The sequence below is a fragment of the Pecten maximus genome, chromosome 11 (assembly GCF_902652985.1).
Source record: "Pecten maximus chromosome 11, xPecMax1.1, whole genome shotgun sequence".
NCBI classification, from domain to species: domain Eukaryota; kingdom Metazoa; phylum Mollusca; class Bivalvia; order Pectinida; family Pectinidae; genus Pecten; species Pecten maximus.
This window is the reverse complement of record NC_047025.1, coordinates 23,039,070-23,172,908: the sequence shown is the minus strand read 5'-3', so window position 1 is coordinate 23,172,908 and position 133,839 is coordinate 23,039,070. Positions and strand designations below refer to the sequence as shown.

Here is a 133,839-nt window from a genome sequence, read left to right as displayed (position 1 = left end):
TGATATTAAAACTCATCTCGACAACTCCATTGATTACTAGACTTTTAACAGTGCTTCCATTCTATCGATATATACATAGCGACCAGTCCTTTCATTGCTTAATTCTGAAAAGTTTACATACGATAGTACTTCTATAGCATTAACAACACCATCCATCATTTTATCACGACTTAGATATAAACATGGACATTCTAGTAAGAAATGCAGAATAATATCTTCACTTATTTTATCACATAATTTGCATTTAACTGCTTCATTTTCACAATATATTGAGTGTTTAAACAATTCTACGAGGTCCCATACATGCTGCTGGAATACTTCCTTAGTGCTCACACGTAATATAGGGTTTATTCCTGGCTCGCTGTGGATATCAGCATACCTCTTTAATCCACGTCTTGTATCAATATTAGCTCTCCATCCTAAATAATAAAAATCATACAAAAATCTAGTTAGAGAGCCCAGTTCGTCGAATGGATCCCCTCCTGCGTGAGGGCAGCATATTGTGTTTTCTTCTCTATTTCTTTGAACAACAAAATTACTGAACCTTAAAAAAAAACAAATAAAAAAAACGGTTATACAGCCCTTATGAAATAAACGTCAAGAAACCACAAGGCTGTCAACCTTACACTCGGTGCTTACCTTTGTTTCCTGTAGTGTATTCCTTAATTCTGACTTTCCTTGCGACCTTGGTCACTGAAAAATTATAAAACAAATATTCTATAATATGGAATAAAATTCACATGTCAGTCTTCATTACACAGCTCAATAAACGATCAATACTTAGATATGTGGCAACTTTGGTTTTGTTTGTTTTTTTATTTAACGTCCTATGAACAGCCAAGGACATTTAAGGACGTGCCAGGTTTTGGAGGTGGAGGAAAGCCGGAGTACTCGGAGAAAAACCACCGGCCTACGGTCAGTACCTGGCAACTGCCCCACGAAGGTTTCGAACTCGCAACCCAGAGGTGGAGGGCTAGTGATAAAGTGTCGGGACACCTTTACCACTATACCACCGCCGCCCCATGTGGCGACGTTTGAGTTATACGTGGATACAAAGACGAAGGACGCATCTATTTAGTTCGACGTCCGGGGAGACAAAAGTAACATTTGAGTAATTAACATTTTCTGCTTAATATTTAAGCATCAATGACGACAATAATAAGTATGTACATTTAAAGCAATTGGATAAGCCAATATTTATCCACTTGATATAGCCTACCCCTTGGTTTTGGTGGAAAGTACGTATATTCCTGGTCCCTTGAGTATAATAAGGTCGAATTAATCAATCAATTGTTTTATTTCTCGTTAACATTTAAGTGCAAAGAATGCATATACATTGTACAACAAATGGGATGGCATACTATAGCTACTTGGTGAACAGGATATGAATAGTAGTATTGTGAATTAATTATTTCGTTAATTTCTGTAATAAATTAAGCCAATAATATCAATTCAAGTTGCATTTCATTTGAATATTTAGGATTAGCATAGCCTCACTAGCGGATCCAGGGGATCCAGGGGGGGGGGGGGGGGGGTGTCCTGACCTTTTTCGGAGGAGGAACATTTTGTATAGCCTTAAAAATGCCTTGGCGGCCCCAAGACCCCTCGCAGACCCCGCATTATCACTAAATTACTAAATTACAACCCACTCCCCCTTTTTTTGAAAATCCTGAATCCACGCCTGGGAAAGATGGATTTCTTGAGGATATCTCTATGGCTGCCTAAACAAGAAAACAAATTTAAAATGGATGCTGTTCATATCTTAATTTCTCTAATGTATGCTCGGGATGATCCCATGTTGTGATTGTCATTTGTGGGTAGATCTAAAAACATATATATAATTGGGAAATGGCTTCATATAGTTTGAAAGCCTTTGCCCAATCCTTTTGTATATATATATTGATGCAAATAAAACATGTTTTAATCAAATCGAAAAATAATATGGCCGAAAGTTGAAGCTTAATATACAATATATATAAACGGTCACGCACGCGTAACACACTGCGATCTCCGATTTCTGATCCGCTAGCGAAAAAAAATGTTTTAAAAGTCTTTTATTTTTGTTTTTGTCCATGTTGACTTTATAAATATGGTGTATTAACGAAACGTCAATAACTTTCTCTACACGAGCAAATTACAAACATTCGATATTATTCTCGCACATGAAAGTCACGTCAGATATAACTTTGAATGCTTCGATGAATTCGAGCAACTTACTCTCTAGTAAACGATCCCGAATGATTGCAAATTGGCTATATCATTTTCCGCCGGGGGGCTTCCCCCCCCCCCCCCCCCCCCCCCCTGCCCTGGACCCGCGCCAAAAAAAATCATCGGCCCCCGCCTACGGCGCTTGTATTATCACTAAATTACTGGAACCCCCCCCCCCCCTTTCGAAAATCCTGGATCCGCGCCTGAGCCTTATGATTTGTTTTCAATTCCTGCAGATAGACGTAAATGTATTGCGAAGTAGTATGTAAGTGTATTAATAAATTAATGTATAATATCATAATTTATACACTAAGTGTTGTTAATGAAATTGCTAAGGGAATTCCTGTAGTAATTACAGCCTACCTAATATACATGTACGGTATACATGGAAGTGTAGAAGGTATTAAAGTGTCGATTTGAAGACGGTACAGAGCTACAATATCTTAATTAAATCAATACTATATTAGCGTTTTAAATTCATTTCAATAAAACTGTATGTAATTTAACAGCTTACCTTTCTTTGTTTGTTTCTTTAGTTTCATTTCGGGATCGTTACAATGACAGACAGAATTCCTCGTTTATTGTTATATTACAGTACCGTACTACAATTCCATTATAAAAGTTAACAGTATCTACCCTCTGAATGAACGATCGAGTACTGTGCGATATATGCCATTTTAAACAGGTAAATACGGGATAGGAATAAGACAATGCGGCCAACCTTAATCAATGTCCTTATTCTACTAGTACAGTGAACCGGAGTTTGTTTGAGATCAAGTTCTTTGATAAATACACAATGGTGTTGTAGTAATCAGTCAGGTATGTAACGGTTCTTTAGATGTTTATTTAGTATGGGAGCCACTTCTTCCCGTATGTAACCACTCTAATGTAAAAATGAAGGAGTTAACCTTTGCTCAAATGATGAATGATTTTGTGGTGTAAGTTCCACTGATTAACCTGATTGAAGTTGATTTTGTTCACTGCCAATATCTGCTACCATTCATGTACAATGTATATAATCCCGATCTACCGTACACGTATATAATCCCGATCTACCGTACACGTATATAATCCCGATCTACCGTACACGTATATAATCCCCGATCTACCGTACACGTATAATCCCGATCTACCGTACACGTATATAATCCCGATCTACCGTACACGTATATAATCCCGATCTACCGTACACGTATATAATCCCGATCTACCGTACACGTATATAATCCCGATCTACCGTACACGTATATATTTACATCTCCCCCTTCTTCAGCATAGTAAACTCTGACTGCGAATAAATTAGCGTATACGCAGTGATAAAAGGCTTATCGGATTAATAAGCGCGGGAATCGGTAACATTATTATGACGTCGTCTATTCGTGACGGCACCGGACGTAAACTAACTTCATTGTGTCGTGATTTCTTTACTTCTCACCTTCATTTGCCATCTTGGCATCATTTGCATTGAGGTTAACTGTAAAAGTTCCTCGATCACCCCCTAGTTCCATCTCAACCATGGTTTGAATGTCCGCCATTTTACAGAAAAAAAGCCGTTTGTTTATATATCCGCGCGAAATAACTTTATTTCCGGTCGACTTTCATTGCTTAACCAAGGTATTTTTGTGGTTAAAGATTTCCTCAACCAATAACCACATTTTCTTAACCATAAAATAAAAAAACGCTTAACCACAAAAGTGTTTGAGACCTCAAACATGTTTGAGAATAAAAAAAACGCGCCCCTAGAAGGTGTCATTTTGAAAGGACTGATCAATGCAATTTTAAATAGCGTTTTCTCCTGTTAACCGAGGATCTCTGCGCAAAAACCTGACGTCAAGTGAGTATTTTATCAAAAGCTTAACTGAATATTGCGGAAATGGGTGCATATTTAACTTCTCCACGAGGTAAGCTAACAACAAATGGCTAACGCGTACAGTTTCAAGAGAACATTTGACCACGTCACTACTAAATCTGTGTCAATAACGTTACACACTGTGCTTGACAACCATAGTTAATCTGAGACGAAAGTTGTTGATTGTGAATATATCAATTAATTAAAAACGTAAAAGTTATTTTACAAAAAATGTTGAGTTGTTTCTTTTAATTTTGTTAACAATACTGGTGTCTTTACGAAGATTCACTGGAACTATATTATCTTAGCAACCATGACCGCCGTAGTGACCAACGTCGCAACACACCCTGAATTTACTTTCTTGGTATGCGAATGCTCGGTTTTATCAAACGTACATGTAGACATTTTACTCAAGTGTCTGTTTTAAGGTATTTATATATAAGTCTCGTGAGGAGCCAGCTAGAATACTGTTGTCAGATCTGGTCTCCTCACCAAACCTCTCTTATCCACCAGATCGAAGTTGTTCAGCGCAAATTTTTGAAATTTTTATCTTTTAAGGCACACGTCGATTTTGATTCTATGTCTTACGCTGAAACTTGTAAGTATTTTAAACTTCCAAGCCTCGAACAAAGGCGAGCATATTTAGACTGTGTTTTTCTTTTCAAATGTGTAAATAGTGTATTTGACTGTCCTTATTTAGTTGAGCAAATGTGTCTTTTAGTACCGGGTCGTAAACTACGATCATCCCGTTTTATTCAGTTTTACTGTCAGAAAAGTCGCATAAATATTAGAAAGTATAGTGTTTTAAACAGGATTCAATGTAATTTTAATACTTTTGATCTTGTTACAGACTGTGATATGTTTTATTTGTCTCTCATTGGGTTCAAAGTTCGATTACAGCATATTTTTTTCCACTAGTCAATACTTTTGTACATATATGTCTGTGTTACATTCATAACGAACTGTGATATTTTATACTTATGTTGTATTTGTTATCCATTCTGTAAGTAGACCCCCGGGTTGTACTATATACAGCGATTCAATATGAATATTATCACAATTATAACAATTTCTCTGATATATAAAAACAAATAAGTAATCACATACAACAGGTTTCCACAAACTGTAGTTACATATTATAAATTCACAATTACCGCAATGTTACCGTCCGTTACATTGAAAACCGGTCCGTGGGATTCTAAAAGACTAATATATAATAATGATAAAAACCTATAACTACAGGTGTATGCTTTCCAACATTTTTTTTTCCTCTGAGAGAATTTTTAAGCCAATGGTTTACTGAATTATACATCGATTCCAATGCGTTTTCGATTTAAATGAATTTATAAAAACCAGTTACCCTCATCATCATCCGCAGATTACATTTATATTGAACCAACTATCGATACACTTACTCAGAATGGCATATAAAGTTGAAGAACATTGATAATTCACATCAGTTAATACTCGCCGTTTCCGCCCTGCGCCATATTGGATGTGGGTAACTACAGTTACCCGCATCAAGTTATCCCATGTGAAACATTTGCTTAAAATCATTACTAGTTAAAAAGTCCTCAATAGATTTGAACCAAAGGTCAGAAACATCCTTGTGGGAAAGGGAACAGATTTTGCATAAATAGTGGTTGTGACCCCCTTTAAATCGCTTCTAGTCATAAAGTCCTAAATGGATTTGAACAAAATTTTATTCTTCTATGAAAGAAATTCCGAGAATGGCGCGAAAAATGTGACGTCACAATGCGACAATTGACGTTGCGTATTGATTTGAGAAAAAGAATCCCATTTAAAACCAGTAAAATTGTACATAAAACATGTTTTGAATTAGAAAAAGACAATTAACTGAAATTAATTATAAGCATTGAGGTTGATTTTTTTTTAATTTTCATCGGGGTACGCGGATTCATACAGTTTGCAAAAAAAATTCTTTTCATACCCCGATGAAAATAAAAAAAATCAAAAGAATTTTTTTGGCAAACTTTGTAAGAATCCGCTACGCGGATTCATACAGTTTGCAAAAAAAAAATTCTTTTCATACCCCGATGAAAATAAAAAAAAATCAACCTCAATGCCTAATTCTATACATATTGTGACTGTAATAACTGTATGTTTAAAATGTTCTGAGTATAAAAGAAACACTGATATATTAAATAAATTCGTGTAAAAACTCTGTCGTCTATCTTCACCGGAAATCGTTTTAATATTGATCCGAAATTGACTTTGTATATTTAAATTGGAATGTAACAACTTTTTAATCATATCTGCACCGTGTAAATTTTGAATTTTTATAGCCATCTAACATTTGATGGTCTTATTCTAATTATTATATTAATTGTACAAGCACATATGTTTTAACGCAAAAGAAGTGTAACTAGATCTAGCTCAGTATAAGAGTTTTCTAATCCGATACAAAACCATAAATTATACTGTATCTTTAAACCGTCAGTCAAAGATGATTAACATCTAGTTAAAGTTATTATAAAGACAGTCTTAGGAAATTCTGGGTATATCTCGCAGGTGAAAAATAAAGGTCTATAGGTTATCACCATTCTACTGTGCCATGCACTCACTATTTCTTGCATATTATGTAATATGTATAACCATGGATAATATATTAAATCATTATTTTTTATTCTTATTTTGTATTATACAAGTTCATGTGGAATTTGCATAATGAGGATGTTGGAATTATAAAACGTGTAAAAAGTTATGGTGTAACATATGTATATCAAAATAAGATATTCTTAAAATTTAAATGATTTCAATACAGCAACCTTTGTGTTGATTATTGAATAATATACAGTTTATTCAAGTGTCTTTAATATTTCAATTTATGTCTTAATAATTATGCTATTTCAACAACATATAGAACTATTGCATTACTATTCAACTCAGACGGAAATCGGGCTGTGAATCACGAATGATTAAAAAATCAACCCCTAAAATTTTACATATGATACAGTTGTGCAATGAAGAACATATATTTGAGTCCATTCTCTGAAATTAATACCACTTAAGACCCCATTTTTAGCCCACCATCTCATATGTAGGTTGCCCTTGGTCCCTAGTTACAATGTATGCATATTTCATTTTGGGACCAGTCAGAAAACAACATGGCCGACAGGCAGCCATCTTGGATTTTGACAATTGAAGTTTGTTATCGCTATTTCTCAGAAAGCACTAAAGGGATCTTTCTGAAGTTTCATATGTAGGTTGTCCTTGGTCCCTAGTTATGCATATTTCATGTTGGGGCCAATCGGAAAACAACATGACAGCCATCTTAGATTTTGACAATTGAAGTTTGTTATCGCTATTTCTCAGAGAGTACAGAAGGGATCCTCCTGAAATTTCATATGTAGGTTCCTCTTGGTCCCCCGTATTGCATTTTGGGACCAATCTGAAAACAACATGACCGCCAGACAGCCATTATCGCTAAATCTCAAATTTCATATATAGGTTCCCTTTGTACTGACCGTAGGCCGGTAGTTTTTTCTCCGGGTACTCCGGCTTTCCTCCACCTCCAAAACCTGGCACGTCCTTAAATCACCCTTACTGTTAATAGGACGTTAAACAAACTAAACCAAACCAATTTGTTTGAAAAGTACTGGAGGGATGTTTCTCAATTTACACAGATTAGAAAGAGGAAGAGAAAATAGACAGAAGATCAATCTGACATAGAACATATAAAGATCATTCAATGGTGGACGCCAAGATCCCTTTGGGATCTCTTGTTTCTCTCCGTTTCGGTAATTCTAAGTCCGTTTCGGCAAATACCTCAAATCCACCAAACACCGTTGCCAGCTCCCGGTACTCTTCCTCATAACTCCGTCCCCCATTTTTTTCGCAATTTCATGGCATTGACATAGAAAACAGATATAAATATTATGGAGGCATCGACCAAGCCATATATATGTGATCTTGGGTTGCCATTAATACATGTGTGCAAGTAGAATTTTAGGTTGTTTGGGAGTATGTGTAGTCCGAGAGATTTCCATCAAACTTAGTAACAGGTTGACATGCCTTAACAGTTCGGCCATGTTCGATTGCCACTTTTGCAATCGGTGGATTTGTGGCCCGTTTATTGATAAGATATACCATCTACCTTTTCCATGCAATAACTGAATCAGAATATGGCGGGTTTCCTTAAACTTAGTAGAGTCCGACCAAATTCTTCATTCTTTAAGATTTAATTAATCTGATAGCGTTGCGAGTCGGAATAGTCTTTTCCTTAAATCTTCTCAATACAATGACCAGGGTAAAACGCTTCAAAATATTGCAGTGTCCGTCTGACATTCATTTTTACCTTGACACTGCTTCACAAAATCAAAAGGCCCTAAATTAGTTACATTTGACCTGTGCGTTCATGTAATAGAAGTCAACAACATGTGTTGGAATAAGTTAACATCAACCATATTCAATGAAACAACTGTGTTACCACTTTCAAACGGCTTTTGGCTAACTAAAATGAATACAATGGACATGTGAGTTTGGTCAGGTCCAAACGTGTTATCTGTCAAATTACGGTAATGAACCAATTGTAGAACTGAATATCGACTTGCTCAAAAATAAGGGAAATCCTGTTTGTGATACAATTCCAACAGAAAAAAACGTGTAAAATATTGTCAACTGATAAAATTGCACAAGAGTTTTAGCGCTACAGTACTCACAGTACTTTGATTATTAAAGTTGTCGACCTTTGAAGGTGGCGCTCTTAAAATCACTTCCGGTTACTTTTACAGGTAAAAATCACACAGGTAAATAGAGTCCCAAGTTTGGAAACATGTGCTATTTCTGTAAATCTTCATTAAGGTAAGGTTGCTATGGGTTAATCATGTGTTAGAAATTAAATCTCACAGACATATTACTTTAAACAATACGAACAAGTATTACGCTTACAAGATTTACAACTCTCTCCCTTCCACGCTCCTTCCTTGTATAGTGACATTGGGTTCTCAATCGCTTTTATTCTTTATTATCATGTGCAGATTCGATGCAGCACTAACTTTCAAATGTATGCGGATTCAAAATCACGCGACCCTGAATTAGTGATTGAACACATTCAGAATTAACGCTGTCGTCTTATATTACAGTGTAATACATATGTATTTTACCTGAATTCAGAATCTTTTAGTCCTGTCGTAAATACTACCTTTGATGTTTTTTTCTCCGCAAATTTGATTAAATGGTATCATTACTACATACATGTAATGGAATAATTCACAATATAAAGTATACAATTAATGATTTCTTAAGTAATAGAAAATATCAAAAACAATATTGCAATAAATAGTGATCATCATTAACGTACTCCCCCCCCCCCCCCCCCCCCCCCCCCAAAAAAAAAAAAAACCCAAAAAACACATACACACACTTCCTCCCAACAACTCATCTTGGACGGACGTTTGCTATTGCATATTTATATTTTCATATTTAATGATTGTAATTAACATGTCACAATTTATAATGCCATAGTTTTAGTTATTTTTTGGCTTTACAATTTTCACATTTTCAAACACAAATATCTAATTCTATTTCTATCTAAAATATAGTAATACTTTGTATTCTTTTTTTTTTGCAGGAATCAGATTGAGATATCTTTCATATCCAATAGATGCAATCTTGCAGGTTTTTAATATCAATTCTGCATTTGGAATGCTGAATAATGATGCTTGAACCAAATACCCAGGAATCTATCTTTAATCTAATAACTTATTGTACAGAGCAGTACAACTTGCCATTCCAACATAAATGAGGAACCAACGAGATGTCATTGACCCTGGCTCAAATCAAGGGCCGCAGGGTTCAGATTCCCAGACAACGAGCAATCCCTCCTCTGTTTCCACCCCTCCTCCAGAAAATGGACCTCCGCGGAACTACTACCCCCCAGATGTGGGTGGTGACAACTCCACAGACACTATAGCCGCGATCACAGTAGCATTACTTGCCGTTTTAATAATCATTAGTGTTTTGTTGATTTTCCGTGCCATAAGAAAGCGACGCCGTGCTATGAGGGGAACAGAAATCAATGCCATTCCAACTATATCAACAGGTGTTATGGGAACAGGTAAGAATGATAGTACATCACAATAGATATAGGAACAGGTAAGTATTATGTAGTACAACACAATAGATATAGGAACAGGTAAGTATTATATAGTACAACACAATAGATATAGTAACAGGTAAGTATTATAGTACAACACAATAGATATAGGAACAGGTAAGTATTATAGTACAACACAATAGATATAGGAACAGGTAAGTATTATAGTACAACACAATATGAACAGGTAAGTATTATAGTACAATACAGTAGATTTGGGAACAGGTAAGTATTATAATGCAACACAATAGATATAGGAACATGTACGTATTATATAGTACAACACAATAGATATAGGAACAGGTAAGTATTATAGTACAACACAATAGATATAGGAACAGGTAAGTATTATAGTACAACACAATAGATATAGGAACAGGTAAGTATTATAGTACAATACAGTAGATATTGGAACAGGTAGGTATTACAGTACAACACAATAGATATAGGAACAGGTAAGTATTATGTAGTACAACACAATAGATATAGGAACAGGTAAGTATTATAGTACAATACAGTAGATTTGGGAACAGGTAAGTATTATAATGCAACACAATAGATATAGGAACATGTACGTATTATATAGTACAACACAATAGATATAGGAACAGGTAAGTATTATAGTACAACACAATAGATATAGGAACAGGTAAGTATTATAGTACAACACAATATGAACAGGTAAGTATTATAGTACAATACAGTAGATTTGGGAACAGGTAAGTATTATAATGCAACACAATAGATATAGGAACATGTACGTATTATATAGTACAACACAATAGATATAGGAACAGGTAAGTATTATAGTACAACACAATAGATATAGGAACAGGTAAGTATTATAGTACAACACAATAGATATAGGAACAGGTAAGTATTATAGTACAATACAGTAGATATTGGAACAGGTAGGTATTACAGTACAACACAATAGATATAGGAACAGGTAAGTATTATAGTACAACACAATAGATATAGGAACAGGTAAGTATTATAGTACAACACAATAGATATAGGAACAGGTAAGTATTATAATGCAGCACAATAGATATAGGAACATGTACGTATTATATAGTACAACACAATAGATATAGGAACAGGTAAGTATTATAGTACAACACAATAGATATAGGAACAGGTAAGTATTATGTAGTACAACACAATTGATATAGGAACAGGTAAGTATTATAGGACATCACAATAGATATTTGTGCCATGCTGTTACTTATAGGTGTAATTTGATTTGTTTAAAATTTGTTTATTGAAGTCAGTTCATGAAAAGTACAGTATGATACGTATATCATGGAAAATTGCTTGAATTTACCCAATATTTCTTAAAATGTGATGAAAATGTTTTAGGTCACAACTATAAACACATTGTTTTTTCTATAAAGGCCTGCATGTTTTGAGGTTTTGACTAAAGTACACAACCCTTTCAAAGTTATAAATGTCCTGTTTAAAACTTTTGAAAAGTAGTGAAGTGAATGGTTTTCATACAAATCCATACCTATGCATTTCAAACAGCATTGTAAATCTAAATTCATCTTCTATTTAAATTTCCCAGGGGTATCAGCTTATGGCAATGTAGGTGTATCAGGGCCGATTAGCTGGGAGTCCGTAGACAATGTCAGTAACGCAGCCGGAAACGGAGGTGAGGTCCAGGGCGCCATGGCCATGTCTTCCCCTAGTCACTATGACAATGCTGGTTTCTCCTAGCAGATGTGAGCTTGAGGGTCATGATAAAAGCAGGTGAGAGAAATGGTGACCTCAAATTCAACTCTAAATACAATATTAGGACTTATATATGATTGGTCCAAACTTTGAAATAATAGATTTGTTGGATAATTTGAAATAAATTAATTGTGGAAAAATGTTTTCTTTCCATACCCAATGTGGCATGTTATTTTGAAACGTGGTGAAATTAACCAGGGTCAAAATACCATAATAGTGAAGAGGAGAAGATATAGGGTCTGTTCCGTTGATCAATAAACAGAAACTGTGTCATCACTATACTGTAAATCTTTTAGATTTCATGATTTTACCTCTTCAGGCATATTCACAAATACATGATATTGCAAATGCTGATCTAGAAATGACTTTTTAATTCGTGAATGATGAACTTTTTTTGAGTCATGGACTCTGCAAGATTCCTATGTCGGTAACCAATATTAACTTGGTCGCCATCCCAAGGTGTTATTTTAAAAATAATTGTGAAGGATATCAAATTTGTATCCGCGATTGACTCTCCTTACTGTAACCCGAAAAATAAATCCCACATGAAATATTAGTATTTTACAGTACTTGTATTTTCTTCTGAAACTTGAAAACATTGAAATTTAAACGACTGATATTTTCATTTATTTTGCAGGTTAATCTTAAGATGACTGGACACAGCTTATATATGTGAGCAATATATGTACATGTATGTATTAATTTATGTTGTTATATCAAATTTCATAGAAATACATTAATGTTAGTAATAAGAAGATATTTTCTCATTGACCATAAACATGTCCATTATATACGTATAAATTACTGTATACATTTGTAGTTTGGCTTTGAAATAATTTCAAAGCATATCGTGGAAATCATGAAAGAAGTAATATAAATGGAAAATTACCAGTTAATAATTTTATTGTAAGTCTCCTACCGATAGAATTGATCATTATTATAGTCCTTACCAGTGAAATTGGGGGGGACTATAGGTTTCCTCTCTACAAACATATAACACCAAAATTTGTTACTGCTCTAGCAGCTTAATTCATTCCTTGAGGGATTTGATCAAAATATCTCGCAATGATAAAGGACCTGATATGTCAGACAAGTCAGAGTTTCTTGGTTTTTGGGTCAAGGATACTCTGTTACTATTTTTAGCAGAGGTCGGTAGGGGATGCTTGTTGAAGTAAACTGAATTATTGTATATATAATAATTCTGGTACAAAATAATAATGCTTACTGAAAAATTATCAATGAATCCATTTACTCGGGTAACAGCAGTTAAATTAAGTCCAGTTATTAATTAGCAATAAAAATCAGGGCATCCAGTAGATCCTTGAGAGTGTTTTTGATTCCCCAAAATGAGATTTGGAAACGCATGTCTATTTGTCATATGCTTTGACCCTTCAGATTTCTGAGAAATGATGATTTGATTTCTGAAATTACTAAAAATCAAGGGTAAACTGGATGTCCGGAAAAAATAATAGTCCAGATGCTAGATGTTGAAATTGAATCAACTTGTCTTTAGTTGTTAAAAAAATTAAGTTGACTATCATCAGGGTTTGTTGTGTTAATGCTAGCTGGCTCAATTAATGTAGGTATGTAACATGTAAACCTTGTGCCTTTAGAAATAATAATATGTCTGGTTTAATGTATTATGCAATCGTATTTCTGTTAATATCCAAGGAAAATATGATATAAAATGGTGGGATATCAACAGGCAAATATGATATAAAGTGGTGTGATATTAACAGGCTTCATCAGTGGGGGACTGAATGTAGATGCCTGAACTTGAAAACTCTTTTTATACGCCCGTCAACGACGGCTCTTATTATGGTATACCCTGCGCTGTACGCCAGTCTGTCCGTTAACTTTTCCTTGTTAGAGCTCTCTAGCCTTTATTTATCAACAGATTTTCATGAAACTTGCTACAAATATTCTATGGCACAATTGCTCAAGGGAGTTTGTATTACAGAATTTCGGGAATTTTTTTTGCAGAGTTATGATTTTTTTTTTTGCCAAATATGGGCATTGTGTAGAAAATGCAAGAAGTTTTCTATCTTTTATTCAATTTCTCTAAAATTTTGCACAATACAACTAGAAGCAATTATGTTTAACATATATTATGGGTTTTTGGGTAGTGTTTCAACTATTGGCATGACAGGCATATATCATGCCCCCGCTTGCGGAGCTCAATCTTTTTTTGAAAATGTAAAAATTAAGGAGTGAAAATGCAGAAAACTTTTCAAACTAAAATGTTCTCTTTTCCACTTTTCTTTTTTAGAAATGTCCTGGCTAATATATCCATATAGCTCAACTGAAAAATAAACCCGGTGTATTTTGGACCTAGTTGTCTCCCTTTGTGTAAATCGGTCCAGCATATGTACTAGTTGTATACTATTGTAACTGTATGCTCACAGTCCACCATAGGTGAGAGGATCCACAGCTATAGTTAGGGGGCTATAGTTTTGCGTTGTTTAGTCAGGGCTCTGTCTCCTACACTTAACACTGGCACCTCTAGGGGCAAGGATTCACCTAAATGAGGCGGTCGTGTAACAAAAGTTGGATACTCTGTTTACCTACATTGTGACCTAGCTTTGACCTGCATCAAAGATAGACTTCAAAACTACTGTGATGGAACCCAAGCACATGAGAAAAACAACCAGATTCTTTCCTCCGTGTATGTTTGCAATACTTAAGATATTCAGTTTCCATACAGTATGGTCCTGCATGATACATCAGTATGTACAATTAAGGTGTAATATTTTGATTTAAATACAGTTTACCGGATTTGAGTAACATATTTCTAATTCAGGAAGCAGTATATCAACTGGTAAAATACCAAATTCAGTGTTATATTATCAGTTCAAATAAGCACGTTTGATTTTACACCCTAGAATGAGCGATATCGTAGATCAATTAAATTTGTCGCATTACCTCTTTGAATTTTTCATTTTTCAAATCTGAATCCTGATATAAAATAAGTGATATTACTAAAATTCATACCACGTACCAAATGCAATAAGATAATGAATAAGTGTTACCAGATCCACTTATCAGAAACAATCAGATTTATTAATTATCATCTGTGCATTCTTGGCATATAACTTCACATTCTGTGGAGGAATTTAATTCACTGAATTATGTTGTTTGATGTTCAAATGTAAATTAAAATATTGAATACATTTTAAACATTTGACTCGTAATACAACTTAAAAGGTACATTTATCTGGAAATTTAGTTGTTTAATATGCATGCACACAAATAACCTGTCAAGACAAAATTATAATATTTTCAGATGCTTATTCTTGTTTTGAAAACGGTTTTCAGTTTTTGGACCTCTCAGATACATGTAGAAGTGATTAGCAACACTGCTACTTTGATAAGTTATTTTTAATATACTGGTTTATGTTTGAAATCTTGGCTATTGCCTTTTTATCACATATCAATATTAGTTGACATATCATTGTAAATTTCATATCAGGGTCAAATAGATCATTTTTTGAAGCTTGGTCAGCTTAAATATATTACCCTACAATATATAAATATTTTTTTCTTCCAGTATTTACTACTCGTCGACTCAAAGTTGTTACACGTTTATACTAATGTCTGCTTGTAAAAGTTTAATGTTAAGATAAAACTGTTATTGATAAAGGGTGAATAGACTTAATTTAAGCACAACATATCATTGTCATCAAGTTGACAAGATTTTTTTTAAAGTTAGATCCTGATCTATATATAATTTGAGGGCATTTAGACACAATTATGTTTGTGACAGGTTTATTTGTTCTCGTTTGCTGCAATTGAACCAACAAATACAATATTACAACAGACATATACTATTAGATAAACTTGTTATTAAGTTTCTAGCACTAAACCTGATTATCATCATGACTTGCAAGTTTTCCACATTAATTGCAATCAGGTAGATACAACTGCATGTAAGTTAACTTGAAATCAAAGTATATATCTCTGTATGGTAAGTTGTACACTATTGATACACCATGTTTGATTCTGTTTACATCAGTATCATTAGATTCCATATATAAATTCTTGCCACTTACATATCCTTAATAATTGAGAAATCAAATTATGACCAATTTATGATGTTCTTATTAGTTGCTTTTTAACAAATCATTTTTTCAATCCTAGTCTAAACAACTTAGTTGCCTCAATTTTTGCATATGAAAATGAGGAGTGATTGTTAGTCATTCTCCTATTTTCTATTATTAAGCATTGTGTGCAAACATACCGGTAGCTAAGAAGACACGATTTAGTCTGTTTTCTGCACAATTGGCAGAGTGATGTCCCTTTGTTCAATAGTATTTTACCATTTATAATCACCAAACTTTGCTCTATTTATATATTTTGAAAGAAGAGTCAATACTAAATACAGGTCCCCTCTTCCATCGAATACAGTTATTAGCATTTGTTAAATTTCGAGACAAATGTTTGTCCGGAACAATTAATTTTACTTTGTAATTGATAATTTCACACATGTAGTATCATATAACATCTATATATATATATATATATATATTTAGGAACTGTTCTAACAAAAGCAACAAGAGGATACTAGTGTGTAAATAAAAAAATTTATTAAAACCAAAGATAAAGACAAACCTGAAAACAAAATCAGTAGCCATTGAAAAAGATATAACAAGAATAAGACTATTACTGAGAGATAGTACTTCTGCTGCACTGACAACAAATTAGTTACAATTGTCATAGAATATTTCGTCAAATCCAAATAATGTCACATGTTGAAAATAATTACTGAGGAAGTGTAGTGTTGAGGAGACCTCCAGACAGAGATGGATGCCCACTCAGATTTAATACTTTATGGTTTGGTTACCTCTGATGGGCTTTGTGTCATAGTAATATCTACATATTTATACCACATTAGAGTGGGATAGTGATGTATATATTAAAATGCAGTGTGATTGATTTATAAACAATCATATTGTTGATATTGTTTTTTTAATGACCACCCTTAATATGACCCTTGCTGTTGTGAGGACATTAAAACCCTATAAACAAAACAAAGGGTTTTGATGTTTTAATAGAAATAGTAAATCAACAACAAGATCAGTAGAACTCATCTTTACTTTGAACAAAATAAGTTTAATGCCTTTCAATACAAATTAATATAAAGATCAGCTCAATAGAAGTTTGTAAGCCGAATTCATTTTTTTGGATGAAAAACTGTTGGTTGGTGTAAAAATATGTGTACTGTTTATATTCTTCAAACTTTGATAGATATTATGGAGACAATTTCATGTTCACAAACAAGCTACAGATTCCATGTAAACACAAACTTAATAAATAACATGTTTGCATCTATGACAATTATACGATAAATGTTGTTGACAACCATTCAATATTAAACTATACTAAACTGGCATACTGTATGCAAATTTAACTAGATATAGATAAATGTACAGTAATAAGTATTTTCCACATCTAGTCTTATCTCTCCCAGTGCAGCAAAGTCTTTGTCTTACCTGATGACCAGTATCCCTTTATGTCAACCACTTTTGTTGTAGGCAACAATACAATGCAGAGATACTACTCCACTGTAGAACTCTAGTTATGGAGTTCAGTAGAGTCCTTTACATTTGGTTTGATAGGGTTTTGTATAATTTTCTGTGTCTGATTTGTCCTTGTGTGATTTTGCTGGTCTTTCATGCCATAGAGGTGTGTGTGAATATGAATGCTCAATCTCCTCCTCCTCCTCCCCCTCCTCCTCGATCCTCACCCCTCCCTTGTCACTTGTTCATCCTTTCTTGATCAAATTTTACTTTTGTCCCCTTTACCACCAAAGGTTGGGTATTTTGATGCAGATAGTGCTACAAAGTCTTTCAAGGAAAATATAATATTGAAAGTTCTGGATAAAACTTTCACATACATGTATTGAATATTGACTGAACGAAAAAAAGTAAAGAAAAAAAGTAAAGAAAAAAAGTGGATCGGTTACAAATACGAATACCCTACTTCCCTGATCATCAATTTGTTCAGGTCTAATACCTATTTTTCTGTTGGGTAAAACAAAACTATGTTCTATATTTGAATTGTAGAATCTGGACATGCCCCTTCCAATTGATTGATCGTTTTGGTATCATATCTAATTAGTGTTGGAATCAGTTTGTATAGTTTTATCTGTAAATAGTCTATTTATAAGAGCTACTAAACTTATCTGTCATAAGTGCTTTTATTAATTATTGTTAAATTATTCATTTATACAACAAGAAATTTCATCTATGACATACTATGCATATTGTGTATTATACATGTATTGTGAGATTGGATATTGAGGAGAAATAGCTGTTATACCACTGAATGGTATTTTACTACGAAAACCTTTCATCCAAGTTGACAATGTGAATCTGTGATTATAATCTTTGATATTTTTCTTAATGATTGTAATTCTATAATGTATATCATTTCTATGTACTTGTATCTGTATATATATATATATATATATATATAATTAAAAATATATAATGTCCTTGTGATGGATATACATAGTAATAATAATAAAAAACACAAACCAGAAATTCACACTAGCGCTTTCACATGCTTTGAGAGCAAGCTCACACACCTGAAGAGCTTGCTCTCAAAGCATGTGAAAGCGCTAGTGTGAATTTCTGGTTTGTGTTTTTTATTATTATTACTATATATATATATATATATGTCTGTTTAAACTGAGTTAGGTTGTTACTGTTATATGTTATATAAAACGCCTTAGAATGATATGTACTATAACTACTCTACGTTATATAGACGTTGTATACACTTAAGACGTTACAAAAGATCATTGTTCACAAACATATTTACATGACGAAGATATTGAAAGCACTCATTATACGTATCCGTGTTGATACTATGCATATTTATTCACATTCATAACGTGTACTCTCATTGTGACGTCACAAGGAAAATACGATATCACAAAGTCCCAATATACTGTAGGCAAAGAAGGCTGCCCAGCGGCAATTTGCATTGAAAGGCATTTGGCCAGTGGATCCATTTGTCAAGCTTGTTTATTAGTTGTGACTTTGTGACAAAGACATAATTATTAAGATTATAGCCAAAAATAGACGCTTCCTGTACATAAACGTATTTTTAGTGAGTTTCTTGATTGTCAAATTTGTTAAGGTAAGTCCATTTAAATGTCTAAAACTGCCCTAATTTAGTACTAAAATTTCTTATCTTAGCGTATGATTAGGTCTAAATTTTCCTGATTTTATTTCTAAAATTCGCCCTTATTTGTCAAAAAGTGCTGGACAGCCTGGCAAAGCTATATCTTGCATTTGATTGTATTTGCCTGTCTGATATTTCTGAGTGTGACAGCTAATGTTTAGACTACTCAATTCAATTAAGAAACTCGCCCAAAGATGTTTCATTAAAACTGCACGAATGTTGTTTGAGATCCATGTTATTATTTGTCTATACATTGTGATTAGTCATTCGAAATGTGTTCAATTTTAATGTGATTTTTTAAGATATATGTATTCTGTGTGTTGATATCGTGGAAGTTATCGTTCCTCTGCCTTTTAGAGTGTTCTCACTGTCAGTGTCTCATTTGTCTGTAATCCAGTGTCTCATTTGTCTGTAATCCAGTGTCTCATTTGTCTGTAATCCAGTGTCTCATTTGTCTGTAATCCAGAACCAATGTTCGTGATTTAAGCCAAATCCCAGCTTCACAACGATGTCAGTTGACAAATTGTTTCCGACTATTCGCGATGTAATAGAATACTTCATCATTTTAGTTACGAATAAACATCTACAAGCATGGATGATGTGATCTTCTTAGCAAATCGCTAATGCCCAATACTGTTGGGATAAAATAATTTGCTTGGGTAATAATTACTTTAAGCGGAAATTGTGCGTTTTCTAATCCCTATTAAAATATCTCAGCCAGAGAAATGTATTAGGCTATTGTATCGTCAGTTAAAAGATTGTATTTACATTTTGTATATATACCTTTTTATTAATTTTACCAGTGAAATATTCGATATTATCCAGTTGATACTTATATCTATCATTACTTGGGGGATGATATACAAACGTTGTGATGAGGTGACTTTGTATTGACCATTCAAAATGGCGCCGTCGTAACGTCATCAAAATATGTCGTCAACGATTATGCTACCAATTCACACGTAAAAAATGGAATAGTTGCGCTCATATGCATTTGCTCCAAGTTCCCAACAAAACAGGATTTTGTGCTAAGTACCTGTTGTAACCCTATATTTAATGCTATATATTGGCTTTTTGTTGTTGTTGTTCATTTGTGTCCGTATGATAAAGTTACAAACATGTTTATATATTTGTGGTATTAGACTGTTCATAGGGTTTTATACTAAAACAAAGTGTTGAATCTCTTTATGCACAGTTTATGTTACAACTTAGCCAATTTTTATTTGATATTACTTACTGAACTCAAACAGTTATGTCAAACTTCTTTAACTAAAATAACCAGAGATTATTTTTTTGCTATTTTATTTTCAAATAGATGCTTCAATAAAAGAAATGCCTTATCCAGTTAAAGACCTCCTCTGAAGCATAATTCGTTCCATCAACTATTCAAGTCAATGATGTTTCTTGGAATCTTGAATGTGCGTTTTACCTTATATAAATATTAATGACCTAATACAGTTTTGAAAGCTTTTATAAATCAATATGGTTACGAAGTTTGATATAATTATTCGAGTTATAACATATATATACACTAGTGATGGTTATAAGATAAGGATGCATAACATGTTGTATGCGGATAAGGTACGGATCACGATATTTGACTGCTTTATACAGGGTCTGGTATGTATATGATCGTTTTGAATACATGTACATTGTATATATGTATTAATGTAGACACTAGTAATTATTGATTAATAATTAATATTAATATACAGTGTATATGGAAAGGTAGCACTAATGTAAGAATAGATAATAAAGAGGTATGTTAAATTTGAAAATCTTAGTTGTTGCATTAATTTGTATATTTTTGTCGAAAGATGGTGTATTCAATCATAGAAAACACCTCTGGTGACCGTTGTTTTGTAATATAATTGTACTTATGTAGTATGATTGAACCATGACGCCCTGTTTCTGTACCCCTATACGATTACTACAAATTCGACCTATTGTAGGTGTCCTCCGTCCCATGTGTCGTTGTACAATCCTTGTACACTTACTACGGGTTTTGTAACATGAAAGTTCCCGTCCATGCGTTGCGTGTGTTTGTATGGACTCGTACATGTCAAATACAACACGATTGATGATGTTACTTGATTGTATTATAGTTTATCTGCCTAAAGTGATGATATATCCTTTCTGCGAGTCTTCACATTTTCAGATAAATTAAAGGCGCATGCAAACTATCTAATCCCTAGGTACGGAAAGACGAAAAGATTTTTTTATCATTCACCTACCAAAACGGAAATGTTAAGTGTGGGAGAAAAATGGTATGGATGGCAGAGAAATCTTAACAGATAAAACAGGAAAATCTTTGATGGATGATGGTCTCATGGGGACACAGCTAGTCACGTCATGACATGGGAAGTCACATGATGACACTGGTAGGCACGTCATGACACGGGTAGTCACGTGATGACAGTGGTGGTCACGTGATGACACGGGTAGTCACGTGATGACACGTGTAGTCACGTGATGACAGAGGTGGTCACGTCATGACAGGGGTGGACACGTCATGACACTGGTAGTCACGCCGTGACACGGGTAGTCACGCCATGACACTGGTAGTCACGCAACGATACGGATCTAGATAGTCATGACACGGGTAGTCACAACCTAACTCCAGAACTCCGTTATTTCAGGTCGCCACACTAGGACAAGTGGTCACAAATCAATCGCAGATTGACACAGGTAGTCGTGACATAGGTTCAAACGTTGTTCGATGGTGAACACGTTATCTTTGCTTTGGACTGAGGTCCCTATAAAAACATGATTGAGCGAGCGAGATAAATCTTATGGGTTGTTGTTAACACTAGGTATATTGTTAATTGGAAGTGCGAGTAACTCTACAGAAAATCAATACATTAGTGAAGACATGTCGTTACTAGCGTGATATCTCGCTTACTGTTTATGAGACACAGTGTCTATATACACCAGGTTGTAATAGGATCATACTATATATATAGTTTCACCTTTCATGACGGCCAGATTATATCTTGTTAGGTATGCAATGCAAAGTCCTGCACAGAACCTACCTTGGAATACATTGAAAATGAAAATTTACTTTTCGTTTATTGAATAGGACAATACAAATGGTTAACATCACATTATGAATTAATTGAGCGGTTAGTTTGTAATTTAACCTGTAATATTTTATTTGATTAAAATATTTTAATACTGCACAAATTCTACAACAGAGAGGATTTCCTTGTCTACATCTTTTGTCCAGCAAAACCGACATCTGATTTCCAGTAGCCGTATTTGTTTTTTTTGTGCGTGTAAAATAAACAAGAAGATATTAGTAAACATGCTGAAATATGTACATATACAATGTAGTTAAAGCAAAATAATTTTCGAGCCTTTTCACCACACGAGGAAAATACGTATCCTTGCCGGAAGTTGTCCCATTGAGTTTTCATGCGATTAGAGTCATTCATTATATTTACATCTATGTAAAATACAAGTATTTACCAGCGTATTAACTTCTTCTTTTTTAACTAGTGTTTGGCTTGATTTTCTACAGTTTTGCATACTTCTCCCTATACATTGTATTTTTTGTAAAGATAAGGAATAAACAAAGTTGATGTGGGAGTATTTACTACGGAATCCATTACTCCTTTAGCGATCACAGTGTAACCTAGTATTGTTATTAAACTAAATGTCTTGAATTTTCTCATTTCTTTTGATTTCAATTCCCTATTGATTTATAATCTATAAGTCTTTGTGTTGTGAGAACTTGCTTCTTTGTTATTCTAACTGTTCGACTGAGTTTCTGATATCTCTCCATGGCGCCTTAATTTTGGTTTATTAGCTTTATATTATCCAGTTACTCTCCAGTACTGTGTCGTACACTGTATAGTTGTCTTTTTAATTTATCATCATTTGCCTTGTGGATTTACAGACGATGTTTGGATAGTCTATAGACCCCGGGGAGCAATCTGACCTTGGAAGTAGGTAAATAGGTAGAGTAATCGCCTGACGTTCTCATTTCAGGAAATTACAAGCCAAGTAAAAAATCATGTGCGAGACATTTTGAGATGGAACAAGAAGCAATATAGCGGACTAAATGGTTGAAATACATATGTAGCAAGATTTGTCATCGACGCAATTGTAAATGGCAATCATGATGATATTCCTACAGATGACACTGAACACTTTTTTCAAATTTGCTTTGAACTGTTCGCTCTTAATGTCTTATGTACAACTTTATTTATTTGTACGTTCCCAATACAGCAGAATATATGCCTTACATTACAGCTTAAAAGTATTAAAGATGACTTCTATGAAGACTGAAAACCATGACTGTTTTGTCTTATCAATCTATTGATTTCAGTCAATAGAACAAAGCTTGTAATTTCGACGTGTAAACGTATCTTGGTTCGAACTTAAACTCGATAAAATGAATGAGGACAAACGATGAACAAAAATATACATGTACTACAAAGAGACGCTTACTAACAAAGGGAATAGGACCGGAGGGTTAAACGCCTTCTATTATCTTGGCAACTGTAGTAATTCTAAGTCAAATCCAGGTAATGTCAAGCTGATTGAGAGGCAGACAGGATATCAAAGAACTACTAGGGATATATACAAACATTAGAAAGACTAATTTGATGCCGCGCAAGGAAGATATTTCTCGATGAAATGAAATCGACCATGAAACTTTTCGCTGGTCTCATCAACCTGCGACTCTCGATTGCTGTGTTGTTAGGTAGAATCGCTTCTTGTTGTTTCTTACTTTTATAAATAACACGAACAAAAGCTACCCAGTATGTATTTTAATAACATGAGAAATGCAGGCGGTTGTTCAAGACATTGTCAGCTTAATGCTAATTTAAACAAAACTTCCGTTTGAATTTTAAAGCCAATAATGAAATCATATATGCATTCAATATTAAGCATTCATTGCAAGACAAGAAAGAAACTCTTTGTATATATACCGGGTGATCTACTCGATCAATAGGCTGATCACACCTGTACAAATGAGCTCCGCGGATATATTACATTAATTCCCAGAAATTATAATGAATTTAACATACTTATATTCTAAAAGATAATGTGCACGCGTAAGTCATTTAATTTAGCGACATATTAATTTTCTTCTTAAATTGTGAAGAAAGTCTGAAATGAATTCCAAACCTGACAAACATTAAATCAAATATATTTTTGCCGATGAGTGCACAATATGTAGTCTACTCTGCTTCCGGGGTAGAAGATGTAGTCCAGTAATAATCTCTCTTAGGGTTACTATATTATGCTTTATAAGAGACAATTTCATTTTCATAGATCACGTTTGAGTGTTTTCTCGGATTAATCATACCGGAGAATCAGTTAGCGTAAGTTAATAACAGCCAATAAAACTGACATCTGACTCACAATCGCAACAGGTACAACATACAAAAACATTAGAAACATATTTATAACAAAAATAACAATAAACAAAAGCTAATCACAAACTGAAGCTAAACACAGTATTGCCGTAATGGAATGAAATCAAAGGAAATGCTATAATTGTCCCCGTATACTATATTGAACAAATTATGGAGTATATGTACCATTTTCGTGCATAAATATGTTTCAAAACCATATTCGTTTGATATCGATAAACTCTCTGATCCACATAAAAGAGCTCCGTATACACTCCAACAAGAACAGACTTTCAGAATTATATTACATTCAATAATATAGCGTATTACCTATAGGCTAATAGAAAGGGAAATGTGTAACAATCTGTAATAGGCTATGTACAATAACGATACCACACTGCGGCTGGTGTGTGTGTGTCGTAATATGTTAAATGATGCCAACTTCTGGAACAGTACATGAAGAGTAACTTGGTTTAGAACCTCGCTAATATGGATTACATACCCTGTATCATCCCCTTTTTAAAATCGTGCTTCGTTTTTTTTCCTTTTTGCGTATATATGTTTTTATTAAGTCATTCTCCTGTACTTATTCTCGGATTTGATTAACATACTTGTATAAAAAACACATGTGAAAAGCACCTTTAAATATTAATCTAGTTATGGATTCAGTAAATGTCGAAGTATGAATAGGAGGCCATATGCGTCATAAAGTAAGCTTCTCCTTCCCACTTAAATCCCTCAGTGATAATAGGGGCCGGAAGTGGAAACTCTAGGAAGAAAATCATCAAACATATCATCAAAGTAATAAAAAATAAAGCCGAATGAAAATCTTGATAATACAAGTGATTTCTTTAGATACTCATAACACCATCGGATTTCCAAAGGAATTGGATATCTTTTTATGTTTTTATTTTCCCGGATTAACAAGGTTCAACCGCATTTGTCGACATTAAGATATAGTTTAGATATATAGTGTAGTATAAACACATTGATTGATATATGTATTACACGTGTTCACGTTTTATTTCCCCGATGATTTTGTACTTGTTTCTTCAGCAGTATTTTGTCCTTTCTTGCCATCTTCTCCATCTTCACACATGCAAGCGATAAACTCTGTAAACAAAATGGGAAATTTCATATTTCATATAATGTAAGCTTCATTTCACACTAATTGCAAAACAAGCTATAGGAACTTATATTAATCCCTCCTGTTGGCCCGGATGAAAGCGTGCGAGTGGTCTTATTGGGGAGGAATTCTGACTACAAGGAGAAAACCCACGGGGTCGGGCAGGTGACCCCACACATTTTCATCACCGATCGGAGAGTCGAACCTGGGCTACCTAGGTGAAAAGCAAGTGAGTTACCACTGTGCCATCCGACCATTATATTATATTATTAAAATCGTTCTTGATATTAATGATATAAAAATATTTATAAATGTAGAATTTTGAAAGAGACAAGCACGATGCACAGAAAACATTGTTTAGAGATTAGAACTACCTCACAACCTCTAAAATAGGTTTGCCTTGCGTTTTTTATGTATATATATGAAAGAACCACTAAACAATCCTGTTTTATACATTCGTCATCCTTATTTCAAAAACAAATCGATGTACATATTGATTTAAGTACTATGTAAACATTTACAAGAAGTTTATCTGTTCGGTTATCATGACAACCAGCACCGATGGCACAGTGATCTAGTGGTAGGTCGCAGGGCTATTTTGCTGTAATATACCGGTATATAAAACTCCAAATTATTATTATTATTATTATCATCCCCGAGGCTTCAGGAGCTACCTTCAATTTCGCTCTCTGCACACCTGGAATATTTCATGGCGAGATCGAAGGAACATAGCCACCTATTTGTTTGGGGTCAGTAAAAACAAATGACAATCGCTCAGCTGATGCATTTCTTTTGAAGATCACCGAAGGGCGACAATCAGGTTCAAAGCCAGTCAATTTAATGGTATGACAACTTCGAGGGTCGTCTAATACACATCAAAATATCAAACGAGTTTTGTGTGTGCTTTTTCTATAATATGGCGGCGATTGAGCCTTCGATTTTCCACGACATACTCTAGGTATGTAGAGAGCGAAAGTGAACGAGCCACTTGGTTATCAAGGATGGATGATTAGTAACTTTTTGTGGCTACTTGATCTTGATTCCCGGCAGTCATGTCATTGTCTCCTGATAGTCGTGATGTCCCTTTTGTTAATTGTCGAATATACATTTCATATATATAGGGAAATTCAAAAATCTCGAACTTTAACATTATACTATACAGTCGTATTACACGATTTTTTGTTTATTTTTTGTTTAACGTCCTATTAACAGCCAGGGTTATTTAAGGACGTGCCTAGTTTTGGAGATACCCGGAGAAAAACCACCGACCTACGGTCAGTACCGGGCAACTGCCCCACTTGGGTTTCGAACTGGCCACCCAGAGGTGGAGGGCTAGTGATAAAGTGTCGGGACACCTTAACCATTCGGCCACCGCGGCCCCAGTATTACACGAACCAACGCAAAAGGTTATAAAAAGAAGTAATGAGACAAATCTAATATCGGTAGAAAAGGCACTTCATCATGCCATACGCTGTCATTTGGACTGATACTTTCTCACGTTTGCTAACATGCTATCTGTAAATTTTAATTAAATACCAGAATAAAATAAAAACATGTTAAATGTCATGTGTAACGAAATGCGTTGATAGATAAAGTTATAAATACATTTGTAATAGCATCATGTAAAAATATTAAAAAACATATAGCACATATAATTCAATGTATATGAAGTATTTCAGAAAGTAGAACCTTCGTCAAAAGTCATTGTAAAATAACACCCGTTAATGGACAACAATTGGTGTGTACGGGTTTCGTACTGTTATAGAGAGAAGCTTTAGTTAGAATGTCGTGTAACGGCCGCTGTTTATTGATCATCTGGAATTCGAAGCGACTGTGAGACAAAGAGGGACGTGATCTAACAGTATCTACTAGCAGGTGTAACAGTTTACCTATATGAAAAAAATACTTAGGTAGATCGATTGAATAATCCGGCGAGAATCGAGGGATGAAGTCCCAATTCAGGAGAGGAAGCAAAACGCTAATTATAATAGCAATATCAGTGAACGGCCTTTTATAAGCGTATATTCGCTTCTTGGCCTCCTGTTTAAGATCAATGAAATTAATTTCAGCGCATGCGCTCCTTGGTATTATCTCATTGTTTTATCATATCTAAACTTTATATTGATAATCTATACACACAATGTACATATAATTGTTCCAATGGCAAACGATGTATACATGTGTACAATCATGTTTAGAGTTGTCCCTCCGACTGGTGTTTACACTAATCATATTTGCCGGGGAATCATAGATTGCTTTGTTCAAACACTAGTATGTGTAACAAGACGGACAGAATTTGATATCCAGATCCTTCCAATGTTGGTTCAAATTAGTCTTGAATGAAAGGGATTTGGTTTGGTTTGGTTTATTTTGTTTAACGTCCTATTCACATTTTCAGATCACTAAAGGCGCATGTAAACTATCTAATCCCTAGGTACGGAAAGACGGAAAGATTTTTTATCATTCACCTACCAAAACGGAAATGTTACGTGTGGGAGAAAAATGGTATGGATGGCAGAGAAATCTTAACAGGTAAAACAGGAAAATCTTTTATGGATGATGGTCACATGGGGACACAACTAGTCAAGTCATGACATAGGAAGTCACATGATGACACGGGTAGTCACGTCATGACACGGGTAGTCACGTCATGACATGGGTGGTCACGTAATGACATGGGTGGTCACGTCATGACATGGGTGGTCACGTAATGACGGGTGGTCACGTAATGACGGGTAGTCACGCCGTGACACTGGTAGTCACGTCATGACAGGGGTGGTCACGTCATGACAGGGGTGGTCACGCCGTGACACTGGTAGTCACGCCATGACAGGGGTGGTCACGCCGTGACACTGGTAGTCACGTCATGACAGGGGTGGTCACATCATGACAGGGGTGGTCACGCCGTGACACTGGTAGTCACGTCATGACAGGGGTGGTCACATCATGACGGGTGGTCACATCATGACAGGAGTGGTCACGTCATGACACGGGTAGTCACAACCTAACTCGAGAACTCCGTTATTTCAGGTCGCCACACTAGGACAAGTGGTCACAAATCAATCGCAGATTGACACAGGTAGTCGTGGCATAGGTGCAAACGTTGTTCTATGGTGAAAACGTTATCTTTGCTTTGGACTGAGGTCCCTATAAAACATAAATGAGCGAGCGAGATAAATCTGATGGGTTGTTGTTAACACTAGGTATATGGTTAATTGGAAGTGCGAGTAACTCTACAGAAAATCATTACATTAGTGAAGACATGTCGTTACTAGCGTGATATCTCGCTTACTGTTTATGAGACACAGTGTCTATATACACCAGGTTGTAATAGGATCATACTATATATATAGTTTCACCTTTCGGGACGGCCAGATTATATCTTGTTAGGCATGCAATGCAAAGTCCTGCACAGAACCTACCTTGGAATACATTGAAAAAGAAAATGTACTTTTCGTTTATTGAATAGGACAATACAAATGGTTAACATCACATTATGAATTAATTGAACGGTTAGGTTTTTTTTTTTAATATTTTAATACAGCACAAATTCTACAACAGAGAGGATTTTCTTGTCTACATCTTTTGTCCAGCAAAACCGACATCTGATTTCCAGTAGCCGTTTTTGTTTTGTTTTGTGTGTGTAAATAAAACAAGAAGATATTAGTAAAAATGCTGAAATATATTGGTATCCTTGCCGGAAGTTGTCCCATTGAGTTTTCATGCGATTAGAGTCATTCATTATGTTTACATCTATGTAGAATACAGTTATTTACCAGCGTATTAACTTCTATTTTAACTATTGTTTGGCTTGATTTTCTACAGTTTTGCATACTTCTCCCTATACATTGTATTTTTTGTAAAGAGAAGGAATAAACAAAGTTGATGTGGGAGTATTTACTACGGAATCCATTACTCCTTTAGCGATCACAGTGTAACCTAGTATTGTTATTAAACTAAATATCTTGGATTTTCTCATTTCTCATGACTTCAATTCCCTGTTGATTTATAATCTATAAGTCTTTGTGTTGTGAGAACTTGCTTCTTTGTTATTCGAACTGTTCGACTGAGTTTCTGATATCTCTCCATGGCGCCTTAATTTTGGTTTATTAGCTTTATATTATCCAGTTACTCTCCAGTACTGTGTCGTACACTGTATATTTGGCTTTTTTATTTATCATCATTTGCCTTTAATCTTGGCCTTGTGGATTTACAGACGATGTTTGGATAGTCTATAGACCCCGGGGAGCAATCTGACCTTGGAAGTAGGTAAATAGGTAGAGTAATCGCCTGACGTTCTCATTTCAGGAAATTACAAGCCAAGTAAAAAATCATGTGCGAGACATTTTGAGGTGGAACAAGAAGCAATATAGCGGACTAAATGGTTGAAATCCATATGTAGCAAGATTTGTCATCGACGCAATTGTAAATTGCAATCATGATGATATTCCTACAGATGACACTGAACACTTTTTTTCATTTGCTTTAAAAAGTTCGCTCTTAAAGTCTTATGTACAACTTTATTTCTTTGTACGTTCCCAATACAGCAGAAAATATGCCTTACATTACAGCTTAAAAGTATTAAAGATGACTTCTATGAAGACTGAAAACCATGACTGTTTTGTCTTATCAATCTATTGATTTCAGTCAATAGAACAAAGCATGTAATTTCGACGTGTAAACGGTATCTTGGTTCGAACTTAAACTCGATAAAATGAATGAGGACAAACGATGAACAAAAATATACATGTACTACAAAGAGACGCTTACTAACAAAGTGAATATGACCGGAGGGTTAAACGCCTTCTATTATCTTGGCAACTGTAGGAATTCTAAGTCAAATCTAGGTAATGTCAAGCTGTTTGAGAGGCAGACAGGATATCAAAGAACTACTAGGAATATAAACAAACATTAGACAAGACTAATTTGATGCCGCGCAAGGAAGATATTTCTCGATGAAATGAAATCGACCATGAAACTTTTCGCTGGTCTCATCAACCTGCGGCTCTCGATTGCTGTGTTGTTAGGTAGAATCGCTTCTTGTTGTTTCTTACTTTTATAAATAACACGAACAAAAGCTACCCAGTATGTATTTTAATAACATGAGAAATGCGGGCGGTTGTTCAAGACATTGTCAGCTTCATGCTAATTTAAACAAAACTTCCGTTTGAATTTTAAAACCAATAATGAAATCATATATGCATTCAATAGTAAGCATTCATTGCAAGACAAGAAAGAAACTCTTTGTATATATACCGGGTGATCTACTCGATCAATAGGCTGATCACACCTGTACAAATGAGCTCCGCGGATATATTACATTAATTCCCAGAAATTATAATGAATTTAACATAATCATATTCTAAAAGACCATGTGCACGCGTAAGTCATTTAATTTAGCGACATATTAATTTTCTTCTTAAATTGTGAAGAAAGTCTGAAATGAATTCCAAACATGACAAACATTAAATCAAATATATTTTTGCCGATGGGTGCACAATATGTAGTCTACTCTGCTTCCGGGGTGGAAGATGTAGTCTAGTAATACTCATCTCTCTTAGGGTTACTATATTATGCTTTATAAGAGACAATTCCATTTTCATAGATCACGTTTGAGTGTTTTCTCGGGAAAATCATACCGGAGAATCAGTTAGCGTAAGTTAATAACAGCCAATAAAGCTGACATCTGACTCACAATCGCAACAGGTACAACATACAAAATCATTAGAAACATATTTATAACAAAAATAACAACAAACAAAAGCGAATCACAAACTGAAGCTAAAAACAGTATTGCCGTAATGGAATGAGAAATCAAAGGAAATGCTATAATAGTCCCGGTATACTATTTTGAACAAATTATGGAGTATATGTACCATTTTCGTGCATAAATATGTTTCAAAACCATATTCTTTTGATATCGATAAACTCTCTGATCCACATAAAAGAGCTCCGTATACACTTCAACAAGAACATACTTTCAGAATTACATTCAATAATATAGCGTGTTACCTATAGGCTAATAGAAAGAGAAATGTGTAACAATCTGTAATAGGCTATGTACAATAACGATACCACACTGCGGCTGGTGTGTGTGTCGTAATATGTTAAATGATGCCATCTTCTGGAACAGTACATGAAGAGTAACTTGGTTTAGAACCTCGCTAATATGTATTACATACCCTGTATCATCCCCTTTATAAAATCGTGCTTCGTGTTTTTTACCTTTTTGCGTATATATGTTTTTATTAAGTCATTCTCCTGTACTTATTCTCAGATTTGATTAACATGCTTGTACAAAAGACACATGTGAAAAGCACCTTTAAATATTAATCTAGTTATGGATTCAGTAAATACCGAAGTATGCATAGGAGGCCATATGCGTCATAAAGTAAGCTTCTCCTTCCCACTTAAATCCCCCAGTGATAATAGGGGCCGGAAGTGGAAACTCTAGGAAGAAAATCATCAAACATATGACCAAAGTAATAAAAAATTAATCCGAATGAAAATCTTGATAATACAAGTGATTTGTTTGGATATTCAGTACACCATCGGATTTCCCAAGGAATTGGATATCTTTTTATGTTTTTATTTTCCCGGATTAACAAGGTTCAATCGCATTTGTCGACATTAAGATATAGTTTAGATATATAGTGTAGTATAAACACATTGATTGATATATGTAATACACGTGTTCACGTTTATTTCCCCGATGGTTTTGTACTTGTTTCTTCAGCAGTATTTTGTTCTTTCTTGCCATCTTCTCCATCTTCACACATGCAAGCGATAAACTCTGTAAACAAAAATGGGAAATTTCATATTTCATATCATAATGTAAGCTTCATTTCACACTAATTGCAAAACAAGTTATAGGAACTTATATTAATCACTCCTGTTGGCCCGGATGAAAGCGTGCGAGTGGTCTTATTTGGGAGGAAATCTGACTACACGGAGAAAACCCACGGGGTCGGGCAGGTGACCCCACACATTTTCATCTCCGATCGGAGAGTCGAACCTGGGCTACCTAGATGAAAAGCAAGTGAGTTACCACTGTGCCAACCGACCATTCTATTATATTATCAAAATCGTTCTTGATATTAATAATATAAATATATATATAAATGTAGAATTTTGAAAGAGACAAGCACGATGCACAGAACACCTAATTTAGAGGTTAGAACTACCTAACAACCTCTAAAATAGGTTTGCCTTGCGTTTTTATGTATATATATATGAAAGAACCACTAAACAATCCTGTTTTATATATTCGTCATCCTTATTTAAAAAACAAATCGTTGTACATATTGATATAAGTACTGTGTAAATATTTACAAGAAGTTTATGTGTTCGGTTATCATGACAACCAGCACCGATGACACAGTGATCTAGTGGTAGGTCGCAGGGCTACGTGACCGAATGGTCGCTAGTTCGAGTCTCGGCACGGAATAATTTGTGAACCGCTTTGAGACGGCTATTTTGCTGTGATATACCGGTATATGAAACTCCAAATTATTATTATTATTATTATCCCCGAGGCTTCAGGAGCTACCTTCAATTTCGCTCTCTGCACACCTGGAATATTTTATGGCGAGATCGAAGGAACACAGCCACCTATTTGTTTGGGGCCAGGAAAAAACAAATGACAATCGCTCAGCTGATGCATTTCTTTTGAAGATCACCGAAGGGCGACAATCAGGTTCAAAGCCAGTCAATTTAATGGTATGACAAGTTCGAGGGTTGTCGAATACACATCAAAATATCAAACGAGTTTTTGTGTGTGTTTTTCTATAATATGGCGGCGATTGAGCCTTCAATTTTCCACGACATACTCCAGGTATGTAGAGAGCGAAAGTGAACGAGCCACTTGGTTATCAAGGATGGATGATTAGTAACTTTTTGTGGCTACTTGATCTTGATTCCCGGCAGTCATGTCATTGTCTCCTGATAGTCGTGATGTCCCTTTTATTAATTGTCGAATACACATTTCATATATATAGGGAAATTCAAACATCTCGAACTTTAACATGATACTATACAGTCGTATTACACGATTTTTGTTTGTTTATTTTTTGTTTAACGTCCTATTAACAGCCAGGGTCATTTAAGAACGTGCCTAGTTTTGGAGGTGGAGGAAAGCCGGAGTACCCGGAGAAAAACCACCGATGTACGGTCAGTATCGGGCAACTGCCCCAGTTGGGTTTCGAACTCGCAACCCAGAGGTGGAGGGCTAGTGATAAAGTGTCGGGACACCATAACCACTCGGTCACCGCGGTCCCAGTATTACACGAACCAACGCAAAAGGTTATAAAAAGAAGTAATGAGACAAATTTAATCTCGGTGGAAAGGGCCAATTCATCATGCCATTCGCTATCATTTGGACTGATACTTTCTAACGTTTGCTAACATAAATTTTGATTAAATATCAGAATAAAAAAAACATACTAAATGTCATGTGTAACGAAATGCGTTGATAGATAGATAGAGTCACAAATACATTTGTAATAGCTTTATGTAAAAAAAATTTTAAAAACATATAGCACATATGGAGTATTTCAGAAAGTAGAACCTTGGTCAAAAGTCATTGTAATCAGAGAAAATAACACCCGTTAATGGACAACAATTGGTGTGTACGGGTTTCGTGCTATTATAGAGAGAAGCGTAGTCCAGCTTTAGTTAGAATGTCATGTAACGACATCTGTTTATTGATCATCTGGAAGCGATTGTGAGACAAAGAGGGACGTGATCTAACAGTATCTGCTAGCAGGTGTAACAGTTTACCTATATGGAAAAATACTTCGGTAGATCGATTGAATAATCCGGCGAGAATCGAGGGAGGAAGTCCAAATTCAGGAGAGGAAGAAAAACGCTAATTATAATAGCAATATCAGTTAACGGCCTTTTATAAGCGTATATTCGCTTCTTGGCCTCCTGTTTAAGGCCAATGAAATTGATTTCAGCGCATGAGCTCCTTGGTATTATCTCATTGTTTTATCATATCTAAAATTTATATTGATGATCTATACACACAATGTACATATAATTGTTCCAATGGCAAACGATGTATACATGTGTACAATCATGTTTAGAGTTGTCCCTCCGACTGGTGTTTACACTAATCATATTTGCCGGGGAATCATTGGTTGCTTTGTTCAAACACTAGTATGTGTAACAAGGCGGACATAATTTGATATCCAGATCCTTCCAATGTTGGTTCAAATTAGTCTTGAATGAAAGGGATTTGGTTTGGTTTGGTTTATTTTGTTTAACGTCCTATTCACATTTTCAGATCACTAAAGGCGCATGTAAACTATCTAATCCCTAGGTACGGAAAGACGGAAAGATTTTTTTATCATTCACCTACCAAAACGGAAATGTTACGTGTGGGAGAAAAATGGTATGGATGGCAGAGAAATCTTAACAGGTAAAACAGGAAAATCTTTTATGGATGATGGTCACATGGGGACACAACTAGTCAAGTCATGACATAGGAAGTCACATGATGACACGGGTAGTCACGTCATGACACGGGTAGTCACGTCATGACATGGGTGGTCACGTAATGACATGGGTGGTCACGTCATGACATGGGTGGTCACGTAATGACGGGTGGTCACGTAATGACGGGTAGTCACGCCGTGACACTGGTAGTCACGTCATGACAGGGGTGGTCACGTCATGACAGGGGTGGTCACGCCGTGACACTGGTAGTCACGTCATGACAGGGGTGGTCACGCCGTGACACTGGTAGTCACGTCATGACAGGGGTGGTCACATCATGACAGGAGTGGTCACGTCATGACACGGGTAGTCACAACCTAACTCGAGAACTCCGTTATTTCAGGTCGCCACACTAGGACAAGTGGTCACAAATCAATCGCAGATTGACACAGGTAGTCGTGGCATAGGTTCAAACGTTGTTCTATGGTGAAAACGTTATCTTTGCTTTGGACTGAGGTCCCTATAAAAACATAAATGAGCGAGCGAGATAAATCTGATGGGTTGTTGTTAACACTAGGTATATGGTTAATTGGAAGTGCGAGTAACTCTACAGAAAATCATTACATTAGTGAAGACATGTCGTTACTAGCGTGATATATCGCTTACTGTTTATGAGACACAGTGTCTATATACACCAGGTTGTAATAGGATCATACTATATATATAGTTTCACCTTTCGGGACGGCCAGATTATATCTTGTTAGGCATGCAATGCAAAGTCCTGCACATAACCTACCTTGGAATAAATTGAAAATGAAAATTTACTTTTCGTTTATTGAATAGGACAATACAAATGGTTAACATCACATTATGAATTAATTGAACGGTTAGGTTTTTTTTTTTAATATTTTAATACAGCACAAATTCTACAACAGAGAGGATTTCCTTGTCTACATCTTTTGTCCAGTAAAACCGACATCTGATTTCCAGCAGCCGTTTTTGTTTTGTTTTGTGTGTGTAAATTAAACAAGAAGATATTAGTAAAAATGCTGAAATATATTGGTATCCTTGCCGGAAGTTGTCCCATTGAGTTTTCATGCGATTAGAGTCATTCATTATGTTTACATCTATGTAGAATACAGTTATTTACCAGCGTATTAACTTCTATTTTAACTATTGTTTGGCTTGATTTTCTACAGTTTTGCATACTTCTCCCTATACATTGTATTTTTTGTAAAGAGAATGAATAAACAAAGTTGATGTGGGAGTATTTACTACGGAATCCATTACTCCTTTAGCGATCACAGTGTAACCTAGTATTGTTATTAAACTAAATATCTTGGATTTTCTCATTTCTCATGACTTCAATTCCCTATTGATTTATAATCTATAAGTCTTTGCGTTGTGAGAACTTGCTTCTTTGTTATTCTAACTGTTCGACTGAGTTTCTGATATCTCTCCATGGCGCCTTAATTTTGGTTTATTAGCTTTATATTATCCAGTTACTCTCCAGTACTGTGTCGTACACTGTATATTTGGCTTTTTTATTTATCATCATTTGCCTTTAATCTTGGCCTTGTGGATTTACAGACGATGTTTGGATAGTCTATAGACCCCGGGGAGCAATCTGACCTTGAATGTAGGTAAATAGGTAGAGTAATCGCTTGACGTTCTCATTTCAGGAAATTACAAGCCAAGTAAAAAATCATGTGCGAGACATTTTGAGGTGGAACAAGAAGCAATATAGCGGACTAAATGGTTGAAATCCATATGTAGCAAGATTTGTCATCGACGCAATTGTAAATGGCAATCATGATGATATTCCTACAGATGACACTGAACACTTTTTTCAAATTTGCTTTGAACTGTTCGCTCTTAAAGTCTTATGTACAACTTTATTTCTTTGTACGTTCCCAATACAGCAGAAAATATGCCTTACATTACAGCTTAAAAGTATTAAAGATGACTTCTATGAAGACTGAAAACCATTACTGTTTTGTCTTATCGATCTATTGATTTCAGTCAATAGAACAAAGCATGTAATTTCGACGTGTAAACGGTATCTTAGGTTCGAACTTAAACTCGATAAAATGAATGAGGACAAACGATGAACAAAAATATACATGTACTACAAAGAGACGCTTACTAACAAAGTGAATAGGACCGGATGGTTAAACGCCTTCTATTATCAACTGTAATGTAATTCTAAGTCAAATCCAGGTAATGTCAAGCTGATTGAGAGGCAGACAGGATATCAAAGAACTACTAGGGATATATACAAACATTAGACAAGACTAATTTGATGCCGTGCAAGAAAGATATTTCTCGATGAAATGAAATCGACCATGAAACTTTTCGCTGGTCTCGTCAACCTGCGACTCTCGATTGCTGTGTTGTAAGGTAGAATCGCTTCTAGTTATTTCTTACTTTTATAAATAACACGAACAAAAGCTACCCAGTATGTATTTTAATAACATGAGAAATGCGGGCGGTTGTTCAAGACATTGTCAGCTTAATGCTAATTTAAACAAAACTTCCGTTTGAATTTTAAAGCCAATAATGAAATCATATATGCATTCAATATTAAGCATTCATTGCAAGACAAGAAAGAAACTGTATATATACCGGGTGATCTACTCGATCAATAGGCTGATCACACCTGTACAAATGAGCTCCGAGGATACAGTACGAGGAGGGTGATTTGGTACTCAAACGCTCACAGAGCGTTGACCCGCGCAGCCCTCCGCTCAGAATTTGCGCGGGTTTGCAGCGGGATTTGAGCGGGGTTTGAGCGGGCTTCGAGCGGATTGGCAGCAGGTTCGGGCGCGGGCTTGAGCGGGTTCGCAGCGGGCTTGAGCGGTTTTGTAGCGGGCTTGAGCGGACTAGTATCGGACCCGCTCGCCGGGCGGGCTTGTAGCGGGCCCGCTCGAGCGGACTTGTAGCGGACCCGCTCGAGCGGAATTGTAGCGGACCCGCTCGAGCGGAATTGAATAGGACCCGCTCAATCAGTAATGACGGTAGACTTTCAACAGCCTGATGTCGATTAATTATACTTTAATTACCATGAGATACAAATTCATATGTGTAATGTATTGCAAATGCAATCGTTGTTATAAGTTGAATAATATCTACAATGATGAACAGTATGACAGTGTACTTGATTTCAGCCCATTTTGATAAAAACTATTTGTAGGGAAATATTGTAATTATTAAAGTTTAAATAGACTATTTTCATGCATGTGCAAGAACACTCACGAGTCATAAATCCAGTAATATTGAATATAGTCGTCATTTAGTGTTAGGAGCTGAGTCAATACATTGTAAATGTCTCCTGTGACTACTAACTTGTGACTGTCTTCTTTGGAAAAACGAAAATGTAATCTTTTTGGTTAATGGTGGACAATGAACCAAGTGTCCGCAGTAGCATTATTTCATTCTTACGGAACTTGGAGACGGGTCAAAAGGCGGTTTTGTGATCATTTCTAGAGTACCTAGGACGGTCGGCTCTTGGTCAGAATTTTTGTGCATCTCGAGTGGGATATGGGGAACACGGAAATGTGCTCAATCCGGTAACCATTTTAATAGTGGACAATGAGCCACATGTCCAAGGCAGCATTATTACAATTCTGATTTAGCTGACCTTTGTATAGATTGCGTTTTGTGCATGACCTCGGAGAGGCCACATATAAGGGGCTCGTTATTTTGATCTCGACTTATTTCCACATAGACATTTGAAGTATTTAGCTAGCAACATGTCTGTTTGAGAAAATTATCTTTGAATTTCTGTAGTAAGATTCATAAACTTTACAATTATTTGAACATTTCGAAGTTTTAAATACACGGCCTAAAAATATTGTGTTTTTATTACTATCATTATTTATGTGTCCATCGGGGACATCTCTTGCATGGATAATTATATCACGGACATACACTTACATGCATATATCGAAATCAGTGCTAATAGTTTCCCAACTATAGTAGCTAATCATTTAATTACTATGTTCTCAGAAAAAAAATCGTCACAAGTGCATTGCTCTACTCGAGCTGACTTGAATTATATTTTTTGTAATCGTATGATGTTGATGAGATGTATACTCACAAGACTAATAAATAATTGAAAGAGTGTTACCATTTTAGCAGTCTGGTACAATATTATTATGTGATATATCGAACACTTTTGTAAAGGATAATCGATTGCCTCTCCAATCTCTTTTTGCCGACAAAGAAATACATGTAGTGCGATCTTTGATTACAAGACAGAGCATTATAGTATGTATGTACATGTATGTATGTATATCTTATATTGTATATATACTGTTAAATGGAAATTGTCAAATAAAATACAGTTTAAACTATGTAGACCACAGAATGATTGTGTGTGTAGTCCAATATTCTTTCTTTATTGTGAGAAAAACAATACATTGGTGTCATCTATCATGTGTATGTGATGAAAACGTCAACAAAAACACATTTTAAACATATTTTAATCAATTATATCGACAAGATGGGAATATTTCCGGTCCTTTTTATTTCGGAAGTAAAAAAAATACGTACTGACTATGCGAAAGTCACCATTATTATCAAGACCCAACACCCAAACAATTTGAAGTATTTCGTCCTTCACCGAGCTATTGACCATTGTCCATTTTATGTCCGATGAAGCCTGAGATTAGATTAACTGTAACTGTATTAGATACACAGTGTACGTACATGTAATTGAAATTTTCAATTGAAACTGGTAGGTAACAAAGATTTTCAGGAGAAGATATGAACCCTGTCTTCAGAAAATGTAGGAGATGAGTATCATTATCTGTATTATTCTAAATTATTACCGCTCAAATCCAAATAAAACTAAACTAAAAGGTCTGTTAAAAGTTCATAATTATAAACGAAGTTCTAAATGGTTTGTCTTTTTTTTTCTAAAAAAAATCTCTTCTTTGATTACGTGTATGTAAAATAATCCTATGAATATTCATATATATGTACGTGTGATACAATGCTAATGTTCCTCATGTAACACATTTCCATGTGTTATAGTATCCAAATAAAACTGTGTATGGAGACCACGTGGTTAAAATCGCGTCATTTACAAATCATGATTGGAGTTAATCAATGTGATATAGATAAATCCTCTATACACAGGACAAATACCGGTCGTGTACAGTGTAGTTACCGTTATAGAAATGTTTTCACCTGCTGTTAACATCTGCCAATCACATATTTTGATTACAATAGCGAGTATACCTGTATCGCAGTGACCCCCATCGGACCCCTACGGCTTTTTTTTTTACCTGCGGGCAGAATGTTGTTACATAAGGATTTAGCGGTATGCTCCATGTTTCCTTGTTTACCTGTATCTCACCTCTTACATTTAGGTCTTTTAGAATAAGGCACCTGCCGTTTTCCTTTTGAGGCCATAATAGCGGAAGTAAAACCCATTAAATCCGTATGCGATGATAGTTGTATTAATCATTCTTAAATCATATATATATTTCAGATTTAAATTAGGTACGTAATTTGTATTGTTGAAAGTTATACATTTATAATATGTACGTATTGGTTTAATTTATTGAAATAAGAGCAATTACTTTCACTATATCTTTATATATACTCCCCCTCCTCTCTCTCTCCCGCTCAAACCATTTTGTAAAAATGTTAAAAATAATATTATATTAAAATATTATATTATGCCATCTTGCTGTATTTTTTTCATGTATACTTGTGTCGGGAAAGGTGGTTTTTGCCAAATCTCTTATATAATATAAATTACAATAAAAATATGTTTAAATAAAAAACCAGGGTAACTATTTATGTCAGGTTTCGTAAGAAAATAGAACACTCAGTATCCATATTTTTAATTTCAACACATCTTATTGACGGGATGTTAAGTCAATAAGATTAGACATCAGGCATAGCCTATATACAGTAGATCGATATCGTGATACACTTATTTATTGATCTTCATATTACTTTAATAAGGACGAACTTGGATATTTTACCCAAACGTGCATATACAATTTACTTATATTTATATATACACACAATACTTATCATAACAACAACATTATCCGTAATAAATCATGTACATGTATTTGTTTCAACAAACACATACACATGTATATGTATAATGTATATATGAGACATACGTTTTGGGTCCGGTTGTTTAAAACGAATGTGTTTTCATTTTAAGAAAAATGTCAAGACTGGTTACCTATCAAATGGGTGATATACAGATTAATAAGTTTACGGCTCAGCTTACGTAAATGATAAGGATGACCACAATTCAATTCAAATATTTCATTCAGAAAATTACATAAATATTATATATATATATATATGAATGGGTTGGACAACAAACTAAGTCTACATGTATCAGTGTGTATACTGCCACTCGCCAGCCGTCGAATAACTGTCTCGGTACCCCGTACATTGCGCGTGCATTGTGCATACTACAACTTTTACCGAGCATTGAATACATTTGTAGGTAACTCAGACGGGCATGGCTACATAACGGCTGGCGATCGTACAATTCGACCACATTTCAAATCCTGCCTATATCAAAGAAACTAATTGTCTAATTGACATACAAACTTAAATATTTCATCAACAACTATGTTTTCCCCCATGTTATTGACACCAGCGAATATCAAATCTGAGAACTACCTTTTATTTGAAAATGGTCACCTTTAGGTCGAATCAGGCCAAATTGCGTCATGTTCCTCATTCATACGATCCAGCTAACATGTACATGTACTGTATGTACAATGTACACCAAAAAGACAAAACAACTTAGAAATATATCAGAGTACTCAATCTAATTAAAATCAGATGTACATTTGCATTTTGCACTACGCTACTCTCCGTATGAACATTTTTAGATACAAGATGTTGTTTAAAAAATAACTTTGTGTTTAACCTTTTTCTATGATTATACTTTAAGATCCATCAAATGCATTTTTTGTTAAACTAAAGTTCATTACTCGCGCAACCAAATTTTTCCTGATTTGATACTTACACAAGCAGAAAACAAGTCAAGCAAGTGGATACGAAACACATTTTGTAAACATTACATTACAATCTGCGAACGTTTCTGATGAAATAAATATGAGTGCCTTCTTATTCATCGTTATATTAAAAAAAAAAGATTGCAGGATTTCTTGTGTCCATGTTACGGGAGCGGGATCGCTCGCTGAGCGGGTTTGCTGGCCCGCCGGAGCGGGATCGCTGGCTGAGCGGGTTTGCTGGCCCGCCGGAGCGGGATCGCTGTCTGAGCGGGTTTGCAGACCTTCCGGAGCTGAATCGCTGGCTGAGCGGGGTTGCTGCCTTGTCAGAGCGGAATCGCTGCGTGAGCGGGATCACAGCGACATCGCTTGCGCGGGATTACGGCGGGATTGCAGCGGGGTTTTAATCCCCATCGCTCGACGGGCGGAAACGCGCTGTGAGCGTTTGAGTACCAAATCACCCTCCTCGTACTGTATATTACATTAATTCCCAGAAATTATAATGAATTTAACATAATTATATTCTAAAAGATAATGTGCACGCGTAAGTCATTTAATTTAGCGATGTATATTAATTTTCTTCTTAAATTGTGAAGAAAGTCTGAAATGAATTCGCAACAGGTACAACATTAAATCAAATATATTTTTGCCGAAGGGTGCACAATATGTAGTCTACTCTGCTTCCGGGGTAGAAGATGTAGTCCAGTAATACTAATCTCTCTAAGGGTTACTATATTATGCTTTATAAGAGACAATTCCATTTTCATAGATCACGTTTGAGTGTTTTCTCGTATAAATCATACCGGAGAATCAGTTAGCGTAAGTTAATAACAGCCAATAAAGCTGACATCTGACTCACAATCGCAACAGGTACAACATACAAAATCATTAGAAACATATTTATAACAAAAATAACAATAAACAAAAGCGAATCACAAACTGAAGCTAAACACAGTATTGCCGTAATGGAATGAAATCAAAGGAAATGCTATAATAGTCCCGGTATACTATTTTGAACAAATTATGGAGTATATGTACCATTTTCGTGCATAAGTATGTTTTAAAACCATATTCTTTTGATATCGATAAACTCTCTGATCCACATAAAAGAGCTCCGTATACACTTCAACAAGAACAGACTTTCAGAATTACATTACATTCAATAATATAGCGTGTTACCTATAGGCTAATAGAAAGAGAAATGTGTAACAATCTGTAATAGGCTATGTACAATAACGATACCACACTGCGGCTGGTGTGTGTCGTAATATGTTAAATGATGCCATCTTCTGGAACAGTACATGAAGAGTAACTTGGTTTAAAACCTCGCTAATATGGATTACATACCCTGTATCATCCCCTTTTTAAAATCGTGCTTCGTTTTTTTTTTCCTTTTTGCGTATATATGTTTTTATTAAGTCATTCTCCTGTACTTATTCTCAGATTTGATTAACATGCTTGTATAAAAGACACATGTGAAAAGCACCTTTAAATATTAATCTAGTTATGGATTCAGTAAATACCGAAGTATGCATAGGAGGCCATATGCGTCATAAAGTAAGCTTCTCCTTCCCACTTAAATCCCTCAGTGATAATAGGGGCCGAAAGTGGACACTCTAGGAAGAAAATCATCAAACATATGATCAAAGTAATAAAAAATAAAGCCGAATGAAAATCTTGATAATACAAGTGATTTCTTTAGATATTCAGAACACCATCGGATTTCCCAAGGAATTGGATATCTTTTTATGTTTTTATTTTCCCGGATTAACAAGGTTCAACCGCATTTGTCGACATTAAGATATAGTTTAGATATTTAGTGTAGTATAAACACATTGATTGATATATGTAATACACGTGTTCACGTTTATTTCCCCGATGATTTTGTACTTGTTTCTTCAGCAGTATTTTGTTCTTTCTTGCCATCTTCTCCATCTTCACACATGCAAGCGATAAACTCTGTAAACAAAAATGGGAAATTTCATATTTCATATCATAATGTAAGCTTCATTTCACACTAATTGCAAAACAAGTTATAGGAACTTATATTAATCACTCCTGTTGGCCGGATGAAAGCGTGCGAGTGGTCTTATTTGGGAGGAAATCTGACTACACGGAGAAAACCCACGGGGTCGGGCAGGTGACCCCACACATTTTCATCTCCGATCGGAGAGTCGAACCTGGGCTACCTAGATGAAAAGCAAGTGAGTTACCACTGTGCCATCCGACCATTCTATTATATTATCAAAATCGTTCTTGATATTAATAATATAAATATATATATAAATGTAGAATTTTGAAAGAGACAAGCACGATGCACAGAACACCTAATTTAGAGGTTAGAACTACCTAACAACCTCTAAAATAGGTTTGCCTTGCGTTTTTTATGTATAAATATGAAAGAACCACTAAACAATCCTGTTTTATATATTCGTCATCCTTATTTAAACAAGAGGCCCATGCGGCCTGTATCGCTCACCTGGTTGGATTAGACCAAATGTCAAAATAATGTTAATATTCAATTTGTTTTATTTGTAAATCTCTAACAATGCTATATATGGTTCTAGTGTGGGAATCCGAACTGCTTTAAAGATTAATGAAGTCCAGACTCTCTAAGGTCTGAAAGACCTCAAGAATTGTTTTTAGAACATGCATTCATCACTTTATGACTAGTAGCGATTTAAAGGAATTACCTCTATTTCCCGTATTGGGCCCCGCCCTTTTGGCCCCTCGGGGGTCAGAGTCATCATTTATGCAAAATCTGTTCCCCTTCCCCCAAGGATATTTCTGACCAAATAAGGTTCAAATCCATTCATAACTTTATGACTAGTAGCGAATAAAGGAATTACCTCTATTTCCCCTATTGGGCCCCGCCCCTTTGGCCCCTTTGGGGTCAGAGTCACAATTTATGCAAAATATGTTCCCCTTCCCCCAAGGATCTTTCTGACCTAATTGGGTTCAAATCCATTGATAACTTAATAACTAGTAGCGATTTAAAGGAATTACCTCTATTTCCCCTATTGGACCCCGCCCCTCCAGCCCCTCGGGGGTCAGAGTCACCATTTTTGCAAAATCTCTTTCCCTTCCCCCAAGGATATTTCTGACCAAATTGGGTTCAAATCCATTCATAACTTAATAACTAGTAGCGGATAAAGGAATTACCTCTATTTCCCCTATTGGGCCCCGCCCCTTTGGCCCCTCGGTGGTCAGAGTCACCATTTATGCAAAATCTGTTCCCTGTTCCCCAAAGGATGTTTCTGACCAAATTGGGTTCAAATCCATTCATAACTTAATAGCTAGTAGCGATTTAAAGGAATTACCTCTATTTCCCCTATTGGGCCCCGCCCCTTTGGCCCCTTTGGCCCCTTTGGGGTCAGAGTCACCATTTATGCAAAATCTGTTCCTCTTTCCCCAAGGATGTTTCTGACCAAATTGGGTTCAAATCCATTCATAACTTAATAACTAGTAGCGATTTAAAGGAATTACCTCTATTTCATCTATTGAGACCCACCCCTTAGGCCCCTTGGGGTCAGAGTCACCATTTAAGCAAAATCTGTTCTCCTTCCTCAAAACATGTTTCTGACCAAATTGGGCTCAAATCCATTCATAACTTTATGACAAGTAGCGATTTAAAGGAATTACCTCTATTTCCCCTATTGGGCCCCGCCCCTCCAGCCCCTTAGGGGTCAGAGTCACCATTTATGCAAAATCTGTTCCCTTCCTCAAAGGATGTTTCTGACCAAATTGGGTTCAAATCCATTCATAACTTAATAGCTAGTAGCGATTTAAAGGAATTACCTCTATTTCCCCTATTGGGCCCCGCCCCTTTGGCCCCTTTGGGGTCAGAGTCACCATTTATGCAAAATCTGTTCCTCTTTCCCCAAGGATGTTTCTGACCAAATTGGGTTCAAATCCATTCATAACTTAATAACTAGTAGCGATTTAAAGGAATTACCTCTATTTCATCTATTGAGACCCACCCCTTAGGCCCCTTGGGGTCAGAGTCACCATTTATGCAAAATCTGTTCTCCTTCCTCAAAACATGTTTCTGACCAAATTGGGTTCAAATCCATTCATAACTTTATGACAAGTAGCGATTTAAAGGAATTACCTCTATTTCCCCTATTGGGCCCCGCCCCTCCAGCCCCTTGGGGGTCAGAGTCACCATTTATGCAAAATCTGTTCCCTTCCCCAAAGGATGTTTCTGACGAAATTGGGTTCAAATCCATTCATAACTTTATGACTAGTAGCATTTTAAAGGAATTACCTCAATTTCCCCTATTGGGCCCCGCCCCTTTGGCCTCTCAGGGGTCAGAGTCACCATTTATGCAAAATCTGTTCCCCTTCCCCCAAGGATGTTTCTGACCAAATTGGGTTCAAATCCATTCATAACTTAATAACTAGTAGCGATTTAAAGGAATTACCTCTATTTCCCATATTGGGCCCCGCCCCTCCAGCCCCTTGGGGGTCAGAGTCACCATTTATGCAAAATCTATTCCCCTTCCCCCAAGGATGTTTCTGACCAAATTGGGTTCAAATCCATTCATAACTTAATGACTAGTAGCGATTTAAAGGAATTTTCTCAATTTCCCCTATTGGGCCCCTTTGGCCCCTCGGGGGTCAGAGTCAACATTTATGCAAAATCTGCTCCCCTTTTCCCAAGGATGTTTCTGATCAAATTGGGTTCAAATCCATTCATAACTTTATGACTAGTAGCAATTTAAAGGAACTTTCTCAATTTCCCCTATTGGGCCCCGCCCCTTTGGCCCCTCGGGGGTCAGAGTCACAATTTATGCAAAATCTGTTCCCCTTTCCCCAAGGATGGTACTGACCAAATAGGGTTCAAACCCATTCATAACTTTATGACTAGTAGCGATTTAAAAGAATTGCCTCAATTTCCCCTATTGGGCCCCGCCCCTTTGGCCCCTCGGGGGTCAGAGTCACCATTTATGCAGATTCTGATCCTCTTTCACCAAGGATGTTTCTGACCAAATTTGGTCAAAATCCAATAAGAACTTTTTGACTAGTAGCGATTTGAAGCAAATGTTGACGGACGACGGATGACGGACGGACGACGGACGCTGCGCCATGACATAAGCTCACCGGACCTTCGGTCCAGGTGAGCTAAAAACAAATCGATGTACATATTGATTTAAGTACTATGTAAATATTTACAAGAAGTTTATGTGTTCGGTTATCATGACAACCAGCACCGATGGCACAGTGATCTAGTGGTAGGTCGCAGGGCTATTTTGCTGTGATATACCGGTATATAAAACTCCAAATTATTGTTATTATTATCATCCCCGAGGCTTCAGGAGCTACCTTCAATTTCGCTCTCTGCACACCTGGAATATTTCATGGCAAAATCGAAGGAACACAGCCACCTATTTGTTTGGGGGTCAGTAAAAACAAATGACAATCGCTCAGTTGATGCATTTCTTTTGAAGATCACCGAAGGGCGACAATCAGGTTCAAAGCCAGTCAATTTAATGGTATGACAACTTCGAGGGTCGTCTAATACACATCAAAGTATCAAACGAGTTTTGTGTGTGCTTTTTCTATAAAGTGGCGGCGATTGAGCCTTCAATTTTCCATGACATACTCCAGGTATGTAGAGAGCGAAAGTGAACGAGCCACTTGATTATCAAGGATGGGTGATTAGTAACTTTTTGTGGCTACTTTATCTTGATTCCCGGCAGTCATGTCATTGTCTCCTGATAGTCGTGATGTCCCTTTTGTTAATTGTCGAATATACATTTCATATATATAGGGAAATTCAAACATCTCGAACTTTAACATTATACTATACAGTCGTATTACACGATTTTTTTGTTTATTTTTTGTTTAACGTCCTATTAACAGCCAGGGTCATTAAGAACGTGCCTAGTTTGGAGATGGAGGAAAGCCGGAGTACCCGGAGAAAAACCACCGACCTACGGTCAGTACCGGGCAACTGTCCCACTTGGGTTTCGAACTGGCCACCCAGAGGTGGAGGGCTAGTGATAAAGTGTCGGGACACCTTAACCACTCGGCCACCGCGGCCCCAGTATTACACGAACCAACGCAAAAGGTTATAAAAAGAAGTAATGAGACAAATCTAATATCGGTAGAAAAGGCACTTCATCATGCCATTCGCTGTCATTTGGACTGATACTTTCTCACGTTTGCTAACATGCTATCTGTAAATTTTAATTAAATACCAGAATAAAATAAAAACATGTTAAATGTCATGTGTAACGAAATGAGTTGATAGATAAAGTTATAAATACATTTGTAATAGCATCATGTAAAAATATTAAAAACATATAGCACATATAATTCAATGTATATGAAGTATTTCAGAAAGTAGAACCTTGGTCAAAAGTCATTGTAATCAGAGAAAATAACACCCGTTAATGGACAACAATTGGTGTGTACGGGTTTCGTACTGTGATAGAGAGAAGCTTTAGTTAGAATGTCGTGTAACGACCGCTGTTAATTGATCATCTGGAATTCGAAGCGACTGTGAGACAAAGAGGGACGTGATCTAACAGTAACTACTAGCAGGTGTAACAGTTTACCTATATGGAAAAATACTTAGGTAGATCGATTGAATAATCCGGCGAGAATCGAGGGATGAAGTCCCAATTCAGGAGAGGAAGCAAAACGCTAATTATAATAGCAATATCAGTGAACGGCCTTTTATAAGCGTATATTCGCTTCTTGGCCTCCTGTTTAAGATCAATGAAATTAATTTCAGCGCATGCGCTCCTTGGTATTATCTCATTGTTTTATCATATCTAAACTTTATATTGATAATCTATACACACAATGTACATATAATTGTTCCAATGGCAAACGATGTATACATGTGTACAATCATGTTTAGAGTTGTCCCTCCGACTGGTGTTTACACTAATCATGTTTGCCGGGGAATCATTGGTTGTTTTGTTCAAACACTAGTATGTGTAACAAGACGGACATAATTTGATATCCAGATCCTTCCAATGTTGGTTCAAATTACTCTTGAATGAAAGGGAGACGAATGTTTGTGAAGGGAGTGTTTTTATTAGTGATGTGAACGCAACACGATATACAGATGATTAATCCCTGTACCTTGTGCTGTGTTATGTAACACGGATTGCTAACCAATGATTATATGACTTCTATATATAATATCTTTTACATACGTATCTCACTGGAATACGTAGTTATAAACACGAGACTGTGCATCATACCTTCAAAATCTATCCTTCCGTCTCCGTCAATGTCAACCTCAGCTATCATCTCATCAACTGCAAATAAAGGGCAACGATAATCAAACTGAATGGAATGTAATATTCTACTGACTGATAGAATTTAATAATGGGTTTAGTTTTACTTTCGATATATCTCAGACTAATGCTATTTTATTGGCGTCCCAAAATAGCATTTCGTAGATTTATTGAACAAATTTCTCTCGACGAAGATTTTCTATCCTGAATTTAACTTTCGAAAATTTATATTAGTATTGAATCCCTTAAATTACAGAATCATTGCCTTATGTATAAAACGTGCCTTCCTAATTTACATGAGAATCTAAATAGAAGTATTGTGCCATCCTTGGACTATGTCTTTTTACGCTGGGTACATACTTTCCTCCTCAGTGAGATCCTCCCCCATACATTGCAGAACCGCCCGGAGGTCGGAAGCACTGATGTATCCACAACCCGTCTTGTCGAATACCTGTAACGTAATGGCTTGTATGAAATGTATGCCAATGTCAGAACGTAGGTATTACTCAGTGTACATACCAAAATACAATAGCAGGGTTTAATACCATTCTGGAAGCAAAACCTATAAGTGTGATATTCCACGAAGATATTTCTGGAAGAAGATAACAATCAGCACTACCTTTTTTCTTCTTCTTTTTTGTTGGCAAACGTTCATGTACAGCTTTATTAGTGGAAACCTGATATAAAATCCAAGCTATATAAATATCTAAAACTGTTTAAAGTATCTTCGTTGTGATACTCAAATGCGATTTCAAGGTTTATGACAGAATACGGGTATACCAGGGGAAAACTGAAGACGACGACTACAGAATTACGATGATAGCAAACAGCATCACATTTCGTAAAGGAATATGATTCCTACGTGGCATCCGTCATGTTACCTCTGGTGTATCCTTGATGATTTCCTTCTATAATATGATTTCACAAAGATATCGTATGCCGTAATTTACATTCAATATTATCTTACCTTGGCCTCATCTATAAAACAACGTATTGCTATAAAAGTACTATTTTATTACACACACATAAAAATGTCACACGTACAAGTGTGTCAATCAGCATTAAATTGACAGAATTCTCGTTGCGTGAAACGTCAACTTATAAGCGGTATTGCCCGGTTGTAAAGCATAACATCCTAAGAATATGACGTTAAATTTCAATGATTCACGTGCTTTATCGATGTACTTTATAAACGATATTAAAAAGAAAATTGAATAAATTACTGTTGAATACCAGATATATTTCACTCGTACAACAAAGTATACCAATATTGTCCATTTGTGTTTGACATTCATCGAAATCCGATATTTTGTCACAAATACACTTTAAAAATAATTATCATTCAATAGCCTTTATGTACTGCTTGCCGATTTTGTATCACCTGGCTAACCCCTTACCCTGAATGCCTGGCGCAGTTCCTCCTCCTCGTCCTCCTCTGACTGTTCACTGATGCCACCCATGTTGGCCATCACTTGTACGAACTCTTCGAAGCTGAACGTCCCATCACCTATATATGATATATATCGTTTTTTGATGTAGAGAGAGAGAGATCGCAGACTATAATTTTCTGGTATTTATTGATTCTTAGTAATTATTATATTTGTGCGGTTTTGCTGTCTTTTCTCTTAATTGTCTGTTAAATAGATATTAATTGTGAAATATAACTGTACCATTTTACCTGATGATCAGCTCAAAAATTGAATACATAGAAAATATTGAATGGTTTCCCGTTTAATATAACATATATTTCACGAGTATGACAGAATATCGAGTGTCATACGAGTGAAATATATGTTATATTTAACGGGAAACCATTCAATTTTCTTTTTATTGCATTTCATAAACTTAAAAACAAAATTAAAAACATCGAAAAATTAATAGCGTCAAAAAGTGCGGGAATCAGTAATGGCGTCATCTCTTTGTGACGTTACTCCACGTCAACATGACGGCGCCATTTTGGAAGCACTGATCAACGCAATTTAAGCGTTTTCTGCTGTAATATGAGAATCTGTGCATGAATAGCTAACGTCAAGTGAGTATTTTGTCAAAAACTAGTCTGAAAATTTCAGAAATACAGCAAAATAACCAATTTATCTATCTCCGCTTCAGTTGGAAAAATCGGCAAGTTTCAACGAGGTGAATACAAAGGCCCGCTCTGATTGATCAAAAACGGAAAACTTATATTTTCACTGCAAAACGTATATTTTCACTAAAAAATCTGATATTGTCACTGCAAAATCATCGCTGCAGTGAAAATATAAGTTTTATTAGTTTGATAAATTTCTATATTTCACTGGCAAAATGCAATACATAAATGTTCTTTTTCTTTTTCCGATAATGCACAAAAATATCCATGCACGACTATAGACCACTGGTAATATGCACGAACAGTTATTACATGGGCCAATGAAAAGCATCAAAATACTCAATAACTTATTTAAAAACTAAAATATTATCATGGTCTTCATCAGCCTTTATGATATTTCCGTCCGTATTCATTCTCAGTATTCAAGGAAATCAAATCGTGATAATGTGAACATGTCCTTAGATATCGAATCAATTGGGACATGCTCATTTGTAAATACCACATGTACGGGAAACAAGATTATTAATATATAGAAATGGAATAATTAACAAATGGGAAATTGAAATCATTTTCTTATCATACAGCTTAGTTGTAAGCTTTTTACAAACAGACGGTCGGCAGATGAAAGACTAACGGACTGATGGACAACTTCCTACAGACGAAGGGCGCTTCCAACAGCCCTTCATCTGATGGTTGGCGATCAATTGGTGGGCGACCATGATCAGATGTTGGATGTCAGTAAATACAAACCATCGATGTCGATTTCTTTCAGCATCATGTTCAGTTCATCCGTGTTTGGATATTGACCAAGATTCCTCATCACCGTACCCAACTCGTCGGTTGTGATCGATCCGTCGCCATCTTTATCAAACAGCCGAAATGCTTCCCTGAGATCTAATGAAAATCATAAAAGTACATACTAAGTAAATAAAGAAATAACTACAATGCATTTGGAATGTTCCGATGAAAATATCATGTTTCCATTGTCATCCTATAACTCTACAATGCAATAAATGTTCGTATGATATGGCAGCGTCGTTTTTTTTTTTTTTTTTTTTTTTGTTGTGGCTTACGCTTTTAAGATAGAAATAAAATAAGCCTTAGCGGGCTATAAATAGCTTGCCCTTCTTTATGTTATTTTTATCTTTCAAGCAGTCACGTGACGTAAAAAGTCACGCAAAGTTGTTGTCATCAGTTTGAAGCAAAACGAAGTAATACGGACATCGTTAGAACAGGGTGGAACAATCAGGAAGGTGTCAGAATTTATCCAACATTTTCCAATCTGAACAGTTACATGTACATGTACACGAGGGGTGAAATACCCCTTTCCATGGTATTTTTTTAAAGTATGAAATCACCAATGTCCCATGACATATACGTCGAAATTTACGTTAATAAAATGACGACGTTAGGTTATTGTGAGTAGCGTCATAGAGCATTTCAGCTGCCTTTTCCTACTCCGTTTCCTCTTACCCCAGACAGAGATATCCGTAATTTTACCGGTTGTACGATTTTCGTGTCTAATTCGAAGGTTGAGACAAGCTACACGTGCTTTTTGCACGTTCTCAACAATTGTACGGCATCAGTGCAATAAATGACGTTACGTCTACAATTCAATGCTATGTTAGATACCTATGAGTGAGACGGCGGGATTTCAACCCTCGGGGTAAGATTCTGAAGTTGACAAATTAAATTTAACAATGTCCCCCCTCGGGTTGAGATCCCCCTATCTCACCCCAAAAGGGATGACATATTCTATTATTCTCAATCCCATGGGGATGAAGAATTAAAATCGCATCCCTAGCAACCATGAATCGCCCTGTAAAGTAAGTGATAATCAATTTCCGTGCTAATGTTTTCTAAACGAAAGGGAACATTGATGATTGTTTAGGTGGTTTGGGACCAATTAAACATTTCAAGATTCTATCATAAATGATCATGATATTCCTGAATATCATTTATTCTAAAATCATGAGTACAACTTAAAAAAAGCAACGATTCCAATTGTCACATTAGATAGAAACGGAAACGTCAAACCCCATTAAGGTTTTACATAACGTGAATCTGGAATCATATTGCTATTTTGATAGTTTTAACTTTAAGCAGGCAGAATTTGAAATGGTAAGACCTGATTGCTTGCACATTAATGACCTTGGCGAACCTATGTCCGATATGGCACGTGGCTATTGGTATGTCTCTATCATGCTACCTAGATCATGGGAATTACCACCCAATTATCAAGTTGGGAATAATGGCTGATTCGTTTTGGTTTCATTCCGAAAGGCATAATATATAACATGACATTTCGGTCGTTATTATAGCGTATGTAGCATTCCGAAAAATGATTTGGGATATGAAGAACGATATGTTCCGAGTAAGAAGATTGTCCTTTAAAAAAAAATCACATTATCTCCTATTAAACTATTTACTACAATTTTGCCTACTGCACCTAACTCTTAATTTGTTTTGAATGGTACTAATGTCTTCGTGTATGTTGTACAATCTTTCCAGTACTTCCACTGACTAGCATTGTCGTTATTTGGATAATTATGTGTTAAAACTTTTGTAAATTCTGTATCCTCTGTTACAAATTATACCAAAAACCGTCATTTCACCTCGCTTTGATATAAATAAAACAATATAATAACTTTATTAATTTAAAACAGAATTATTTACTAATATGGATCAATACTTTCCGATCGGAAACTTGCTGTTTTTTTGTTTTGTTTTGTTTGTTTATTTGTTTGTTTGTTTGTTTGTTTGTTGTTGTTTTTTTACAGTTTTGGTGTAATTTGTGCATACCGTTTGTTGTAGTCTTTACTTGGTAACTCTAGTAAACAACGAGTACTTAATCTTGCAGGCGACACATTGATCTGTATTTATTATACTGACTTCAAATTGGTGCTATTTGTCCGTATCTAATTAACAATGAACGTGACAGTCAGTGGTATTGACCTGGAATAATCAGGCAAATTAGAAAACAATACAGATTCTGACGTCAATTCTTACCTTGAACCTGGTTTGAGGAATACCTTTGAAGGATACTTTCATTTTCCTAAAAAATATCAAACATTTTGTCAGTCAGGCAAATGCTAAAAGTATCAAAATACTTCCATCAGATTTCACTAAGAAATTGTGTCATTATATGACATTATATCATGGTGAAATAGGAAATAATATCTTGATGTAAAATAGAGCACACGTTCTCAAGATGATATACCAATGTAAAATAGAGCACACGCTCTCAAGATAATATATCAATGTAAAATAGAGCACACGCTCTCAAGATGATATATCAATGTAAAATAGAGTACACGTTCCCAAGATAATATATCAATGTAAAATAGAGCACACGTTCTCAAGATAATATACCAATGTAAAATAGAGCACATGCTCTCAAGATAATATATCAATGTAAAACAAGGCACGAGTTCTCTTTATAATGTATCAATGTAAAACAGGGAACACGTTCTCTAGATAATATATCTATGCAAAACAGGGCACACGTTCTCAGGATAATGTATCAATGTAAACCTGGGCCACGTTCTCAAGATAATATACCAATATAAAACAGGGCACACGTTCTCAGGATAATGTATCAATGTAAAACAAGGCACAAGAACAGGGATCACGTTCTCTAGATATGTATCAATGTAAAACAGGAACGCGTTCTCAAGATAATATAATTAATGTAAAACGAAACACACGTTCTGCAGGTTATTTATTAATGTAAAACGGACAAACGCTTCTTTGGCGATATTTTAATGTAAAACATGGCACACGTTCTTATGATAATATATATCAATGTAAAACAGGGCACACACTCCCTAGGTGATATATCAACTAACATAAGGAGGGTGTTCTAGAGATATTATATCAATTAAAGCAGGTACTTCGCTCCCAAGTTAAAATATCAATTAAAACAGGGAACACGCTCTCAGGAAAATACATCAATTAAAACAGGGGACGCGCTCTCAGGAAAATGCATCAATTAGAACAGGGGACGCGCTCTCAAGATAATAAAAATATAATAACAGAGAATACACTCACAGCATCACATATATGAGACAAAATGGCATATCCCATCAATGGCATATTCTCTCACATTATGACATTGTCAAACCAGACAAGCTCTCTCAGGATACTATATCACTGTTAATAGGACGTTAAACAAAATAAACCAAACCAAACCAATATCACTGAAAAGTATATTCTCCAATGACACATCCACAGATGGAATCATCAAACACGAAAAGGCTGTTCACATCGCACCGGAATGAACTTGTTGAACCAGGGAAGCTCTTTTAGAGTAATATATCACTGAAAAGTATACTCTCTTATTAGAATATACGCCACTGTAAAACATCACAAATTATCTGGTAAAAAGGGCGGACTTGCTTAATTCGCAATGAACATGTATAAAGTACCTCGCACCTGCGTTCCGGAGAAATGACTGCATGGTGGGTTTAGTGTTGAAGAGTTAATTCATTTATACTGCTGTGATGACTATTAACGCAAGTGATCTCTGCCGCCCATCGTTTTACATTTAACAGTTTGGTTATATTGCTACAAAAGACAAGAAGCCGTATACGCGATACTGGAGAAACTCCGCAGCTCTGAATTTTTAGCAGGCATTGTGACAAATAAATGATTAGATCTTAAGTAAAAAAAAAAGCTATATTCCACATTGGATAATGAAACGTTTTGGTGGGGATCCGTGTTCGATCGTGCTATTAAGGCTGTGTTCTTCGGCAAGACATTCGACCCGCACTTGGTAGCATATACATGTAGTATGATAATAGCAACCAGGTTGAATCTTAAATGCAATTTACAAATGTGTACGTTCGCAAAACTGGTATATCAAGAAATAGATATTATATATTTGTTTTTATTTTGATTTGCTCTGCATTATTGCTATTAACCTTACCAAACAAAAAGGAAATTTATAAGATCACAATTCTCACATTTCAAATGTCCTGTACAATTTTGTATGTATGTCATTCTCTACACTTTATTTGTTTATGAGAATAAAATCTTGTCATTGTCATTGATTGGTTAAGTGATATGGAGATCAATCTTCGTGACGTCGATTTGTCTGACATCACTGTATAAGGTGTATATTAATGTCACGATAATTCGTACTGCGAGATTTAAAAAAAACTCGATTGATTAATGTAACTCGCCACAAAGTATGTAGCTAAGCTGTATAAAACATGAATATCTTCACGGTGGAATCTACTGATTAAAATATTTTCACGAACTAAATTTTTCCGGAATGGCCCCATTGACAGCGCGAAAGTTGACTTTGGAAGGTGATAGCATCGTTACAGGTTGATGTATACTAATAAAGAAATACCAAATTCAAAACAAAAATACATTTATAAGTATTAAACTGTCCTCTTTGGAAAGTTATGGTCCTATAATTCTCACATGATTGCAAATAAATTAATCATAACGTGCGTAATTCAATTTGTCAGCAATGATATAAGTATAGGACAAATGAACTTTCCGAAGAAGGCCGTTGATGCTCAAATATGTCTCCAGTCTCCTATATTAATGTGGTAATTTTTTGTTTAATTTCTATTCTGTCTTTTGAGATATTTCAGGTATTCAATGACGTCAGTTACTCTCATATGCTAATCATTGAATATGTTTCCACATCAATAACTTATCTGCATTTAGATCTTGACGATCCTGATCGATCAAAGAGGACTCGCTCCCGCTCTCATATATATGATAGTTTGTTTAGCATACAAACTACGCTTTATAATATAGCTGTCATCGTATAATACATTGTTTACTTACTATATTTGACACCTTGCTAATGGTTTTTATAAGTATTGTTCATCGATTGGTAATTTTTACATGTGGTTCGCAATATTTTCGCATAGATTTCCATTAATGAATGACCACTGATGGGTATCAAATAGACGAAATGACCTTTAGACAAGGTCAAATCCATATGCTAAATTGATTTATTTGGCATTTGTGTCTACTCTGAAAATCTCTCTAGACAAAACAAATTGCACTAGAACATTAGGCTATCATAGAGTATGTGACTACTGTACACATATACAAAGTCATGAATATACTATCAGATTATTTCTTAATAGATATTGTAAGTCTCGGCACATATACATTCAAAATTAATTTAAGCAAAGCATATCAGATATTCGCATGTTAAATTTTATAAAACAAATGAAGTGTTTGATTTAATTCAACAGAATCTGCCAATTTCGATCAATAAACCTCGTCAGGCTTTGCTGTGGGCTAGAAATATTCAAAGATGCGAAGGTACGAGATAAAAGCGAGATAGATATCTATATTAACCAGTCGATGGATTTGTATTATTACAAACTGATCTAATGTTGAATTGGGAATTCTAGGAGTATAGCTGAGGAAACGGATTCTTTGGTATATCCTTGTAGTTTTTGTCCCACGATCAGCTTTGTAATAAGAAATTCAATTGATTTCAACATAGTTTACTACAGAATTAACTGATTTGTTTGGGACATATATTTGGTTGCGTAGCAATAGCAATCCGGAATTAGGCCTTGCACACACACATAGCATGCGCATGTAGTTCCTTACAGTGAATAGCATAATATTGCTCTGTTCTAGGCCGGTATAGATCCGACTCTTCCGATCATTAACGATAGCATCAAACAAGAAAGCCGCTGTACTGGGTTTGTCTTAGTCTTTATCGGGCATTAAGTTTCCTGTGATTCAAATTATCTGTTAACCTTTCTCTGTGGTATTTCATTTGAACATGGCGGTTTTGGACTTCACACACGGGGCTTAACATAAAACATACACATCCGGTTCCAAGACAAGCCATTATCCGGAACTCCACTCCACACATATGATTGTATAGCTATTCAATTCCTTCGTTAAGAGCAAATGTGTGTACTTGATTGTGGAAAAAAGATAATTTTCATGAATATAACGCGAGTGCAAATAAGGGGATTTTTTAAAATGCAGTTGTTGAAGGTAGGAATACTCAGGTCAGATTTAATAGTATTTATATTTAGTAGTTGTTGTAGGTAGGAATACTCAGGTCAGATTTAATAGTATTTATATTTAGTAGTTGTTGTAGGTAGGAATTCTCAGGTCAGATGTAATAGTATTTATATTTAGTAGTTGTTGTAGGTAGGAATTCTCAGGTCAGATGTAATAGTATTGGTATTTATATTTAGTAGTTGTTGTAGGTAGGAATACTCAGGTCAGATGTAATAATATTATATTTAGTAGCTCTTGTAGGTAGGAATACTCAGGGTAGATGTAATAATATTGTATTTAGTAGCTCTTGTAGGTAGGAATACCAGAATACCAAGAAAAAAGACTCGTGGATTTCCAACGATGTAAGTTGACAAGCATTAAACGAAACCGTTTAAGACAAATACACACAAATTGACGAAAAGGATAGTAAAGGCTAAATTCACTCTTAATCATGTTTACAGTTGACACGTATTAAGACGTTCAGCAAATGTTATTTAAGCAGTACCACGTAGCCATTGCAGACGAAATGCCAATATGAATGCGATCTCATTCTGTGAAGACAGGACAGAGTATTTGCAACGTTGCAATTCGTTCTCATGCAGCCTTTAACCTTATTTTGAAGGAAGTTGTCCTGCTATATAACCATATAAGGCTAGTGGTAATAATGACTTTCTACATTTGATGATAACATTGCAAAAACAACATGTGATTTTGGTATCAAACTCATTTCGTTATCAATTTGGGTGCCTAATAACCAGTTGGATAATGGATATACAGTAAACTCGCTTGTGTCGAACACGCTTGAATCGAATACATCGAATGAGTCGAATGTTTCGTTCGGTCCCGATGTTTTCCCTTCTTTATCTTAGTAAATTAAACACGGATGATTCGAACACTGTTGAATCGAATACTGCGGTTGTGTCGAACATATTTTGTGGTCCCTCCCTTCTAAACAATACCAAAATTTCCATTTTTGTGTCAAACATCAAAGGCGTCATGCTTTCTCGGGTTAAATTTGCTGACATCGGCTTGATTGACCGAGTGTAACCGATCAGGCGTAACGGTGTAACCAGAGCCTATTGTTAGTCTCTTGCTGACGGTCGCACATCATCCCATTGTATATTTACAGATGCACACCAGTGAAGTAAAACGTTAGGGTATACATAACTCGGAATAAAATGTACAAGTTTTAGTCTACAAACCATAACACCATGACCTACTGTGTTCTGTTTACTGTTTTGATACACATGGGCGCCGAAAAATATAAGGAAAAAATAAACGATAAATTCCATATGCAAATATAGAAATATTTATTATAATTTAATGTATGCAAATCTTATATCCATGAATTGTATCAGTTTACGATTAATAAAGAATTGAAATTGAAATATCGTATATATTGTATATACATTCATTGCGTTGACATATCATACATTTTAAAACACTAAAAATCACCAGTTTGAATAAAGGCTAACGGGAATTGTATATTGGAGTAAAAAATCAACAATCACAAATATGTACATACCCTCTCTAGTGTAAGTTGTTTCATAAGGCGTTCCATCAGTATAGATTCATGAATGCACCTTTACGCAATATTCCGAAAACGGATAGTGATGGAATGAGGAACGAGATGCTACTATAACAGCGGTGGATTCAGATGGTGTTGCTTCATGCGGCTGTCGAGTGAACACTAGAACTTATATTACAAACGAGGTGATGTTCTTGTACAGCGAGGCTGACGCATGGCTACATCATTCTGCTAACTCGATAATTGTCCAATAAGGATTCAATAGCATCAACACGAGTTTACTGTGAACAGAATATGTGATGGACGACATAGACAAAATATATCGACCTCTCCAGGTGAAATAAGGTATAAGCTTATATATATATTGGGGCAGTTTCATTTTTCCATATAAAACATCAAAATTCCTACGTATTGACTCCCATCGTTAATACAATACACAAAATGCCAGATTACTTTTTTGTAAAGGAAACATTCAACCAACTAGAATCCTCCCAGTTTTTATTATTTATCACAATGGTGGACGGCCTACGCCTGCGGGTCTGGTTTGTAGAGTGATAAATTATAAAATCATTCAATGAACTATCCCCTATAGGCGTATTCTTCGGTGTACAAAATGATGCGCCAATTATGTTAATTTTTTTTATTATATTTACCTGTTATAGTTATGTCAATATAATAGGCAACAGCTTGATTTAAGACTAATCCGGCCAGTGTTTGTTGTTTCTGGGTCGCGTGATTGATTTTCCTTATAAGTGATTGGATTGCTATCGATCTTCTTCAGTGTGTGTCCGTTGGTCTACTGTTCTAAAGACAGCGAATGTCTAGAAAATACCAGCGAACATACTCCTAACTGGAAACTTTATACATCGGTACAACACAATATGCTTGCAGAGAAAAAAAACCTAGAAACATTTTCTGCATTAAGAAATGTATTTCTATTCTAAGAAAATATTCACTTGAACCATGTCTGTATATGTATTATCATTCCTTTTTATTATTCCTTCAGGTATTCAGTCGGTTGTACAATGTATGTGCCACATACACACATGTACCTAACGTTTTACTTTTGTACTTAATGTTCCGTGATTTATGTCCTCAAATTTTACTCTTTTTTTTTATATCTTATCCAAGAACAAATTATGAACAATTAACAAATTAGTTGATGTTACCCATATTGGCATAACCGTGCTACACTCCCTGACTATGATTTTTATCTAAAATATTAAGTAGATAACAGAAACGTTTGACGTCAAACGATCGATATTACACAGGTATGTTAATCAACACCATGCCACAGTATTTATACTTGAATTACTAGCATATGACAATTCCATCATTAGACATTGAATCGAACTCCTTTGCAAGTTTTATCATGTAATAAATGGATCGAAAACTGATGGACAGTATGAATGTTTGATGAAGTAATTTTATGGATTAGAGGCAAGTGGCCGACACTGAAAACATAGGAAGCTGTTCAGCCAGGATAGATTGTCATATGTAAAAACGAGAAACTTTTAAAAGTATCATAAGATTTAACATTGCAACATTGCCAACACCACGCCGTTTTTTGCTCTACTTCCGTCTCTATGCCATCCTAATCAAGGTTGGTCATTAAACATGGGTACGAAAGAGGTAAGAAAGCATGGAAGATATATCCAACATTTTGGTCTTTTTAATATAAATTGAAGACACAAAAATAAACAATCGGCTCTAACCTCCACATTTTCTAGTAAACACTTGGGAATAGCTTTAGCTTCGGGTTTGTATGTAGAGATATATTGTTCGACAAACCCATCTATTTTTATAGCTGATTGTATATTGATACCTGATCCACTTATAAGATGTTTCAAGCCAATGCGGATAATATTGGGAAGGAATGAAGCAATGTCTACAATACAAATAAGTCAAACTCAAACGTATATTATGATGATAACGGATATTGTGTTATATTGTGTTATCATATTGTGTTATCATATTGTATTATATTGTGTTTTTAATATTGTGTTATTATATTTTATCATATTTTGTTATTATATTGTATTATAATGTGTTATTATATTGTATTATATCATGTTACTATATTGTATTATTTTGTGATATCATATTGTATCATATTGTGTCATTATATTGTATCATATTGTGTTATCATATTGTATTATATTGTGTTATCATATTGTATTATATTGTGTTATTATATTGTGTTATATTGTGTTATTATGCAGCCAATAGGTCTTGACGTCAATTCTTAGTTCTCTTCATCAACGATTTACTAGCACTCAAATATAATGTAACACAAAACATGGTTAGAAATTAAGTAAGTTAAGGCAGCGATTACAACAAGAACAAGAAAGGCAGATAAAAGTGATCCGACCAGAGATCCCCAGGTATAGTTCCCTTTGTCTAAGGTACGAATCATTAAGTGTACGGAGTGTTCGGAAGGGGTCATATCAGTACATCATTACGGTGCCACTAACCCCTGTTGTTATCGCCCAGTGCTGTTTGTATGTTATGTTAACCGTTCTCTCAGTACATTAAGGTTATGTAAAGGTGCCAATTGGACCATTGTGAAATGTTATGTTATAGGCACATTAGTATGACATCTCTCCCGGTGTATCATACTGACACCGATAATCTATCTAATACTCGATATTTAGCAGCTCCTCACGAATCATGCATTTCAAGACAAAACGGTGTACGTACTGTGGTTTTGTATGTAAATGTGTTCTCACTTATACAATTTAACCGTTATACGTGTACGTTTATACTAACAACTCTATAGTTAACTATCCTATGATGGCTAAAGATGCAAAGTTTCCGCGTATTTACCTTCAACTTTCTATACTTCATTCGTGTGATTAGTTGAATCGGCAAAACACATTATGCGTTTGGTTATCATGTTTGTCACGTGATAGTCTGTTTACTTCAAAATATGATGTTTCCCGACCTGGCGCGCTAAGTAGGCGATGTAACCCGGTGTCATATAAGATAAGTATCCCCCATAGGATTTGTATCCGGATACTAAAACTGGCCAAAGGATTTATATCCCCCCATAGGAAAAGTATCCCCCCCCCCCACCCCCCCCCCTATTCATATAAAACCTTATCTGTATATGGGTGTTCAAAACATTGAATTTATGAACTAGAAAGTATAAGTGAACTTTTTTTTAATAATTGGAGGATTTAAGGAGTTTTTAAGGTATTGGGAGAATGGACTGCAGGGGTGTATATTTTATATACAGATATATCTGTTTAATCATGACATGCCAATTTAAGTGCCAGCAAATATAATATATATATATATATATACATATAGGCTGATGGGCAGGGCTATTAAGATGGGTCATATTGACTGAAAATTCAAAAATCTTCTTCTTTAGATCCAAATAGAGTAAACTCAAATAATCTTCAAAGATGGAAGGGTCTTAAGTTGCTTTACCAAAATTGTGAATTTCATGACCCTGGGGTCTCATGTTTGCCCCTAGAGAGGGGGTAAACTTTACTATAGTTTATATAAGGAAATCACAATTTTGACTTTCATTTGTTTGATTTCTATTGGAATTCATTCTAACTTTGTTAACATTATCAGCATGGGATGATAGCTCGATGGTATGCACATGTTGGCCCTGACTGCCCCCCTGCCCCCCTGCCCCTGGCCTGATAGGCGGGGCCAAAAAGGGTCAATTAAATTAACTTAAATACTTCAAAACTCAGGTGACGGTAAAGGCCCATTGGGCCTCTTGTCTAACATAAAGTAGGGGATGATACAAATCCTACGGATATAGAAATCAGATTAAATGACACAAAGAAGGGGGGGGGTTACAAATCCTATGGCTATAGAAATCAGCTTCATATCACGAAAACGCGCGCTTTTCTGTCTTGGTATCAACGGAGTTATCTGCCCTTCCCTGAAACAGCATGGGAAACAAAATGGAGGCGTCACGCTCAAGGCTCCGGCACATAAAAAATAGAAATGGTGACGTTTTGGAGTCATACCAGTAAGTATATTGTAAGTACATATATATGTATAGCGTTTGAATCAATAATCTTTTAACAAAAGTAGAGGTATACCCATATTTTATTGTGAATTGGTTTTAAAGCTGTTGTGAAATGTTGATATCCGGTGTCGACGCAAAAATGTACCCATCTTTTCACGGTTGCGGCAATATAAATACAAGGAATTCGGGTATATTGCTTCAACTTTTACTGTTGATTTTTAACAATAAATACCAGGGAAATCATTATATACTTTGAATGTGACCTTATATTTAATAACATGGTAACTTGAACGAGTTGTCTCAGATTGTCTTGGCTTAGCCTCCAGCTCATGATCAGCCCAATAAAGTTGTCGTACTCGAATTTATAAATTGGTATAAAATTCAAGATCTTGTGTGGGAATATTAGATTGAATATTTTAAGGAGACTTTGCAACTGCTAAACGAATATTTATAAACCTGAAATATATGCATTGATTTTAAACTTTCCCCAATATGGGTGGGTGGGGGGTATTATACCTATAATATATGCATTGATTTTTAACTTTCTCCAATATGTTAAGTTAATCTGGACTGCCATGGCAAGATTATAACTTATGTATAACGTCCACATTGTCAACTCGCCATTAATATATGTCGATCTGCTTTAGCCTGCCTGAAGTGTTCGAATGTGCATGTAAATTATGTATTTTTGAAATAATAGCAAGTAGTAGCAAGTTCATTTTTATTGTTTCAGTGAGCTGAACAACACCGCACATTTACCAAGGGCCAGGCCCAGAAAAGTTCCAGAAACTAGCTGGACTACTGGAATATATCCAGTAGAAGTGGTTGAGAGTGATCAATCTAGATCTGGATATGTCAAAGTTCATTACATAGGTAAATATTCAGCTGATCTATATTGACTATATAATATATATATTATATTCACTGTTCTTTTTTTAACAGTATAAGGGCATTGGCCATGTGTAAAACATTATCAAGCTACAGTGTGGAACACACCTTTGATACATGCGGCATTTTAATCATTGAAATGGCAGGTATTCCATTTGTTTCTCAAGAAGATCCTAACAATACTTTACGATAAATTTCAGCATTTATATCGATGTTGCGAGTTGTAGCTATATATAGACATTTTTTTGAATTGCAAAGATTATACATGTGGTAGCGACGGAAAGCCCCGGGGCACTAAAGCGCTTGATGCGGGCATTCTAATATAAAAACAAGATTCTGGTACAATTGTTTCCGAATAACTTTTAGTCGTATTAATTCACTACAAAGACAACTTACTCCTAAAATTATTTGCTGTGTATTCATTTTGTTTCTCTATTTTAAGTTTAAACTTTCTTTGCATATATTTTACAATATTATTATTATATTTCTCCATTTTTCAGGATGGAACAAGAAATATGATGACACTATTGAAGCTGAGAATATCATCACACTCCCAAGACCTTCAACAGCATTCTCAAAGACACTGGCTCTTGCCATAAAAGAAAGCCTGGGGCCATATGTTAAGGCAGATACAATGTAGCCTAGTGAAGATAAAATTACCAATCACTGAAGAGGAGTACAAAAAATTATCCAACTGTGGGGCACCCCATAAAGTTACAAGGACAAAAACAATTTATAAGTTATCCAAACGCAGTCAATTAAACCACGATTTAGGGGAAGGTTGGGATTATAGAATTGTCAACGAGGAATGCGACAACTTCTACATTTTGACATCAACAGTGAAATTCTACATGCATACAAGGAAACCGCTTGAAGATTATGTCCTATACCCTGATCATGTGGAAAGGTATCAGCTGGAAAGGGGAAATCAACTGACTTTTTCGTTTGTTCGGATGGCAGGAAACAGATCTGATGTTCAAAAACTGCTGAACAGCAACCAGTTATAATTCATGTAAAGTTATATATAGACTATATAACTATTTGACCTTTGAAATATTTTTTTCTGATTGTTTTTCATCCGTCGTCACGGTTTTTTTCCTGATTGTTGTATATTGCAAATAATTAATGATTGATTTTTGTTTTTTAAATTATGGTGGTTTTGTCTAAAGCAACACTTTTTTCTATGTTGGAGGAGCAATGGAAGGAACCATTAACATTAGATGTTGTCAAAAAATTTAAAACCAAGTTAGAAAATGATCTATCACTTTCATTTAAAACAAATGACAAAGACCTTTATATTTTAAGGGCAGAGTTGTATAGGCTTAAAACAAATGGCCTGCGAGCCAAAGTGAAAGGTGGAAACCAGTTTAGTCGCTATAAAAATTCCATAAGTCATTCCAAATTCTCTTGGGATGTATCATTAGCCCTCCATGAAACTGAAATAAGAGTTGAAGAAATGAAAAACAAACTTATGAAATGTGTGGAAGAAAAAACTATTATTGAAGGGAAGTTTTGTGATTTTGTAACTAACACCAAGAAAAAAGAACAGAAATTTGTTGAAAAGATTTCATCTTTGGAAAATGAATTGAACAAACCTCTGAATGGAGACAAACAATGTAAAAATAACTATGAGAATGTCTGTAGTACTAGAAAAAGAAAATCAATGCAGGAGTGTTCTTCTTCATACCAGATGAAAATGAAAAAAAAAGACAACGAGAAATGTAAAAATGCCCTTGAAAACTTGGAACTCAATGGTTGTAAACCAGTTAGTGTTACTGTTCTTAGAAATGGTAGAGAAGAAGTTATTAAACTTTTTCAGGCAGATGAGGATGACATTGAAAATGTAGATGAAACTAAGCTTGACAGTATTAATGCTTTATTGTATATTTTGGATACATTTAATGTGTCTCAGGAAGCCTATCATGAGTTGAGTTCACTGTTTAAGAGTATGCCTCGTGCTCATAATATAGCAGAGTATATTAGAAGTCTGAATAATGATTTCAAAATCATCAACACACCAGATGGACTTGGGGTACAACAGTCATTGAAACAGAGACTAGTTGATGTAGTTTCACAGTTATTGTTAGAAAACAGTGACCTCATTCCCGATAACAATTTGAAGGTAAAAATATCAGGCGATGGTACTCGGGTCGGGAAAAGGCTGCATGTGGTTAATTTTGCTTTCAATATTGTCAATGAAGGTTCAGCACATCAGATTTGTTATCCTCTATGTATTATCCAAACAAAAGAGAAGTATGCAGAACTGAACATAGCACTAAATGATCTGCAGCAGGATGTAGCAGAATTTCAGGGTAGTAAGCTGAAGGTTGGTGATCGAGAGTTTACTGTGAATATTTACTTAGGTGGTGATTATAAATTTTTGTTAGTTGCTGTTGGAATTTCTTCAGTTGCAGCTACACATTCCTGTATATACTGCAAATGTGAGAAAAAGGAAAGAATAAATTTAGCAAAACGGTGGTCGATGAAAGACCCGGTTCTTGGTGCAAGGCTATCCTACATATCATCAGAGCCTATGGATATCCCAGCAACTGGCAGGTCCTCAAAACGGAAAAAAGTACAGACTTATTCCATTGTAAATCAGCCTCTTTTTCCATGCATTACACCCTTTCAAGTAGTATTAGATCAGTTACATCTTTTTCTGAGAATAACTGACAAGCTCTTTAACCTTTTAGTTTCAGAACTGAGAGTGTTGGATAATATTTCGCAGCAGGCAACATTTGTTGAATTGGATAGAACAAAAATCAAGCATGTTGCTGCATTAGAGAATGTATTGCAGCAAATGGGTATTCCATTTGAACTTTTTGTTAACAAAGATACTAGAAAGTTAGAGTACAGGGATTTGATGGGGCCAGAGAAACTAAAACTGATGGAAAAATTTAAGGCATCTGATCTTCTTCCTGACAGAGAAAGAGCTGACCAGATACAAAAGTTGTGGGATGATTTTTCAGAAATAAATGTACTTTTGAGATCTGAATCCCCTATCCCAGAAGATTTTCAGGTTAAGGCTGAAAGCTGGTGCAATATGTATGTTTCTCTATATCAGTGTCGGGACATAACTCCTTACATACACACACTTCGATACCATGTCAGCGAGTTGTTCCAGCTTCATGGAAACCTTGTCAGATTTTCACAGCAAGGGTTAGAAAAAATGAATGATATTATTACCAAGAGCTACTTCAGGGCAACAAACCACAGAGGCCTTTCTGCCCTGAAACAAGTGATGGAAAAACAAAATAGACTTGTTCTTTTGGCAAGACATAAAAGAAAAAAACGTGTCTACAAAGATCGCAAGCAATGAATATGTTTGAAAGAATAACTGGTACATGTATATATGTGTACTACAAATCATAAAACAATACATCATTATGACTGCTGATCTGGTCATCTGGGTTTATCAAACATGTGGACTAAACAATCTTTTCATAGTTTTTGACATCATACAATGTCAAAGGCAAATATAAATGTCTTGATTCAAACTTTGGTGTGCCAACAGTACTACATGTAAAAATGTTTTTTGAATGAAAAACTGTATAATTTTTGTAAAGTACATACATGTGTGTACCCTATCACATGTACATAGTTTTGAGTGTGGAAATAAGGAGTATGATGGAGGTATATTTTGTAAACATTAAAAAGATTTTGATGGTCAAGGGTCATATACATATACAGTGAAACCTGTCTAATCCGACACCATGTGGTAGTGCCACTTTTGGTCGGATTAGACAGGGTGTCGGAAAAGTCAGGTATTTGTTGTTGACTACACTTGGCATAACGGAAATACGGTAGTGTCGGATTTGACAGGTTGTCGGAAAAGTCAGGTGTTGGATTAGACAGGTTTCACTGTATATATATATATATATATAGTGATATTACTTTACAGGGTCATTTGATTGTACATGATGTATATGGCATACCTTTTTTCTTTGTTATTAATGTTGATATTTTGGTTAATTTTATATCATTTTTCAAAAATAGCACAAGTAGTGCATGTGATGTAAATTGTGCAATAAATTGTAAGTGCTGACAATCAAATGTGTGCAATGTACATGTGCCCCATATAAAATATGGATTGCTCTTAAATGTAGTTTCACATTCAAATATTGAAATACATGGATGCATATGAATAACAGGAATTCACAATATCTTGGTAATATGGCATGGTAGCAAAACTTTGCATTTTAAGTGATATATATGCAGTAATCATTTTTGTGTTGTTTTGATATGTCCTATTTGTAAGATAATTATCAATCTATACAGACTGTGCTCTGTTTATGATAGATATTGTGCCAAAGTGTGAGAGTTGATACCTGAAACCAGAAATACATAATTCTGACAGGTCAAGTTCACATGCTCTATGAAGAGTTTGCTTATTTTGAGACTAAAACCATTCCAATAATTGTTACATTTTACTTTTGTTTATTTTTTAATTGAAAATAAATTTGTTGCTTATTTAAACATTTATTTTTTGTGTTTTATTTTTACCTTTGAAATAACAAGAGTTGTCAGAAGACAATGTAACTCAAGATTGCTGGGGTCCGCAAGAAATTAATTCCAGTGGAAATGTCTTTACACAAAGAACAAACATGTCTAATATGAAAGTCCTGTCCTACATGTAACCATCTCGTGGCATTGGTTTATTTTTTTTTAAATGGGTCAAAGGTCATGGTCACAAAGTTCACTAATAAAGTTCCAACAGATTAAAAATCTTCGCACAAGGAATATGCATGGCATAATTTCTCACAGGTAACAATGACCAAGGTTCTAGTTTTTAAAAGCAGGTCATGGACAGCGAGTCATGTCATGAACATACATGCCTATATTAACAAAAATACCATCAAATTCAAGATCTGGACATCAGGTTAAAAAAAAAGGAAGAAAATGGAAGATGTTTTGAACTTCAATGATGAGCGAGCATCTTGATTTCCTCCATATGTCTGGCCTTAAACCAGACATGGTGTAGGACCAGAGAAAACTTGGGCTACTGGATTACCTGAAATGTGGTAAGCCAGAGTGGAAAAAACTTCACCATTTATGTAGATATCAATGAATAATATCCAACAACGATTTATGTACATATGGATATCCATAATTAATTTATGATCTACAACGGATATACATAATTCCATCATTCCTCTTTATTTGGTGATCGATTCAATAAATGAATTATGAAGGAAAGGAAAGACCAAAGCGAAAGAAAACCGTGGCAGGGGATATGATGAACATTGAAAAGCTGAAAGTTACGAGTAGTGGATTGTGTACTTGTGCCATCTGGGTCGAGAAAAATCATTCACGCAGTCTTAAAAAAAAAAGATGTTTCAATTACTAGTGGAAATGTCTAAATTATTTCATAAAAGAATTAAAATGAAGGAGATGTCACATTCTTTTCACATACTTGCACCTTCTTACACCCCATCCTTACCCTTCCCTTATCCACACTTCCACACTAAATAATTACTTCATTGTTAATGTCATCTTGTATATTTTGTATGTGTTATATAATATTGTATGGAAAGGGCTTGATATAAGTTGGAAAACTTGTGCCCAATCCTATTGTATATATTTGATACAATAAAATATGTTTAAACTAAATGAATTATGGAAGTCCATAAATGTACTGAATTACGGATCTCTATATAATATTAAAACGGAATCCACAAATAAGAAGCATTATGAATACATGTAGCTACAGTGTACATAAAAAACATTTTCTATATATCTGAATAGGAAATTAAAGAATCCAGACAGTTTTTTATATCGCACTTTTAAACAGAATGACATAAAGTGGTTACAAGGTTACCCGGAACGAACATTCGAGGTAAGATTTCCTATGCACACACGCGAAGTTACCAGGATTTTCCTTCTATAAATACGGTTCTTTTTTTAGACTTTAAATAACAACATCTGATTGGTTGTTCAGAAAAATATTTTATATACGTCATATTAATTGTAATAATAGAATGGACGTAGGGATCTCCCGTAGTATGCGAAAAAGTTGACCCGTGTCTGGTTTTTTAATGGCTTTCCTTGTCAAAATAGCTCTGGATGCTACCTGGTAATAATGAAAGTACGGTGTTTATATTGATGTAATGTTGATTTTCTTTTCAGAAATTGGTAATATTTGCTTTGAAGTACACAAGATCGGTCGTAATATAGAAAAAAATATGGTGTTATAAACAACGAGAGGATTTACGGTGAATTTCGCATAGAACTATATAGAGAAAAAGCACTTCATCTTACAAGGGGGCGCTATCAGGGGCGATAACTCAAATAAAGGATAGTCTTTTCGTGATATGAAATGACATAAAGTAAGGGCGATACAAATCCTATGGCTATAGAAATCAGCTTAAATGACATAAAGTAGGGAGGATACAAATTCTATGGCTATAGAAATCAGCCATGACATAAAGTAGGGAGGATAAAAATCCTATGGCTATAGAATTCAGTTTAAATGACATAAAGTAGGGAGGATACAAATCCTATGGCTATAGAAATCAGCTTAAATGACAAAGTAGGGGGATACAAATCCTATAGCTATAGAAATCAGCATAACTGATATAAAGTAGGGGGATACAATTCCTATGGTTTGTTTGTTTTTGGTTTAACGTCCTACTAACAGCCAGGGTCATTTAAGGACGTGCCAGGTTTTGGAGGTGTAGGAAAGCCGGAGTACCCGGAGAAAAACCACCGGCCTGCGGTCAGTACCTGGCAACTGCCCCACGTAGGTTTCCAAATCCTACCACTATAGAAATCAACTTAAATGCCATAAAGTAGGGGGAATACAATTCCTATGGCTATAAAAATCAGCTTTTCTTACATGAAGTAGGGGGGATACAAATCCTACAGCTATATAAATCAGCTTAAATGACATAAAGTAGGGGGATACAAATCCTATGGCTATAGAAATCAGCTTATATGACATAAAGTAGGGAGGATACAAATTCTATGGCTATAGAAATCAGCTTATATGACATAAAGTAGGGGGGTTGGAAATCTTATGGCTATAGAAATCAGCTTAACTGACATAAAGTAGAGGGGATACAAATCCTATGGCTAAAGAATTCAGCTTAACTGACATAAAGTAGGGGGGATACAAATCCTAATAAAATATTGATGAGGGTGAATAACAACTGTATGTATTCAGACAGGTAGGTAATAATGATTAAAACAACACTCTGTCAACTATGACAGATATTCCCTAGGGCCATCTAACAGTTTTATCTTTCCCCAGGGTAGACTTCAGTAAGTTACAATTATTACTGCTTCAGTGACTATATCAGGGTTGATCAACAATTCAAATGATTTTTAACAATTTTGAGATAATTCATCAATTTTATTGAATAGTTAACTGACTTTATTTTTCAATCTTTTAAGGCAGTTAAACGATAAATTTATATTTTTCAAAATTCTTACATTGTTACCTGATGATAAATTTTAGGGGGGATACAATTCCTATGGGGGGATACTTATCCTATGGCCATTTATTGTATCCGGATACTTATCCTATGGCCAAATATCGTACCCGGATACTAATCCTATGGCCTGTTTTAGTACCCGGGTACTTATCCTATGGGGGATACAAATCCCACATGACACCGGGACGTAAATACAATAAATAAATTTTACAAACGCAAAGCTCAGCAGACAATCGTGAAAAAAGATCGGGGAACAAAACACGCGTGAATCACATATTAGCCACTTACACTAGGGAGTATTCCTCAGTGATCACACATGTACAGTCTCAACTTCTCGGGTCCTCCCAAACATGCCTTATTTAACATATTTTTTTCTGAATTATCCTAAACAGATGACGCTTAGCTGTCTTTGCTATTAAAGTCCTAATGATATCGGTCTCTACATAACTATATCTCCTTTTTTTTTTTATTGAATCTCTGTTTCTTTTGAAAAGTCAACATAGGTTATTTAAATATATGAAGACGATTTTTCCTTTATATTTCACCATCTATCTAATGTGACAATCAGTTCAAACATTTACCAAGTTATATGTAATCGGGTATTTCGAAGTCCAATTTTCCTAAATGCAGCATGAAGGCAATAACCTTAGTAAAGAGAGACAACTCTTGACTTACCAAATATCTGTCTCACATAGACGGTAACGTCATTTGTTACCTCCCTTAGAACATATGTTAACAGATAATATCCTTTGGAGTAATACTTCGACGTTATACAAGGGGCGCGAGTTATTATTGGACTAAAACTGGTCATTGATACTGAAAAATATGAAATTCTATTCAAAAGTTAAAATTGTCAATTGATAATATAACGATACGAGATTCCCCTTTTATAGGCTATACAGCATTAAGGTAAGTACAATAATATTAGATACGAATTTAAAATGATAGCTACTACTACGACTGCATTCATCAACTCATCATAATACTTCTTTATTTGTTCAAAAGTAATATTTAAACTCAAAATCGATGAAACAAGAGCGAAGATCAGGTAATATTTCGTTCTAACAAACACATACAAAACCGGCCCATTTAAAGGCACAGTGATTGATCTGACCATGTGGACATTACATCTCCGCTTATCCACGCCAAAACAGTGTAACAACATGTTTATCGTTTAGCAAGATCTGTGGCTAGGTACTATACAACGAACGAGAATCTGGTAAAGAGCTCCAGAAATCTTGATAAAAACCGGGGATACATACTAACATCTTACAATTTCATCCCGTGACATAGAATCGAACATCCTGACAAGTTGTTTGTATGGTTACATACAATTGATTCCGCTTTTCTTTGTGAACGAATAATAAGTTTATAAATCAGAATTTTATCAAGCAATAAATGGTTTAAAACAGGTAGATAGTTCAAGAAATGGGGAGAGGAGACCCAGCTTCACTAGCACATAATCCCAATCTGAACTCATTCCGGTATGATTCTGGCATAAAAAAAAAACGCAAAAAAAATGCTTTTAACATATGCCATTTCCTAATGCAAACAATGTACAAACAATAGACTACCTATTTTAGAACAAAAGGCATGGTTTTTTAAAAGTAAGTTGATGGATTCAAAGAAAAGTGGCTGACGTTGAAACCACAGGAATCTGTTTTAAGCCAGGATAGACTATCCATTATCATGTGAACATTGTAACATTGAAATCCCAGCAAATCTCCTCTTTGCAGAATCGCGCGTTTTCTGTTAAGTAAATTGGAGAAACATATCAGTGAAACATTAAGATATTTAGGTGTTTAATATAAATCGAGTCTGTTATGAAATACTAGCTCATTTACATTAGCGGTGGAAAGCACAGAGTTCGGTGTAATATGAAAGCAGCAAGCTTAAGCCTACGCTCATTGTGCCTTTCAGTATTCCTTTATTGATAAAATGTTTTGAGAAGGGTAGCTACATGTAGGTCCTACATGGCTTTGACATTTTACTTAAATGTCGGCGATTGAATGGAGGACGTATTCTCAGTAACCTTTTCCAATGTGCTTACACTATACAGTGCACAAACACATACATATATGTATGTTGACGTTCCAAATAAGGTACGGGCTGTTCAACTTAGATTTTCCTAAATATTAAAAAACACTTGACGCAAGCATATTACAGACGAATTGTAGCGTTTTATGTGTATCTTATTCTTGTGCCAATGTATATTTGTCCGTTCAATAAACTTTATGCACACGTATTACACTATATTTACCATTGAATGGCACTGCCACTATATAACCCTACCAATTCAGTTGCGTGTTCACCAGCCTATGAACTGCCAACAGGAAGTGATCTCTGGTACTGGTAAGCGCGGGAAATTTGAATTTGAAAATTTCAAAACAAAAATCGCATGACAAATAAAAAATCGCAGATGGTAAATATAAGAATTGAACGGCTTTCAGTTGGCATTCATAGTCAATATGAATGCCAACTGAAAGCCGTTCAATGCTTAAATATACTTTTGCTACAGGTGAAACGGCTTTTGGTTTATCGAACCACTCCCCGACACGGATAGTCTCTCGGGAATCGAACCACTCCCCGACACGGATAGTCTCTCGGGAATCGAACCACTCCCCGACACGTAAAAGACAGTCTCTCAGGAACAATCTCTGGCGAGTATGATTGTGTGCTGTGACCCGTTTTAAAAAGGTAATGATTTATTTTATGGCTATTTCTCATAAAGCTTTAAGAATCTCTCATCCTCACACTTCACCAAAATTGTATAAAAGTCAATCTATTTTATCACTTACTGTCATGATTCAGGTTATTCCCGGGTTTCCGTTCTGCTAACCAGTTATTTCACCTCTTCCAATAGTCGCACAGTCCTGAAAACGAAGAAATCAAAATCGTATCACTGGCAAAATTCTCATTCAAATAACATCTTTTTAAAAACATCTGCTGAAACAATTGGGTATGAATGTAGGTAAACAATTATCATCTTTAAACAGTTTGTTTTTAGGGAAGCCGAACAGTGTTTAGGGTTTTCGTATCATAAAACTATACGAAATATGAAAGTATATTTAGGCCACAGGTTTTATCCAAGGATTTATAATCTAATATTAAAGTCTGTGAGATATCCTTATACATACACACCTCGTTTCACTCCTATCCTTTATATGTACATACCTGTTAGTCTCCTTACATTACCAACCCAGTTTGATTATAGTAATGTATTCATATATATGTACCTATCAATAAATACACCCTATTTAAGTTATTATATATATTTGTATTGTAGGAAATATTGGATTTAACACGCCATATCTAGGCAGGTGTGAACATTAAGTTGTAAAAATAGTTAGTAAAGAGTTGTTGTGTATAAACATACGCTTCTTTTATCTACCAATGGCCGAAAATGTCATTAAATATTAAAAGGTCAGACATACAGTAGTTTCACGCTCCATTATCATTTTTTAACGATAATATTTTCCTGACAATAACACGCGCGTCAAATAACACTTCATTCATGCTCTCTTTCTTTTACATTTAAAACATCGTATCAATAAACCTTGAGTATTTATACTCCTTTAATATCTCAACACTAAAGTAAGAATATATTGTACACATCATGCTAGCTTATTTATCATCCTTCTTCCTTGTAGTTTCAGGTTCTATATGGTTCGATCAAGTTACAAATGAACAAGAGTTATTTCTCCTCAATCAGAACAGTCTTACGAACCAGAGTGACGTTCTCCTTTAATTTTTTTTGTTCTTTATGAATGTTTTTATTATGATATTTTAATGGCGTGACATTTCTATCATTTTGTCTTTAACATTATTTGACGTTAAGGATATTGTTCCGCTAACTTTGGTCACTTTGGACTGGATGATAATCGCGGCATGATTTATATAAAAATGTTTTATTGTACATTCTAATATTGTTTTTACGACATTCTTTGTTCTCCAAAGGGAGGAGAAATATTCATCAGTTATAAAGTTTACTTTTTTTTTCTAAATAGAGTATCTTTTTTTTTTTTTTTTTTTTTAAGCTCTTAATATCGGTGTAGGATACAAAAAAGTGAACCGTCAGTATTTTGCTGGCAACATTGATATCTGTAACTGTATCCCATGTGCAAAATGTTTATACTCAAAAGAGATTCTATTTGATACTGTGTGCATTCTTGGACATCAAAAAGCAGTAGCGAAGATATACCGTGTGTATTTGAATAAATGACCTGAAAATTGTCGAATCTATACTGAATTCAAATGACATAAAATGCATTGTTACTTTTCGTATTCTATTTTTAAAAAATCGTTTGGTATTGAATTTGTAGTTATATTTAGACACAGTCGTTAAAAGCTTTAGCACTGTTTTTTTTTTTTTTATCTGAGGACATTTTAATGTAGAATAAAGTGAGAGACTGCAGAGTATCAAAACCCGATTGCATCGTGTGTCTATTGTTCTACAATACCACACAGTCGGCTAACAGTTGTATAACATTGCAATAACAGACGAAAACAAAACCCTTCCATTATTGATATACCAAAAATAAGTTGTTACTATCGCAACGTCTCGGAAAACTCTGACAAGCTAGAAATCGAATATTAATTCCGAGCCCTGATGGAATTGGTTAAAATAGAATTAGGCATTTATCGAGAAGTGACAACGGTCACCTCTTCAACACATAAAACAGTTAGTGTTCAATACACTACACAGATATTTCTTTCGCGATTTACTACACATATTCAGTACCTCGACATAGTCTACACTATTGACAAAATATTCAAAACATTTTGTAAGGTCGATTGAAACTCGGAACATGAATGATATCGATTTGAGATACGTACAAAACATCAATTTCCGACCATGTAACACCAGAGTTAAGTGCTCCCTCGGGAACACTCTTGGTTTCGTATTATTGTCACGCGTAACGTGTATTTCTCTCGAGAACACAATGAAATGGATTTACTAAGAACAGATGTTAGATTAATACGGCCTATCCCACAGAAACAACTTTACGTTCAGGGAAACTATATACTTAATCAATCGGGGGGAAAAAAGACGAAAACAAATTAACAATAGCTATTTCATAAATGATGTAAACGAGGTAACATTGGATAACTCTATTGGATAGAATATTTGATCTATGACATACCTCGCTGTAAATGCTGTACATGACCTGTTTACGACATGACAGTCTGATGATCATACAGAAATTATAAAAATACTAGAAATCGAGGCTTCATTTCCGTACTAACCCAGAACACGAACTTTTATCTAACAATTGTTTTTTACAACAATTTTTTACTTGACAAACCGTGCTGTACTCTACAAACTGAGGACATGTTTAACTTGACAAACTGTGTCTGTACTGTACAATCTGAGGACCTTTTACCTGACAAACCGTGCTGTACTCTACAAACTGAGGACATTTTTTTTTACTTGAGAAACTGTTCTATACTGTTCAAACTGAGGACGTTTTTTACCCAACAAACTGTGTCTGGACTGTACAAACTGAGGACGTTTTATACCCAACAAACTGTGTCTGGACTGTACAAACTGGGGACGTTTTTTACCCAACAAACTGTGTCTGGACTGTACAAACGGACGTTTTTTACCCAACAAACTGTGTCTGGACTGTACAAACTGAGGACGTTTTTTACCCAACAAACTGTGTCTGGACTGTACAAACTGAGGACGTTTTTTACCTAACAAACTGTGTCTGGACTGTACAAACTGAGGACATTTTTTACCTAACAAACTGTGTCTGGACTGTACAAACTGAGGACGTTTTTTACCCAACAAACTGTGTCTGGACTGTACAAACTGAGGACGCTTTTTACCCAACAAACTGTGTCTGGACTGTACAAACTGAGGACGTTTTTTACCCAACAAACTGTGTCTGGACTGTACAAACTGAGGACGCTTTTTACCCAACAAACTGTGTCTGGACTGTAAAAACTGAGGACGTTTTTTTACCTAACAAACGGTGTCTGGACTGTACAAACTGAGGACGTTTTTTACCCAACAAACTGTGTCTGGACTGTACAAACTGAGGACGCTTTTTACCCAACAAACTGTTCTATACTGTTCAAACTGAGGACGTTTTTTACCTAACAAACTGTGTCTGGACTGTACAAACTGAGGACGCTTTTTACCCAACAAACTGTGTCTGGACTGTACAAACTGAGGACGTTTTTACCCAACAAACTGTGTCTGGACTGTACAAACTGAGGACGTTTTTTACCCAACAAACTGTGTCTGGACTGTACAAACTGAGGACGTTTTTTTACTTGAGAAACTGTTCTATACTGTTCAAACTGAGGACGTTTTTTACCTAACAAACTGTGTCTGGACTGTACAAACTGAGGACGTTTTTTACCTGACAAACTGTGCTGTGCTCTACAAACTGGGGACATTTTTAACCTGACAAACTCTGCAGTACTGTAAAGAATTTGAAAAGTAATAACCAGAACCATCTGGAAATGTATTATAGTGGCCAGTGTATAGTCTACCAGTGTCATACTCTCTACCTTCTCAGTATATAACACCGAGTAAGGACCGTTTCATGTGTATTGGTGATGGTCTGACAATGCCTCCACACCTAACAAAGAAGGGTCCTTCTTTTCGTATACACCAAAATATCTCGCTACAAGTTTGTACTGATAAAAAATAGATTTGATAAAATCTTCAGTAATCTATCTTCTGTTGCTGATTTACTTCTGACTTTCGATAACTCCTTAAAATCAACAAGGCAAATGTATAGGTTTTTAGCCAATTGCCAAATACCCAATTAATTCATTCGTTTATCAAATAAGATATATGTAAAATAAAACAAGAACAAATCATTTCGGAGTAACATTATGGTCTTTATCCTTCTATACACGATCATGACCAGGTGCGTGCTTTATTCATACTACCATAACAATGTGAGAACCCAAATGTTAGAAAGTCTCTGTGTGTCGTTAGATTGATGCAGAGGCGAAATCCAGTAAACCAAAGGCATTCGACACACAACTCCAATTGATGTGATATACTGGACGCTTTGTGTATTGTTTCAAAACGAATACAAATTTACCAATTTTGTCATTTGCTTTTGCGTAGGAATAATTCTAAATACTTCTGATTTTAACATCCACATTTATCTGTTCAGTAGTAGTAGTTTTGTAGTAAATACACGTATCACTAATTGCATCCACAGTTTCTAGTTAAGGACCTTCTAAACCATGTAACCTCATTCTATCATCTCGTACTCTCTCTAACCTCAACACTGCCGTGTCGTGTGTTGAACCCCTTAATTCCAACTGCATTAAAATACTCAATAATATCTAATTTATCAAAAAGATTAAATACAAAGACAATACTTTTAAGTATTCCATTGGTGAATTGTAAATAGGAATAACCGTAAACAATAACAGACTAACGTCCATCACAACGTAAGTAACTTGGTTGTAAAGGCATTACTCTCTAGACAAAACGAAATAATATTCTCTAAACAAGGCGTAAAACACTCTCTAAACAAAACTATAGAGTATTGGTGGTGAGTTACCTTGGGAACACCAAACTAATTGATTAGATTTAGACAAAGGCTGACGTTGGCTGTCGGCAAACCGACTCGCTAATGAAGATTAACAGGTCTAATTTGTAGGACAAATACTCTGACAATTGGCTTATTGAAGCTTCCAAATTGTTTTGCGTTTGTATTTTTCTTCACTTCTATAAATCTTATTTCCAAAATCATCATCCAAATTCGAAGTCCATGAGGCAATCGCTTGATACAGTTTTGAACACAAGAATGATTTATACTTTAGAGCTCAAAAACAAAATATTAGTTTCAAGTTGACCAATCTTTTTCACGTCTTTGCTCGGAGTCACATTACACTAAGCAAAGAGAAACTGACTCAGCACACTTGTACAAGCTTGCATGGACAGCCTGATGTAGTAAACAAGCTTGTGAACGGAGACAAATAACCCCTGGAGCCCAATAGTTCGGAAAGGTTAGCTCAGGAACCACAGTGAACGTGCCAGGCTTGGGAATTATACTGGCTGTTTTGGTCTTGAAGACAGCTGGTTTGGTAGAGCTACGTGATTTAGAACTGTGCATAGTATCACAAAATTAACGATAAAAGTGCATCGCTGTCTGTTAAAAGGTATATTTAGATCTAACTCAGCAGTTGGCTGATTTTTCTTTCTGTTTCTACTTGTGTCCGGTTTTGGTAACAGTGAATACACCATATATCTTATCGAAAATTTAACACATTATTTGTATTAGTTAGTAAACAATTTGTCATATTTTCACTTTTCGAGCGTATTGGGATTATAAAATGACATGCCATGGTGTTATTTATATATATGAATATATTTTCCGTATCAATTCCACGTTTATAATTGATAATACACAGTTAATTACCACACTTAAAGTTCTTTAATTACCAACTAAACGCTTGATAAGATTGTATTTATTGTCAATATAAATGCAATCTGGTGACAGATAAATAGAGTGACACCCGTTAGGGCGCCATGAATATTTATTTGTCACCCAGATAGCATTTATATTGATGTAAATATAATATAACATTCGTTTAAGTGTTATATTTACATTTAGTTATGTTTAACTCTGCCTTTCTTAAATAAATACGTTCTCTATTTTCATATATGTCCTTGTTGCTCGTTTGAAAGAAAAGCATTTTCCTTTCATTTGCTTTCTGTGATTGAATTGCAAACAAATTGACACACAGTACAAAGCCTGGCCGTGACAATGATTAACATAGCGCCAAATGACGTCATAGTAACGCAATTGTTCTCAGTCATTATCCTCACTGCGTTTGATTCATTCGTAGCGCATAACGAAGCATTTCCATGATGTTGATCAAAATGACATAACAATCACGTCATGTGATCTTAACTGCATATATCCGCTCATAGATTCAGCTCAGATTAACACTGAGGCAATGCATCGAGGCGGTGGTGCTAAATGTAAATATTGCAGATTAAAAGTAAATAAAAACATATCTGTGACAGTCAACATACAGCAGACATGTTAATCATAGCGGATATGAAAGCCCATCCATCTCTTTTTAAAGCTTATAAATACCTTCGCCAGTCACATGATTTATTTATTTATTTTAAATGACATACGATTAACAAGTTGTTGTCTATTATCCGGACAATTGAAATTATTTTCACAGATTGAGTGCCTATGATAATCAACATCTATTTATCAAGGCCATACAACGGTATCATACAGTCAGTATTGAGACAATAGTATGTGTTATGATATCTTATCGAATCTCATTGACTTTATTGATCTAGACCTATTATAGCTAAATGTAATATATGATCAGTTGCCATGACGACATGTCTTTTCTATGTGTGCAAAAATCTACTAACTTTCATGAGTGTAGAAGCTCTACGACACACCATACTACTGGGTATTATCTACATATAACCAATAGAAGGAATCAATTTACGATCTAATATATCAATGTTTGTTATATATCAATGACGCCTTCACACACTTACGATTTCCAGGAAAGTTTGAATAAAAAGGCAATAACGGAATACACTTACAGGATACAGCGTTCAGGCGTGATGACTCATGAGAGTCCCCGAATGACGCTGAAAAGTTTGATATCTCTAAATCAAAGAAGAGATGGCACTGAAAAGTTTGATAAGTGACACTTTTTCTCCTATCGAGAATTTCTAAATCAATGAGGAGATGGCACTGAAAATTTAAATAAGTAGTGCCTTACCTCCTATCGAGAATCTCTAAATCAATGAGGAGATGGCACTGAAAAGTAAATAAGTAGTGCTTTACCTCCTATCGAGAATCTCTAATTCAATGAGATGACACTGAAAAGTAAATAAGTAGCGCCTTACCTCCTATCGAGAATCTCTAAAATCAATGAGGAGATGACACTGAAAAGTAAATAAGTAGCGCCTTACCTCCTATCGAGAATCTCTAAATCAATGAGGAGATGGCACTGAAAAGTTTGATAAGCAGTGTCTTACTTCCTATCGAGAATCTCTACATCAATGAGGAAATGGCACTGAAAAGTTAAATAAGTAGCGCCTTACCTCCTATCGAGAATCTCTAAATCAATGAGGAGATGGCACTGAAAAGCCTTACCTTTACGTATGCAAAAGCTGTCCAAATCGCCGGATTATAAAGCATCTAAGTAGCTAGAATTATTTTGTCCCTGTTCATAAAACGAAAGAGCAATGCAAATCATCCCCATGGTCTAATCTCTTCAGACTACTCTTAAATAGATGACCTTTTCTATTCAATTACCTCGTTTTAATCAAATTACATTTTATTTGATGTTCTTTGATATGCACATTTATAAGCATACTCGATACCGGCAATACTTACTGGAGGAAATAACCGAGTACAAGTGTTGACGATCTCCACGGTAACTGTATCCAAGAAACAGAGTGACTTCATAGCAACGATAAACATAATTGAAGCAACCAAACCTGTAATTATGTTGTGATAATAATGCTCAGGCCACATCAATTATAAACTATTTTCGTCACACATTACTCACAGATATGTGCCTACCATTTACAGTAACCGAACAGCAACATGCAAAATGTTATTTTCACTTCATTATACTTTTAGATGTAATGGTAGCATAATTGTTGTTAGCACTTGATCATGTTGCCGTATTAGACAAAGAACAATCGATTTGGCGGTCATACGGTGTACCTGTTCACAGTAATTATTTATCAAATTAGCCGTAATTAGTTTAAATAATGCCAGCACCATGGAACATTTCACACCTAATTACAAAGAGACAACGAGGCACACCGCACAGGAAGATGAAGAGAGGGGGGGAGAGCTCGACTGATGGATACCAGTGTTCGTACATTACGCAAGCCAGATTAACAAACTTTGGCTTCTCAAGGACGAAAAGCATATTATCACTTAAAATGGAAAATGGAAGATTTTACTCTTAATACTGAAACTAAAATATCTTAATTTGACATTTATGTTGCATGTATATTGAATTACGGATGTGAAGTAAGAGGGACAAGATGTATCACCACAAATTGACAAATTTTATCTTCTTTCTTTCAAAGACTTACTTAATGTTAAGAAAACGGTAAATTCTGCTATGGCCTTCTTCGAAACTGGTAGAGATACATTGTATGTGCAACGTAACAAATGAATAACAAAAAGACTAATTGTAAAAGTATCTGGGTTTATCATATTATAAATGAGCTTTGTAGTTTGGGTTTTGGTTAAATTTTCAACAGCCAATACGTTTTAAATGAAAATCTTTTTATGCAAGGTTTTGTCCAACGTGTTCATGATGTATTTATTCAAGAATTTCGCAGTGCGTTAGATTTCTCTTCGAAATGATATTCATACAAACACATTGTGGATACTTTCTGTATTCAATTTTATCTTCTTAAGCCAATCAATTATAAAAGTTAATGAGTCAATTCCTTATGCAATGACATTGTCTTAACATTGAATCTTGGCGCTACCGTGAATCAAATTCCTAGAAGTCAAAGAATTTACACAGTTCGTGACAAAAATGACGTCGAGGACGAAGTCTATTTTGTGCTTCATTGCCTTGCATATTCTGAATTAAGGAAAACATACAAGTACATAAAACAGTATTATTATTGTCGTCCAAGTGTATATAAATTAATAGTATTGTTTTCCAGTAAAAGTGTTAAAATTTTGAATAGATTGGGTAAATTTTTGTTACATGCCACTGCAGAAAGAAAACTCTCCTTGTAAGTATTTGGATTAAATATGTTTTGGAAAATAAATTCACAGTTTTCATGTACATCGTTCTTGTTTAGATATAAGTTACTTATATTGAATATTATACATTGTATGTTTAAATTATGACATTATACTGTCATGTCGTCATACAATTAATGCGTAATTCATTATTGATTTTGTGTCGTAATTACATTGCTCATTCAATTCGCAATAAGTATACAAATATATATATTATGAATATTTTGTTATCCTTTATGTTGTGATGTATTTGAAAGTAAATTGAATTGAATTGAAAGTTGAGAGCTGTTAGATTTTCCATCCAGCAATGTTTGTCACCTTCGTCGGAAGAAAGATCCAACACTTAAAAAAAATTAATTTGGATATTTGTGTAAAAGAAAAGAGCAAATAAAGAACGATTTTTTACACACATTTTTACATTAATGTTTTGCCTTTCCGGATAACCAATGTATGCTATCAGATAGTATGTTAGAACAAAAACGTATAAAGTCATATTACAGTATATTTTCAGAATAATAAAACTTCTTTTTAAAATCAAAATAGAGATTATTAATTCCAAACTTGTATTATATATTCTATCCAGATATAATGCACTGACGTTTACACTCTAGGAATCTTCTATGTCAGACATCAGCATTCCAGTACGGATAATTGAGATCTATATCTATCATTTTGAAATTTATGTTTATCAATTTAGTATTTCCGCGATTTCATCACCAAACGTTGGCGGCGGGATGATAAACATTCCCCATTAATTTCGAGAAAACACGCTGAACACTTGAGGATATATATATGTATATATATATATGTATATCATACTAGAAAGCTGCCCTCTAGAATTCATTTAGATCCCTTGTTTGTTTATTTACAGTTGACTCAAATAACATTCTTATCACTGAGATTGAGACTTAAGAGTTCAAGTATCAGGAACGTCTCGTGTTGGTCATAAATTTAGACAGAATGTCTACCTGGACGGTCGTAATCTTATGCTGAAGTCTGACAATCATTATCATGACCTGGTTTCTCAGTTCGTCCTTTCAGTATCAAGCATGTAGATTTTTTCCGATTTAGTTTTCGTGACGGGTGGATATCAGGTAGGAATCACTTAACCGGATTAACGACTTTATTTTGCTTTCAAATCGTTGTGCGGGTTATTCGTCAAGAACAATATATAAAAAATAGTGTGATTATCGCGCTCAATTCTTAATTATTTAACACAGGACAGACAAACCACAGTAAATGATAGGTTCTAATTTATCCATTTCCTGTTATTATGTTTTTGTATTGATTCTGAGATAAACTGTTTCTGGTCGGGAGTATGTGTCCTTTTCTGTTTATCATGGATGGTTCCACCTTCATGAACTCAGATTGTTAGTTCAGATACATTACAAAACATTCCACTTTTAAGGCGATTTAACACACTTGTCTTATCAAATGTATTCTAAAGTCATAGAGACACAGGGACAAATACAAAAACCAAGGAAACCCCAAAACAAGAAGGAAAACAACATAAAAAAATATCTTATAAACTATTACCCACCATAGATATGAGATGGGAGAACTCGCCCCCGAGTACCTGACAACATAGCCGGATATGATGCCAGGCGAATCTCTCGACATGACGCCAAAACATTGTCAACATGATAGCATAGTAATACAATCATGAATGTCGCTAACAATGTGCTGGTTTGGTTTGATATTTATTTAACACACTACGCCCACTCATTAAGGGACGTTTCTGTGATCGATAGGGTCACTGACGGACACTTTTATAGTGCAATCAAATTGAAATGTCGTATCTTGACATGGTAGATACAATCCACCTTGACACGTCTTGCCACCAATGGACGACCCAGTCTTTTCCGCCAACGTTCAAGATGATCGACACGCATAAGTCAGCATGTAACGTCCAGGGGATATAAATAACAACCTTCTTAAAAGGGGCGAACGCCCAACTAAAGGTAAAAAATGAGGCAGTGTTAAGAAAGATATAAGAAAAAAATAATTGTTATAAAAGAAGAGATAATATATGATCCCAAATTAAGTCACCTCTTTCGGCTCATATCCCGAGAGCAACATATACCATTCTTACGTCCAAATCGCGTGGCAGCCTATAATAGCTATCACAAAACCAGCTCAATGAAGAAAATCTGTTTCCGTTAATGGGAAATTGGAACATAATAAAATAATGATTATCAAAACTTGTGAGAGTCCTCTTTTATGTTTCCCGCGTTGCTCTTTGGCAGATTTAGAAATATGTAAAACTAGGTCATATAACGATGGCAGCCAAGACACACCGCGGGGAAAAGATAGCAGATGATAACATCTGGAGTGTTACCATGGTAGGGAGCATAATTGTCGGTATTTTCTCAATGTCACCTAAGGTTTCAGACACAGGGGTGAGAACATTCACGTGGACGTAATGAAGCGATTGATACTATTTGTTTTATATTACTTCGAAACTGAAAACAATCAGCAATTTAATACAGTTAAACTTCGTTATCTGGAGGTCAATAGAAGTCATAAACCAATATCGAAATATCCCGGGTATTCGAAATCTTCATCGTTGGAATGTTTATTTCGAGTTAATCGGTGACTTCGAGTCAATTGGTGTCTTCGATTTAATCGATGGCTTCAAGTTAAACGTGACTTCGAGTTAATCGGTGGCTTCGAGTTAAACGGTGATTTCTTCGAGACTTCGAGTTATAACAGATCGAGATTACGATGTTTGACTGTATACAAGAACTCCGTGTTCATAAGTATAATCCTACAACATGCGAGATTCACACATTAAAAATAAACAAAAGTACACATTATTCCTTAAGTAACTGAAATGTATATATAGAAAGTTGCATTAGTGGGAGCTATACACGATTCTAATGTAATCATCATATTATCCAAAATGATATTGTAGCTGTATTGATCAAAAGGAAATTGTAAGGAATGTTGTATGCTACAAATGCTTTCTTCCACAATAGATAATCGCTCTTTTGATCTCGCGTAAGGAACTAAAATGTTTTAAGTAGATGAGGGGGCGGTATGAGCTGGAGGTCATGATAGCTATACCAACTAGACATATATGTAGTTCTGTTCATTCACACACAATGCATTGTTAAAGTGTATTGAAATCATCAGGTAAGATACATGTAAGTACCAATGAATTTTCGGCAATGATTCATTATTTATTTAATAAAAACATTTGGAGTAATTGTGCAGCATCAAAGAATTTCTAATCTTCTCTCCATCAATACCAGTAACGAATGTGAAGTCAAATGATATGTATGATTCAGCAGTTTCTGACTATTACGGTCTTGCCTTATGATAAATAAACAAGTTTGCAAGACCTTTATTATCCAGATTTAAAAAAAAAGTGTTGGGCATTAGAAACGAATATGGTATTGGACATTTAAATTGTGTAATCCTTGCATGAATTGCAATTACTGACAACAGTTTCCGTGCATTAAAAAATTGCTACATCTGTACATATGTATATGAAATATGCTGAAAGGTATTAAAAAGCTCCAAGAGAAAACAAAATAGTATTCTAGAGAGCGCTTCATTTGTCATTGTAATAGTCATCAATTAGAAAACGGTCATGTGCAAACTTTTCTACATGCCCGTATACCTTCAGGGTATTGGTTCCAAGGCGTTTTGCCTCCAAGAACAACAAAAGACACACTCGATGCCAGCACCTTTTAGAACAAATTCAGAGTAAGATACAGTAACGCCAAAAGTGAATTAAATTGTACCATACAGCTGTTTGGTCTTTTCTAAGATTCATCAGTAATGATAAGGGCCTAATTGTTTGTACTAAGGGGCGTCGAGAAAACTCAAATAGGTCAAAGGAATTTCAAAATCTGAATGGTGAGGTTCAATGATGACTCAAACAGGAACACTCCGATCCCAGGCTGGAGACTTATCAACTATGTCTGAAACAAACCGTTTACGGAAAACCGATATTTGAATATTTTAGCAATCAGGACAAATGCTATTGATCGACTTTTCAAACACACTACGGACATGTGGGGTGCTAGCTCTTTTTTCGGTGTCTTTAAACAATTAATCCCCTGAATCTCCGGCTTCATCTGAAACATCAAAACACACTGTCTATAGCTATCTTGTGTCGCTATGCAAAAAAAAAACAACAACACCGTATTGGAAGAACGAAATAGAATTTAAGAACCTCCGAGAGGGATGTGTCTCAGCAAGAAAAAAACACTGTTGCTGTAATTTGTCAGACCACGAATGCGTGCAGTAACGATATAGAATCGTGCTTGACTGTCGCAGTGGTTGTAAATCTCTCTAAGCGAGGAAGCAAGTGTTCACAATACACCACCGGCTATTTGTTTACTGGGATCAATGAACGCGTGACAAGTAGACTCCACAGAGCGGCAGTCCTACACGACCGTCCTACACAACAGTCCTACACGACCTTCCTACACGACCGTCCTACACGGCAGTCCTACACGACAGTCCTAATAGACCGTCCTAAACGACAGTCCTATACGACCGTCCTACACGGAGGTATTACGACATGTCTGGGTTCCTCTTCATCATTACACAATCTCTCAATGATGTTTTTATCTAGTAATGTGTGAGCGATAGCAGCTTAGTGTGCTTAGAATGAAGCATAACGTGGGTTGATCTAGTTATTTATACATTAACAGATGTGAGAAAGTTCAGAGAAAGTTCAGAGAAAGCGTATGTCTAGTTGCCATATCATACTACACGATCGCATGAGTTTTTAAAACCTTTATCCATCAAGTATTGGGTTTTCATGTCGTATTATGATACAATTTATTGGTTGCTTTCAGTGAAAATTTGCTGCATTTTTTTTTGTGTTTTATTGTCTTTATTATCAAATCGTCCTGGTCACCTCTGCGGCCATCCGAGTTATCAGAACAATATGACTGGGTATCATGCCGCAATACAGTACAGTGTAGTAACACTCTTAACTCGTCCGTGTGCCTTTGTTGTCGCCGTGAACATATCAGATGGCTTTAAACATTAAAAAATGAATCAAATACAAAACATGCAGTAGTGTCTACTTCGTTGTGTTGCAAATGATATCCAGTGAACATTTCCATTTGAATCTGACTTTACCAAACATTTGTCTGTTCTGTTATATCTAACATGATTGTCTTTACCAGCCACTGACTTAATCAAAACGGTTTATCTAGAGAAAGTATTCATTACTTCTTTGTGTCGGTGAAAAAAGTTTATTGGGGCACTCTTATTGCCAGCAAAGAGAAGTTTAGAAGTTTATCCTTCAAAATGATTCAGTCCCTCGTGGTGTCGTTAAACGGTGTTTTTGTGTCTGACCAAAGGACTCTGCATGTTAGGACATGTGTCAGTAAATTGTCTTCATTACACAGAACGTGTTATGCATTCGCGGGTCTCTACGAACAGTAGCCGGAAACGCCACTAGTTTAGTAAAAAGGAGTTGTCCGTATTTTGTAAGTAATGGTCATGGCAATTGCATAAGTAAACAGCACCTGTTGTAAATTGAGAATTGGCCGTGGTAGCCGCGAACCCCTTTCTATTTTCAAGATAAGTGTCGCAAATATATTTTGCATTTAAAGGTCAGTAATACGCCGATATCGGTCACCTGGATGTATATGAAAAAAACTTCTTAAGTAAAGAAGTTCCCAGAGAAGCAAAATGACATCTTATCTTGGCAACTGCTGTTTACTAAAGAAGTTGTCATGTCTGCTGCTGCGGGCTCTCGTAGTGTCTAATATTTAGGAGCATCGAAGTGACCAAAATAGATTTGCCGCTCCATTTGCAACACTTCTCTACTGTCTTTTTCTTTTTACTTCCTATCTTCACTCTCTGTACTTTGTATTGTATTGTTTCTGTTTATTCTATATCAGTCTTATTTTCAGCAATATAGTTATCATAGATGTCGACCCAGGGTTATCAAGGTTTTTTTTGGGAGATGATGATTTCGTGTACTTTCTGGTCAACATATTCATGATCATAAATAGTATCATTTTAACCATAGAGATCATGAACATAAAGCTGTCAACAAAGTAATCCGACAAATACGAAAAAAATGAAAACCGGGAAAGTAGGATTTACAGCATGTAATTATATTGCTGCCCGAAAGAAGCCGTACCATTACCATATGAATCGGGCAGGGGAGAGCTACGTGTTGTTACTATCTGGATAACTCTTTGAGCGTTAATCACACAGAGACTCGGTGTTCCCTACGGGGTAGTTTGGGCAACCAGTCAGGTGATGTTGGAAAGTAATTGGGATTGGAGGTCGTGGTGATATGTCGCCAGTATAAAGGTCAGTGATTTTGCGCGTATAGTTTCAGTCAAAAGTTTGAACAACAAATGTAATCGTGAAACAGCGGGTTGTGTACCTTGTAATAGTATAAAAATGTTTGATATGCATTACGTATGCCTCTGATGAAATTGTAATATGTCGAGTCAACTGTGACATATAAATCGTAGGCGTTGGTAGGGCATATTGATGTATAATTCATAATCCAGTACCTTTGACATTGAACGGGCATATGGTAGCTGTAACACAAGTACCATGTATCGCTATATACCATATAGGAAAACGGGGTCTCACTAAACCACAACAACGTCGGTATATGTTATAGCCACTTAAACAATGGTCAAATAACAGGATAGACGAAGGCTACCTAGCGACATATTATTCAAATGAAGCATATCGTTTATCATTAGACATCGTAAGCGATTGAGACGAAGTTTTATTAATTTGTATTAAGGCTATAGTACCTGTGGTGTTATTTGACAATTAAACGATGGTTATATTGTATTTAATGTCACTATATTCATGGCGCCTATTAATGAATATATTTACACATTTCCTATAACCTGTCTTTCTGAAATAAATCTGTGATTGATTAGCACCCAATTTGACACACAGTACAAAGCCATGCCGTGACGATGATGAACATAGCGGCAAAATGACGTCATGGTAACGCAATCGTTCTCAAGCATTCGTAGTGAAGCATTTCCATGACGTTGATCAACCGTATACAACAATCATGTCATTCGATCGGGAGTGCATCTATCCGTTTATAGATGCAGCCTGATTAAGATTGGGGCAATGACAAATGTAAATATTACATCATCTTTGCTTATAATGGAATAAATATATCCTTTGTAGTATGAAATGTACATAATTGATGTGATAATTGATAAGTTATGTAACCGTATCTTTATATAATTATTATGATGCAGACATTATCAAGATTATTAAGTTTTAAAACATTAATAGTCATGATATCCGTGACCTTTCGACACGTTTCTTAAATGCGATTATAGTTTATACAGAATAGAAAATATTAACGGGTAGACCGACTCATGCATTTTGATATACGCTAGTTTGGCCAACTTTGTGAATCGTTAACAATTACTTTTAATTATGTTGCTGATGAAGTTAATATTGTATTGGATATGAGTACATTGTCTACATACCTTCAGTGTAAGTTTCCCAGCCCCCGTAGACAGTCTGTAAGATCCCGGTGTTAAGAAGTCGATTAATTCCAAGAGTTCTTGAAATAGAAGCACGACTGCTCCTAAGAATCAATTTCTGACAAACTCAACAATTTGATGAACAATCCACGTCCTGGGAATACAAACTAGATAAATGGTCTTAATTGACGATAAATTGATCCCCGCTACCTGTTTCAACATTCAATTAATGCGGCGTGTACTTCCCTATTTGACGGTCCTCTGCTCTCGAGCTCTCGATAGAAAAGTCCCGCGCTTCAACGAATACATCCAGCTTCATCAACCAGACGAGAATTAGCTGCACGCGCTACAAACACTGGCGTAAGGTCCTCGATCGATGTAACCGCTTCACCAGATGGTTGGATATGGTGAGGTTTGCTCACTTGAGACCTTCGACAGTTAATACCCTACCAGTATTATTTCTGTGAAGTGTATAGGATTATTGGGCCAACTTTTATGAATCTGCAAACAATCGCAATCCATTTGTTTATATAGGATCGTCCAGTACATGAAGTATACCGCTACATGGATTATTTTCCTTCAATACCTAAATCTATAAATCGTTAATATATTCAGGTCAAATCAAAGATAAAACATAATTAAATCAGAGAATATCAGCAGGATGGTATGTTATAGCGTTGTAATTCATTTCGTTTCTACTTTCTCTTACATTCCGAGTAGATCCTTTCATGATTTATATAGAAAATGCGAACTTAACATGAAATATTTACCTACACCCACCTTCGTCCAAATTGATTCTTATTTAAGATAAATAAATGAAAAGAAGGACCGTAATTCACCCAGTAATGTTATAACAAAGTTCTGAATACTTTCAGATCAGTAGTGTAAACAGACATTCACCGCGAAACATTTGCCCACGCGAGGGGAACTTTATTTATATGCATTTGTGGCCCGTCGAGTTGTATCCTCAGTGATTAAATCCAGGTAAGATAAAGCAGACTACATATGTAGACTTTTAAAGGTCAAGTAAAGCACATCAGATCAAAGCAGGTCATATGAGTAATTAACTTGACTTGACAACGATGACATTTCTCTGATTGAATAGGGAAAGTGTAGGAAAGAGTAGCAACATTTTATATCTAAATTTATACGTGTGCATAGTACATCAGAGATGTTTGTTCTGTGTGTTTATAATTCAAACAATCTCGGCAATAATAGAGCGTTGTAAAAATACTTAAATCTAATTGAATCTCTGTTTTTTAAATGTTATACAAAATACATGTACTTGAGCAAAAACTTAAACATTGTATATTGATATTATTCATAATTTACGTAAGCCTACGGTCATTCATTAAGCTACATAATGTAGAAGGGGATGTATAGGAACGAACGTCTACGAATAAAACGTACATAGCAAATGGCATCCCAAGAGTCGCTACATATAATACAGACAGATTTATTTCCAAGGTCCGAGAGCACAGAAACAATATCCACGTCCACTTTATACGACTCAGAAATGGAAAACACCAGTTGGTTATTCCCGACAATCTTATAAGAGGAAGTACAGGTAGTTCTGTATGACATTCATTGAGATTTAAAATTCATCTTGATTAGCCTTTAATGAAATATTAGCCTGCCCGTTATTTCTATTGGATAAATATGAAAAACGACGACCAAAGGTAAAAACATATTAGCACCAGTAAGTGTCCCAATTTGCTCCAATCACGCGGTCCAACCTTGGGTAGTATTTGTGTTTTATAAGAGATGATGTTGTAAGATAAGATAAGATAAGGATAAGTAGCGATGATGTTGTTCACGCATAATAATCACTCAGAAACCACTTTAAAGTGTCATCCCTTTAAAATGCCATAACCTTGATAGTGTAGCTGTACATCCTTCATGACTGGTAATAGGTAAAACCATAGGGGTTTTAAAAGACAACGCTGAAACCAAATAAAATGTTTTAAACGAAGAAAAAAAAGAGTAAAGAGAGACTGATCAGTGAATTAGAAGTTTAAATACGCCAATAGTAGCCTCAGGCTAACGGTATGACGTCAACATAGGTGAGTTAAAAACTACACTTGAGCCGGGTTGTTTGTAACGTTTATGCTTTGTAGGCCCGTGAACAACCAGGATCTTTTGATGAGTCTCCATATTTCAAGCTGGTGACTACCTCACTTAACAACATACGGGAGACACGTCGCATGCCATCCAGATCATTTAAAACAGGGTAACGTCTTGCCAAAGGACACAGCCACAACAGTACCACAAATACTTGGGTATTTGTTACAGTCTCCATGTATCTGGGCCTTCCCTAGTGTGTAAAGCACATTTTGAGACGTTGTGGGGCTAGATTAAAATTCGGTAAAAATGGTCGCCCAGTGTTCATATACACAGAACACCGCGGGTGCCATTTCCCCTATACAACAAGGATGAATAAAGGACGAAAAGCGTTGATCATAGGCAGTGGTTAAAAAACTCTGTAGAAATGGGTATTAAAATATTGATAGGCAGGTGTGAAAGACCCATAATTCATTAAAATTTGAAAAAAAAAAAAATATTTCAAAAGAACGTATAAGGTAAGCATGTGTATTCTGAATCGTGACACTATTGGAATTAATTAAAACGTAACCAGCAGGTTATGATAAACATCCGGGACTGAAAAGACCACATTGTCTACCACCCGCAATCTCTATTAAAGGATTGTATAATGGACACACAATATATTATGTTTCAACTGTGACACCATAATACCATGCGATCGGCGTCACATCCGTTGAACGTCACCGAAGAAAAAGAAGTGCGGTGGAACTCATTTCATATCAGTCTGATAAAGCGCTGTTTTCACAAACGTTTGCAAACACGTCTTATCTATGTGATAAACAGACGCTCATATGCGCTCCAATTTCAAGCGAAATATGAATCTCGTAATATTTTTTTCTGGAAACCCAATGCAAAATGCCGATACTCAATTCATAGCTCATATGAAATGTCAGTTCCCGGAAAATCCTATATGGTTTACATTTACATCCAGATAAATCTTACACAATACTGTGAAATCGAATATTTAACAATGATGCAATTATTGATTATGTATTGCATTGCTCAGACAGGTAAATTGAAACAATTCACTAATTAAATTTGCATTGTGTCGCATGGTAATCGATTTTACCAAAGGAAATTGACATCCCAGCTGTGGCGGATCAAGTTTATCCGACATATCAGTTTAGCTTAGCATTGTTAGCTTACTGTTTAAATCGTTGTATATAATATATCTAATTTTATCATTTAAATCTCCAAAGTTGATTTGCTGAATATCCTTCCAAGGAAAAGACGAAATAAAAAACAATAATACAAAATTCGCTCACAAGAATAGGGCTAGTACATTACTTGAACTCTGTGTGTCGTAGTTGTTTTAACCTGCGGTAAATTTATCCAGAGAAATACATCAGTCACCTGTTTCCTTGATCCGCGGTACATTAATCACAAGACGTAGCACACATTGATTATCCCTGCATATAAATGTAATTTGAAATCTACAGTTGGATAAAATTACAAAAACACCCGGAGTTGGCTTATTTGTATTAATGTCATCCCAAGATTGCATGTAAATTGATAACAAATATGAATAAAAAAAAACCTGCACATAATCAATAACATGTATATCAGGGTTTGCATCTACTAAACGTTGCAACTTGATCCAATTCAAAGAAATATACAAAACGTAATTTAAAACAAAGGAGTGTCATATTTTGATAAAATAAAAATAATAAAAATCCGTACGTGTGTAACACATGGTTAGATATATCTTTAACTTAACATTGTAGTATCTAGATTTGCATTCTATTCTTATTAAAACATGTAATTTATACATTTTCCATCGGGGAGAGGTAGGATCACCCAAAATATCCGGATGAAATTGTCACATATGCCAGAGTGGTTCCCTATCTTTCAATTACACCATTATTACATTCTATAACAACTTTCAATTTCCCATGGCAAATCTGGTAATTTTTAATTGTGTCTCTTTCCTTTCTGTAACCCCGACCTCGCTGTACGCGAGACCTATGGTGATACTTAAGAAATGTTTGACTGCTTTCTATTTCACAGCTTAGATATCTCAGAGAAAGCAAATAGAAAACAAACATGGTTTGTATTAGCAAAAACCAATTAGTAAAGCTGTTGCTATGACTCATTAATCGTTCTTATTGATAAGGATGGGATGATATTTCTTTGAAATCAGAAAAATAACGCTAAAGATTATGTATTACGCAATTTCAAATCATTTGGGGACCGTGGAGAGTATCACGTTCGAATATTAACTCGTTTATTCGTAATAAGTAAAAGACATCGGAGTACTGGAAAATGTATTTCTATCTTCCTGATGCTTTTGGGGTTAAATTTAGACCTATTTTGTACTGGGGAACTGAATATTTTATGTAAAATTGAGTCTTTTTCTGTTCTGTTGAACTGAGGATTTGGTGTAAAATTGAGTCCTTTTTTGTCTCGGTGAAGTGAAGGTTTGGTGTAAACCTGAGTCCTTTTTTGTCTCGGTGAAGTGAAGGTTTGGTGTAAACCCGAGTCCTTTTTTGTCTTGGTGAAGTGAGGGATTGGTGTAAAACTGAGTCCTGTTTTGTCTCGGTGAAGTGAGGGTTTGATCGTTTCTCTAATATAGCATGGATACATAAAGCGTTATAACCGTGCGCATTCACTCAGATTTTGATGGTCTCTACAGCTCTATTAGTCTATATGTATTATAAGAAAATGAACAAAAAACAGAGGAGTGTAGCATGACCTACAAGATATCAATTATCTCACAACATGAACATTACCAAATATACACTGAATGAGGTCATTCCGTACCTAGTAATCTTAAATGATACTTTCACGAATGAAATAATCAAAGAGAAAATGATTAAAAGGAATCACATAAACATAGCTTAAGGCGCTAACTGAGGAAGTATTTACCGATTCCTGACAGATTTTCGAAGTTTACTCACTACTAATCAATACAACGGTGCCGGTGCCAGCACGCATTTGGATTTCGAATAACTTCAGTGTTGACCAATATAATTGATATCATACATTGATTAAACGTTCTCAATTTGGACATACTCTGTTATAAAGCATACTTCTCCAACTTTGTTATAACATTTATCCTCGTTCTATAAAGACGAGATTATTAAGATTTTACAGACTGTTAACTTTTTGTTGTATATTTCCCAAATGTGATATTAGAATCGAGATAGTTCTCTGTCAATATCACTTGAGTTTTAAAATTGGACCATTGTATACGTATTACAGCGTTTCCAAACACTTCAAATCAATATTACCTCTCACAGGATGTATGTCCTCCTTTTTTTCCCGGCCCTCTGTCCCAAAGGTTTGGAGCAGATCATTCGCTTTCACAGAGTTGCACGCCACGTGACCGGATGGGGTGTGCTGCTGGGTGTCTTCGGCAGTATGCTTCAGTGAGGTAGCACTATAAATCGGCAAAATTTCCGGCCTATCACAAGGAGACTTAACACGAACATACCGCAGCCTCCCGGGACACACATACGCACTCACCACACGCATGCATGTCGCACGCACGGGAGGCCGTCCTTAAATGACCTTAGCTGTTAATAGGACGTTAAACAAAATAAACCAAACCAAACCAAAGCACGTCACTTACCAGAAATAGGGGCCGCGGTGGCCGAGTGGTTAAGGTGTCCCGACACTTTATCACTAGCCTTCCATCTATGGGTTGCGAGTTCGAAACCCACGTTGGGCAGTTGCCTGGTACTGCCTGTAGGTCGGTAGTTTTTCTCCGGCTTTTCTCCACCACAAAAACCAGGCACGTCCGTAAATGAACCAGACTGTTAATAGAACAAAATAAACCAACCAAATAACCAGAAATACTCCAGACTAAATATGGTCACCATCCAGAAAGAGAAATTTGACAGACACAGGTTCCTCGACCTTCATTTGAAATATTTGTTTTAACATAGTGATTTAGAACAGTAAACCTTTCAGTTAATTATGTTTTAAGTGAAAAGCTATGTGTCGTTACATATGCAGTTGAATAGGTAAACCCCTTAAATATTGATGCCGTTAATGTAGGTGTGTGCTGTTATTATTGTGCCCATGTTTATTGACGGGATATATAGTGAAGTTGACAATGCTAAAATTTCTCATAATAAGGTTAATTGATAGAATGAATCATTGCTTTAATTGGATGATGTAAACGTACAATTATACATTAGTATGTAATATGTACATAGTCATGGTTCCTGTGAAAAGTGCATGTTTAAAAGGTCATTATACGACAGGGCATCTATCAAGGTCAAGCGGTGCTTAGTGATACGCTATTTTGTTAACTGATATAAAGTGCATTAATCTTTTTAATGATACCCAAGGCCAGGATACCTATCAACAAGTAACACTCTGTATTTGTATTAAACACCATTGTATCCAGTGTCTGGTCTCAAATTCAAAATAATTTGAAAGGCTTGGTTCAATAGGGGTCACTTAAAAAAAGTTTTGTTAAACAATGCTATTTGGCTACAGTCAAATCGTTTACAATGTCTAGAACTGTAAGTCAGTGGCTAGCTTACATTGCTATACATGTGAGGAGTAGCAAGTTTATTGATATCCATAACATATGTTATGATATGAATCTCATGAAAATCAAATCTTTTTATCTTTTAGGCTGGTGAAATCACAGAAATATTCATATAATGTGGGGAAATGGACCAGGTGATCGAAGGACTTAGTGATCTATGTATGGACCACCAACAAAAACCACCTGGATATTCATGTAAGCTGCATTGTAACTGGTTCACAACAGGAGTAGGCAAGGTTTGAGAGTACAGGACTCATTTCTTTTTTTATTATTTTTCAATCGAAATATCAACTTTCTGTGAGTTTTTCTTCCACTGCCTTACTAAGTGTTGTGACATAAACTAACTTACTGAAACATACGGTTCTGTCTTTCTTCCATTTATTTTATGTATTCTGCTTTAATTGTGACACAAACTTTCTGTAAATCACTTAGATTTCGTGAACACTTATTAATTTTGCAAACTTAGCTCTTCTGACATGTTTATTTAATTACAATATTCTATTTTTCTGCAAGGTAGTTTCAATCCTGACAAAAACATTTGCAACTTTAGTTAATATCGTTTCCAATTGTCACATGAGATAATGATCAAATAACCAAGGCAGATATTGAAAAAAAAAAAATTTCATTGAGAGAAAAAAAAATACAAAAATATACAAAGATAAACACCAGATCATTCATATTTTCACCTTCTTGTTTCCTTTGAAGGAAATATCAAAAATAACAAAATGAAGGTCCCTTCAAACTTAACAAGTATCGTCATACTGGTAAAAAGTGATGATTTTGTTCATGACTTACACAGTAATTGGATGAACACTATGCAGTATAATGTAGCACACATTTAAAAAATGATTTAGTACACAGATATGCATCAATATTCCTCATAATTGCTTTATTCTACTACCACGGTGCATGTCCGTACACTTGTGTTTTGACTGTGTACAATGTGTATATATATGATTTACCGCTATTGCATATATACAGAAAAAGGCATATGTTTCAAAAGTATTTTACAAACATTTGGAACTGCAAAATCACTTTTATGTCTATTTTAATTTGTCACTATAATTGTTATTTCTGCTACATGTACAGTAGATCATGCTACATGTAGCTTATTCTCCATCCAATAGGACCTTTGTACAGAGTTTGGTTTAGCAAGACAAACATTTTGAATAACAGATACACACACATAACGTTAAAGTGAAATAATGACGTCATCACTAATAAAGTAACAACTTTTGCAACATTATGTTACTGATGTGACAAAAATAACTGTGTCACTGAGCACTTTTTGTTTGGAAAAAAATGTTTCATTTCATATACAGATACTGTCAAAGCACATCAGATCACACAAAGTCGTCAGTCATAACGTTTAATATCATGTGTATAGTACAATAAAAGTTCTATTAACATATTGCGTAAAACAATGAAAACCTGCTAAAGGAGCAAGTGTCCCAGTGGGCTTGCATCCTCAATCTGGGTCTGAATAAGGGTCAAGGTCAATTATTTTGGCAAATTTTGATGGGCATCATCCCAAGAACCAATAAGCCATATATCTTGATTCTAGGCATTTTAATTAACCAAATTAATTTGAATGTTTAAACAAATTTGACCTCTGTGCCCTTGAATATAAATCAAGGTCATTTCGTTTTGCAAATGTTGGACATCTATTCAAGAACACAGCAGCAAATATCTTGATTTAATGCCTTCAAGTTAATGAGAAGAGTTTATCTGAGTGTTTTAACTAAGTTCATCCCAGTGACCCTTTATATGGGTTAAGGCCATTTACTTTTGCAGTCTTTGTCACACACTTTTCAAGGAATATATCATATCTTGATCCATGGATTTTTAGTTAATCAGCAGAAGTTGTTTGAAGGTTTTAACCAATTTGACCATTGTGACTTTGAATATAGGTCGAGATCATTTCGTCTTGCAAACTTTGATCAGGCTCTATCCCTGTAACATACCAACCTAATATCTTGATTCAAGGCCTTTTAATTAATCAGAAGAATTCATTTTTTAAACAAATTGAATCCCTTGAATATGAGTCAAGGTAATTTCTTTTACAAATGTCTTTGAATTCCATCCAAGAAACCTACCAGCTGAATATAAGGATTCCAGGCCTTTTGGATTTTGATGGATGCCACACAACAGCATAAGTGTTTGGTCCTTTGGGCCAGGTGAGCTAAAAATGATATTAACTAATGCAAATGTAGAAACTACTAATATTCCAGATTAATGGAACAGAAAACAAGTCAATTTCCATCATAGACTATGTTCTCAGTATCATTCAAGACAACATTCCAAGTCACATGGCCACCACAGGTAAAACATTATTTGAGATTTTTAAACAAGTAATCAGTCAGATTTGCAACTTGAACTCAATAAAATAAATCAAATTAATCAGACCACCAATTTGGCTTCTGTTTGGTGTTTGTATATAGATACACATGTACAACCAAACCCAGGAAAACTTTCAAGAAATTACTTTCTGATCCACATTCGATTTAATGATGAACCACTTTATGTCTTCGAACCGACATAAAAAGTAATTGAAATATGCCTAATGTAATTGGATTTTCTGGTTTGATGTCATAACCAGGCATATGTGATTAAAACAGGGTCTGACCTTACTCAACACTTATGACCAACTGGCATGTCCGAGTTCAGACTGCTTTTAAACAATGAAAATATTACACATGGTCCACCTCAGTCTAAACTGTCTAAAAAATACTGAAACTTAAAATTATATGTCAACATGAACTACTTTTTTGTGTGTTTTCATAGTGAAATGAAAATATTTTGTTTTCTGGTAACCTACATATCACACGCAGCAGAACTAATGTCGATACTAAAGGGATCTATAATCTCGGAGACCTGTTAGGCTACAGCATAATACACAGGTAGCTAAATACTAAAGTTAACCAGGTGTTGCAGATATCATGGTTGCCATAAAGAGAAAAGTTGGAGAAACCAAATAGATAAACATGAATTAGCGGTCAACAATTACATGTGTATGTATATTGATGAAACAGAAATGGGTTTACTGGTACAATGATGATTTCGCCAACGGTTTGCTGCTTCTTCATTAGATTGTAAGAGTTTATACTATGCACTGTATGGTAAGTAACTGGAGTCTTGCTAGTTGTGGCTAACATCAGAGGTACTGTTTGGCTAGGGAGCGAAGGAACTTCCTGAAGAAATCTGAAATGTATGCACTAAGTACAGAAGAGTTATTTCCCTTTAGTTGCAACATTTCACTATTATTAAAAGATTAAGCTTTAAAATTCATATCCTCAAAATTAGATTTGTAGATTAAATAAAACTTTAGACTTACTGCAAGACTTTAAAATGAGGTCAGGATACACTCTTTTTTTGCTTGTAACTATAGCATGTCTTTAAAGATAGGTATTTGTGATTATTTCTTAAATATAAGGCTAGACAATATTTTATATCACATAAACCCATGCTGTATGCAAGCCCAAATAACCGATTAAAACTGTAAAAGATGGGTTTTTTTTATTTATTTTATAATTAAATGAGGTCAGTGCACACTTATTTGCTTCTAGCTAGCAGCATAATCGGAGACCTCTTTGTGTGGTAATTTCCTTTGTTTTAAATGCTAATTAAAATATGACGGCAATAAAGATTTAGAGAAAATCTTAAAACTGGATGGAGTAAAGGAGTGGAGAAGGTTATCATGGCCACATTACCCTTCAATGTTATTTAACCACTGTGAAAGCATTACAAGAATAGGATCAGCTTTACATCCCATGGCTATATGTCAAGGATACGGACAAGGAATTCAGGCATGCTGATATCCCAGACACAGGGGTAGTACAAGTAATACACAAGTTAATAAAGTAACTCGCAGTATATATAGGTACTTAAAGTATACACACGTGAACTGTCACTGCATAATTGTTGATTATTCCTTGATACTTCGGACGAATAAAATTTTTGTTTTCAAGATTCAATAACATCGGAAATCCTGCACCCCCACCCCCATAAAATACATCAGAGAAACATGGTTTAATTTTATTACTTATACAGCGAGCTATTTAACAAACGCAAAGCTAGGGCAATCCTGGACAAAAAAAAATACAAAAAAGATACGGGGAACAACATTTGAACGCAAAAACGCGTGACTCACACATGAACCACTTACACTAGATACTATTCCTCAGTAATCTTACATGTACAGTCTCAACTTCTCGGGTCCTCGCGAACTTGCCGTATTTAATAAAGTTTCTAAATTATCCTAAACAGAATGACGCTTAGCTAAAGCTAATTAAGAACAAGTTTGCTATTAATGTCATAATGAGATCGGTGTCCTCATCAGTCTCTCCAGTTCATTTTTTATCCAAGATCATGTGACATGCTATTCAAATATTTCTAAGTCCAGATTAGCTTACACCCTGACAAGATCACTTTGCAAAGTATTGCAACATGAAGGCAATAAACTTAGTAAAGAGAGACAACTCTTGACTTACCTAATATCTGTCCAACAAAGACGTAAATGTCATTGGTTGCCTCCCTTAGAACATCTTCGCTAGCCAGGGCTTCTGATTACTTTTCACTCAGAGTGAGACATAATCAGAAGCCTTGGCTAGCGAAGATACCATTAGAACGAGATGTTCACAGATAATACCCTATGTAGTTCTACTACGATGTGAACGAGAGTTCTTACTAGAGGGAAACTGGTCATTGATACTAAAACACGAAATTCTATTCAAACGTTTAACTTGACAATCATCATATGACGATACGAGTCCTATGAATAGCTTTCCTTTGCATATACATGAAGGTTAGTATTATTTTACAACAAGATAATTCGAATGAATTACAGTCCTCCACAGAATGTGAAATTATATGCCAAGAATGCACAGATGATCAATAAACCCGAAAGAAATTTACTGATAAGTGGTGACCTTTTACCATGTTATTGTATTTACTGACAGACATTCATTCTTTGATTGCGTTTGGTGATATGAATTTTAATAATATCACTAATTCCCTATTGATTTCTAGCCTATTAGTTTTCATCTGGTTGGGAGAAATTTGCTTCTTTGTCACTTTAACTGTTTGGCTGAGTTTCTTCTTCCTCGCAATGGCGAATTAAGGTGGTTGCCTACATCTACAATCAAAATTTTGCTGGGGATAAAAAATTCATTTCAATTTCAGTGATTATCTAGGCGATAAAGAGTCAAAATTTGAAAGAAAAAAGATAATTGGTGTAATAGATTATTGTACAAAAACATCCCAAATATGCTCAAATATGACCCCGTCTGAAAAATAATAAATGTTATTTTTAGAAAAATCATTGTTTGTGGCATGCTAATTCTATACGCAAAGAAAACAAACTCTCTCTTAATTCAATAAAAGTGTTTTTATTTATTGATATCAACTTCATTTAATCCCAGTATGTATATTACAAATGACTACAACAGTATGGACAAAATATACAAGAATAGAATCCGGAAATAAAAAATACAACCTTATACTGTATTAATCCTTTTCCAATAGTAAATACTTTTACATTAGACATGATGGCATAGGTTATGGAACGCTTCGAAATGTTTTAAACACAGTTTGAGAGATTTTGTGGAGTATGAAAGGAATGCAAGATTGGGATGAAGTTGGGGTGTGGAAGAAAGAGAGGGGAGGAAGGGGCTGGGTAATATTGATGTGAAAGACGTAGGATTGCCGGGCCAATGAGAATTGGAAATAACTGGCATTGGTTAAGGATGTCGGTAGGAAAGACCTTAGTTAAATCGTTTGGAGTTAATAATGAAAGATTGTACACAAAACATTATTATAACGTATTCATCATCAGAAAGCTCATCATTCCCGAACAAAGTAAATCAGTTGTTAATGGATCGTTTATGTCATCAAATAGACGACAGTGTACTAGATAATGCTCGTTGGTTTCATTTGATTCTATACAAGGGACACATGGGACTATCAATAAGATTTCTTCGGTGGAGATAAAACTTAAGGGAACTACACTCCATTCTCAAGCTAGCATGGGGAATCTGGCCCATTTACAATGTAGGTATCAGTAAAGTGGTACATTGGGACTTTATGAGTATTTACTTAGATATGATTTCAGTTTATAAATTGAAGGACCATTTTTAACACAGTTTGGCAAAGAGTTCCAGATACCGATGACTGAGAGGATTGAATGGCGGAGAGGATTTATTGTAAAGGGTCGTGTTGCAAAAAGGTGGTGAAAAATTGTTTACCATGCGAGAAGGATTTCTGTTTAACAAGGTTTAAAATTATTAACCAACCACCTTTGCGACCAGTTATGAATTTTATCAAGATCACGATTAAGAATGTCTGCACTTATGTTTGGAACATCAACAGTGACGTAGCGAGAGGCGTCATCGGCATATAACTTTACTGTAGTAGGTGTCTTTAACAATGTTGTTTATGTATATCAGAAATAAAAGAGCTATACATAGCTTATACCTTCATAAAATGCAAAGACATATAATAGAAATAAGAGTAGTGTAATACATAAGATGTCGCATACAGAATAAAGCTGGTAGATTGCACACAGTTACTGAAGACATCGATTCGGACACGATAGAGCGATACATCATAGGCATGATGTAATCCAGGACAGAGGAAAGAGATACGCTGGAGATGTCAAGGACATATACTTAGTCAACGGCACATCGGGCAGGGCGTATGGCAGAAGATATGGGGCATGGTAGGAGAACCAACGGGGAGGGTTCGGGGAATGTGCGAAGTTGGGAGAGAATAGTTTGTACAAGGAGGGATGTAAAGAATACCGGAGATAACAAGTGGGAGTGAAAAGGAAGATGGGTCAGGAGGACGAGTTAGTAAGAGTGTGTGTTATATAAGGACACAAGTACATGAATACTAAATGACATTTCTTAGTCAGAAAAAAATGTGTAAAAAAAAATATTATTATTATGGTACATTATCTTAGCTAATGATTGTGAGATCAGGTACTACTGATTGCTTACTATTAAAACTTACAAATTATGAATCGGGTCAATAATTGTAGCATCTATATGTAGGAATATCAAAAAAATATTTAATAGTTTGAACTCGTTTCGAAAGGCTTCATTTTCAAATCTACACTCAACTTTAACATGTCTTGTTATACTATCCTTAAGCATCATTAATGCGTTTTTATACTTGAATACGGCTAAAAGATTTTGAGATTTGAGAAACACATTCGATATTATGTGTCTATTTGTTTCCTCATATCCATCAACTTTGTCTTTGAGCCACATTTGACATTATATATAATTATATAAATGTAGCTAATTCATTTTGATATCTTAAAATCTCTGAGTGAAGTACCTGTGGGATAAAATAGGTAAAAGATATCCATGATATAACTTAACTGCTTATTTTTTACATCATTTTTTCTTATGTCTCGAATTAAAATATAATAAATGCTACAAACGTTCCAAATAAGTATAAGCAAGGTTCTGCAAAGTGTAGAATTATCCCTCTCGCCCAGCTGTTAGTATGGAAACTCAAATATTTATATAGATATTATCATTATTCATCGAGTACAACTACGACAGGAAATCACCAACACATAGTGCATATGATACATTGTGCTAATTATTTGATATATAACATAGTAACACAATTGACGAAGGATGATAACTTTATGACCCGTGCCCTGACCAGGTCTCAAACTCACGATCTACGGCACCCAATCGCCTAGCCAGAAATACTCGCAGTTTATACCGCTGCGCCACATCGATCTTATAATAAGAGTTTATCATGATGTAGATCCTATGGGTGTTTCACTTGAGAAGACACAACTACGGCACTAACCTAATATACAGAAAGTTTTGTGGAGTTGAGTGGAACGGTTTTGAAATCGTAGACAGAATGGAAACTTACAGTACTGTTGTGGGTTTTTTTAAACTATGTTTCCGTTGTAATAAATCAATGAATAATTTAATAAATAAAACAGGGACTCAATGCGCCTGAATCGCTCGTCTGTTATCCGTTGATACTTTTTATACATAAACATAAGAACAAGTTTATCAGCGACCAGATGCAAGGTCTCAGGGCCTCGTGGTTATTTGAAAAGGTGGCTTTTAAATATTATGGCCGATCGTACTCTACTTAAGTCATGGTCAAGTCATTCATTGTCCTAGCCTTCACCCAAGTATGCTACAAACCAAATGTCAGGTCTCTGCGACTTTTGGTTATTGAGAAGCTGTTTTAAAGATTGCAGCCTATTTGACCCCTGTGACTTTGAATGTAGGTCAAGATCATTCATTTAAACAAATTTGTTAGCCCTTTACACCAGAATGGCCTCTTTGTTATTGAGAAGAAGGCGTTTTAAAATTTCAGCCTATTTGACTACTTGTGCAAAAGACATGTACATAATAGTATTTAGAACTGAATGGAAACCTAAATAATACAAGCGATTTCCCAAAATATTCATAGCATCATCGGGTTTCTCAAGGAATTAGATGTCTTAAAAAAAATCTATTCCGGATTAATAACGTTCAACTGCATTTGTCGAGATTACGTGTAGTTTTGATATGCAGTGAAGGATATACACATAGCTATTAATATATGTTTTACATGTGTTCACATGCTATTTTTACGATGATTTTGTACTTGTTTCTTCAGCAGTATTGTTTTCTCCCCTTTCGCCATCTTCTGCATCGTCATATATGCAAGCAACAAACTCTGTAAACAAAAATGTGAAATTTGGAGCGACAATCAAGTTCAAGGCCAGTCGATTTGATGTTGGTACGGCGACTTCGAGGTTCGTCGGATGTACATCAAAGTATCATTTTTTGTTCTTTTACAAGGTGGTGGCTATTGAACATTCAATTTTGCCTCGATATATTCCAGTAATGAAGAGAACAAAAGTGAACGTAACCACTTGATTATTTTGGATGGACCAGCACCAACATCTTCATCAGGCCATTCGCTGTTATTTCTACCGATACTTTCTCACGTTTGCTTACATGCTATGTGTAAATGTTAACTAAATACCACAATAAAGAAACATGCTAAATGCCATGTGTAAAGAAATGCGTTGATCATAAACAGATATAGTTACAAGTAATAGCTTTATGTTAAAATATCAAAGAAACATATAGCACATATAATAAAAAGTATTTTAGAAAGTAGAAGCTTAGTTTAAAGTCACTAAAACCGTAATCTGGGAAAATAATCCCCGTTAATGGACAGCCACTGGTGTGTACATGTACATGTTTCGTGCTGTAATATGAGAAAGGCAAATTCCAGCTTCGGTTAGAATGTCGTGTAACGACCACAGGTTATTGATCATATGAATGCAAGCGACTAACAGGCCAATGCCTAGGTATATCGGGGAAGGTGAAGATGGCTACTGTCGCACGGACCTTATAGTATTCATACTGTAAATGGGCGCGATAATACATTGAATAATCCGACGAGGACCCCAATCGAGAAGGGAAGCCCCAATCCAGGAGAGGAAGAAAAACACTAATTAGAATAGCAAAGGAAACACTGTCTTTGAGAGACGAATGTTGGTGAAGGAAAGTATATTTATTAGTAATGTGAACACTACACGATGTACAGAGGATTTAACCCTGTACCTTGTGTTGTGTTATGTAACACGGATTACTAACTAATGATTATAGGACTTCTATAATTATTATCTACTACATATGTATATGACAATATATATAGAGGTTCCCCAACGAGTGGAGATTGTTTATCATTTTTATCCAACTCCAGATAGTTAATTTTCTAATTTTGAAAAGACACTCGCTAAAGCTCGTGTCTTTTCAAAAATAGAACATTAACTAACTCGAGTTGGATAAAAATGATAAACAATCGTCACGAGTAGGGGAACTTGTTTATCCCATAACTTCTTTACTTACAAATGTAAGCTTGTCAAGTTCAAATTCTCCCAACGTAGCAACTAAATTCCGTGAACCAAATCACTACACGACAAAATATAGGTCGTTAAATACGAAAGCTTATCATCTATTTTAGATGCACGACTCATATCTTCTGTACTATATTTGTAAATAATTTAACTTTACAAAACGAAATATTAGTTTGACAATCCTTGTATCTGTGTGATTTATTAATAGGTACATAATGTAACTTGTTTAAATGACTCCGCTCAAAATATTCGAAGACGACACCGTCGAATGTTTCCGCTGAATATGAGACTAATCATTGTCAGATTCAATTATCGGCCCTTTCCTGGATTTCGTAGGTATATTATTACTGGTTAGTGTGATGGTAAATGTTCATTCTGTTATTTATTCATTCAAGACACCGTGCATTTCAACAAATATTTCGGAAACCGAGCTGGAGTGCTGAGCAATATTTATTTAACGTTTGTCAGTGTGTTTACACGAAATCTCATCAGTTTACTGACATGAGACAAATGTTCCAAGATGATTTTTTTTTTTTTTACATTTTTGTGTTTGGGATAAATATATTCGTAATAAAGGTAAGTGGAATGATAAGAAAGTGTTTATTCGTTGATTTTTTTTCTGTTAGTACAATATCCATACCGAATGACACCCAACTAAAAGGGAAGCTCTAGGTTAAGGCCTACGTTAGATGCCGCGACCGTTTCATTCAAATGACTACGATTAGAGACAGTGATTTAACGATTTTGTATTGCATTTCTTCATTGTTTTGATAATTCTTTCATGGCTATCGGTCGGGGTCCACTGCATATCTAGAATCAAGGGGAAGGTGGGGTGTCAGTTTTGGTTCGCTAGGCCTATAACCGATGCAATATCTCGCTTCCGTGCGTCGTCTATTTTACCAACATCAAATTATATTTCGTACGTCTAAAACCCAAGATTAATCGACATTTCCACGAGGTCACCCCTCTCACCCAGTTATGTTAATGTTGAGCATCGACAAATCCACAAAACGTGTCCATGTTGATCTTTTGAAGACAGACCACAAAAAGTGAAAAAAGAGTAGTGAAAATAGTCCGTGGTCAAAGGCCAGATGTAAGCCAATCAGATTTGTTGGGGGTCACAAATGACCAATCGGAGGCTTAGAAAGTGGTTACACACTGCGGTGTGTAAAAAAACAATAACACTGCTACGAATTTTATCACGTGCCATATCAGTTATGAAACAAGCGTAGTTGTGGGATAAACGTAGTTATAAACACGAGACAGTGCATCATACCTTCAAAATCTATCCTTCCGTCTCCGTCAATGTCAACCTCAGCTATCATCTCATTAACTACAAATAAAGGGCAAAGATAATCAAACTGAATTGAAATTTTATACTCTGATCACCATTAGTATTTATAATAATCGGTTGAGTTTTACCTTCGCTATATCACAGTACTATTTCAAAGTACCAGTTCGTAGATTTATTTGACTTGTTTCTCTGAAGGTAATTTGCGAAGATTTCCTATCCAGAATTTAATTCTCTCGCGAATATCTATTGCAGTTTGATATTAGTACTTCAATCCCTTAAATTACGAATTCAGTGACTTATAAATAAAACGTGCCTTCCTAATAACTTGCATAACAAAGTACATGCGACTACTAATCGAAGTGACATCCTTGAACTATGACCTTTTAAGCAGGCTACATACTTTCCTCCTTAGTGAAATCCTCCCCCATACACTTCAGAACCGCCCGGAGGTCGGAAGCACTGATGTATCCACAGCCCGTCTTGTCGAATACCTGTAACGTAATGGCTTGTATGAAATGTATGTCAAGGTCACAACGTAGATATTGTAAGCGTAGATACCAAAATACAACAACAGGGTTGGATAACATTTTGGAAGAAAAACATGGAAGTTTATTAGAATTCCACGTAGATATTTGAGGATGAACATAAATGATATATTTAAAATCAATTCATGTTTACTGTTGTTTTGTAAATATACAAGCAAAGTAATGATGGACAGTAATTCGTTATTCGGAATAACGAAAAACTTAGTAAAGTAAAGTTAGACAGTAATTCAATGGTAACCTGTCTTGACGGATACTACAATGATGAATAAACTATTAATATATTTATGTTCCGAAGCACCTATATACGTATTATGAGTATATTGACGTCTTTAAATCGACATCATTTGTTATGGTCGTACATTGTGCAGTGTGACATTCTATTTTCATTTTCTGGGAATGAATTACAATGGAAATTAATATATATTAATTACAGCGAATTGAGAGTAGTGTGTTAATCTTAAATTAATAATAAAGATATGTGATATCAAATTATTTTAAAGAAAAGTCAATCAATACCAATCAATCAATTGAGTTGAGATTAAACACATATATATGTATGTGCATTCCATCATATCTGGTGGTATGCCAACAACTTCTGGTCTTAAATAAGACTTTAATAGAATTAATCTATGGATGAATAAATAGAATACTATTTAAAATTGTGCGACATGTAAATCGTCAGCAAGACGTCAATTCAAATTGAAATGTTAATTCACATATTTCGCGAACCAGGAACAGTTATTTTCAGAAAAAAATATCAAACTTTACAATTTTGATATAAGAAGATTTCACATATGATATACACAACAAGTTTAATTCAAATTGAAATGTTTATTCACCATTTTCCCGGACAAAGAAAATTGAATTCCGGATAAAATTTTAATCTTTATAATGAATATTTTGTGGTTCCATAGATTTGACACCGCATGCCAATCTCAACTTTTGAAAGGTTTTATGATAAAAAGATTCCATCTAGAATATATATACCAAGTTCCATTCAACTTGAAATGTAAATTCACATTTTCCCTGGACCAGGAGAACTGAAATTCGGATAAAATCTCAATATTTCCGCTGTACAACTTTGAAAGGTTCCTTAATAAGAGGATACCGTCTAGAATATACACAGCAAGTTCCATGCAAATTGAAGTGTTAATTCACCTTTTCCCCATAACTAGAAAATGGAGCAAAATTAACTCTTTTTGACTTTGTTGTCCCATAGAATGAAGACCGTATGCCAATGCCCAATTTTTGAAAGGTTACAGAATAAGAGGGTTCAATATAAAATAAATATAGATCCATATACATCCCGGACAAGGAAAATTGATTTTCATATAAAACTTGAAATTTTATAATTTGGTATTCTGCGGTCCCATAGAGTGAAAACCGCATGCCGTTGTCCACACCGAGAGGATCGAAAGGTTCCTATTGGATATACTTTGAAAGCAGTCGGTAACAGATATGTTATTCATCTTGCATAGAATGCTATATCTTATTTTGTACCCCTTCTGGTCTTTAATCGATAAGTATTGTATATGATGTCAAGAAAGAATTAAATGTTATAAATTTATTAGCAACATAATTATAACCTTGTACTATTTAGTCCCTTTTCAACACTTTTTGATACGGAAGCGTACACTAAAGGTTATAATTCTCGTACACGGGAATGTTTTTATTATGATATCACTGCAGCAAATATTTGTACTCTAAAGCGTTAAGACCTCCGTGTGAATATTAACTGTTTCTTCATACTTTGAAATCTAATAAAACCTGATATTGCTTCCCACTAGAACAAATGAATACAAATAGATCACACATTTTTTACTTGAAACGTATCTATTGAGCATTACTATCAACTTTAATATGAATTAAAGTGTAAGTTATATCAGTTTGAAACATTTTATCACACATTTTCATTTGAGTGATCCTGATTCCGTTGATGCTTCCCCCCCCCCCCCCCCCCCCCCCCCCCTTTATGATTTTAGCTGTTTCTGTAGTTTTCTTTTAATTTTTTTAGCAACCCTAATCTTTAAATTTATTTTTTACATTAATAACAACTTAATATCAATGCACTTAAAGTAGTAATAAACCTGGTCATCCCTTAAAAAAAATTGGACATATGTACGCAAAAAGAACACTGCCAGAAGGAAACAATAGTCTATGCTCAAAATCAACCAAATGGAAACAAAAAAAATCAACAATATATAAATATAGATTTATTGCATGGAGACACTCAAAAAGGCAAGGTACTTTGCAAGAATAATCGTCTTCTGCTTCATGGAAAAACCCCGTCATACAAATTAAAGTCAAATTGAAAAGTCACGATTTTGAGTTAAAGTGATGTGTTATATATACCAAATAGAAGGGCCTTGACATATTTGAAACAATCTGGGAGATTTAATGATGTGTTTACAAGTGTTTATTGACAAGTGGTTGTTTACAAGAAGTGTGTTAGGGAATTACAGAAAAGAGATGGTTGGAGAATGTACTTGTAATTTGGCAATATAGTATATAAAGACCACGAGAGACAAATTATTATCGAGAACTGGTTTACAATTGTAAAGGAGAGCTATATGCATTCTGTGGGATTATTAATTGCCTGATACTGAGAACCATTGGATTTATGAACATTCTGAATTATGGAGAAAAGATAGGAACGGATCACTCAAGGACAGCTGTTTTAAGATAAGTAATTAACAGTGTTGATTAATACACCATCTTGTATACCACTTAATTGTTATTGTGAATTATCTCTGTAACTTGCTTAGTTTTATCTTCAAAATAATATTGATATCACACATTCGTGGCATTATTTCAGAATAAACAAACTACTTTCATCTTACATTATTATATTCATTGCAATTGAAATTTATTTGAAGAAAATCTAGTATGTCGCTATGCACATGGCACGGCCCGAAACATATTTTTGATTTAATGACGTCAGTGTCCTCATAACAAACAGTTACTTCTGACCTTCAATATTGTGCAATAATCTTGATTAAAGGTAAATTCATCAGATGAATTCACGATTGTAATATCCGACAAAAAGGTGACACTTTTTGCATTTCATATTACCTTAGGATAGGACAGAACAAAACTCATTATGGTTTTTAAAGAAATACATTGTTAAATAATTACCTCGTCAGTTTTGTATGTTTTTACAATCAATTTCAATGTTCGGTGTCCAACGTCCTAATTTGGATGTTTTCTTTGGCGCTCGTGTTCTCGCGTGGTCATGTGGGCACGAAAGTCTACATTAACACTTGGTCGGTAATTATAGAAAGAGCATCCAATTGACGTATTTTTTCGTACAAACTAATGCGATGCACTTGTTCATCGTACTTTGAAACTGGAGAAAAGTGCAAAACCTTCTTTTAAGTTATTCATGTACAGTTATTCAAAGGCGTCAGAAACTGACATTTATTGAAGCAATACCTATTTGTTGTCTACTTTTTAAGTAACTTTGACGATGTTCGACATTTCCGAAGGATGTACAGCACTTTTCGTTCTTCTCGAATAAAAACGTTCACGCTCTTATCTGTTTTAGTATTGATTTTGGTTAATGGGGCAGGCTAAGACGATTTACAGAGTGTTAATATTCATGTTTTAGTATTGATTTTGGTTAATGGGGCGGGCTAAGACGATTTACAGAGTGTTAATATTCATGTTTTAGTATTGATTTTGGTTAATGGGGCGGGCTAAGACGATTTACAGAGTGTTAATATTCATGTTTTGGTATTGGAACTCGTCAGCGTCTTAAGTATATTAGTCGGCATATAGAAACGAACAAATGTTGATAAATTAATGCAATGGATCGTTATCAAATTAAAATAATCATTCATATATGATTTCCAAAGGCATAAGGTATCGTGTAGAACGTTTGTCGTTGTACATACACGTTTGTAGATTCAACACTGTGGTAAAACCACCGTTCTTATCGTTGACATGAGAGCCGATCCAAGCTGGGATCACGAATGCACTGACAAAGTGAAAGATGAATTTTTTTGCATCTTGAAACACTGAATAATAAATCGTCCTAGAGCACCCGACTACCCAAAATCAATACTTATGAAATAGGTAAGAGCGTGAAGGTATTACGAGATTCTTACGAAATGAAAAACATCGTCAAATGTATTTTTTTTATTTTTAAAGTAGTCAATTAATCGGCAGTTCGTCAATTTAAAATACTAGTTTGTAACGCCGTTATATAACTGTACGTGAAAACATAGAAAAATGTACAACACTTTTCCTCGGCTTCTAAGTATGTTAAACAGGTATGTCACGTTTATTAGTACGACAAAATACGTTAATCGGGTGCTTTGGCCATATTTACCGACCAAGTGTTAATTTAGTCCTTCATGCCGGTCACGTGACCACGCGAGAAGCAAGGACCGACAAAATATCCCGATAAGGACGTTGGACACCTAACATTAAAATCCGGTCGAGAAAACAAACAGAACTGACGGGGAAATTAATAAATAAGAAATTTATTTAAAAACATAACGTTTTTTGTTCTGTTTAATTATCAATGCAACATTAACCCACATGCGTATTCACTGATCATAACAACATTAGCCTCATCACAATGTGTAGTAATGTCCGGGACCGCGCTACCACGGGTAGTACTCTCCGCCGTCGGATTTTTTCTTCTTCTCGTGTTCTTTTAAATAAACACGATCCATGTAATATTTTTTTATATAACCATCATTGTTACGGTCTCCTAAATATTCAAAACATAAAAAATCACTCCAAACATCTCACAGAATAAGTGTTGTAGATGGAACTATATTTTGTTAGAGCAGTTGCTACGACGGTTACTAAAACCGTGCCAAAAACTGTCCGACATTTTCCCCGCAAAAAGAGCTGTTCTCTCTCCAACGTCACTCTCCGATAAAAAAAAATGAAAAACGCATTTTTTAAACAACGCGACACAACGCGGGACCTGTAAACATCTTTCTTTACTACTAGTGTGACGTCATCGGAATGCACAAGTTGTAAACAAGTACATCAGTGTATACTCTACATGAATACACTAATGAGCAATAGAATGGGATGCAACATTGACCGGTGTGCGTTATACGTGAAACAGAAAGACAATTGAATAGTTTCCTGTTGAATAACATATTTCACTCGTATGACAAAGTATTCAAATATTGTCCATTTGTATTTTGCATTCATGCAACAATAAACAAATAACAGTATCAAGCTACAACTTATATCAACATGTATAATGTAGTATAATAGCTTACCCATATTATACCATTGACCAACCCCTTACCCTGAATGCCTGACGCAGTTCCTTCTCCTCCTCCTTTTCTGATTGTTCACCGATGACCTCCATATTGGCCATCACGTGTACGAACTTTACGAAGCTGGACGTCTCACCACCTGCAAATGATATACAATAAACATCGTTTTTAAATGTAGTCCAGATATTAGTCCAGATTTCAGAAAAATGACACATATTCAATATTATTAGTTAAGTACATGTTAACGCAAGATGGCAAAGGAGGGCTAACATTTCATGTGCTTAAGCGATGATATCTGTGCAAATTCGCTGACATTTCTTTAAGTTCACTGTTCATCTTTTTTGTAGTTAAATATAAATGTAATATTGCCCCACAGATCAGTGACAAAATTGAATATATACATAAATGTCCCTTTTCTTTTCCGATATTGCACACAACTATCCATGCACGTCTATTGGCCGCTGGGATACTGCATAAATATGTTTTACTTGCAAGTGCTTAAGAAAATTTGCAAATGACAAACTAAATAAATAGAGTAATTACTATAACATTATCATTGGCTTCATCAAACTTTATCACTTGCGACATGGCGTTGTCAATATTTCCGTCAGTAGGCGATCTCTGTCAAGGAAATCGTGATAATGTCAACATGTCTTTGAATATCGAATCAACTGGGACATACACATTTTTGAATACCATAGATAGGGGAAGCGAGAATGTTTCTATCAAGAAATGGAAAATTAACAATAGGAAAATTGAAATCATCATGCTTATTACACACCTTAGTTGTAAGCTTTTTACGGAAAGACGGTCCACAGGTTGGAGACGAACGGACGGACGGACGACTTACCACAGACGCTTCCAACAGTCCAACATCTGATGACGTTTGGCGATCAGATGTTGGACGACCATGATCAGATGTTTGGGGTGGAAGTATATACGAACCGTCGATCTCGATTTCTTTCAGCATAATGTTCAGTTCATCCGTGTTTGGATATTGACCAAGGTTCCTCATCACCGTCCCTAACTCGTTCCCATATAGCCGGAATACTTCCCCGATATCTAATGAAAAGAATTAAAGTGCCTACTAAGTAAATAAAAGAATAAATATAATGTACTTGGAATGTTAATGATAATATCGACGAAAATATCATGGCCGTCTCGTAACTGTACAAAGCAATTTATCCGTAAAATATGGCGGCTTGTATGCGAAGCAAATGGAAGTAATATGGAATTTGTTAGAACATAATGTAGCAATCACAAATGTGTCAGAATTAATACAACATTTTCCGATCTGAAAAGTTTCCAGTCTTAAAAGCGTATTTCACAGTGAGGCTCTGTTGAAAACAGCAGACGGCTTGTAGTTACAGGTGGAAAAAAGGAAGTTAAAACGAATTGAAGGGATAGTTAAAATGGCGTCAATATCAAGTTTGAAAACAAATTCAGAACAACCTGTTTCCAAACATACTATACTGCCCCTCCTTCATAAACCTGGGTATAGCAGATGTGGTGTTCGAAATTTGAATAGTTGTTGGAGGGGATGTCAAACGGGAAAAAAAGTCTGACAGTGGAGATTTATTGCAAAGGAAATTTTTTTCTGACGATTGGAACGGGGATCGGGTCCTGGTCCGGGTCCGGGTCAGGGTGCGGGTCCAGGTCGGGGTGCGGGTCCGGGTGCAGTGTATGTACACGAAATCACGAGGACCTGTATCAATGACGTATACTGAAATACAACGCCATCTAGCGTCAGTTTGTGAGTGCAGCCGTGACTATTGATTACCGTTTGTCTATTGGTTTAGTTTTTATGTCTATTGGTTTGGTTTTGAACATTGATTGTTCCATAACATATGTTGATTTGAAAAGGATGTCTGTTGGTATAATTTTTGACATTGGTTTTGTTTTAATGGATTTTTGCCCTTTCCGCCGCCCATAAAGGGCTTGATTGTTTTCATTTTAATGGCGTTCACAAACCTATTTCCGCTATAACACTTCACTATAAATATATCTACGTCATGCTACATAGATCTTGGGAGTTATCGCCCCATTATCAATAAGGTAATAATGGCTGATTGATGTTGATTCGTTTGGGTACTCAGTGTCATTGCTAAATTACCAATGTACCTTACCATTTCAATTCGATTTGATATAAATCTTATAACACAATACACATTTACTCAATATGCGTGAAGGTTTTCCGATTGGAAACTGTCCGTATTTGCTGTTATAGGTTTGGAGTAATTTATGCATGCATTATATTATATTAAGTGTATTAAGATTCGTGTGTCTTAACTTGGTATCTCTCGTAAACAACGAGTAGTTCATCGTGCAGGCGATACATCAATCAAATTTGTTTAAACCGTATTATCCGGTTGTCCAGTAACATCTCAAAATATAACGATACTTTTGTTTATCACCGCTGTATAAATGTTATTTGTCCGTATTTAATTAACAATCAATGTGATAGTCATTGGTTTGACCTTGAATAATCGGGAAAATTAATAAACAATACGGTATCTGACGTAAATCCTTACCATGGACCTGGTTTGAGGAAAGCTTCTTAGGGATACTTTCCTTTTCCTAGAAAAAAATCAATCATATATTAGTCAAGTAAATGTTAAAAAGTATCAAAATACTTCCACTCTCATAGTCTACATAGAAAACCGTTGGGACTTTGACATTGTATATTGGTGAAATACTATAGGATGCAATCTGTCAACTCTTAAGTTAATATAAGACAAGGCCCGTTATGAAAAGTAACATATCAATGTAAAGCATAGCACACGTTCTTAAGATAACATATCAACGTAAAACAGGTTACACTTTCTTAAGATAATATATCAATGTAAAACAGGGAACATGTTCACTAGATGATATATCAATTTATTGCATTTCTGCCAGTGAAGTTTTTCGTTTTTGACCAATCAGAGCGAAGCTTGCTGATTTTTTTAATCAAAGCGAAGATATATGAATTGGTTATTTTGCTTCGCACTCATGAAAATACCGATATTCTGCCATATTCATGAAATATATGTTATATTAAATGGGAAACTGTAACCCTGGTAAATACTAGCCGCAATATACCGCTCGGCTAGAGAGATCTTCTCTTTAGCTCGATCGGTTGAGCGTAAGACTAGTAAGCCAGAGGTCCCGGGTTCGATCCCTAGCAGAGGCAATGATTTAAATTTAATCAATCCTGTGCTCTGTTACATTGGAGCCCATGAAGGGACCCAGGGAAAATACTCAGGATTGCTCCAGAAGCATCGCTGTTACTCCTGGAAACTCGAGGATGAGTTCTTTCCTGGAGGGGGAGTATGTAACCCTGGTAAATACTAGCCGCAATATACCGCTCGGCTAGAGAGATCTTCTCTTTAGCTCGATCGGTTGAGCGTAAGACTAGTAAGCCAGAGGTCCCGGGTTCGATCCCTAGCAGAGGCAGTGATTTAAATTTAATTAATCCTGCGCTCTGTTACAAAACCATTCAACATCCTCTTTATGAAACACGACCCAAGCTCTCAAGACTATATATCAACGGAGGCAGAACAAACTCCATCAATGTCACATATCAATATAAAATAAGACACTCGCTTCTATGGTGATGTTTCAATGGAAACAGGACACTCGCTCTCAGTGTGACATATCGATGTAAAAGGGCACACGCTCCCTAGGGAACATACCAATTAAAACTGGAAACTCGCTCTTAATGTAACATATCAATGTGAAATAAGACACAAACTCCGAAAGATGTATATTAACTAAACTAAGGAACATGCTCTTCAGATCATATATGAATTAGAAATAGTTACGCGCTTTTAAAATAATATTTCAATTAAAACAGGTGACACGCTTTCAATTTCAATATACCAATCAGAACAGAGAATGCGCTCTCAAGATGATATACCAATTAGAATAAATAACTCGCTCTCAATATAACATACTAATTAGAACAGAGAGCACGCTCTCGACATGATATACTCATGAGAACAGTGGGCACGCTCTCAAGCTAATTTACCAGTTAGAGAAGGGGACCCGATAGCAAGATAATATACCAATTAGAATAAATAACTCGCTCTCAATATAACATACTAATTAGAACAGAGAGCACGCTCTCGAGATAATTTACCAGTTACTGGAGAGGACACGATCGCAAGATAATATACCAATTAGAGCAAAGAACACACTCTCAAGATGATATACCAATTAGAATAAAGAACACGTGCTCAAGATGATATACCAATTAGAATAAAGAACACGTGCTCAAGATGATATACCAATTAGAATAAAGAACACGTGCTCAAGATGATATACCAATTAGAATAAAGAACACTCTCTCAATATAACCTACTAATTAGAACAGAGAGCACGCTCTCAATATAACCTACTAATTAGAACAGAAAACACGCTCTCGAAATAATATACTCATTAGAACAGTGGACACGCTTTCACGATAATTTACCAGTTAGAGCAGGGACACGATCGCAAGATAATAAAACAGTATTTTCGTATAGAATTTCATTAATGTATGACCACTGGTGGGTATCAAATAGACGAAATGACCTTCAGACAAGGTCTAATTCATATAGTTTACATATTTCACGATCCGTGTAACACAAACTCATCACCACTATATCTAGGTCATTACAATTATCCCCTTGACTATACTTATTGACTTTTTCAGTTTAGAGTGATAATGCATTCGCCAACAGCAGTTTATGCATTTCATTTCAAAATGATATTTAAATTTATAAATATATATACAACTGTATGACTAGAAATGGAGTATTTAAGCGAGAACATTTCAAAGAAACATACAAAATGCCGACTTGTGAACGAAACCATTATTTTGAAATCAGTTTTCATTCAAACAGGGCGCATAATATTAGCAAATATATATTGAAAGTGAGACCATTGAGTAAACGATAAAGACTTTGATGACAGGTGCGGGTATTATTCTCGCGAAACATAAAACTTAAAGCGATCTTTCCTATTAAATGTAAGCTCAGAACGATCTCAGAAAGTTTGTGAATCAGGTTTATGAGTACGTTCTCACCGGAGCACATAATTAAGCATGTGCAAAAAAACGTTGAAATTGACGGTGCAAGGTGTTCCGAAAAGTTACATACAGGTCAGGTAATGCTACATTCTCAAAATAAGAACCACTGTAATGACAATAGAACCGAGAACTTATATTACAAACGATGTGATGTTCTTGTACTCGATAATTTTCCAATAAGGATTCAATAGCATGAACACGAGTTTACTGTGAACAGAATATGTGATGGACGACATAGACAAAATATATCCACCTCTCTCACCAGTTAAGTTTGCGCCGGTAAAACACTACCATCGTTACTAACGTCTCTTTTTTATTTTTCAGTGTTGGGATTTTGTGTCAATATAAATCTAGTCAACTCCTATATATACATGCATGTCTTGCCTAAGTATTTAGCTGTCATTTGCATTTACCTACAACTGTTCTATTTGTCAAATTGCTACACAGTATTATTCAGTATTCATACTCTCGTTTATTGACAAAGTCTATCATACGGGTATAACAGATATATATGTCATTTAACAACATTGTGCATTGGATATAGAATGAGAGTAGGTTTATACAATAGCCAAGCAACTAGTACCTGATTTCCAGTTATAAGTATTACTGTATTTCATACATCGTGTCAAGGTTCTGCTTCTGCTTACTCTTACATACCAAAACAATTGATCATAATAACTTAGTATAGGTAGCGTCCTTGTTTGCATCTTATCTTTTGCTATTATTTTCTTTTTATCTTCTCAGATATTTTAGTGATCTTTTTGTAATTATTTTTAAGCGGAGATGTCGAATCTAATCCCGCTCCAATATCCGATTGTGTCTCGACTTTTTTGTCAGATCTGTCTGAAGATTTTTCAAATATTGTTAGATTTTCTTTTGTTCGTTTGAACGTTCAAAGTCTTAAACACAAAATTGATATATGAAATACAGAATAACGTAAATGTAAAATCATTTCTTTTACTGAGACAAGGCTCCATGAATCGGATGATGATTCATCTTTAAAAATATCCAGTTATCATAGCCCAGTAAATGTATGTTATTATCGTAATGACAAAGGGCACGTATCCAATGAATTAATAATAAAAACTCGCTATCATCTTAATGTTGACAGAGTTAAAAGTGTTCGAATTTCTATACATATCATTCAAAGTTACACATTTTTTGTTTGGAACTGTTTACAGACCCCCAAATTCAAAGTTCAACTCTTGAGTAAAATTGGGCAATCTATTGATCGAGTTTTAACACAGAAGTCTCTGATACTGTTATAGCAGGATATTTCAACGTAAACCTACTTCTTATATTTGATGTTACTTAACGATAATAACGGATACTGATTGGTCATTCATCGACTCCAATGAATTGATGAGCCATGCAAAAAAATTAACCGATGTATTAGATAATATTTCTTATTGCTTATCCCTAATAAAACGATTGCGGTTAAAAGTAGATATTTGTCTTGGATGTACGTAAAAAAAAGAAGGAAAATAAAAAGCATGCACACACAAGCAAAACAAACTAATATAAAACGTGACTGATTAGAGCTAGTTTAATCACATTCACAATAGTGCGTCAACCTAATTAAGCAGTTAAAAAAAAGTTATTTAAAACAAAACTGCCGTTAGATCTATCTGTCCTAAATCGTTTCAAGTCATGGTCGAAATTGTTTTCACACCAAAGTAGATACAGGCAAGTATTCCAGTTATTAGTAGAATTCATTACGATTAAAATAATGATCAAGTCAACATTTTTTTAACTTTTATTTTTATGGCCAATTTAGAGTTAATGACTATGTCACCTTACTTCCGGAAGACAATACCTTATATATCCTACGAAGCTTAGTCATATTTCGATAACAACTGTAATTAAAGATAAATTGCTTAATCTGGATCAGTCTAAAGCAGTTTGACCGACTTAGTTAGTCACAAAATATTAAAAGAGACTACAGATATTCTGTGTAATCCTCGTGTCTATTTTTCCAATGTCCTGTCGTGTCAAAATTTCTGTCGTCATGGAAAAACCTCATGTCATACCTGTATATAAAAAATTGTATATGTCCTTTAAAGTTCGCCATGAAGTAGCAGTATCGGTTGCCCTTTAATGTTGTGAGAATTTGGACGGGGTAATGGCGTTTGCCCTAAATACTTAAAATTCTGGCGTTGGCAGAAACTAACTACTAGAAAAACTCCCAAAGTATTATCTTTTCTTTCTCATTTAAATTCATTGTCTTTCTTCTGTAAGCCCTACAGTTATAGCTTATTAGAGTAGCGTTGGATGCTTACACACGCAATTGCATAATTAATAACTTACATAATATGCGATGTACAGTAGAGTGGAATTACATAGATAGTAAATATTACGAAAAAATGCTTCACAACGCGTTTAACTATTTGACATTTTGACACTAAGCGGCAAAATGATATTTAGTTTATACAAATTTAAGTCAAGTAAGCAAATAATACGCTTAAAAAAAGAAAAATCAAATGAGCTCATCATCAATGTTTAGATAATCACACTGTGATAAATCTACATGCGATTTCAGAGTCCTATATGTACTCGGAGAACTTTGATGGAAATCACCGAATTTCTGGAAATACTGATATTTAACATTGCGGGACTTAGCAACACAGCCGTAAAGGACTCATGAAAATAAATTGTAGATTGATCACTGATCACATGCAGTACAAATCGTTTGGCAGTTTTTAAAACAACTTGTTAGCACTTAAAATTGTAATTACAAATGTAATTTGATGGCAAACCATGAACTAAATGAAAATAACAAGAAAATGTATACAAAATATTAAATCAAACTTGATGCAGCTCTAATGACTTCAATTAAGGAATGATTGTCTATTTTGTTGCTTGCATGGACTGATGAAGGGAAGTGAACCTCGTGCAAATGAAGTGAATTGACAATCAATCCTCATATTTGCGTTAACTAAATTAAAATCCCCGCCGTCAGATCGCAAAATTCGGTCGCAACGGTATGACGTAAGGGGGTGTTCTCTGAACGCCAACATTTTTTAAAACAATAGGTAGGTGTTGTTTCAGGAAACAATGGGAGGGTAATTATATACTGCTTCATATAAGTTGTCTTTTTTTTTTTTTTTTTACCTGTACAATCACCTGAGATTTACCTGTGTTTTACAAATCATACAGTAGAATTGTATATATTTTTTCCCCCATTTTCTTCACATGTATGCATTCAACAAAATGAGCAATTAAGTAATATAGAACATATATAGTTTTGAAAAATAGCAACAAATCTATGAATTAATAAAATTTGTTCATAAATGTACTTATATATGCCACTTACAGTTCCATCATAGCACTGAATAGTTTTTGTTAACTAATTACTTGAAAAGTTTATTTCACCAATCTCAGCACTAAGAAATCTATATTTATTGATTAATATTGTACACATAAAATACATATTAATATGTTAAATGAACAATGCATGTTAATATTCAAATGGAAATGATTATATATATATATAATAAAAAGTCTTATATAGAGAAAGTAAAAATATCTGAAATAAAAACTTACATTACTAAAAATCAAGATATCTTAAATAAAAATATGCATATACAACAATGTAGAAAGTTGAAAATGACTGGACACACATGTATGTACATGTACCTCTCAACAAAGGCAATATAGGAAGCACCTACGGAAAACCAATCCACGTAATAATGCAAGAACAAACCCCATTCTGATAATGACCAGCAGAATACTGATTTACATGTTGATATGGACTCTAGATCTCTATTTTTGGAGCTTGACCGAGATATCTATCTACGGATGAATTTAAAAGTGCTATAAAGCTTCTGAAGGCTTACAGCATTGACAGTCTTAATATTCCAATGAAGATTTTGTAAATCAAGCCTTGCTTACTATTTTTAACAATTGTATTGGACTCTGGTGGAAATGGAGGCCTTTTACGAAATGCATTTTTTGACGGAAAGAAACTAGAAATTAACTTAATTGGGTTTTCTTCCCAATTGTGTATACCCAGTATTATAATGTAATTAAGTACTGGTTAAAGCTATTTAGTACTAAGTACTGCATTGAGATACTTTTTTAGTATTAAAATGTATTATTGACAATGCGCGACAAGATATGTTTACATTATTTAGTAGATTATATATCACTACAACGTTATCTATATAAATATATACCAAAACAACCAATAATTGCTTTGAGTAGAATACATTTATCAACGCATACTCTGATTATTGAAATTCGTCGATATAAGTGAACGCCTGTGTAGAGTTTGCAGCTCTGGTGACATAGAAGATGAATATCGCTCTTTGTAATTTGTCAAATTTTCAAGTCATGTATCGAGAGGTAGTCGATAACATGCGACCAAAGTAGTAATTAGTAGTTATTAAATGTGTATCTGGTTGTACAATGGAACTTTCAAGTTTTGGGAAGTTATATTTTCAGGTATATTGCTGTTTGTGCAGACTTTTATGTAGCTGTATATATTATCATCAATATAGAACAAAACTTTCTTAAGTAGTGAAATTAGACTCAATTGATTCAAATTATCCATATGCCTATATGGAAATTAGTGTTGCAACGAGAGAGTTAAACCATTTTATTTATCTAAATGCAAATGAATACATGTAGATATTCTAAAATTGAGTATAAATGATTTTTTAAGACTTAAATAAGATCAAATAAAATCATTATTTTGAACATAAAGATAATTTTCAAGCAAAAATATTGTATTGTCGTTTTAAATTTGAAACTAGATATCAAATAAAATAAATATTTTTGATATGCATATAAATATGATATTTAATTATAAATCCTTAATTTCACCTACAGGTAGTATCAACAGGTAACATTTACAGGTAAATGACCTGTTGGCATTGAGACTACTTTTAGGGAAAAGACTATAATAGCTATCAAAACAAACTGCCCTACAGGTAAATTCAAAATGTTGGCGTTCAGAGATACACCCGACGTAAGTACGTCACGTTGTAACATCATGTGTACACAGTAGTGTAACGGCAGTCAGTCAGCGACTCTCGTCGCCAAGGCAACATAAAATATAGTTCCAAACACGTGTACCCAGGTGTTCATATTATATTCAAATTAACGCGCGTATCGGCAGTTAGAAATGTAAATATGTATGTATGTGCACGTGCGGCACGGACCAACTGTCCAAATACCAGTCACCGCCGTCTCCCTACCTCACTCTCACCTATTCCCTCGACGGTGACACAAGGAACCGTCGAGAGTAAGATCCAGTCACTACATATAAATACTCTGGATGTTCCTGGTAGTTTATGTTATGTGAAATATAGTAATTTTAATCGTAATCATTCGTTATATCACATCATTGTATGTCTATTTATGTCTATTTATACTATGGAGTGAATGATGTGTGAGTGATTATATGTGTCTATTTATTTAATAGGTTTTCTGGTCAGCGACCATAATAAATAGTCATGCAAACTACTGACTGCGTCTGGGATCTATAGAACCTACGCTACACACGTTTTGCTTATTACGATGTTGATATGAATTAATACGATATTTTCAAGATAAAATATTCATTTAAAACATAAATGATATTGATATTGTATAATACAAACTTAGCCATACCCATATAAATACGAATTAAAACCGCAGTGTTGACAGTATAGTATGTGTTATTTGGTCACTCGAGACACACGGACGCGGTTAAAAAAATGAGCACAAGGTTAACATGACGACAAAGGTGAAATATCACAACATGAAAAACACAGTGTTTATATGCACTCTAAAACCTTGACAAATTCGATTTGTAAGATTTTATAATGTGAGTAAATGTGGGATTTGTAGTCTCGAGATTATTTGTAGATGTCATATGTTAATCAAAATTTAAAACCGAACCCCTTTGGTCGTATGTGATGCAGTCTAATAACCAGGATGTTCAGAGATCGAGAACAAGCAACAATGTGGATTTTAGTCGGAGATTAGCTGAGGATTTATATTGTGTTCTTCAAATAGGAGATTTCATTGTCGCACTGGCGTTTTGGGATGTAAATTCTGTTAAAAATTAGTAGAGAAGCATTGATTTGAAAATTGGCGGTATTCGACAGCCCGCAATTTGTGTCAACTTAAGAATCTTCCCCTCGAGTTCAGATTCCCCTGTCTCACCCCCAAGGTGGTGAAAGTTTCTATTAATCTCAACCCGAGGGGAAGATTCTTGAGTTGCCAAACACGAGGCTTGCCGAGTGTTTGGCAGCTTAATTATCTTACCACGAGTGTTGAGATTCCCCTGTCTCACTTCAATGGGGATGAATTATTATTTTTCTCTTACCCTGTTTACCCTCTTACGTATTTAATATTGACGTTACACCACTGCAAGGAAATGTTGACGTGACATGATTGAATTGTCGACGTGACGTCATTGTACAGTTGCTGTGACGTCATGGTATTGTTAACGTGACAAATACAATTATTGAGAACATGAAAAGAGCACGTGTAGCTTGTCTTTTCTCTAGGTTGAGATAAGAAAATCTCATCCCGTTAAAACTGCGGATATCCCTGTCCAGGGTAAGAGAAATCTCTATCCCACATAGTAGCACCGAGTGACCTCAGGTCCGGGACTACTTTTTATTTGTTTGACGTCACTGGGAAAACCATTCTGTTTGTTTATATGTATACTAACTTTCCCAAATGCACTTTATCATTTTTTTCTATGTGTCATTTGAACAAATTATTAGTTGACATATTGAGTAGATATTTTTTGTTGTGTAAACAAGCATAGGTGGGGGAATATGACGTGATGTCGAACATCAGTCGGCAGTTTCCGGAAAGCCGAGAAAAAAATACAAAGTTTTTATATAGTTTTGCAATTTTGGATCGATTACCCCATGCATGTCATGAAAAAGGTGAGAGAAAAATAGTCCATCCTAGGTTAGGTATGTGGATTAGGGAAATTCTACCCTTGGATGTAGAATTTGGGGTCAGAACCTCGTCAAGCATCGGTTCTGACCCTAAATTCTACACCCTCGGGTAGAATATGATGGACTCTATTAGTGTTATCATATTGTATTATTTTGTGTTATAATACTGTATACCTGGTATTTTTCGCCCCAGGTTATTTTCGCCCTTGAGCAACACAAAAGATATTCGCCCCGTTTTAATTTCGCCCTGAACTACTTTTAAGAAATGTATTTTCCTCGTTCACAATCGGAAAATTCCGTTCGGAATTCTCGATGCAATTGCACTCGGAACACTCGGGATTTATCGAGTTCCCCAATTTTCTTTTCTTCGCATATCGCGCTGAGGTGTGAAATGTAATCAGGTGTGAAATATACAACGTTTACCTGTGTTCAGATTTACTTAAGCCTATATTGATTCAAATAGTATTAGGTATGCATGGTCGATTTTAAGCAAACGCGATGAGTGGTAAGTTCACCGTGCCGTGACTAATTACAAGTCTATAGCTACTGACCAGTGTTTTCTTTTGTTCATTTGTCATTGATTGAAGCCACAAGCGACGGTGAAGTCATACAATCAGCCTTCACAATGGCAGAGACCTATTTGTGTGCATAATTTTAAAACATGTTTGGATTTTAAAAGTTACTTAGTATTTAAAGCTTTTGTTTAAAATGAAATATACTAAACCTAGTACGCTGTCTTAGCCGATATTTTCGATTTAACTCCACGTGATATCGCAAATTTACAAGGCCTATATTTAGATCTAGATTTTATTTCACATGCACAGATTGGAATAAAACAATTACCTATTTTATAAACTAAGTGTAAATATATAACACGTGTTGCCTGTAATTGTATAGGATATAACACACTTGGAAAGTACGAGGGTATGTTTTGGATCCGACTACAAGTAGCCTATGTACGATAACTTGTAAATCCTGCAATTGAGCTTGAAATTTTCGCCGTCATCTTAAATTCGCCCTATCATCAAAGGGCGAAAATGGCGAAAATTAAACGGGGGCGAAAATTATATATTATGAATATTTCAAATTAAGATACAGACTATTCAACTATTTTTTTTCATAAATGATAAGTTTAAGTTTACCTAAGCATATTACTGACGAATTGTAGCGTTTTATATTTATCTTATTCATGTGCCGAATTATATTTGTCTGTTCAGTGATCTATATACACATGTATTAGTAGATAAGTATTCATACTGTTCAGTAGGCAACTCCCTAGTTTTGCTACATGGGAAAAGGCTTTTGATTTATCTTTCCTCAATAGGAAAAAGACAGTGTCTCTCGGGAACGATCTCCAGCGAGTATGGTGGTGCATGCTATGACTCGTTTCAAACAAGTGACAGTTGTATTTTATGGTTATTTCTCATCAAGCTTAAAGACATTCTCATCCACATATCATACACAAATTGTACATATCTTTCATCACTTACTGCCATGATGCCTGTAATTCCCGGGTTGTCGTTCTGCTAACTAGTTTTTTCACCCTTTTCAATAGTCACGCAGTCCTGAAAACGAAGAAATAAATATCATATTACTGGTATTCGAAAAGCATGATAATAAAATAACGTGAAATTCTGTTCAGCATCCTACCATGAAATAAGACCATTTTTTAGGTCATCTCCGCCCGCCGTACGCCGTGCGTAAGACGTTTTCTTTCAAAACGCTACTCCTCCTTAACCCTTTGGTGAATTACTTCCAAATTTGGTTTGAAGCATCATTGAGGAAGGGCGGTGATATTTATATAAATGAGGCTGGTCTGACCCCTGGGGCCAGAGGGGCGGAGTCTCCAAAAGGGGAACTATGGTGAATTTTTGCTATAAAATCCTACTCCTCCTTAACCCTTTGGTGAATTTCGACTAAAGATGGTGTGAAACATCCTTTGGGAAAGGCGGTCATATTTTATATAAATGAGGCTAGTGTGACCCCTGGGACTTGAGGGGCGGGGCCCCAAAATGGGAATTTTGATGAATTTTTGCTATAAAATCCTACTCCTCCTTAACCCTTTGGTGGATTTCAACCAAATATGGTGTGAAACATCTTTGGGGAAAGGCGGTCATATTTGATATAAATGAGGCTAGTGTGACCCCTGGGGACTGAGGGGCGGGGCCCTAAAGGGGGAACTTTGGTGAATTTTTGCTATAAAATCCTACTCCTCCTTACCCTTGGAGTTGATTACAACCAAATTTGGCGTGAAACATCATTTGGGGAGGGCAATAATATTTCATATAAATGAGGCGGGTCTGAGCCCTAGGGCCAGGGGGGCGGGGCCCCAAAAGGGGAACCTGGTGAAACATCATAAGGGACGGCAATCATATTTTATATAAATGAGACAGGTCTGACTGAGAAGGGCAAAAGGAGCACTTAGGTTAAACATTTCTTAAAAATGCTACTCCTCCTTAATGCCTTAATTGACTACAACCATATTTAGTATGAAACATCATTGGGGAAGAGCAATCCTAATTGATATAAATGAGGCTTCTCCGACCAATTGGGACATAGGGGCATGCTCCAAAAATGGGAACTTGGCTAAAATTTTGGTTTAAGATGTTGCTCTTCCTTTAAGCCAAAATGGATAAAAACCAAATTTGATCTGAAACATAACTGGTTGCGTATAGAGGGGTGTGTCCCTTTTGTAAGTGTTTTTCAGATGACCGTTAAGGCCTCTTGTTATTTTTAATGAAACAATTTGGTATGAATGTAGGTACAATATTATTATCTTTAAACATAGTTTTAAAAGGATTATAAATGGAGGACGGGCAGTACTTTAATAGTATTGAAAATACCAAAAATGTTTAGGTAGGCACAAAAAAATCATGTATTCAGGGTAGCCGAAAACGAAAGTGTTTCATTTTTCTTTCATTAAACTCTACAAAGTGTGAAAGTATATTTTTATGCCAACAGGTTTTATCGTCTGACTTCAATTATAATCTGACATTAAAGGTTGTGTTATATCCTTATAAATACAGACTTCATTAAAAAAAATCTACTAACTTTCATGAGAAGATATACATGATCTACCACACACAAAACTACTGGAAATTATCTATATATAACGAATGGAAGGATTTAATTTACCATCTTATGCATCAAAGTTTGTTACATTTTGAAAAAGACTTCTAGGGAAGTTTGAATAAAAAGTCAATAACGGAATTCACTTACAAGATAAAGCGTTCAAGCGTTAAGAACTCATGACTTCCCAAAATGGTACTAAAAAGTAGTGTGGCAGATGTAGATTTGAGTGTGTCCTGGCCAGGCTGAGGTGGAGTTGGAAGAATGCCAGATTGTGCGAGTAAGGGAAGATTGTATGAATGAGTGTTATGTTGTCTGAATGAATTCAAGGTGATGTGAATGATTATAATGTAATTTTATATTTAATCTATTACGGTTAATATATTGAGCTGTGTATGATAACGTATACGTACCGTTTGAATTATCGCGGGCTTCACTCAACCCCGTACTTAACGCCTTTTGTGTCGGGCAGCCGATTGGTAGAGAATCTGACTGCTCTACACGTGCAGGCTATATACAGCAGGTTTTTACCTGTGCGCGTGGCACAAGAAAGCGACAGGCTTGCGGTACACTAGTATAGTTATGTGTTGTCAATATACCTGACGGGGTCTGTGGGGGTAACCTCGTGGAAGTACGGCGTCCAGTTTCATAGGGAAGGCACGTCAGGTGTGCCAAAACACGGTTATAATTACAAAGTCACGTAGGGTTATGTGTGTCAGTGCTGAGCGTGTTTCCGTCCTTGTGTGTTGTTTGTCTTAAACTTATTTGTTGTCTGTCTAATATCTGTTTAATAAAGAATAAGCCTGTCCAAAACTATATCTCGTGTCGTTCTTCAGAGAAACGGAACCCTGGAGGCCAACAAATACCTGGGTTGTTTTTATTACTACCTGATACCTACTACAGTAGTGCCATTTCTCCTATCGAGAATCTCTAAATCAATAAGGAGATGGCGCTGAAAAGTTTGATAAGTAGTGCCTTATCTCCTATCTAGAATCTCTAAATCAATGAGGAGATAGCACTGAAAATACCTACCAAAAAATATAAAATTATGAAGTTGTTGTTCTTCATCAGTAATCTCAGTATTCAGTAAAACGGAGGATAGGAGAAAATACATCAAGAACATGAAACTTTCGCTACATATTATGTTATTCAGAATGGCATACGGTGGGAATATTAGTACTTTAAATGTTGCCTTGTCTGTGCCTATTGATGATAGTCCTGAGAGGAGCACACGTTATTCCAGGGCCATGTCAGAGATATCTGAAAACCTGCCAACATTTTCCACCAGATCTATGAGGAGATACTTTATTAATGAATAATCCCAGTACGTAAAAACGCCTAAATCTGTTCTCCGTCACATGTTCCATGAATTGACGAAAACTGTGTTCTGGTATTTTTGCCAAGACTTTATACAATTTCAATTGTGATTTTATTTTTGAGTGAAAGTCCAGTGAGCTGTCAATATTATTAGTCGCCCCGTTTTTTCAATAAACTGAATGCAGAAAAAGTCTATAGTTTTTAGCTCATGTCGTCGTCCGGCGTCCATCGGTCAACTTTTTTTTATAAATCGCTATTGGTCCTCAACGCCTGAATGGATTTTGATGAAATTTGGTCTGGAGCATTATTGGGCAAAGGGGATCAAACGTTATATAAACGAAGGATGTGGCTACTCTGGGTCCAGAGAAGCGGGACCCAGTAGGGGAAATTGAGGTTAATCCTTTAAACCGCTTTTAGTCCTGAACGCTTGAATGGATTTTGATGGATTTGAGTCTGAAGCACCATTGGGCAAATGTGATCTTGTGTAAACGGAGGGTGTGGCGCACACGGGACCGGAGGGGCGAGGCTCAATAGCGGATATTGAGCTAAATCCTTTAAATTGCTTTAAGTTTAAACCCTTGAGATCCAAACCCCATAACCATATAGCATTGCTTGACATCAAGAAATAAATACAATCATGATGTAAAAAATAAGCCCTGGGATCTTCCCCTACCCCTAGGGACTTAGTGACTTTGATCTTTGAAAACGTTGAGATCCCAACCCCATAACCATATATAGCATTGTTTGACATCAGCAAATATAGATATTAACAAATTGAACATGATAATTTGGTAAAATCCTGGATCAACGTTGCTCCGTGAATAAATGACAACTTGGCTTGCCACACTCCTGGGCCTCTTGTTCTCTCGTCTGTCCATTTCAACGTCCATTTGTATGTTACACAACACTTTTCTGAGTTCAATTTGCTCCGTATACCATTAAAACATAGCGGGTTGCTTTGTTTAGTAATTATCGTTATGTTTCGACTTTGATATTGGGTCAGAAATGGAACTGTTAATGTTGATTTACAAAACAAAAAACAAAAACAAAACAGTAAAACTGAAAAGATTTTTCGGCATTCTTATAATTGATCTTGACTCGATCTCTTTAATAATTTATTTTATTACTTCACCCAAGTTTTGATATTTTTATGTCATTATGCCTGACGATAGTGATCGGGAAATTAAGGGTTTGTCCCGTCGGTCCGACACTACGTTAACTCATGTTACCAAAATTACAACGAGTGCATAATGTATGCATTCTGACATAGTTTTACCGGTGACATTGTACTGATTTAATATATGCGTGAAAAATAATATTGTTTCTGTATTAAAACCGAGAAAATGACACTGCATTGGTGTACCCGGTATAAAATTCTAGCCTAAATGAATCTAGTCAATGAAGATACAGTTAGAGTAGTATATTTTATTTACATATGTTAATTTGTAATAATAAAAGTGAAAGTTTATGAGTTTATATAATATGCTATGACCGTTTCAATGTAATACTTGTATTTTATTTATTTGTTGGGTGTCACTCTGACTACTTTATGGTAGGCTAGCATAGATACTAAACTCTTTACATTGTACTCATATTTTATTTGTTGAACGACAGTGATGTTTTAGTTGATAATTGGTTATGTTCATGTAAAAAAAATCTATATTTTTGGGAAACATAACAGTATTGTACCATCTTTTATATCGCTTGCTCCTAATTTGCGGAAAATAAAAATATACCTCTCGCTCCCGATTTAACATTTAAAGTTCCGAAGAACTACTTATCAAGTTGATATGACATAAGCATACAAATTTTATCTCTAGCAAAACATGCTTTCTTCATGATATCCGATTTATTTTTATTCCCAATTTCATAGAATTCAACTGAATTGAAATAAATGTAGATACAACATTTCAGCATTTAATGCTACGATATGTTCTCAGCTAGATGTCATTTTCAGCACATGAAAAACTCTGGACAATCGCAATACTATCGTGATAGCTTTTTTGCCTCAATAGTCACCCAAGAATATAAAGCGAAAACAAGCAAATATCAATTTTGAACAAAAGAGTGTTAACACCAATAGGTAAAATAGTTGTCATCAAAACTTTACTAATATCTCAATTTAATCATGTATTTATCTCACTTCCAAATCCTAATGAATTATATTTTAAAGAAATTAACAATCTGTTTTATGATATTCTACGGAATGGTAAACCCGATCAGGTAAAATGGGACATAATTATAAAAAAAACAATGAAGAAGAGGGGCTAAAGATGCTTCATCTAAAATCTTTCACAACCGCCCTTAAAGTAACTTGGATCAGACGTATATATAATAAAGTAAGGAATTGGGATATTGTTCTAGAATCATTATTCGATAATCAAAAAATAGCAAATACCGGAATTGAATATTTAAAGGAGGAATAAAAAGATTATAAAAACATATTTTGAAAAGATGTTTTAGAAGTCTGGTGTAAGAGTCTTAGTGTAAGCAATATATACAAA

General features: G+C 35.2%; 2 protein-coding genes across 4 annotated transcripts; both read right to left on the bottom strand.

Moving 5' to 3' along the window:
• Positions 1–23,857: 23,857 nt before the first annotated feature.
• On the bottom strand, positions 23,858–91,862 carry LOC117338401 (calmodulin-A-like). Of its 3 annotated transcripts, XM_033899752.1 has the most exons (8): positions 91,417–91,862; positions 75,008–75,082; positions 54,377–54,422; positions 52,118–52,261; positions 50,679–50,788; positions 49,642–49,732; positions 49,246–49,302; positions 43,509–43,984 (listed from the first exon to the last, which is right to left on the bottom strand). In XM_033899752.1, exons 2-8 carry the CDS (start codon positions 75,011–75,013, stop codon positions 43,893–43,895), a joined length of 546 nt encoding a protein of 181 aa, XP_033755643.1. In that variant the 5' UTR covers positions 75,014–75,082; positions 91,417–91,862; the 3' UTR covers positions 43,509–43,892. The 3 variants fall into 3 exon arrangements, with proteins under 3 accessions (XP_033755642.1, XP_033755641.1, XP_033755643.1); XM_033899751.1 differs by lacking the exons at positions 43,509–43,984; positions 75,008–75,082; positions 91,417–91,862 and adding exons at positions 23,858–25,573; positions 59,892–60,055; XM_033899750.1 differs by lacking the exons at positions 75,008–75,082; positions 91,417–91,862 and adding an exon at positions 59,892–60,055 and having other exon boundaries at positions 43,384–43,984.
• A 14,766-nt stretch (positions 91,863–106,628) lies between these two features.
• LOC117338504 (calmodulin-2/4-like) lies at positions 106,629–128,445 on the bottom strand. Its single transcript, XM_033899860.1, has 7 exons — positions 128,440–128,445; positions 117,529–117,574; positions 115,943–116,059; positions 115,027–115,136; positions 109,607–109,697; positions 109,189–109,245; positions 106,629–106,717 (listed from the first exon to the last, which is right to left on the bottom strand). The coding sequence occupies exons 1-7, from the start codon at positions 128,443–128,445 to the stop codon at positions 106,629–106,631; spliced, it is 516 nt and encodes a 171-aa protein (XP_033755751.1).
• Between the last annotated feature and the right edge of the window lie 5,394 nt (positions 128,446–133,839).

Excerpts from the sequence above, each read along its gene's own strand:
- LOC117338504 (XM_033899860.1), bottom strand. Across the intron at positions 116,060-117,528 it reads TTCCTCAAACCAGGTCCATG|ATATCGGGGAAGTATTCCGG; the intron begins GTAAGGATTTAC and ends TCTTTTCATTAG. Across the intron at positions 115,137-115,942 it reads GAAAGAAATCGAGATCGACG|GTGGTGAGACGTCCAGCTTC; the intron begins GTTCGTATATAC and ends TATCATTTGCAG.
- LOC117338401 (XM_033899751.1), bottom strand. The coding sequence starts at position 59,927 with ATGGAACGCCTTATGAAACAACTTACACTAGAGAGG. Across the intron at positions 49,733-50,678 it reads AACTGCGCCAGGCATTCAGG|GTATTCGACAAGACGGGTTG; the intron begins GTAAGGGGTTAG and ends ATTACGTTACAG. Across the intron at positions 25,574-49,245 it reads CGGAAGGATAGATTTTGAAG|AGTTTATCGCTTGCATGTGT; the intron begins GTATGATGCACA and ends TTTTGTTTACAG.